The following is a 144,179-nucleotide window of genomic DNA, read 5'->3' as shown; positions in this document are numbered from 1 at the left end:
ATGTGGCAAAGTTAACTTTGTAGAGGCATTTAAATAATATTTAAACCCGCACAACAACGGACTACACCGAAGTCCAGAAAGATACTTGATCTGTGCAGAGCTTTGGCATTATTTTGGAGGGGCTGGGGGCAGGCATGGAAACTGAAGTGTCACGTCTACCCTGGTTCTCATTCAGTGAGCCTAAGGAGACTGGCATTATGAGAGTGGAAAGGGTTGGGGAGCACCTATCTATCTGTTCTCAAACCACAAGTTTTCCTGTTGAGAAGAGCCTTTTTCTGGGTTTTTTCCCCCTCTCTCTGGGTGACTGTCCAATTTGAGGCTAGCACAATTTCTTATAATCTCACACTACTAAGAGCGGCTCCTCTTCTATTTTATCTGAAGTGCTGATATCTGAAGGGCAGTAGTAATGAATAATATAAGGTGGGTCCTTCCTATCTCTAGATGGTAACAACTCCCTGAAGCTGATGCTTCAGCAACTAGTGAATTGTTTGCTTTCAAATACATCACCATAGGGTACCTTGGCAATGGAGGTATCATGAAGGTACGGGTAGAATTCATTAAAAAAAATGAACATATTCTTAAGTGCCATGGTTACAAGGGTCGGGTTAAACCTTCCAAGGAGAACTGTCTGAAAAATGGGAACATTGTTTGCAAAAGTTTTCAAGGAAAATGTGTCCATTTTTCATTACAAATTAGTTCTGAGGGTATGGCTATGCTGCTGGAGCATAGACACTTGCTACCGTGATGGAAGGGGGTTTTCCATCACTGTACTAAATCCATCCTTTTGAAAGGTAGTAGCTAGGTAGATGAAAAAATTCATCCATCAGCCCTAATGGCATCTATAGCTTAGGACATCTTAACTACGTCTTTGAGGGCTGTGAGTTTTTCATATTCCTGAGTGATGTAGCTAGGCCAAACAAATTTTTAGGTGTAGAGCAGGCCTAAGTCCAGACAAGTACGTAAGAACAAGGAAGCGCTGCACTTCTCCTCTGACCACACTAAGGACATGCGCACACAGCTACCAATGATTTTAATAGAAGGGCAGGATTTGGTGACCACTATAAAATCCAGTCTCTTGAACATTTCCAGTGATGCAGCCTTGAAATAGGGACTGTCCCACAATGAGCCCAGCAGCTGGGTTAAGATCTGCCATTACTCCTGGCCCCATCCCCTTATCACTAGTGAGGTTTGTAACTAGCTCATTTGACTTTGAATGCTCGTGTCCCCATGTGGATGGGTGTATTATGCATTAAGATTAATTGTTAGGATCCCTAAAACTGTTTATATGAACACGTTTATTCTTATTATTTACATCAAAAATAAAATAATAATAATATTAAGCTCAGCCTCAAAAATCTTCCCTACTGGAACATCATGCTTGAAATTCTCTTTTTTCCCCTCTCTCTCTTTCTTAGGAACCCATCAAGCCACAAGGTCATTTCAGTCTGAACAAACCCAGTCCCTATATTTGTAGTTTGTTTCTTTAATACTCAGTACAATACAGTCTTCAGAGACATTGTAAATGGAGCTCTACTTACTGCTCAAACTTTCTCTTTTCAGTTGCTCATAACTTTCCCAACAATTGTCTTCTGGGCTTCTATTTTTCATGTTTGGTCTCAGGCTAATGGTGAGTCATTGCTTGGAAAGTTTGAGCTCAATCAGTTGAGCCATTTTTGAGTTACGTGTGTGTGAAAAAAAATATGACTCTGTCCCGATATGCCATTTGGAATTATTGCACTCAATTAACTCCAAAATGGCTATCAAACTTAGTGCGTCTGTACCACTTTTTGAGGAAAGCAAGAAAGGAAAGCTTCAAAGGAAGTAGGTCCAACAGATTTAAAGTTATAAATATTTAAATTTGGCATATTTACAAATGCACACTAGACCGGTTTTCATTATGTTTTTCATGGTGCCCTCGGGCTAAAGCAGTTTGGTACATTGGATGCACACCAAGTCCTTTTAGATTTTTGGTTGCCTTAACTGCTTAAGGCTGTAAAGTGAGTAGCAGCAAAGCCTTCAAAGCTGCCTTCAGCAACAAGCTACCCTAAACAGCTTGGGTGCAACCCTACTCCCAAAGAAATAATTGGGTGTTTTGCATTCACTTCTTTAAGGGTGAAATTCACCACACAGAGCTTATATACCACTTAAGTTCTACTAAGCCTTAGACAAAGGCTTTTTTATGCCTTTTTAAGGGAATGCCTTTTTAAGTGGGGTATATGCCACGGGCTCACCTTCTTTACAGGGATGAATTTCAACATATTGTGACAGGGTCGGGCCAGATGGCTACAGAAGAATAATATAAAGCAGATATATTAGCCCCAGGTTAAGTAGGTCCCTTTCCCCTGGGTAAGGTAACAGGGAAAGTTCCAGAACAATCAGGAACCTTCTGGAGACAATTAAGAAAGACCGGCTGATTAGAACACCTGCAGCCAATCAAGAAGCTGCTAGAATCAATTAAGGCAGGCTAATCAGGGCACCTGGATTTAAAAAGGAGTTCACTTCAGTTTGTGGTGCGTGTGAGGAGCTGGGAGCAAGAGGTGCTAGGAGCTGAGAGTGAGAACACGGACTGTTGGAGGACTGAGGTGTACAAGCATTATCAGACACAAGGAGGAAGGTCCTGTGGTGAGGATAAAGAAGGTGTTGGGAGGAGGCCAGGGGGAAGGAGCCCAGGGAGTTGTAGCTGTCACTCAGCTGTTCCAGGAGGCACTCTAGACAGCTACATTCCACAGGGCCCTGGGCTGAAACCCGGAGTAGAGGGCAGGCCCGGGTTCCCCCCAAACCTCCCAACTCCTGGTCAGACACAGGAGGAGTTGACCTGGACTGTGGGTTCACAAAAACGGCCAAACTGAGAGCTGCCGTGAAGCTCCAAGGTGAGCAAATCTGCCAATAAGTGCAAGACCTACCAAGGTAGAGGAGGAACTTTGTCACAACTGGTGTGCAAATTGGGATCTGGTGCGCATAGCGTGGCGGAAGAAGGAGGGTGTTTGGGGAAAAAAAAAGGAGAGGGTTTATTCTTTTTTTTCCCACCACAATGGAGGAGGTAGTGCGGGCACTGATACAAGCCACAGCTGCCCAGCAGGAGGCTACCCATGTCCAGGCAGCCCCCCAACAGGAGGCAGAGCGGCTGCAGCAAGAGACTAATCGCCTGCTGATGGACCAGGCTGCTCAAGACCGGGCTATGTTGCGGGAACTGGTGAACCAGGTGAAGGCCCTTACAGAGCTGAACCGCGGCCATGATGGGACGCAGATCATGCGGGTCAGCAATTGGTTTGAGAAAATAACGCAGGAGGATGATGTAGAGGCATACCTCCTGGCCTTTGAGAGGACAGCCCTGCGGGAGGCTTGGCCCCGACAACAGTGGTCTGGCATCCTCGCTCCATTCCTGTGTGGGGAGGCCCAGAAGGCCTACTATGATTTGCCTGAAGAGGCTGAGGCAGACTACCCCCAGCTGAAAGCAGAGATCCTGGCCAGATCTGGGGTAACGACTGCAGTGCGGGCCCAGCGATATCATGAGTGGAAGTACCAGGAAAACAAAACCCCACGGTCCCAATTATATGACCTCATCCTTCTTGCACGAAAGTGGTTACGAACTGAGTCCCTGAGTCTGGAGGAGATAGTAGAGGTTCTTGTCATAAACCGGTACATGAGAGGACTACCGCCAGACCTTCTCACCTGGGTAAGCCAGAACAAACCCTCCACCTACGACGAGGTTGTTGCGCTGGTAGAAAGGCGAAGGATGGCGAAGGAGCTGACCCGACCAGTTAAGGAAGAAGCACCCCGGGTTAGACTAGCAGCACCAAGCCCTAGAGCTCGGGTGACTGGGCCACTGTGGAGAGCCCAGGTGGAAAAAGAGGGGGGCTGAAGGCCCACCAGAAGCCACAAAGAGTCAGAGCACTGAGGGGGAAGAGTAATGTTAGACTGCCCAAACCAAGAGACCAGGGAATACCTTGTGCTCCATACAGATGTTACGCCTGCGGGGAGTGGGGACACATAGCTGCACAGTGTCCCAATGCCGAGGAGCCTATGCAGTGTAACCTGGGGAACTGGGCAGACCCATGCTCCCTAATCCACCTTGTGGGGGTCTCACTAACCCCACATATGTACACCAGACCAGTGAAGCTAAATGGGTAGAGACCACAGCACTGGTTGATTCGGGGAGTGCTATCACGTTTGTCTCGGGGAAGCTTGTGAAGCGTAGTCAGCTGCTGTGGGGTAAGCATATGGGGATAACATGTGTCCATGGGACAGTTGGTTATTACCCCACCATCCCAGTAAAAATCGAGATTCAGGGGAGCACTACTGAGGTAGCAGCAGATGTAGTCCCTAAACACCCATACCCAGTGCTCAGAGGGAGGGACTTCCCAGGGTTTGAAGACTTACTCCCGGTAGGGGAATTGGAGAAAGGGGGAAGCCCTGAAAGTAGTGAGGCATCCACAGTAGACTGTCAACCCCTAACCTTCTCTGAAATATCCCCAGATTTGTTCTCCACTCCCAGGCAGCGTAGAAAGACAAAAAGGGAAAGAAGAGCAGCTAAGGCCTTGGGAACCCAAATACTGTCCCAAAGCCAGAGGGTCGCTCTCGTAAGGAGGCGGACCAGAGCAGCTGAAAAGGAGGCCACCCAGGAGAGAGAAGCACTTGAGTCTGACCCACACCCTAATACCTCTGAACCAGGAGAGGCAACAGAGACTGGTCCCTAGATCTAGGGCTGATTAGCTCCGGGACAGGAAATTTTGGACGGGACCAAGCTGAAGACCCAAGGTACGACAACATTAGGAAGGAGGTGACCGAAATAGATGGGGTCTCCGTGGAAGGGAAAACCCAGGGAGCAAGACCCTACTTCATAATGAAGAAGTATCTCTTATACTGGGTTGCACAAGTACAGGGTCAGAAGGTATAGCAGATCCTAGTACCTCAAAAACACCAGAATGCTGTATTAAGTCTGGCCCATAGTCATCTTTTTGGGGGGCATTTGGGGGTAGAGAAGACCCTGGCACGGGTCCTGCGATGATTCTTCTGGCCCGGAGTACATGAAGAAGTGCAGAGGTACTGTGCGTCCTGCCCAGAGTGTCAGCTGCACAGTCCCCATCCCCACTTGACTGCACCTTTAGTACCCCTTCCCATCATAGAGGTCCCCTTCAAGCGAATAGCCATGGACCTAGTGGGACCCCTGGAGAAGACAGCCCGGGGCCACCAATATATACATGTCATTCTGGATTATGCTACTCACTACCCAGAAGCTGTCCCCCTGCGGAACATGGCCTCTAAAACAATAGGCTAAAGAGCTGGTGGGGATCTTTGCCCAAGTGGGGCTACCAAAGGAGATATTAACAGACCAAGGTACCCCATTTATGTTGAAGCTAATGAAGAACCTCTGTACACTGCTCCATATACATACCCTGAGAACTTCAGTCTATCATCTGCAGACCAATGGGCTGGTAGAAAGGTTTAACAAAACCCTCAAGGCAATGATAAGGAAAGTGGTAAGTCGGGACGGGAAGGATTGGGACACCCTACTACCCTACCTTATGTTTGCAATCCAGGAGGTACCTCAGACCTCAACTGGGTTTCCCCCCTTTGAATTATTATACGGACACACCTGGCATACTAGATATCGCAAAAGAAATCTGGGAAGAGGAACCCAATGGGGGGAGAAATATAATTGACCATGTGTTGCAGATGTGAGAATGGATAGCCCGGGTCACCCCTATTGTACGGGAACATTTGGAAAAGGTGCAGGAGGCCCAGTGAACCCATTACAATCGCCAGGCAAAAGTCTGACAGTTCCAACCAGGGGATCGGGTGATGGTGTTGGTACCCACGGCAAAAAGCAAGCTTTTGGCCCAATGACAGGGGCCCTATGAGGTGGTTGAAACCATGGGGGAAGTAACCTATAAGGTGCAGCAGCCAGGATGCCGGAAACAAGAACAAATTTATCACATTAATCTCTTAAAGCCTTAGCACCAACAAGAGGTGTGTGTAGTGGCAAGAGACCCCGATCCAGGGAAATAATATGCAGGAGCAGATCAGGATATCCACTGATCTGACACCAAACCAGAAGAAGGAGGTAATTGAGATGATCAACCGATACCAGGACGTGTTTTCAACCAAACCAGGTCGGACCACCGAAGCATATCACCACATTATCACAGACCCTGGGGCAAAGGTAACTTTAAGGCCCTATCAGGTCCCAGCGGCAAAAAGGGAGGAGATCAAGGCAGAGGTAAAAAGGATGTTGGAGCTGGGAGTCATCGAGGAGTCCCACAGTCAGTGATCAAGCCCGATTGTGTTGGTGCCCAAACCCGATGGCACCACTAGGTTTTGTAATGATTTTCGCCGGCTGAATGAGATATCCAAATTCGATGCATACTGCATACCCCGTATCGATGAGTTAGTTGACCGCCTGGGCAATGCCCGATTTTTGACCACCCTTGATTTAACAAAGGGATATTGGCAGATTCCCCTTGCCAAAGATGCAAAAGAAAAGACGGCATTCTCTACACCAGAGGGTCTGTTTCAATATACTGTTCTTCCTTTTGGACTGCATGGGGCATCTGCCACTTTCCAGCGTCTTATGGACAAGCTCCTCTGGCCCCATACCAGTTATGCAGCGGCATACCTGGATGATGTGATTATTCACACCCCCGACTGGGAAACCCACTTAGGAAAGGTGGAAGCAGTTCTGGACACGCTAAGACAGGCTGGCCTCACAGCCAACCCAGCCAAGTGTGCTATAGGGCTAGCTGAGGCTAAATACCTTGGCTACATTGTAGGAAGGGGCATGGTCAAGCCCCAACTAAATAAACTAGAGGCTATCCAAAATTGGCCCCAGCCAAATAGGAAAAAGCAAGTCCAGGCATTCCTGGGTGTGGTGGGGTACTACCGATGATTTATTCGCCATTTTGCTACCAGAGTGAATCCTCTGACAGACCTGATAAAAGCCCGGGGTCCAGACATGGTGAAGTGGACAGATGCCGCAGAGAAAGCCTTCATGGATCTACAGACAGCCCTCTGCACTAACCCCGTGCTTATAGCCCCAGACTTAAACAAAGAATTTCTTTAACAAACAGATGCATCTGAAGTAGGATTGGGACCTGTCCCATCGCAGATGGTCAGAGAAAAAGAACACCCAATCCTCTACCTCAGCAGAAAACTCCTCCCGAGAGAACAGAAGTATGCTGTGGTTGAAAGGGAGTGACTAGCTATGAAATGGGCCATGGAAACACTACGTTATTACCTTCTGGGATGACAGTTTACCCTTGTGACCGACCATGCACCCCTCCAGTGGATGCAGTGAAATAAAGAGAAGAACGCAAGGGTGACCAGATGGCTCTTGTCCCTACAACCTTTCCAATTCACCATACAACACCGGGCTGGAAGCCAGCATGCCAATGCAGATGGCATGTCATGAGTACACTGCCTGACGTCCCAAGTTGCCCAACCCCGTACTGTTGAGCAAAGGGGGGAGATATGTGACAGGGTCGGGCCAGATGGCTACAGGAAAGTAATAGAAGGCAGATATATTAGCCCCAGGTTAAGTAGGTCCCTTTCCCCTGGGTAAGGTAACAGGGAAGGTTTTTTTTTTTTTTTTTTAAAGTGGCTAACTGAAACTTTAATAATCAGTTATTATGGACAATTCAGGTTCAACAGGTCAACAGGATGGTTATAAGTCGGGTTGATAAACATCTATCATACCTTCTAATAATGTGCTTATAACTATCTATACTACAGATTATGTATCCTTTGTGACAGGGTCGGGCCAGATGGCTATAGGAGAGTAATAGAAGGCAGATATATTAGCCCCAGGTTAAGAAGGTCCCTTTCCCCTGGGTAAGGTAACAGGGAAGGTTCCAGAACAATCAGGAACCTTCTGGAGACAATTAAGAAAGACCGGCTGATTAGAACACCTGCAGCCAATCAAGAAGCTGCTAGAATCAATTAAGACAGGCTAATCAGGGCACCTGGATTTAAAAAGGAGTTCACTTCAGTTTGTGGTGCGTGTGAGGAGCTGGGAGCAAGAGGTGCTAGGAGCTGAGAGTGAGAACACGGACTGTTGGAGGACTGAGGAGTACAAGCATTATCAGACACAAGGAGGAAGGTCCTGTGGTGAGGATAAAGAAGGTGTTGGGAGGAGGCCAGGGGGAAGGAGCCCAGGGAGTTGTAGCTGTCACTCAGCTGTTCCAGGAGGCACTCTAGACAGCTACATTCCACAGGGCCCTGGGCTGGAACCCTGAGTAGAGGGCGGGCCCGGGTTCCCCCAAAACCTCCCAACTCCTGGTCAGACACAGGTGGAGTTGACTTGGACGGTGGGTTCACAAAAATGGCCAAACTGAGGGCTGCCATGAAGCTCCAAGGTGATCAAATCCGCCAATAAGTGCAAGACCCACCAAGGTAGAGGAGGAACTTTGTCACAATATATATACCCAATTGGGGGCACTCAAATTAAGAGCACCTTTAGCTCTTCTGAGTACTCTCCTGAGCTTTGGAGGGCACTTTTCCAATTCTAATGATGTCTGTAAGTGAATCAGGGAGCCTTTAAACCTTCCTACTCCGCCGCGCTTTCCTTTCAAAAGAAGCGGGTTTAAAACAAAAAGTCATGACAATGCAATAGTGAGACTGGGCATTCAAGTTTAAGGACACCAAGAAAGAAATTAGGTTTCTAATGCTACATTAGCTTGCCCCTGGAGCACACACAAAGACAGATTTTGTGCTATGTCCCTGTAGGGGGAAGATGGCCCTTGTGTAGGTTAGAGCAACCTTAGAGGCTGCTTTAACTTATGGCAGCCTTTCCTAGACTGTAAGTTCTGTAGGACCCAGCAGTATTGTTACTTCCCTTCATGCCTCTGATATGCACCCTTTTACACTGAATGTGACTTCTCTGCCAAACTTGCAGTGGGGGGGAGGACAGCATAGGGCTTCTTATATGAGCCCTAAGTTGCTGCTACAGTGAGCAATTCTCCACCCCTTTTGCCAGAGACGGGTACAGTCTCACGGCCATGTGCTATTCCATTCATATTTCCTTTAGTATCGTACTAGTATTAGTTTTTATAGTTAAATAGTATATTAAGGAGTAACAAGCATCCTTTTAAAGCACATATAGTGTACGCTTGGCCGGATTCTCCAAGGCTTCAGACCTTGTGTAGTCATTTACATTGTGCAAAATGAGTGGAACATATCCTAGTCAACCACTCCTTTATACAGGGCAGTAGCATTTTACACCCACTTTGCATGGTGCAAATGGCCATGACTCAGTGTTACAAAAGAAATCAACTTTGGGATGTTCCCATGCAGAAAAGCCTCAAAATGTTTTCACCACCCTCAGAGTGAGCACCTTGCCTGGGACATATTTTCCATCTATGCTATAGGGCCACAGCCCCATCCAATCGCATCTTAGCAACTCACCATGCCCCTGAGAAATAAGGAAGTGCCATTGTTCCCATTTTACAGAAGAGGAAGAAAGATACTAGGGCCAGGTCTTCACAACAGATATATACCAGTATAACTACACCACTCAGGGTTGTTAAAAATCCATACACCTGAGCGACATAGTTATACTGACCTAACACACACACACCCCCCACACATGTGTAGACAGCGCTATGTTGATAGAGCGCTTCTCCTGGTGACATAGCTACCATCTCTTGGGGAGGTAGATTAACTATGCCAATGGCAGAAGCTCCGGGGGCATAGAAGCATCTTCACATTCAGTGCTACAGAAGAGCAGCTGCTCTGGTGCAGCCACGCCGCCATAGCACTGTACGTGAAGACAAGCCCTAAGAAACTTGTTCGAGATCGCAAAGGAAGTCTGAGGCAGAGTAGAGCATCCTAACCCATGGGTCACTAGAGTTCTATGCATGCTACTCTTAAAAGCTCTGATCAGAGAGCTTTCCCATCATTTCCCCATTGAGATGATTTTGCAGCCTGCAATGAGAACTGAGGGTGCTCAGGACTGGGTATGAAGTCTGTGGAAGTTTGCAGCTGTTCAGTTTCCATTCAGGACTGGGTCCAAAGCCTACAGACCTGAGGAGTTTAGAAGTAACCACTAAAAGTATTTCATCCAAGTTGACCTTCTTCTTTTTCCATCAGGTTTCAACTATTTAAAATTGAAGTGCTTAATAAAGGAAAGAGAAAGAATTTTGATGTTACCAACTGTTAAGCAATTTAAGCTGTGACTGCACTAACCTTAAAGTAAATGAACCCAGGTCCAGGAGCTGCATGATCAAATGCTGTTACAGAATAATTTAGTCCAACAGGATATTTCAGTAATGAAATAAAAGCTCATTCAGTGCATATTTAAAGCACTCACTTGTCACTGGCTCTTGAGAGTTCATTCACTGTACATATGTGTAAGCTCCTGACCAAACTTTGAATAGAGTATTGAATTTGACTCCACTGAATGAAATTTTTGGCTGAACGTTTATGACTCCATTATATTTGTATGTACGATAACTCATTGTGGTTGCTATTAGTACTTTTATTTGTATGGTTGAAGTGTCTAGGGACCCCAATCATCAACCAGCACCCCATTGTGATAGGCACGGTACAAACACACAACAAAAAGACTGTCCTTTACCCAGGGGCCTGCAATCTCCAAAGCCAACTGTACTTAGATTATTCTAACTGTTATACATAGGCCTTGTGACATTTATGGCAATTTCCTAGACAAACCTTACTGAATTAAGTTAAATCTTATTGAATTCAATTGAAGTATATTAGGACCTTCTTGTATTAAAAATGCAAATGTGTATGTATTGTTGTGGGACTATATGAAACTTCTTTAGGAGGAAAACAGGATTAATGCGGGAAGTATCGTGAACATCAAAAGATTATGCTGCACCAGACAGCAGACGCAAATGATCTTCTGGGGCAATATTTGTGATGTGGAATTCCCAGGGAGTACTTGGGAGGAGGGAATTGTAAACTCCCACCTCCTGACTCAGCTTCACCCTGAGGGGCGGTCTTTTTGGCTGCTATTACTTGTTCCAGGACAACAGTTCCAAGACAAACTGTAGAAAGGAGTAACTAACTTAGGACTTGTCTTCCCGTAGAGTGGCACAGGTACACATGTGCAGTTGTGCCTCTGTAGAGAAAATCCACCTCCCTGAGAAGCAGTAACTAGGTTGATGGGGGAAGTTCTCCCATCGACACAGTGCTGCCTACATGGGGGTTAGGTCTTGAAAACTACATCACTGAGGGATATGGATTTTTCACACCCGAGTGACACAGTTATGCCAGTTTAGGTCTGTAGTGTAGACCACGCCCTACTGGTGAGTGTGCTTGTTCTAAGCTGAAGCTGTGATGAGCTTGTAACCACAGGAAAAAACCCTGTGTCGGGGTTGAAGAACTATTCACCAGCCAGAGCCCAGTTGGAGTTGGGGCTGATCTCTGTTAACCTCATTTACACGTGTGTAGGGTCTTTTGTTTTTAATGTGTGTTCTCTGTAATGCTTTTTCCTTAAGAAAAAGTTTGCTTGCTTTGAAAGAGTTGTGCGGTACCTTCACTGTGACAATTACACTGTGTGCTGTCTATGAGGAGAAAAGTAGAACAGGCCAAGATCCTGAGTATAGGGGAAGTTGATTCTGAATCCCCATCAGTTAGTGGCGATCTGGATTGCTTGGAATACTAGGTGCAAGCAAATAATATGCATTTTAATATGGCTACCATGTAAGTGTATACAACTAGGAACAAACTGTATAGGCCATTTTTACAGAATGGCGCACTCTATGCTGGGAAGCAGTAACTCAGAAAATGATTTGGGGGTCGTGGTAGATAATCAGCTGAATATGAGCTCCCAGTGTGGTGTACGGTCAAAAGAGCTAATATGATTTTGGGATGCATCAACTGGGGAGTCTTGAGTAGGAGTAGAGAGGTTATTTTACCTCTGCTGTTGGCACTGGTGCGACAGTGGCTGGAAGAATGTGTCCAGTTCTGGGGTCCACAATTCAAGAAGGGTGATGATAAATTGGAGATGGTTCAGAGAAGAGCCACAAGAATGAGTAAAGGATCACAGTACATGCCTTATACTCTCAATCTATTTATTTTAAGAGAAAGTGAAGGATGACTTAGTATCTACGCGGGGAACAAATGTTTGATAATGGGCTCTTCAATCTAGCAGAGAAAGGTATAACACAATCTAATGCCTAAAAGTTAAAGCTAGAGAAATTCAGAATGGAAATAAGGTGCTAATTTTTGAGAGTGAGGGTAATTAACCATTGGAAGAATTTACCAAGTCATGGTAGATTCTGCATCATTCTCAATTTTTAATCAAGATGAGAGGTTTTTTTTCTGAGAGATCTGCTCTGGGAATTATTTGGGCGAAGTTATATGGCTTGTGTTATACAAAAGGCCAGACTAGATGGTTACAATTGTCCCCTCTAGAGTTGGAGTCTACAGATCTCTTTGGTCACTGTTTACTCCAATGACAATCTCTATACCATTCCACCCATCCTCAACCTCAGCCTGGACCAGTCCACACAAGAGATCCACTTCCTGGACACTATGCTGCTAATAAGTGATGGTCACATAAACTCCACCCTATACCAGAAACCTACTGACCACTATGCCTACCTACATGCCTCCAGCTTTCATCCAGACCACACCACACGATCCATTGTCTACTGCCAAGCTCTACGATACAACCGCATTTGCTCCAACCCCTCAGACAGAGACAAACGCCTACAAGATCTCTATCAAGCATTCTTACAACTACAGTACCCACCTGCTGAAGTGAAGAAACAGATTGACAGACCCAGAAGAGTACCCAGAAGTTACCTACTACAGGACAGGCCCAACAAAGAAAAGAACAGAACGCCACTAGCCGTCACCTTCAGCCCCCAACTAAAAACCTCTCCAACACATCATCAAGGATCTACAACCTATGCTGAAGGACGACCTATCACTCTCACAGATCTTGGGAGACAGGCCAGTCTTTGCTTACAGACAGCCTCCTAACCTGAAGCAAATACTCACCAGCAACCACACACCACACAACAGAACCACTAACCCAGGAACCTATCCTTGCAACAAAGCCTGTTGCCAACTGTGTCCACATATCTATTCAGGGGACACCATCATAGGGCCTAATCACATCAGCCACACTATCAGAGGCTCATTCACCTGCACATCTACCAATGTGATATATGCCATCATGTGCCAGCAATGCCCCTCTGCCCTGTACATTGGTCAAACTGGACAGTCTCTACGTAAAAGAATCAATGGACACAAATCAGACGTCAAAAAGTATAACATTCAAAAACCAGTCAGAGAATACTTCAATCTCTTTGGTCACTTGATTACAGACCTAAAAGTGGCAATTCTTCAACAAAAAAAAAACTTCAAATACAGACTCCAAGGAGAGACTGCTGAATTGGAAATAATTTGCAAACTGGATCCAATAACTTAGGCTTGAATAAAGACTGGGAGTGGATAGGTCATTACACAAAGTAAAACTATTTCCCCATGTTTATTCCCCCACCCCCCTCGTTCCTCAGACATTCTTGTCAACTGTTGGAAATGGCCCACCTTGATTATCACTACAAAAGGTTTTTCCCCACTCCCTGCTCTCCTGCTGGTAATAGCTCAGCTAACCTGATCACTCTCCTTACAGTGTGTATGGTAAAACCCATTGTTTCATGTTCTCTGTGTATATAAATCTCCCCACTGTATTTTCCACTGAATGCATCCGATGAAGTGAGCTGTAGCTCACGAAAGCTTATGCTCAAATAAATTTGTTAGTCTCTAAGGTGCCACAAGTACTCCTTCTCTTTTTGCGGATATAGACTAACATGGCTGCTACTCTGAAATCTATGCCATTTATTATTCTGTATACCGCTATTCTGTCTTCTTCCATTTATCTCTCCTCTAACCTAAACAGTCCCAAACTTTAAAAATAATATTTTTTAAAACCAGCCTCTCTAGTCTCTTCTGTAATTCCTTCTGTATCTTTATTTTTAGGTAGGGTGACCAGAACATAACTTCTCTGAACCTTGTCCCAGTTTCACATTTGATCACCAAATCTAGGTTTATTCCCTAGGGTAAAATCCTGGCCCCACAGAAAGGAATGGAAAAAATTACCACTGACTTCAGTGGGGCCAGGATTATGCACCTGGTCTTGGTCTCCAGAGCCTTCAATGGACCTATCTTGAGTTATCTCAGGAAGCAAGAACTTTCAACATACCTGTGATCCTTATGAAGCATGGAACTTTCAATCATGAGAATAAGGCTACTGAGAGTTGGGATCAGAGCTTTCTCGATGTGTAGAGTTGGGGCCGCGAAATTTCCTTAAGAGTTAGGTGTTCCAGCTGCTACGTAATAATTTAGGAACACTGATGCGTAATAATTTTATGAATACTGTATGTGACTGTCAATAAGAGAGTCATTGTATAGCTGGGGGGGGGGCGGTGATTGGGCTTTTCTGCATGCATGCATTGGTTCAGTTTAAGAAAGGGCTGCTGGAAAAAACAAGCAAGAAACAATACAACTTCTCTAGATAAGCAATCTTTCAAAAAACATATTTTGGGGCAATTACAAGACAACTACCAAGCTAGTCGCAGTGAAAAGGTTATTTCCAGGCTCCAGCCCAAAGTTTCACACCTGTTTTGCCAAGGCTGGGAGCCTAGAGAACAAAGGGAGGCAAATGGTTAAAAAGCTCTCTGGAGAGAAAGGGAGGAGACTGTTCATGGGGAGAACTGACCAACCCAGAGACAAGAGACAGATCCTGCAGGGGTGTGTGAAGCAGCTGAGGCCTTCTCTGGCTTCCAGGAAATGGGAAACCTTAGGGAAAGGCAGGCCTGCATATAGACTATTGTTTAAAGATCTTTTTTTTCTGAAATGCTTTTGTTCTAAAGAAACAATATTTTGCTTTAACAAGGCTGTCTGGTCCCTGGCCATCACTGATCAATGCTCGCAGAGGTACTGAACTGAAGTCAGCCTTGCTGAAGTAACGACAGTTGATACAGAGGAGACTACAGCCCAGAGCCCAGTCTGACAGGGAGAGAATCCCTATGATTTCACTCCAAGAAAGGTGACAGCTTGATACCTGAGATGAGGTGCACTCAAAGTGGCCAGGAGGGGTCAAAGATGCAAGTTAGCCTGGGAACTCTGACACCAGGAACAAGTGGATCAGGTGAAGTTGCTGATAACATTATCTGGCACTTTCTACCTTGTGTTTTTTCAGCCAGATTTTGGTTCTGCACTGCAGCAAAAAGTACTAATCACCAGGCTATTAGACCGCCTTAAATTAACAATTTATGCAGCATAAATATTCAACCTCAATGATCTGATCTATGCCAAAAGTTTGTCGCATCAGTGAAGAGAGTCCTACTTGCTAATGTTTTGAGGTTAGGGACGCAACTTACAAGGAAACAGTAAATAGAGTGTTTATTTAAACATCTTCTAAAAATCTGTTTGTCTACTTGACCTAACTACTGACTTCAATGCAATAAGGAGGCATTCTAACACCATTAGTATCTGGATTCCAGCCAGAGAAAAGCTCCTTACTTTATATCCCTTTAGGCAGTGCTGATGAAACTGCCGAAAAGTAAGGTTTAGTAGCACTTAATTCATTTTAAATGGTAAGGCAACTGGCAAAGTATCACAGGATGACAAAAGACAAGGTACCAGCTGTTAAAGGTCTTGTCCCAGAAAGGAGTTTTCTTAATGAATATAAAAATGTTGTTTCCATTTCGGACAATCGCAACAAGATATAATCCTGTATGATATGGTGGCTTCATGTTGAAAAATTCTCTTCCCAATTATATTAAAGGTTCCCCTCCCCATTCCTCTGTACATTGCAGTCAAGAATACCCCATCCTTGTTCTAATGCTGTAGCACCATAAAATTAAGCAGTCCAGATTTCTAATGTAAACTGCTCAGGGGCAAGATGATTTTAAGTGTTTTGTTGAGAGCCAGTGTTTAAGTAAACATTACAAATTATGGTTGTGTTGTATATAATGTAGAATGAAGCCCTTGGGCAATGTATTATTCATAAAATACATCATTTTATCAGTTTGATCATGTTGCTATTTTTAGAGAAGAAGACAAGGCTTTTAGTCCTGTTACTGAGCTAGCATGTTGAATGGAAAGAAGGAGGCTTTCTGTAATATTCTCAAAAGATCTCTATCGTATTACAGATCAGGTCTTTGATGCACCTGAAGAAGGGATCCCGCTTCCCCCAAAGACTCCATCCGGATTACACATAACACAAAGTGAACGTAGGCTATTGAAGAGGACATTGTTCACTGATTTCTCCACCCCAAGGTGACTCCTCAACAAAACTGCTAATTCTTTCATCTCTAATAAAACAAAATGGAAGGTGAAGAAAAATATGGATATTTACATACTGAAGTGTTTATACACAAACATAGTGAAATATTAGAAATAACCAATATCAGGTAAATGTGCTAGTAAATAAAGGAGACAATGATCTAGGATATGAGTCTTTAACCTGGGGGATCAAAATCAGGTCTCAAGAGGTCACAATCATTATGCCATTCCCACATTTTTTTTTTTGGCGGGGGTGGGGGAGATCTCGGATAGATACCAGTTAGATGGTAGGGGAGTTCTGAAGAGTCACAGTATGCAAAACCACTAATCTAGTGGCCATATCTGAAATGCAAATGTGTGATATTTGTTACTGAAACAGTAATATAGACATGAGGGACATTCCCATTCTTGGGCATTAGGCCAAAGTTATTTGGAGTTAGAAGACCTGGATTCTATCACTAGCCCTGCCATTGACATCCTTGTGCAACTGACTTAGGCCAACATTTTTCAAACTTGGGCAGCTGACTCCATAATTAAGTAATGGGTCTAGCAGTTAGTTCACAGGAATGGGACATAGAAAAGCCTGGGTTCTACTCCCAAGTCAGACAATGACGTGGTCTATGTCCTTGGATGAGTTACTACATCTCTCTGTGCCTTTGTTTGTCCTCCCATCTTTTGACTGTATCGTCTATGTAGATGGGAAGCTACAATTTACACAGCAGAGATAGGTGAGGAAAAGCGGCGATGGTGGCATTACATGTCATAAGAATATGTACGGGTAGCCTTTGACAGGTGAACAATGCAGTGTGTGCAGATAACATTAATTGTACAACGAATACAAAGAGATGACTGGGAGAATCTTCTACCAACCATGGAGATTAGAGGAAAATGACAACAGATGAGAGCAGGGTGGAAAATAGTTAATATGTTTCACGAAACGTTTAGAAAGAAGTGACAAATTTTGGGTTTTCATGTGATTCTGTTGTGGTTTTTTTTAAAGAACTTCTTTTTTTTTTTTTTTTTTTGTAAAAAATCCAGAAGTTATTGAAAGAAATGAACATATTTGTGTGTGTGGCAAATCTCCCAAACAGCCATTTTTCATGGAAAAATTTTTTGAATCAAACCTTTTGATCAGCTATAGATATTTCCAAACCAACCTCCATAAGGTCCGCAATGCAAGAGATGGAACAAAGAGCAAAAACTGGCCTCTGACATGTACATTATTTCTTCTCCAAGAATATATGGAAGTGACTTTTGTTAAGCAGTGGTAAGGAGCTCTCAGCTACAGGAAATTACTGACTGGGCCAATGAGGAGCATCCTTTTATGAGGGGAAGGGGAAGGGAGGGAGGAACAGTGTCTCTTTCAGAATACACTCTCTGGAATAAGTTAGGCTCTAACTTATTGAAGCCTAAACTTTGCTGCTTTTAGGCAGCTCCATAGCATAACTAGTTCCCACTACTCCTTGCCAGAGCTTCTCAAAAGTACAGTACCCCACAATCCCAAGAATACTTAATACTATGAGCATGCCTCCTTCCATCTCCCTTCACCCTCAGAACTCATGTCCTCTGGGGTCTGTTAGGGAAAGAAAAGTAGGGCCACTTATGCCACTCCTGCCTAGGGAATTTTTCCCAGCCCTGTTGTAGACCCTTGATGCCACTAGAGCAACGTATAGGGATGAGGGTCAATATCCAACTGTGAGTGTCCATTTGCTGCCAAGAATTTTTATGGTATCCTTCCCGATGAAACACACACTCTATATCACTCCTTTGACTTGTTACTATATGCCACTTCAGTAGCGTGTGTACAAATCTGTGATACAAGGGAAAAAAGTATATCTGGCACGTTATAGTTAGATGCCAGAGAGCTGTAGCAATGCAGAAGTCACTGACAACTCTGATAATTGATATTTTTCTCTGGATTCCACTTTCTCATCTGGGGAACTGGCTGTAATAAAGGTGCAGCACACTGGAATGCTGGTAAAAGATCTCTTTTCCTTCTGGGCCCAGTCTCTGATGTACATTAGGAATGCAGAGGGCACAGGTCAGTTTCCACTAATTCTAGTGGCTAATGCTGCAGTGGCCTTTTGCTATGTTAAAGCAGATTTAATTATGGATAAAAGCATGCAGCACAGAGTAAATGGCAAAAGTGCTTCATTTTCTTGTCGGTGAGATCCAATTCCGCACCCTGCCCCCCCACCAAAAAAAAAATCCCACCCTAGAAGCATTCGTGAATCATGCAAGCTTCCTTGCAAAATTATCTTCTCTACACTAATCATCAATATCATTGACCTTTGTCATAAAACTTGGGTCATTTATATCTATACTCCATTAAAAAGTATCATCCCACAACCACCTCTTTGATTCTATTAAAGTGATGTCAAAAAGAATCATTGACTTATTGTCAAACCCATCCAGCCTTCCACATTAATACACCTGCAGACACCCCACTAATCACTCAGCAAACAATATACAGCACTTACTGGGCAATGAAAAGTGAGGGACAAGAGCTGGAGCACACTGTCCTCCTACCTACATGGGTTTGATGGCAATGATGATAAATGAAAGAGGATGCACAATAGCCTTTCACCATTTTCCAAGCCTCTCTGAGGTGCAGACTTGCATAGGCACCACTAATTTATTTTCTGTTTCTCCTCCGCTCTCTGTGAAGGAGCAAGAGAAGCACGAGTTTTTGTTTAGTCAGTGAATCACAATGGGACAGCTTGTTTTATTGTTTTCTTTCAAGGAGGAGTTTTGCTAGCTCCTCCTTCTGACAATTACTGATCTTTATTTGCCTTTGGATAGAGTAAGTTGGCAGTGGACATGTATATGGGGAAGACATTTTGGATATTCCCATTCTTGCTCACAAAGCCAAAGCTATTTGGAGTTAGATTCTATTCCCAGCACGGCCACTAGTTTCATATAACACCATGTGCAACTAATGTAGGCCACTGTTTTCAAACTGGGATGCCTAAATCCATATTTAAATGCTAGGCCTAGCAGTTAGGTCACTGGAGTGGGACACAAGAAACCCAGGGTCCATTTCTAGTTCAGCTACTGACCTGCTCTATGACCTTGGCCAAGTTCTCAGTTTCCCATCCCCCCCGGCCAGTCTTTTCTATTTAGACGGGACTGCAATCTCAGTTAGGCCTGTAGACATGACTGTGATATAAATATTTAGTAATAATGGGGGTCTAGTTTTCAGAGGCTCTCAGCACCTACATCTCCCAGTAACTTCACTGAGAAGTCCAGGTGTTAAGCACTGCTAAAAAAATGCCTCCTACAGTCCCTAAACTTTAGACACCCCATTTGGAAAATGCTGACCTTATTTGTCTTTACTTTAGTTTCCTAATTCACAAAACAGCAATGATAATATTTACCCATCTCAGAGATTGTGAGGCTAAATTAATGAGTGTTCGTAAAAGGGGTTTGAGATCCGTAGATGGATAGAGCTATATAAGTGCAAGTCTTTAGCGCTATTTCTATGTTAATTTTATTGACATATTTCCAGAAAAAGAAACAAACAATCAGATCTTTCTAAGGACTAAGAATTGCAACAGTAAGGAATGAGATTTTTTTTAAACAGTTTTGAAAGGGTTATAAGCTCTCATGCTTTAGGGCATAAACCAACCTTTAACTATTCGGAAGAAACTTTCCCTAAGGGTAAGTTATGACATAACTAATTGATGCAGAATTCTATGCACCTTCCTCTGAAGTATCAGGTGCTTGCTGCTGTCAGAGGTTGGTTACTGAACTAACTGGACCACTGGTCTTGTCTGGTACAGCAATTCTTATCATGGTGTGAAATGAAAGAAAATTGTCTTTACTGGAAACTAATTTCAAGGTAGAGTTACTAGCTGTGCCAGTATAATACAAGCAGGCCAGTATCTTAACTGCTTCTGAACATGGAGCCAAATGTAACTCTTTTGAAGATCCGCAGGCTTAGTTTGACAATTTTGGCAGATGCCTGGTACACAGCAAGGACATTGAAGCTTGTGCCAAATTCTGTTCTTTGATTTCCACAGATCTGCATGCACACATCTGGCTGTAGGAGGGGCTATCAGATATGTGCATCTGCCAAACATGGCCCATGTTTAACCACTGAACTGGTCTTTAATTGACTATTTCTGTGGCTGTTCTGTGCTTTGTTCTCCCACACTCAGCCAGACAACGAGTTAAGTCAAAAGTTTTTAATTTGAAAACATTCTTCCCCTCTTACCTCCTCCGCCTCCTAAAAAAAAAAAAAAAGGGGTGGGGTGGGGTGAAAGAGATAGAGAACCTGAGTGTGACTGAATTCCAACTGGGTTTTCAGGTGACCGCAAACTATTCAAAGACTACAAACAAAAGTATGCCAGAGAGCTAATACAGAAGCTCACACAAAACGTGATTTTGAAATGAAGCTAAGACTATGGTCATTAAAAATAGATTAGCAAAGAGGGAAATGTCTAGAAAGAAGTAGAGCGGTAAAAATGAAACATTTAAAAGTGGAGACTCAGAGAAATTGGGGAAAATTGAAAGGAAAAATCAATAATAATTTTTACAGCTTAGCCAATAATTGTGTCTAAAATTTGACCTGCTTTCCTGCTCTGGAAAGGCTCAGAAACCAATTCTGAGTTCCTTGAAATTACTCATTATTCAAATGTACCAGACAATATTTTAGTGAGGTTTTCCTCTCTTAAAAACAAAAACACTGAATCCATGGTGAGTATTTGTTACTTGAACTTTGACATTTGAGTTGTGTTGGTTGTGATTGGTTCTCTGAGTCACGTGGTATGCATCCTTTGACTGCATAGCCATCACTCAAACTGGGGAAGGACTTGGAGAAAGCCACTGGTATTCTGATTCTCTTGAAGGACAAGTTGTGGGGGAGGGGGGTTCAGCTGTGGAAATCAAATTCAGCAAAAAGCTTTTCACAGCGCAGTGACGCATTTTTGGACGACAAAACCACTTTATTCAACCGTAATTAGGATACTAGTATTACAGCAAGTAATATTGGCAACACTGCAATGCCCTTCTTTGGCCGATACCAACTGTCAAACACTCATCTCAAGGCTCATCCCACCTCAAGCAAAATAGCCTACAGTGTTGGGGCGACAACGGCATTGTTTTGAAGAGGAAAGGAGCTGAACTACCACGTGTCAGGGCACACTAACAATGCAGTAGACCTCCCTGAGCGTGAGAAAGATGCATCAGACTGAGGGCAGACAACGGGCACGTAGGGAATGCTTTGGCTGAAAGCCAATGATGGCAAAAGAAATATATTGAGTCCCTAATTGCACAGTTGGTGGTAGAAAAGTAGTTTCACAATAGATGGAAAGAGGCACCGAGTAGCATGGGAGCTTTATAATAAGATAGGGAGTCTTCAGTAGGCATCCGATGCAATGAGCTGTAGCTCACGAAAGCTTATGCTCAAATAAATTGGTTAGTGTCTAAGGTGCCACAAGTCCTCCTGTTCTTTCAGTTTTTAAGATGCTGACTCATACCCAATGCAGGTCAAAAGTAACCAAAAGTTACTATTAGCTGCGGTTTGTTTAGTGGTTTGGGTAAAAGGAGCTAATTTTAACACCATCATAGACTGATGGTCGTGTAATGCAGTTGGTGGCCATGCCACACCTAACTGGCTCTGTTGCGGGGAGAATGGCTCAGCATGCAAACAATGAGCTAACACTACGCCACTAGCCACGGTCAGGCCAGGTCAGGGTTGCTGAGATGCATTAGTTGAATGTTGGATATGGAAAACCTGCAGTGCTTCTGCCCATGCCATCCATCTCTGTATTATACAGTATCCATTACCACAATGTATGGGCACTACAATATGCCATACCTGATCAATAGATAAATGGAGAACTTCCATTCCCAGGTTTGTGAAAGGGGTGCCTGTTGTAAATACTAAATTTACCAAAGTAAAGATGGGAAGTGTACTGTTGTATCTAGCGAGGTGCAGATAGCTACCCCAGTTTGTGTTCATAAGTTTGTTCCCAGGTGTTTCCTGTAGCTTTGGGTCCAGGAACTATAATTCCCAGATTGTACTAGGGGGGAAAGGAAGGAGAGAGAGGAGAAGACTCTCTTACTTTTGCTGTTATCAAGCTTCTCGAGTCTTCCTCAAAGAGGTTAGGATACAAAAAGTGCATTAAGAGGACTAAAAGTAAAGAGGATACCAAATCTGCTCTTTGAGCGGGTGCTGTGCGTTCATGGGCTCAGAAATGGGAGATTATTAGCTCTTCTAATCTGCAAGTGATGAGCATGGCATAAATACCTAGATGGTAGAGAGATAAAGGTGTCTGAAGTGCAGATGCTAATGATGGGTGAACCTCAAACCATTCTGAGTTCAGATAATAAAATAAAAGACTGGGTGTCAGATCTGAAGCTCGTGTAAATTGGTGTAGGCCCAAGCTGATTTACAACAGCTGAAGATCTGGCCCTGGAATGTTTATCTGAACCTCATAGTTCTGCAACGTAGGTCTGGAAATCGTATAAGAACATTCTCTCATACGCTTTTCCCATTGTTTCTGGCTGAGCTAGTAGTCCTGCAAGAACGGACTTTTTTATGGACTAGTATCATATCCTGACTGGATACACAAAGAACAAAACATATTAAAATTATGTTTCTCTCTCTTTATTGCATATAAACGGTTAACTAAACTGTTTTGAGCCACCTGAAATTTTGGTTTGCATGAACCATTCAGCTCAAACAGAAAAATACCAGTACATCTACATTACATGTCTCAGTCTCTACTGGCTCACAAGAGGAAAAGCTGCCCTTTTATCTCACTGTCACAGCATTCATTGTAAAAAGCTGGAAATGCCTATTCTAGCCTCAGCTAGGTTTTTATTTCCCCTATGCCAAATTGTGTCTTGCAGTTAGAGTTGTCAGCAGTGGTAATGCACATGCTCTCTTTGAACTGTTTCCAACCATTCCAACCCACACAGGCGCACACATATGCAACCTTGAAAATAATAAATACTTACAATTTTGGTACCTGTCTGCTGCACAAGTGCAGATCAGAGAATCAAAAGAAGTTGAAAAAACAAAAATAAATTTCCACTGAATGCATCCGGTTAAGCCAAATTTACCTAAATTATATCAAGTCAGCTTAAGTAGAGTGCTAAGGTTGTTCAGTCTGTTGTATGCTTTAGCACAAACACACACAGATATTATGTTATTATAATTATTATTAATGCAATGTATTGGCTGGTGTGTACGGGCACTGCTATCCTCTGCTGTCTGTACTCAGAACTACCCGGTTGTATGTGTAAGGGGACTGTTGCCCCCTTACTAACATTCAGTGGGGGTGTTTTAGTTGCTAACTCCCAGTACTAAAAAGGGGGAAGGGTCTATGGGGAATCAGGACCCTGAGACTGCCAGTCCCCAGGAACAATGGGGAGAGGCCAATGCTCTAGGTCAGCCTGAATGACAGGGCAAGCAGGCTAATCAGGGAGTCAGGAGGCCAGGGAGGTCCCGTTCTCCGTGTGAGCTGGAATTGCCTGGGTCAGACAGAGTGGGCCCAAGCTGAGCTGGGGAGCAGAGCTGTGCCAGATCGAGAGGGACCAGACCCTGTCCTGGGAGCAGAGCTGCAGCCCCAAAGCCAGAGGCACAGCCCAGAGAGAGCAAACTTGCCCTGGGAGCAGAGCTGCTGCAACCAGAGCCAGAGAGGCCAGAAAAGCAGCCCAGGAAGCAGATCAGTGCTGGGAGCAGAGTCACAGAAGCAGCCTGCAGAGCAGACCTGTCCTGGGAGCCGAGCTGCAGCAACCGGAGGCGGAGGGGCCAGAGAAGCAGCCCAGGGAGCTGGAGGCAGAGCAGCAGCCGTGCTGAGGCAGAGTGGAGCTGGGGCTGGAGCAGTCTGGAGCTGGGTGCGGTGAGCAGCTGGGGAGAGTGAGAGCGACCCTGGGCAGTGGGCCCAGCACAGGGAGACGCCTCAGCCAGGAGGCTGCAGGCCAGACTCGGAGGGGGATTGTAACCCCGACAGGGCGGGGGTGACACTGGGAAGAAGGGCCCTGCCACTTAGAGCCTGAGAGCGTGTGGCCACCACCAGAGCGAGTGTCCAACCCGCAGCATCCCTGCAGCACAGCCAGGGCCGGGGAAGAAGGCCTGGGACTTATAAGGAACAGACTGTGAACGGCCCTGACATTCCAGGTGTTTGTGATGTTCCCTGCCACAGAACGGGGTGATGTGTTTCCTTTAACCTTTCCCATTTCCCCTTATTCTTTTTAAAATTAATTGTTGATTAAATAACTTGTATTTGCTTTAAATTGTATGTAATGGTCAATGGGTCAGAGAAGTGCCCAGTGCAGAGAGAGTACGCCGGAGCGGGGACACCCTAGCCCCTGTCCTAGGTGACCGCAGCAAGGTTGGGGGTCGAGCCCCCCAGGAATCCTGGGCCCAGCCTTGTTGGGGTTACGAGGACTCTGCCAGACAGGAGAGTGGAAGGGGAGTCGTCAAGGGCAGGGAGGCCTCTGGGTAAAGGAAGGGGGAGTGAGGACTCAGATCCTTTCGCTAGCCCACTTCAGCAGGGTAGTGCAGAAGCCAGGAGAGTTCCCCAGAACAGTAGGACTATTCCCCCAGTTACCATTAATGGAGAGCTTGTGTAAATTAAAAAGCTTGAAACAGTGTAACTAAAATGATTTGATTTGTACTGCCTGATGCAAACCCCAAATGTATAATACTTATTTAAACTGGTTTACTTAATTCAGTAGATGACCATATTAAGATAACCAGTTTACATTGTGTTTAAACCAGTTAATGTGTGTCTACATTACGGTTTTACATCAGTGTAACTAAATCAGTTTAGTATGGTGCAAAAACTCTGTGTATTCCAACATAGATATGGAAGGCCTGTGCCTTTAGAACAAAAGGATCTTAGCTATATCCCCACCATAACTATGACATACAACATAATTATAATCCTACTGCTCAGGACTTGTTACATTATTAAATTATTAGTATTTTGTTGTGTGTAGAACCACCAGATGCCAAACCTCTAGAAATTATTATTGATCTTAGTTACAGGAATAACTGGTGGACTACAAATTCACAGAAAGAAAATAAAAGAAAAAGCTTTTGTTATAAGAATACAAATTCAGGGCCAAATATATCCCTAGACTCACTCCTTAGCTTCCGTGAGGTTACGCTAGGGATGAATTTGACCCAATGATTCAGTTTGTGGACTGGGAAGTTCTCTGTCACATTATCGATCTAGATGGTGTTTTAGAAATAAAGATAATTAAAATATCTGGTCAAGATGGAAGGTTTTTAATATAATTTTACTGGCAATTGGCAACATTTTTTCACTAAACCTTTTTCTCATGTGAAATGTTCAAAATGGTATTTCAGAGTCAAGTGTTCCTTTTCCCTGAATCATGTGAAAACAAATATGTTGGGGGTGTGGGGAACAAAACTGCAGAACTGTTCAAAATTTTATACAGACCAAATAATCAAGGTCCTGGCAATGTTTAGCTGGTGTTAGTGTTGGTTAAACATTCTGACACCTCATGGGGAGTCTTTCCATTGCCCTTTAGAAAAAGTCCCTTAGAACTGAATAGGGATGAAAATAACAGGGTTCTGTATAAAGGTATGAAGTTTATATGGCAATTGCTCAAAATCTTATAGAATTGAATAAAGAATGGGATTTTTATGCATATTTTTGACCCATCATACAGAATTCTAGAGCACGAATATAATTCTGTATTGAATTGTATAGAAGTTCTGGGGAGTTGGGGTGTGGGCACTATAGGAATGGTCCTATAGATTCATTTCCTATTAAAGTCAAAAGGAATTTTCCATATGGAAGGGGATGTGTTATTTATTTATTTATTGTGACAAGACATGATATTTTTTATATATTTAACATATAAAAACAGTTTGACAAACAGTAGCAGCAAAGGGAACATATAGCTAAAGAAGCAACATTATCTGGGAATGTATATATAACGGGGCTTACATTGTGCAGAGGACACCTCTTGGCAAGGTCTGACATACCTAAAAGGACAAAGGTTAAAATGTGAAATAGACAAATGGAGCACAGCAAATGGAGGAGATTTTTTTCTTTTCTTTTACAGTATTCACCGAATGGAGAAGTCTTATAGTATTTAATAGAGAACAAGAACCGTTCCATCAAATTTCCAAACCAACCCTTATAGCAAGAGTATAACTAACTGTAGAACATATTTTTACAAAACAGAGAAAGAAGATCGTTCTGTCTTAAGGCCCCAGCTCAATAAAATTCTTAAGCATGTTTAACTTTCAGTATGTGCCTATGTCCATTGAAGTCATTAAAGTTAAGAAGGTCCTTCAGTGATTTGCTGAATTGGGGCCTTAATTCTATAATTTTTATAGTAAATCCAATAAAGCTCTGTTTCATTTCCATAGAAACTTATTAGTTTCATCCCAATCAAACAGTATTGGGTTTTCCCATTAGGATTAAAATAATTACCCAGCTTTTCTGACAGTCCTTTTGGTTTTGCACCAAGCTTCCCTGACTCCCCCGCTAAAAATCACCACACACACACATTCATTGGAGCAGTTAGGGTTCACTCACTCTCTCACACAAACACAAATGTCTGCCACAAAGCCACAAAAGCAAGGAGATGAAAAGTTAAGCTACACCCCAGAACATATCTTCTACTACTCCATTCACAAGCACACGTCTGACCTTTATCACAACTACCATACAACACACACTACACAACACAACCTGAATTCTGCCCTGCCCTCAAACCCCACAGCTTCACTCTTCTGCACACACTCTTTACCAAATTATTTCCCCTCCCCATCATTAGTAGTTATGGACGTTTGATGTAACGCTTGGGCTGGTAAAAAGATAGTTTGGTAAAGGGTTGTATGCAGAAGGGTGACTCATTAAAGAAGGCGTGGAAAGGCTGGCCCTCCTTGTGCAGGGAGCGTTAAGGTTGTGGTGCATGGCCCATGGTGTACAATACCTGTACATGCGCCTGAGGGTTCAGGAGTAGTGGGTCACATCAGGTGACTTGACATTTCATCGCCTTCTTTCTGTGGGTTTGTGTCAGGTATGTGGCATGTGTTGTAACCCAAACTGCTTCACAACGACTTTTTTTGTGTCTTATCTTCCTAGCTTTTTTGAATGCTTTGTTGGGGGTGAGAGCTGGATAGAAGAGAAAGGGCAGAGATGTAGGGGATAAGTCTCGGGATAGAAGTGAAGCTGGTGGCAGAGAATATTTTATCCATCAGCAGCCATACATGCATTATGTGTCAGTAGCTGCACATAAACCCTTCTCTATTATAGAATGAAATGTGACAGGAAAGTGTAGCTTTTGAAGGAGCATCTATGTGTACATGGACCCATCAATCAGATTTGCATGTGCCCATCCTTAGCAATCAGGCTTATTTGCTCCATCCCCCTGGCAATATGGCTTGTGTGTACTGACCATCAACTGAATTTGCCTGACGTCTGTCAGTCACGTTTGTGGATACAGCACAGTCTTGTAGTTAGAATGTGAATCATGGCTAATAGTGACCCCAAAGCCAACATTAATAAAAACACTACCCATGCACCATTCTCCTCAGGATCCACCACATCATGAAGTTTTGTGTAGCCAGACAATGTCTTATAAGAGGAATTTGTCAACAACGAAACAAGCAGGACACATTTCAGACAGAACCAACATTTAAAGGTTTCCTATATCAAATGTGAGGAATAACCAAACAAAAACTACACAGAGAATTCAAAGGGCATAAATATTAACCCTGTGTGAAATTTCACACAGATTGGCCACCTGCTTTTGGAGGAAAAATAGGAATTTGTGGTCCAGTTTAGAACCATCCTTAACTATGGTGTTGCTAGGAGATACCTCCAGAAATACAGATAGGCAGGTGTCCCATACTCACACTCCAAGCACTTCAGAATGTCTGAGAAACAGCTGTGATCTCTGGTGAGCACAGGATTGGCAGTTCTAATCCCAGCTGTGATGATAACTCCATCTGGGACCTTGAAAAAGTCACTTAAACTCATTCCTCAGTCAGTTTCCCCTTTTGTAAAATGAGGATAGTACTTACCTATCTCACAGGATTAGTTAGTTAATATTTGTAAAATACAGTGAAGATTAAAAACACTATGCAAGTGCTAAATAATAGGATCATGAACCTACACAACTGATGTCAATAGGAGCTTTGCTATGGATTTCTATGGGAGCAGGGTCAGAGCCTATTATAATTGAGAGCAGTTGCTAATATACAGCACTTGCTTGCTGCTTGCAGTTCTCTGCTAGCTAATAAAGTCACTCATTGACATAACGGAATATAGAGTGCAGGAATGGGTAACACAATCTACTGTGTGGTTATGAGCTCTTTTATAGCAAACCTTTCAGTGTCATAGAAGAGGGTATATAAATTTTCCTCTGTTTTATACTACCACATTGAGTAACTTTTAGCATACATAACAAGAACTCAGCATCTCTCTACCTAAGCACAAGGACATGTGACGTGACATCCACAACAGATCAGCTTCTGCACAGGTATGGAAATACCAAAGTAGTCTAGCACCAGTATCTGCCAATTATCCTTAACTGGCTTTGGAATTAACTAATATACCAACTCTTTTTATGTGATTTCATGTTTGGTTGATACAGGTAATAGTGTTGATATAATATACTTAGACTTCCGTAAGGCATTTGACTTGCATGACATTTTGATTAAAACACTAGAAAGATGTAAAATTAACACTAGAAATATGTTAAGTGGATTAAAAGATGGCTAACTGATCAGTCTCAAAACATAGTATAAAATCATCACAGATAAAGTTTGCAGATGACTCAAAAATTGGAGGAGTGGTAACTAATGGAGGACAGGCCACTGATACAACCATTATCTCGATCGGTTGGTAAGGTTGGTGCAAGCAAGCAGGAACTGGTTTATTATGGCTAAACAAAAGTGTATACATCTAGTAAGAAGGAAGGTAGGCATGGGTGATGGATGAACCCCATCTTTGGAGAGGCTTCCACCTGGCTCCACCCATTTCACCTGAGGCCCTGTCTCTACCCCCCCCCCCCCCGCTTTGAAGCCTCAAGTCCCCCACACAGACACACTCACCCTTCACAGCCGGAGGAGCTGTAGCCGACCTATTCTGGCCGTCCCGAGCCCGCCCTAGTTGCCAATCTGACCCCCGGGCCACCGGCTGGTCCGAGCCCCAAGCTCCCTGCCACCAGCTGTAGCTGGGCCCCCGCTTGCTTCAGGGTAGAGGGGAGAGTGAGGGCAGGGCCTCAGGGCAGAGCATGGCTGGGGTCACAGTCTGGGTTAGGAGAGGCTTAGCCTTCCCTGGAGTACAATACCCACCACCCATGCGTGTAGGCCATACTTTCAGGAGGGGGAACTCTATCCTGGAAAGCAGTGACTCTGAAAAAAGTTTTTGGGTCCTGGTGGGTAGTCACATGAGCTCACAATGCAACACTGTGGCCAAAAGGGCTAATGTGATCCTTGTTTGCAGAAACAGGAGAATATCAAGTAGAAAAAAATAATAGAAATGTAGGACTGGAAGGTGCCTTGAGTAGTGATCAAGTCCGCACCCTGTTCTGAAGCAGGACCAAGTAAACCTAGACCATCCCTGACCGGTGTATGTCCAGCCTGTTCTTAAAACCTTCAATGACGGGGATTCCACACCTTTCCTTGGAAGCCTATTCAGAATTTAACCACCTTTATCATTAGAAAGTGTTTCCTTATATCTAACCTAAATCTCCCTTGCTGCAGATTAACCCCATTACTTCTTGTCCTGCCATCAGTGGACATGGAGAGCAGTTGATCACTGTCCTCTTCATAACAGCCCTGAACATATCTGAAGGCTTATCAAGCCCCCCGCTCAGTCTTCTTTTCTCAAGACTAAAAATGTCCCGTATTTTTACCCTTTCCACACAGCTCAGGTTTTGTAAGCCTGTTATCTTTGTTGCTCTCCTCTGGACTCTCTCCAATTTGTCCACATCTTTCCTAAAGTGTGGTGCCCAGAACTGGACACAGTACTTCAGGTGAGGCCTCATCAGTGCCATGTAGAACAGGTCAGTTAGCTGCTGTGTCTCACATACAACACTCCTATTAACATCACATGGTGATAGACTATATCCCCCAGATCCTTTTAAGCAGTACCACCATTTAGCCAGTTCTTCCCCATTTTAGAGCAGTGCATTTGATTTTTCCTTCCTGAGTGTAGTACTTTGCACTTGTCTCTATTGCATTTAGTCTTGTTGATTTCAGATCTCGTCTCCAGTTTATCAAGGTTGCTTTGAATTCTAATCCTGTCCTCCGAAGTTCTTGCAGCCCCTCTCAGCTTGATGTCATCCACAGATTTTATAAGTTTCAGAATAGCAGCCGTGTTAGTCTGTATTCGCAAAAAAAAAAGGAGTACTTGTGGCACCTTGTTAGTCTCTAACTCCTGTTCTTTTTGCGGATACAGTGTACTCCTCAGTGTATCCGCTCAGTGTATTGCAGTGTAACACAGCTGCTACTCTGAAACCTCCTTTATCCATGTCTTTAATGAAAATATTGACCATTATCAGATCCAGGACTGACCCATTAGAAACCCCACTAGATCAGCCTTCCCAGTTTTACAGCAAACCATTGATAACTGCTTTGATTAATCTTTCAATCTTGTGCACCCACTGTAATGTTTTGAGGTTCACCCAGGCCAGTAAGGGGTTCAGTCGCCATTTGCCTTGTAACCCATAGTGTCTTGAGGTTGTGCAGCTTTGGTCCAAATCTCTGACTGTAACAGCCTGCCAGAAGCCCACAAGCCTCACCCTGGCTTTGCCCAGCCTGGTTATTCTTAGTACCCTTCCAGCACCAAATTTGCCACAAAATCATCCTACTGCCTCTCACTGGGCCCTCATAGAGAAAGTGTTAGGTTCACAGACTTTACAGAGACAACAGAACACTCCAATCAGTTAGCTTCCTGGAAGCACACGTTACTGAACAAACACAGCACTGATTATTTATAAATGGAAGCAAAACAAGTTTATTAACAGACGAGCTGGATTAAGTGATACCAAGCAAAAAAGTGATAAAGGTAGAGACTGCTACAAGCAAATGAAAGTGAAAACACACATCTAAAATTCTAAAATGTAATCTAGTAAAATACAATCTTTGTTCAAGATGGTTTATTTCACCCACAGTCTCCTTTCCCCTGTATTGTGCCCAATACTTGTGTTTGACTAAAGTATATCTTCCAGATAGAAAACATCAAGAGATGGACAAGCCAACACTTTCCTTGGTACTTTATTCCAATGGTTAATCACCCTCACTTGCTACAAAAAAAGGGCCTAATTTCTAGTATAAATTTGTCTGGCTTTAACTTCCAGACATTGGTTTTTGTTACGACTTTCTCCACTAGCTTCAAGAGCCCTTAGATCTTGCCACAGTATGGACCTTGCCTCAGTGATCAATATTTTTGTCACCTACATGGTAGATTATCATATATAATTTACAAGTGGTCACCTATGAAGAGAGCTCAGAAGAAAGGCTGGTCAAAACAGGTCAGCATTTTCAAACTTTTCATTCTGGTTTTCCCATTGAAATTCAAAGTTTCAATGAGACGTTTTGTTAATTTTGATTTTTTTTTTAAATCAGCTCTGCTCAGAAGCATCATTCCTTTCAGAATGCAGCAGTTCACCTCTTAAATTGGATGACTTATTAGGCACACCCAATCTTGCAAGTCATTAGAGCTATCTAATGACTTCTGATTGAAATTCAAGATGATCTTTACAGCCATTAATCGTCTCAGTCCCTGTTATCAAAGACAGGGTTTGTTTCACTTTATCCAGCTTTAGATGTGCACAATTTTAATTTCAAATGACAAAACTTTAACCAAAGGAAAGAAGAAAAATTCCTAAAAGTTCTAATGATATTTTCCCAGTTAAAAGTACTTTTTCACACAACACACAGACAACCTATGGAACTTGTGGCTAGGGGATGTTATGAAGGCCAAAAGTATAACTGTCTTAAAAAAAGAACTAGATAAGTTCGTGGAGGATAGTTCCATCAATGGCTATTAGGCAAGATGATCAGGGAAGCAACCCCATGCTCTGGGTGTCCCTATACATTTGACTCACAGAAGCTGAGAGTAGACAACAGAGGATGGATCACTTGACAATTACCTGTTCTGTTCATTCCCTCTGAAGCACCTGGCATTGTCTACTGTTGGAACACAGAATACAGGGCTAGATGGACCATTGGTCTGACCCAGTATGGCCCGCGGGGGAGGCTCCGGGTTGACCTGGTGACTCCCCTGCCTCGGGTGGCCCCGATCCTTTTTTCCGTTTTTTTCTTTTTTCTTTTTTGGCCGGAGTGTGGTCTGGATGCCCCCCAGAACCCTTTTGGGGGTCGGGGAAATTTTTTTAAAAAGACTTCCAGGGTCCCGATCCCTGACCGCGGCGTCGCAGGCTGGCCTGGGGGACTTGTCTGGCGGGGGCAGGCTCCGGGTTGACATGGTGTCCGGACGGGAATGAAGCCCGGAGACCGTGGCAGAGGAACCCGGGCGCAGTGGGGTCCGCCTGGCTCCAGCCCGCGGGGGCAGGCTCCGGGTTGACCTGGTGTCCGGACGGGAATGAAGCCCCGAGCCCTGGGCAGGGGGACACGGGCGCAGCGGGGTCCGTCCGGGCCCAGCCCGCGGGGGAGGCTCCGGGTTGACCTGGTGACTCCCCTGCCTCGGGTGGCCCCGATCCTTTTTTCCGCTTTTTTTTTTTTTCTTTTTTGGCCGGAGTGTGGTCTGGATGCCCCCCCAGAACCCTTTTGGGGGTCGGGGAAATTTTTTTAAAAAGACTTCCAGGGGCCCGATCCGTGGCCGCGGCGTCGCAGGCTGGCCTGGGGGAGTTCTCTGGCGGGGACAGGCTCCGGGTTGACCTGGTGACTCCCGTGCCTCGGGTGGGCCCGATCCTTTTTTCCGCTTTTTTTTTTTTTCTTTTTTGGCCGGAGTGTGGTCTGGATGTCCCCCCGGAACCCCTTTTGGGGTCGGTGAAAATTTTTTTTCCGACTTCCAGGGGCCCGATCCATGGCCGGGGCGTCGCAGGCTGGCCTGGTGGCCTTCTCTCGTTCCGGCCGCGGATGGCGAGACGCTCGGCCACCAGGTCAACCCGGAGGAAAAACGGCTGAAAAAATTTCTAAGTCCCTGCTCGGCCACCAGGTCAACCCGGAGGAAAAAAACGGCTGAAAAAATGTCTAAGTCCCTGCTCAGCCACCAGGTCAACCCAGAGGAAAAAACGGCTGAAAAAATGTCTAAGTCCCTGCTCGGCCACCAGGTCAACCCCAGGAAAAGGCTGAAAAAATGTCTAAGTCCCTGCTCGGCCACCAGGTCAACCCCATTCAAAGTAACGGGTTGACCTGGTGGCCGGCAGTCTCACGGAAGTCCGGATGGGGTCGCCAAAACTCCCCTCGGCCGACCGAGGGAACCACGAGGTCGGATAGATTTTCAGATTGGTCCCGCTAAAACGGATTTTTCACCTAGTTCATTCCGACGGGTGTGCGGAGATTTCTGAGGACAGGTTTTTCAGAACCTGTGAGAACCAGAGATGAGCCCGGGGGACCAATCTGAGTGTTGTACCCGATCTTGCGAGGGGGGAATGGGGCACGTTGGCAGGTGGGGCGGCCCTCGGCCCTCTGTGCCCCCCCCTGTTCCGGCTCTTCGCCTCCGGGGACCCCGTCGTCTCCTCGCACCCCCGGCGCAGGCCCGGTGGCCGGGATGCGAACTCCGACTGTCGGCGCCCCCCGGAGGGAGGGGGGGCCCGCTCCCCGTCCGATCGATGTGGCGCTCACCTTCGCGACGGGAAGGGCCCTTCGCGGGCCGGAGCCCCGGCGGCAGGGGCCTCCGGCGTTCAGGCGGATTTGGGTCCCTCTTCCCCTTTGCGTTCCCCGACCCCGGGGCCGATTGGGACTTGCCTCCTTGGGGAAAAGGGGGGCCGGGCGCGGGCCCGGCCCTCCGTGCCGTGGGTGTGCCGGCCGGCTGAGATCTCCGCCGTGCGAGGTCGAGCGGCTCCGGCAGCCCACCCAGGGGTCCGAAAACCCAGGCCAGCCGCGAGACTCAGCAGGGCCAAACACGGTCGCGAGAGCGAGCAGGGGCGCGCTGCGGTCCCCCGCCGTACCCGACGGTCCTTCTCCACGCACGCTCCGGGGCGCGGGCCTCGGGGGGGGGGTTGCTGGAGCCTCCGTCGCCGTCGGTGGGACCCTCGTACCGCCCTCTCGCTGGAGCCCCAGTACCCCCTGCTGTCCTCCGGCTCTGGGTCGCCGACTTCTTCTCTAGCGGTTTGCCTGGAAGGCGGGCGCGGCGTCCTCCGTGCCGCGTCGCCACATTCGAGGGCCACCGCGAAAAGCGGGGCGAAGGGGGGGCTCGAGGGGACCCGCCCCGTCTGGCTCCCGCCGTCCTTCTTCGGTGTCCGCCCAGGGCACCGGGGGGAAGAAAAGCAGCGAGAGGGCCCCCGTGCCCGCTCTACTGCCGGACTCCCCCTGGGTGTCACCCGGAGCACCGGGGAATGCGGGGGCAGAGAGAGAGGGGTTTCGGGGGAGGTGTGTGTGTGTGTTGGGGGGCGGTCTCGACGGCCCCTCTCGCGCGCCCTGCCTCTCTCCATCTCTCTCTCTCGCTCTCCCCCGCCGGCTTTTTTAGTGTGATGGCTGAGGTTGTAAGGTAAAATTTGCATACAAGCCTTGCAACCCGAGCATCACCGTAGGTGCACACGCCTGGCACAGAGATACTACTGGCTGTTCCACACTAGAGTGCTAGAAGCACGCTCGGGCCGATGATGAGGCACATGCTGCCAGGCTACAGCGCCAGCCATTGTGAAGTCATAACACACTGGAGTGGCTGGAGGCTCTGCCTCGCCCCAGCATTGCTCCTACAGCCACTGCCTGCAGCTCACCTCCTTCCTTGTCCCCACCGCTGTCTCTGACCCCCATAGGCTATTGTCATAGGTCTATATTTTTAGAAATACTTGCCCCGGGCTGCATTAAATTATGCAACAGGCCGGATCCGGCCCATGGGCTGTAGGTTCCCCACCCAGTTTAGATGTACTTTCTTTCACCCAAGCTAATATTGTAAAAAAAGAATGTTAATGAATTTGATGCTGGTGTATGGTACCCTGGAAACTAAGCCCCCTCAATTTGCCACAGAACAAGTACAGTATAGGAAGCAGCAGTTCAAGCTTCTTTTGGACTGTTTCCTGTCCAGGTCCCAACTTGGCCTTTGAGGAACTATCTCAAAAAGTGAATGGGTCATTTAGTTTCTGTGCACATTCAGATCTTGAATTGTCTGCTGAAACTGTCAAGAAAGCTATGGAACAAGGCCAGTTGAGGTGAGTCTGCTTTTTGTGGCACAGATACCCTTTCCTCGAGAATGTGTGAAGACTCATTCCAGAAAGGCTTTCCAACAGCAGTGGGGTGGTTACTGGTTATTGATTTTGGCCCCTCTCCTCTGACAGAATGCTCTGGCCTACCACTGGCCCCCCTGCAGCCACACTGAGCCCCATTAACTTTCAGTGAGGCTCCAAAAAGACTCAGCAGCTCATGCCAGGAGATCAGCTTGCAGCATGGTGGCATCGGTCGGGATTCAAGATGTCACTTCAAAACTCATTTCAAATCCCGTGAGACATCTGGCCTTATTTCCAGTTTTTCCAATATCTTTGCGTATTATGCAAGTGGAGAAGTGGGGGTGGGGAAGGTGAACTCAGTAAGGACTTTTTTAGAGGGCTCTAGGCGCCCCAGATGTTTATTGAGGGGCACTTAGTTTCATGATAAATATAAAGCTCCATATTGAGTGCCAACTGAATTGAAGAGGATGTAAGCAAATGAGCTTCCTGACAGGATGTATGACTTCCAAGCTCTCTCTTGTTTTTGTCTGGAATACTTCATTTGTGAAGCATATTCTGCCCAGGGGGAGAACAACAAGATTCCATTCAGTTTTCTCCTAAATTAAATTAAACAAAATGGTCATATAGCCCCCAAGGGAGGGTGTTGGTGAGGGAGGATGCTTCAGATTGTGATAGGATAACTTATCCCAAATGCAAGCAACTTCTGAATAAATTGGAACTGCCTATGACGAGAGGATGAGGTGGTGGAGCGAATTTAATGCAAATGCTTAATGAGCTGTGTTCTTCCCAGGCTATTCAGAACTACCTCTTTCTAAGGGACTTTGGGGCAGCATGAAGTGTAGACATGTGAGCATAATAACAATAAGTACTTACTAGAAATCTGAATTTCTTTTTTCTTTGATATTTTCAATTAAACTTTTAATCATGCGATTGCCATACCCCTTTGCTATCCTGTTGTACTATTCATGCCTTTATATGATATCACATTATTTATTATTAGAATTACAATGTATGGTCATGCTCAGAAAAGACAATATCAAAGTGGAACCTTCATTCTCAACCTTTCTGCACCATTACCTAAACTGCCAGCGAGTCCTCCTAGCAAAATCCCAGTGGCGGAATAAATGACAGGAAGCAAACAACTTTTCTTTTTTCTAAGGAATTTTCAGTGAGAGAAGTTAAAAATAGGATTTTTTTTTTTACCTGCCAAGTTATACAGACTTGATCTAGACATCACTGTGGAGCTGGATTGCAACCTTACAGACCAGTAAGGAAAAAAGGCATTGTTTTTCAGTCCCATGAGCAGGAGAGGAATCATAGCTTCCAAGGCCAGAAGGGACCATCGTGACCATCCAGTCTGACCTCTTGTCTAACACAGGCCATAGAACTTCCCCTACACTAATTCTTAGACAATATCTTTTTGAAAAAAGACCCAATCTTGATTTCAAATTGTGAGTGATGGAGAATCTACCACAAGCTTTGGTCAGTTGCTCCAGTGGTTAATGAATCCCACTGTTAAAATGTTACATCTTATTTGTCCAGCTTCAACTTCCAGCAACTGGAGTGTGTTTTACCTTTCTCTTGAGCTCTTTGAGTCTTTCACTGCCAGGCATATTTTCTAATCCTGAATCATTGTTGGGACTACTTTCTGAACCCACTCCAAATTTATCAACATCCTTCTTGCATTGTGGACAGCAGAACTAGACACCGAATTCCAGCAGTGGGTGCATCATTTAGAATCATAGAATATCAGGGTTGGAAGGGACCCCAGAAGGTCATCTAGTCCAACCCCCTGCTCAAAGCAGGACCAATTCCCAGTTAAATCATCCCAGCCAGGGCTTTGTCAAGCCTGACCTTAAAAACCTCTAAGGAAGGAGATTCTACCACCTCCCTAGGTAACGCATTCCAGTGTTTCACCACCCTCTTAGTGAAAAAGTTTTTCCTAATATCCAATCTAAACCTCCCCCACTGCAACTTGAGACCATTACTCCTCGTTCTGTCATCTGCTACCATTGAGAACAGTCTAGAGCCATCCTCTTTGGAACCCCCTTTCAGGTAGTTGAAAGCAGCTATCAAATCCCCCCTCATTCTTCTCTTCTGCAGGCTAAACAATCCCAGCTCCCTCAGCCTCTCCTCATAACTCATGTGTTCCAGTCCCCTAATCATTTTTGTTGCCCTTCGCTGGACTCTCTCCAATTTATCCACATCCTTCTTGAAGTGTGGGGCCCAAAACTGGACACAGTACTCCAGATGAGGCCTCACCAATGTCGAATAGAGGGGAACGATCACGTCCCTCGATCTGCTCGCTATGCCCCTACTTATACATCCCAAAATGCCATTGGCCTTCTTGGCAACAAGGGCACACTGCTGACTCATATCCAGCTTCTCGTCCACTGTCACCCCTAGGTCCTTTTCCGCAGAACTGCTGCCTAGCCGTTCGGTCCCTAGTCTGTAGCTGTGCATTGGGTTCTTCCGTCCTAAGTGCAGGACCCTGCACTTATCCTTATTGAACCTCATCAGATTTCTTTTGGCCCAATCCTCCAATTTGTCTAGGTCTTTCTGTATCCTATCCCTCCCCTCCAGCGTATCTACCACTCCTCCCAGTTTAGTATCATCCGCAAATTTGCTGAGAGTGCAATCCACACCATCCTCCAGATCATTTATGAAGATATTGAACAAAACCGGCCCCAGGACCGACCCTTGGGGTACTCCACTTGATACCGGCTGCCAACTAGATATGGAGCCATTGATCACTACCCGTTGAGCCCGACAATCTAGCCAGCTTTCTACCCACCTTGTAGTGCATTCATCCAGCCCACACTTCCTTAACTTGCTGACAAGAATACTGTGGGAGACCGTGTCAAAAGCTTTGCTAAAGTCAAGAAACAAATTTGCCAAATACAGAGGTAAAGTAACCTCTCTACCCCTACTTGAGATTCCCTTGTTTATGCATCCTAGGATCGCATTAGCTGTTTGAACCCCACCACCACCAATTGTACTTTTTTGAAAACAAGAAGAATGATTGACATTTTTTAGGTTGGGGGGTGTGATGGGGGGATTTATTTTATTTTATTTTATTTTTCATTTTTCAGTTACCTTAACTACTGGACATTGACTGCTGGCCAGCTTTACAAGACTACCCAGCTGACTAAAACTTCAGTAAGGCACCAAAATCCCATGAGGAATCCAGATACATGACTGTGGCCTTGTTCTTGAAGGGTTTCTTAGTTACCAAAAGGAGGGTCACCAAAAGAAGGATTCAGAGAAGAATCATGAGGATGCTTAAAGGACTGGATGCCATGCCTTCTAGTGACTGAGTTCCTTGAGTCTAACCTTCTCTTTGTTACGCTAAATAGATAAAGGGTGACTTGAGCACAGTACTTACAAGGGGCATAGATATTTGACAATGGGCTTTAATCTACAAGTAAAAAGAACAACAAGAGCCAAAGGCTGGAAGCTGAAGCTAGACAAATTCAGGGCAGGTCTACACTTACTGAAAAATAAGGTACATATTTAACAGTGAGGGTAATGGGCGTGCACCCAAATAAAGATTTGGCCACTTTTGGAGGGGCACTTTCTGTGCCCCCTGTGGACAGAGGAGCTAGCTCTCCCCTCTCCCCAACCCCATCTGTGGCCGGAGGAGCTGGTTCTCCCCACCAGGCCCAGTGGAGATGGTTTTCCTCTCCTCCCCATTGTGGCCAGTGGAGCTCGCTCTCCTCTGGCAGCAGAAGGAGCTAGATCTCCCCACATGGCCCGAGGGCCGGAGAAGCATGCTCTCCCCACCCTGTCCCCGAAGGAGTTCTGCATGCCCCTGGAAGTAATTAACCATTGCAACAATTTATCAAGTGCAGTGGTGGATTCTCTGTTGCTGGCAATTTTTAAAACAAGATTGGACTTGTTTTTCTTCTAAACCGGGTGGATCTAGTTCAAATAGGAATTATTTCAGGGAAGTTATCTGGCCTGTGTTCTATAGGAGGTCAGACTAGATGATCACAGTGGTCCCTTCTGGCCCTAGAATATATGAATTAACTAGCCAGAATACACTAACTAAACAAGAGATATGAGAAAATACGCAGATATATTAATCCTGTTTTCTAGAAACATGTCTTTAACATAGAAAAGCTAAGTGTGATATATTGGTAAGAATGTCAAACCAATTTAAGCAAATCTTATGAATATATGGATCATATATTCTCTTCCGTAAATGCCATTCAGATAATAATATCTTTCAGCAATGACAAAATGATTGCAACTGATCCACAATATATTTTTAATGTGGTTTAGATCCATAAGACAATGAAAAACCTTAAATCTCAAAAAGGAAAAATAAGTGACTGCAGCAAAATTGGAACAAAGTAAGGTTTTTTATCAAGACTCATTTAAAAATAGGGATATCACAGACAAGAACATAGGAACTGCCATCCTTTGTGAGACCCTTGGTTCATCCAGTCCAGTATATGGTCAATGCATTAGGGTATGTTTACGCTGCACATGGGAGTGATCCTCCCTCCCCATGGTCACAGACGTGTGCTAGCGAGGCTCTTTCTAGTACATTAAAAATATCTGTGTAGATGGTGTGGAATAGGCAGGAGCTCGGCTCTCAAGCCTGGTGGGGTGGCCTTGAGAACCTGCGCTCCAGTCCAAGCCACAATGCCAAAATACCATCTACACAACCATTTTTAGCACACGAGTGCAAGTCTGGACTGGGGCTGGGAGGTTATCTCCCAGATACACTGGAGACATACCCTTAGGTGCAAAAATATGCCACACTAGGCAGACGTGGGACAGTCTGTTCCCCAATAGCTGGGAAGAATGTAGTTGTGTGGGATTTCATGAGATAGAAAGTCAAATTCTTCTCTTAAAGTGACTTCTGGGAGGTTTCATTAGAGATTAATCTGGGCCATGCAGTACATGTATTTGTGTGCATAACAGCGACGGACCCCAGTTGTCGGAATCAAACCTGGGACCTCTGGAGCTTAGGGCATGAGTCTCTACTGCATGAGATAAAAGCCACATGGCCCTGAACTAAGGCTGAAGAAGACTTATTAATCTCTAAATGGTCTCGGTGCCACTAGAGGTGACAGAGCACCACACCCAGGAGTTGTGTGGGTTACATGTGTTTGACATGTCTTCTATTACTGTGTGTATTGCTTAGCAGTGAAAGGGGAAAGAAAATATGGTGGCAGATGCCCTGTGCAGGAAAGATGGTTCTGACCTGCTTCTTCTGGGTCAGCGAGTTACTAACCCTCCTGCAGCCTTGTAAGGCGGGTGGAGGGTAGGTGTGACCCTAAACACCACTGTATTCATACCCTCAACACCCTTGTAGTAGTTTTTGTATAAAATATGCTTTGTGAGGTATCATTTGAAAACTAGTAACTCCCTGTTCATGAATATTGTTGCCTGATATATGTAGATGGTGGGTATTAAAAGTTATGGGTATATACTGCAATTATGACTAAAGTGTGTTTAACCCTTGCTGTAAATATTGCTATGCTAACGGGACGGGTTCTCCCATCCAATCTTGATCTAACAATTGTTGGTGATGGAGAATCCATCACAACTCTTGGTAAATTGTTCTATTGGGTAATTACCCTCAGCATCATAAATGTACCCCTTATATACAGTCTGAATTTGTCTAACTTCAGCTTCCAACTTTGGATTATGTTATACCTTTCTCTGCTAGACTGAAGAGTGCATTAATAAATATTTGTTCCCTATGTAGATACTTACAAACTGTAATCAAGTCACTCCTTAACCTCCTCCTAGTTAAGCTAAATAGATCCAAGGAGCTCAAACTATCACTGTAAGGCATATTTTCTAATCATTCTCACGGCTCTCCTCTCACCCCTCTACAATTGATTAATATCCTTCTTGAATTGTAGACACCAGAACAGGACACAGTATTCCAACAGCAGTCACACCAGTGGCAAATATAGAGGGAAAATAACCTCTTTCTTCCTACTCAAGATCCCCTGTTTATTCATCCCAGGATCACATTTGCTTTTTTGCCCACAGTCACATTGGGAACTTGTGTTCAGCCGATTATCCACCACGCTCCCCGAAACTTTTTCAGAGTCACAGCTTCTCAGGACAGAATCTTCCTTCTGTAAGTGTGGTCTATGTTCTTTGTTCCTAGATGTATATGTGTACATTTTGTTATGTAAAGCCTCCGCTCAATCCAGCAGAATGCGATTGTAAGATTCGTAACTTTTCAGTCATTGCTAGTATGATCCTTAAGTTCTGTAACCTTTTGCAAACTTTTTAACTTTAATTATTGTTAGCATAGCCTTTTAAGCTTTGTAACTCTTGCAAGCTTTGTAACCTTTTCAGTTACCACTTGAATAAACCTCCAAGCTTTGCAATACGGCATCATGCAATCAGAGAGAGTGTGAACAAGGGAGTGTGTGGGGGAGATAAGGGAGTGTGAACAAGGGAGTGTGTGTGGGACTGGGTGGAGAGGAACTGCAGGGAGAATAGAGTCCAGAGACAGGTGTGTCTGATGTAAACTTCCCTGAAAAGGCAATCATGGAGTGCTGTAAAGAAAAGAAGAACTTTGTATGCATGAAAGGAACAAGGCCTGGGAATACTTCTCAGTGATGGACACAGAAGGGAAACTCAGTATACGTGAAAGGAGCCACCCAGTTCCAGCACAAGGAAGAAGGCATACATACAAGCTCCCTGCTTCTTGACCTGCTTACCGGCCCGGATCCGTGACTGCAGGCGGACACACCAGATCTACTATGCTTCGGCTTCTCGGCTTCCTCTGCTGTCTCCGGTAACTCTCCGCCTGTGTGAGTGTATGGGTGCATGAGGGTATGAATGCAATGAATGTGTGCATGCATGAATAAGCCCCATCCCTTTTGTGTTTGATCCAACAGCAGCATTTAATAAAAACAATATAAGTGTAACCCTGGGTTGGTTTCTAGGGAAACGGAGGTAACACATTTAGCCATATTGAAATACCTATTGTTTGCTTGCACCTGGTTTACCAAGAGATCTAGACCTCTCTGAACAAGTAACCAGTCCTCTTCATCATTGATCATTCCCCCAATTTTTGTTCATCTGCAGCCTTTATCAGTGGTGGTTTTAATGTTCTCTTCCAGGGCATTGATAAGATTTTTAAATAGCATGGGGCCCTTTGGAACCACATTGGAAACAGACTGCCTTGATGATGATTCCCTGTTTACAACCTCATTGAGAGACCTGTCAATTAGCCAGTTTTTAATCCATTTAATGTGTGTTATGTTTATTTTATATTGTTCCAGTTTTTCTGATCAAAATGGTGCGCAGTACAAGTCAAATGACTTACAGAAGTCTAAATACAGTATATTACATCAACTCTATTGCCTTTAGTAATCAAATGGTAGACACTGCCTGGTTGTGGGGCAGGGTGGGGAGAGAAATAGAAGGAGTATTGCACTCTGAGCCCATCAGCCAAAATTTCCAGCTTGAGCTCATTTTTGTGCACATGGAGAACACTACCTTGGTCCATTCAAGTGGGGGATGGGTGGGTATGCATGTGCAAAAGCAAGGCTGGCCTTGAAAACATGACTTATTATAAAAAGAAAAGGAGTACTTGTGGCACCTTAGAGACTAACCAATTTATTTGAGCATGAGCTTTCGTATCTGATGAAGTGAGCTGTAGCTCACGAAAGCTCATGCTCAAATAAATTGGTTAGTCTCTAAGGTGCCACAAGTACTCCTTTTCTTTTTGCGAATACAGACTAACACGGCTGTTCCTCTGAAACCTGTCATGACTTATTATAGCCAACTCCGGGCACAAATTTCACTAGCACCAGGACAAATCAAGAGTGACTCTCCCATAGTCAGTTGGGGTTACATCAGCATGAAATTAATCTAAGTGAGTAGAGAAGCAGGGTTTCAGACTTCAGTCTTCCTTCTCCTCCAGTTGAAGCCAGCATTGAACTTCCTATTAACTCCATGGCAGCAGAATAGAGCCCAGAGTCAATTTCTATCAAAATCTAGACCCTGGTGTTTATGAAGTCCCTAAATTACCTCCCCCATACCCTCCTCATTCTTATTTGTGTACTGAAATCTTTGCTCACTGGGATAGCCTCAAAGGCACATCTCATTTGTGGGAGAACTCCTGGGGGAGAGTCAATCGTACAATATTACTCCAGCACAAGATAGAATATCCTGCAGTACATCTCAATCCAAGCTAGCAGGCAGCCACATTGAATAGTCACCCTATCAACTAATTTTAATAATAATGCTGAACATTTATAAAGAGTGCTTCATCTTCAGAGTGCTTCTGAAAGAGTAAGGGCCAAACTGGGGCTGCTCTGGTGTGTCTGTGCTCAACGGAGGAAGGGTAGCGAGACACGCAGCACTGTATGGAATGTTCTGCTTGTCTTTCCTTTCTCTGCCTTCTCCTTGTCATGTTGGGTGTCTGCCGTTTTAGGTTCTTCCTCCGGTGTAGTGGCCAGGGCCCTATTGTGCTGAACACCGTACCTAACAAGAAACATCTTCCTGACCCCAAAGAGCTTGCAATCTAAGTTGAATACCAGAGAGAAGAGGTGAAGCACAAGGTGACAGATGATTTGGATCAGTGAGATAAGGGGCAATCACAGTTTACCTAGTGGGTTGTTGTAGTAATTTAGATGGACTATATGGGCTAGCCTGGTTAACGTAACCCAGTCACTCTCCAACATTACAGTGTTAAACAAGGTTCGAGACTTGGTAGACAAATTTCAGCATGTTTAGTACCATGGAAAACACACCATTAAGCATGCTTGTAATCTTTAATAAAAGATAAGGAAAAAACATTTAAAGCTTTAGAAATGTGAAGTATTAAATAGAGCTTTCATTTTAACAGCATCCCTTGTTCCCTTTCCCGTTGAAAATGAGTACTCCGATTCCTTGATTTGCTCTCAGTGGGTTCTAGCAAGAATATTCCTTCTCCATATTCTAGTCCCCTTGCAGAAAAACAGCAGTCAACATGAGATTCTCCAGTAGGCCCTTTATGTTGCAACTGTATTGCTTTGCACAGCAGACACGCAAACCACATCTCTCTCCACTTTGTGTTATGCTAGCTTAGCACTGAAACTGTCAGACCTGAACCCCTGGAATTTTCCATCTGCCTTTCATCTGCTGAGCTAGTACTAGAGGGGCACTGCTGTTATAACCCTGCAGGGCAGGCCTTATCAGTGAGAATCAATAGCTAATTCTCCTATTGGCTATCCCTTTGCCCTGTTTTGCAAAGAAGATATAGATCAAGAAATGGGCGACTGGATGGATCACTTGATGGTTACCTGTTCTGTTCATTCCCTCTGGGGCATCTGGCATTGGCCACTGTCAGAAGACAGGATACTGGGCTATATGGACCTTTTGTCTGACCCAGTATGGCTGTTTTTAAGTTATCAAAAAGATTTAAACACACATCATAGCATTATCCCAATCAGGTTGTGTATACATACCTGAAAATGCACAAAACCATGTTTCTTGCAGAGGTGTTTTTGGAGGAGGTAAGTAATCTGTGAACTATTGAAAACCCAGGGTATTTGCTTGATTCATAGATTCCAAGGCCAGAAGAGACAACTGTGATCATCTAGTCTTCTCTCCTGCAGAACACAGGCTATGGACCCAGGGGAGGATGGTCTTGTGGTTAAGAGTCCAAACAGGAATTTGGGGAGCAGGGATGCAGTTCCTTACTCTGCCACAGATTCCTTGGGCTTTGCCTACAATATTCAAAAAGGTTTCAGAGTAACAGCCGTGTTAGTCTGTCTTTGCAAAAAGAAAAGGAGTACTTGTGGCACCTTAGAGACTAACCAATTTATTTGAGCATGAGCTTTCGTGAGCTACAGCTCACTTCATCGGATGCATACCGTGGAAACTGCAGAAGACATTATATACACACAGAGACCATGAAACAATACCTCCTCCCACCCCACTGTCCTTCTGGTAATAGCTTATCTAAAGTGATCATCAAGTTGGGCCATTTCCAGCACAAATCCAGGTTTTCTCACCCTCCGCCACCCCCCCCCACACACACACACAAACTCACTCTCCTGCTGGTAATAGCCCATCCAAAGTGACCACTCTCTTCACAATGTGTATGATAATCAAGGTGGGTCATTTCCAGCACAAATCCAGGTTCTCTCACTCCCTTACCCCCCTCCAAAAACCACACACAGAAACTCACTCTCCTGCTGGTAATAGCTTATCTAAAGTGACCAGTCTCCTTACAATGTGTATGATAATCAAGGTGGACTATTTCCAGCACAAATCCAGGTTTTCTCACCCCCCACCCCACACACACAAACTGTGACTCTGGGTTCCCCCCATGTTAGTAAAGGAGCCAGATTTTCAGAGGGTGGGCACTCACTCTGCATTTTCTCATATCAGTCAGCTTGTTCCACTCATGCAGCACCCTCCCAGAGTTCAAGCACATGCAGGATCTGACCGTATTTTGGAAACACTGCAAAAATCTACCTCTTCAAAAAGGCCTTTCCACCCTAAGAATGACCCCAAGCAACCAAAACAACCACCTCCCCTCTCCCCAAAAAATCAATGCCCTAAAACATCAAACCTAAAAAAACAAAGATAACAAATATAAATTAATACTAAAAAAAAAAAAAAATCACAAAAATCCTACCCTAAGCAGAGATTTTTGAAACCAAAAGGATGGGCTAGAGATTCCATGAGTCCACCAACTTTGAGCACCTTCCATGCACAACTGACAGCAATAGTAGATACCACAGCAATGGCCATCAGTATAAACTCCTAAGATAGATGCTAAAAATAAGCATGTGACTCCAGGAGCCAGGGCACTATGCTAGGCCCAGGTGTTTATTTCTTAGATAACCCACTGGTGAGCATGTATGACAGGTCACTGTGTCAATCTACAGAAGATATGAGTGGCTACAGGCCCCAAGTATAGAGAGCTGGCTTTAGCTCAAGCTGTAGCAGCTGATACTTTTTAGATCTTGGGGTCCCCAGTTCAATCCCTGATGCATTGACAAGCTAGCATTCGTCATACGCACACGACCCCTGGATAGGACCAGAGAAGATGGGAAGCATCTTGTGGTGCGCTTCTTGGGAGAATTATGGGAGTCATGGGTGAGCCTTTAAGAGTCCATCTACATTGCAGCTGGGAGCATGCTCTCCTGGAGCTAGCATGCTAAACATAGCAGTGTGGCCGTGAGAGTTCAGACTAGCCACCAGAGTACGTACCCAGGGGAGGGGGGGGGAGGGGTGTCGAGCATGATTGTAGTAGGGCAGCTAACCACAGCTTCCGCCCATGCCACCATGATCATGCTATTATTTTTCGTACACTAGCGGAGCTAGTGCTTGTCTGTCTCCCTGTGCTGGGAAGCATGCTCCTAGCTGCTGTGTAGGCACTCTAGGAGAGGTCCACATGAAGGGAAGGGAGGGAGGGTGTGTGTGTGTGTGTGTGTGTGTGTGTGTGTGTGTGTGTGAAGGAATGCAGGCAGAGGGGATGGGCATTTCATACCTAGATAGCACTGTGGAAAAAGCCACAGAGGCAGCAGTTAGAGAAGGAGACAGATGGTACATCAAGAGTGCCACTTAGATCGGAAACAAACAAAAACAATCCCTTTACTGTTGGGCAAGTGTCAGACTACAGTCTCTGCTCTTCTGCTTCCTATGAGTTTTATTGTACCGTCATTCTCCCATCCCGCCCCCCCCCCCCCCGCAAACTGCTAAATCCATCTATCGGTTTCATTCACCTGTCAGTCACACAGATTATAAACTGTCTGGGGCAGCATTCTTTGTGCTTTGTCTTTACAGTACTTGGAACAATGAGGCCCTGATCCGGGAATCGTTCCCCAGCTGTAACAAATGACAACGACAACAACAAGAACAGTGCTCTCTTGGCGATGTAGACTGCAGGCACACCACATGGTTGTTTCTACTCCATCTCTATATTATATATGGTGCATATAGATATAGATGGGGATATCTAATAATCCTGTTAGCTGCTGAGCTACCTCACTTAAATCAGCATCATGCCGGATTGGACCAGTAAGTGGGAAAGGTTGGATGGTAATGGAGGGAGTCGTGAATTTACCCATATATACAGTTGGGTCAAGGGATCCTTATGTGACAGCCACTATCTTGGAAAATGCCAATGGGGACCTCCGGAGCTAAAAGCACACGTATAGCATGAGATAAAAAACCAAACTCCTATTCCCTGTGGATCAGGATACCTGTAACACCTATACGATGACCAGCGAATGACACTTGTTTGTCAAAAAATATATAAGTAAATAAAGCAACCAACAATTACTTCCTTTTTGTTTTGAAACATAAATAAATAAGTGGAAATCAAATCACATACACACAAGAATCATTATGCCAAATGACCAAGGCAAATCAAGGAAAATAATTATTGCAGCTGATGGAGCAGAAACCCCATTACAGCAAGATGCTACTTCACAATACACAGTCCTGGAGGTTCAAAGCTAAATGCATTTTTCAACATCTTTATAGCACAAGTTATTAAATTAAGGTTTAAAATAAATCATTTTTCCCCCCTTTCCCTCTTACCTTTTTCCTCCTTCTCCTGTCCCCCAGTCAGAGTTTTGTTCTTGTCTGAATTGTTCCTTTCTTTGACAATCGCTATCACCGTTCTGGGTTTTTTTGGATTGAGGACGCATACCTTCTGCTCTGACACTGGAAAATGTGTCCAGACTTAAATAGGAGCAGGAGAGATTGCTGCGGGACAAGAGTTCCAATGATATTTGGAGCGAGATAAGGATCCTCAGGGCTCCATCAGGGAGAGCGAGAACAAGGCATTCTAGCCATGTTTTCCTCAAGAGGAAAATCCCCCCCCGACACACACACACACACACACATGCACACACTGTTTTTTCTAGATGTGTAGGAAATGTGGGGAATTCTCAGGGCAGCCACTTGTGCAGAAGATATAAATGTGTGCAGATGCGTATACATCGGTGCAAAACCAATCACTCACAAAGACCCCTCTCACACACAGACTAAGAACAGTCAACATATTTTTTGGAGCAACAAACTATAGTTCAGAGCAGGATCATCAAGTGCTATGGCAACAACAGATATGGCAGTAGGGTGATGCAAACCGACTCCATTACTCCCATGCACGGGGCTACCCACATCACAGGTCACAGCCACGGCTCTGCCCCACAGTTTTGCTGGCCCACCCAGCTGTGCTGAAATAGAACAAGTAATCAGCTACTGGTGTAGACCAACACCAGAGTCCATCGCCTCTTCGACACAAACAAACCCTGAGGCCCATATCCTCAAAGGTATTTAGGTGCAGAGAGTGGGATGTTGGAAGTCATCCCTAAGAGTTAGAGCAGGAGTCAGTAGCCAGGAATCAGACTCAAGGGTCAGAACCAGAATTAGAGGCCAGATACCAGAGTCAAGGTTGAGATATAATTCAATTTATAATCACTCCCATAGTCTGACTGTTTTCATTTATACTAAGGCACCTACAACACTCTGGAAGTATTAAGGGTCTAAATTCAGTGTACATTACATTTACATATAATGAACCCAGAGTATTTTTAAAAGGGTCCTTTATATAAATGAATATACAACCACACACACTCACATACATGGATAGGTAAGATTAGAGATGGCTAACATCTCTTTTCAAAAATCTTTCTTCCTGATTTAATTTTCTTTTTTTATAATAGGGAACATGGCAGGATTATCTTGTGCAGTTATTAGTAGGGATCTATTTGTACAGATGCCTTTCTAAATTATGAATTCAATCATCATCCCACATATAAATGTTGAGTCATAAAGGCACATGTTGATTTAATATCTGAGAATGAGACTTTTGAGTCAAAGGACTGAATCACATTAGAAGTGCTCGGTTACAAACGGTTAGGCTTTGAAACGTAATACTACAGCAAATAAATCTGACAATACGTTTTAAAATTGAGATGGGGGAAGGGGAGTGCAGGGGAGAAGAAGATAAATGGTAGCCATGAAAGTATCATCCAAGTATTTTTGACCAAATTGCTGCATATTTCAAAGGTGTCCTATCAAGGAAGTTTTCTGCTTGAGGGGTAAATGTATAACTTGTTCATCATGTAACAGAGCATATTATTTTGCTTGTAAACATATATGATTTAGATAGAAATAAGCAAATACTGCCACCAATTTGGTTAGCTCTGAGGTTTGCCATGCAAGTTGCAGAGGCGTAAGTTATGGGATGAAATTCAGAGAAGGTAAATGTAGAAAATACTCAGAAGTGAAATCTATCACATCTCCCAAGGGATGTAGTGGAAATTTCACCCATGTTATGCATTTAGGGCCAAATATGAAGAGAATTTGCACTCAAAGTGTTCTGAATACAAACCCCTTGTATTTGGACATATCAGTAACAGCACATGTCTCCTATGACCACACAACCACACAATTTGCTTGTGCAGCTGCCACTTGCTTGTGTACATGTGGACCACTGGGAACAGAAAGTTACGGGTGTGCACTATGAAGCTGCTTTTAGGAGCTTGTGCTGCTTATCTTCGTGCCTGAGTGAACATGGGCCAAACTAAATTCTATGTTTCCAGCTGCTCTTTGCTGAGAGAAGAACTCTTACCATTCTGATATGTATGAAATCAGCTCTGTTCCAGTTCAGGTTTTGATTATTTTCTGCTGCCGCCATATTAGGGGTGTCCAGACTGGTACAGACAACAACAACAAATTCACCCAAACTTTAAACAAACATAGGGACTGAAATAATGGATCAGACCAGAGGTCTGTCTCATCCAATTTCCTCTACCCTTATACTGGCCAGTAGCTGAGGTTTCAAAGGAAGGTTCCAGATCCAGAGGAAAGAAGAAAAATCTGCTCATTGGTAGAAATTGCTTCCTCAATCCTAGCAATAAGTGGCCACCTTATACCTTTCATCATACTTCCTGCTGATTTTATCCAGTCGAACATGAAGATAAATACAAATGTCTGATCCTTTTCTAGATTCCACTGAACTCTTAGACCCAACCATACATTGCATAGGGTTGCCAACTTTCTAATAGCACAAAACCTGCCTTTGCCACGCCGCTTCTCTGAGGTCCCGCCCCCTCTCGCTTCATCCCTCTCCCTTCATCGCTCGCTCTCCCCCACCTTCACTCACTCACTTTCACTGGGCTGGAGCAAGGGGTTGAGGTGGGGCAGAGGGTTGGGTTGTGTGTGTGGAGGGGTGGGTTCCAGGAGGGAGTCTGGGTGCTGGAGGGGACTCCAAGCTAGGGCAGGGGGTTGAGGTACGGGAGGATGTGCGGGGTCCTGGTGGCGCTTACTGCGGCTCCTGGGAAGCGGCCGCCAGGTCCCTGCAGCCCCTAGACACCTGGGCGGCCAGGGAGGCTCCACGCACTGCCCTCATGCCTGCAGGTTCCTGGCCAATGGGAACTGTAATGCCAGCCCTTGGGGCGGGAGCAGCGCGCAGAGCCTTCCTGGCCACCCCTGCGTCTAGGGGCTGAGGGGACCTGGTGGCTGCTTCTGGGAGTCTCATGGAGCTAGGGCAGGCAGGGAGCCTGCCTTAGCCCCGGGACCCTGCTGCGCAACTGACCAGATTTTTAACAGCCTAGTCGGTGGTGCCATCCAGAGCCGTCAGGGTCCCTTGAAAACCAGATGCCTGGCAACCCTAATGTTGTGGTGATGACTTTCATGGGTTAATTATGCATTATGGGGGGGGGGGAGTATATTTCCTTTTATTAGTTTTATATGTGTTACCATTCAATTTCATTTTCATCATTCTCAGTTATTCCTAGCACTAGCTAGGATGAGAAGGAGAAACACTGGCCAGCTATAAGAAACCTATTTGTCTAGGGCTAGTTTAAATACTGTTTTCTGTCCCATTTGCACTGGGCTGGCACTCCAAATGGGATGAAAAGTAGCTGGATCTAGCCAACTCAGAATATTTCAAGCACGTTACATGGCACTGGGCCTACAGCAGATCTGCCCAGAGATTCTGGGAGAGATAACTGGCTTCCTGGTGGACTTCACAGGTCTCTGTTACTGAGATCTCAGTGCAAGAGAGTCAATGCAGTTCTGAAAATCTTCTGAAAAAGCCTGAGCTTGTGAGATCTCCAGTCTAGTCTGAAGACCAAAGGGTTTCAGGTAGTTTGAGAAACATCTGAAAATTCTGCTCTGAGTCCTATGGAATGATTATTTGACAGGGTTGTCTGTGATAGCTGATGATTGGACTCAGTGACCAAGTTCCTTCCTGTTTTGGGTAGTTATGGTCTTATGAATGAAACCTCCAAGAGAGTTGATGCTCCTCATGGCAGGCCGAGACTAGAAAGATGTTTCAAAGTTTCACATAATGAGCTGTTCTCAACCTGATCCAGACACTGAACCTCTCAGTCATGTCAGTGAGCAATTTCTCACTTCAGTGGTCCTATTAAAGTCAATGGGTCTATCCATTTAAGAGATTGGAGTTTACCTGTGTGAATACAGTGGTCATAATCTTGCCTCTAATCAGGGATTTCTGAATTCTACTAAGCTCCTTTGGGTCTGTTTTCTTTGCCTTTCAGATTTCAGTGAAGGGCTCTGACTTTTGCTTCCTTCATAAATGTAAAAGGTCGGAGTGGATAGGGGAAGCTGACAAAAGAAAGATCAGATACAAAACAGTCATGCACATTTTGAAATCCATTGCCTGCCAACCATGGTGAAATCTCCTGTCGTCTTGATTTTTAGTTGGAGCGTTGGATTACTTTAGTACAAAGTAGTACGTAAAAACCATGCATTTGCTTTTCAAGGGACATTAGAAATTGTTCTAGAAAAGCCTTATTAGTTCTGCTTTTCCAGTTCTCAACAGTGCGATATTATGAACAATGATAGGTTTTACAGACTTAGTAAAATGTGTTATTGTCCTTGCTGACAGGCCCTGGCAATCTGCTGTGTATGTTTTTATGGAGCACAATGTCAAAACTTTCTCAGACAAAGCTTGAGAACCTGCACGGAATAAGTTATAGCAGGCAGAGATTAGCAAATTCCGACTGTAGCTCTTTACAGATTTGCAACTGGTATATTCACTCATGGGATGTCACAGTTATATATTGAGCATCCGTAAATCACAAAGCTCTCCGGCCTTGTTATGGAAATATGACAATTCTGCTCAGCATCTGCTCCACCCTCTATTTCTGTTACTTGCCAGAGTGACAACGGGCTATAAATGTCTCCAAGTACCAGAGCCTCAGCTCAGATTCTGATGGAATTAAATGACCTTGGCCAAGATGATATTTTTGATGTGGAGAGAGGTAGGCCCATTCTGCATGCAACAGAAGAATGCTCTAAATCTAACTGACAGAAGTCAAGTCTTTTTGAAAAATAAAATGGACTTTATTTTAATATTTCTTTTCCAATCCACGGGAGCTTTACTAGGTAATTTCACAACACAAATATTTAGAAATGTCAGATGGTAGAGTTCTATATGATTTGCTCAGAGAATACATTGCTTAATGAATTTTACTATGCACATGGAACTCAGGTCTTTAATGAATAGGTCCCTGTGATTTCTAGAGATGGCTGTCACTTTGAGATATGAGAATCATTTCTCTTTAGTCACGAGGACTTGGATGTGTGCATATTGAGGGGCTCTATTTCCCAGAACTTTAGAACTTGCAAGAATGATGCAGCTGCAGGGCTAAAAGTTATGAGAATTCAGGTGTCTGTGTGTCTAAGGCCAGATGGGACCATCGTAGTCATCTAGTCTGACTTTCTGTATGTTTCAGACCACAGAAACCTCACCCACTCAGTCCTGTAATAGACCCATAAACTCTGGCTGAGTTACCAAAGTCATCAAATCATGATGTAGAGACTTCAAGTTACAGACAGTCCACCATTTACACTAGTTTAAGCCTGTAAATCATCCATGCGCCATGCTGCAGAGGAAAGCGAAACCCCCGCATGGGTTCTGCCAATCTGACCTGAGGAAAATTTCTTCCCAACCCCAAATATGGCAATCAGTTAGACCCTGAGTACATGGGCAAGACCCACCAGACAGACTGTCATAAATATAAAGGGAAGGGTAAACCCCTTTGAAATCCCTCCTGGCCAGGGGAAAGCTCCTCTCACCTGTAAAGGGTTAAGAAGCTAAAGGTAATCTCGCTGGCACCTGACCAAAATGACCAATGAGGAGACAAGATACTTTCAAAAGCTGGGAGGAGGGAGAAAAACAAAGGGTCTCTGTCTGTCTATATGCTGCTTTTGCCGGGGATAGACCAGGAATAGAGTCTTAGAACTTTTAGTAAGTAATCTAGCTAGGTATGTGTTAGATTATGATTTCTTTAAATGGCTGAGAAAAGAATTGTGCTGAATAGAATAACTATTTCTATCTGTGTATCTTTTTTGTAACTTAAGGTTTTGTCTAGAGGTATTCTCTATGTTTTGAATCTAATTACCCTGTAAGGTATCTACTATCCTGATTTTACAGAGGGGATTTCTTTACTTCTATTTACTCCTATTTCCATTAAAAGTCTTCTTGTAAGAAAACTGAATGCTTTTTCATTGTTCTCAGATCCAAGGGTTTGGATCTGTGGTCACCTATGCAAATTGGTGAGGCTTTTTATCCAACATTTCCCAGGAAAGGGGGGGTGCAAGTGTTGGGAGGATTGTTCATTGTTCTTAAGATCCAAAGGTCTGAGTCTGTAGTCACCTAGGCAAATTGGTGAGGCTTTTTACCAAACCTTGTCCAGGAAGTGGGGTGCAAGGTTTTGGGAAGTATTTTGGGGGGAAAGACGTTTCCAAACAGCTCTTCCCCAGTAACCAGTATTTGTTTGGTGGTGGTAGAGGCCAATCCAAGGACAAAGGGTGGAATATTTTGTACCTTGGGGAACTTTTTGACCTAAGCTGGTAAAGATAAGCTTAGGAGGTTTTCATGCAGGTCCCCACATCTGTACCCTAGAGTTCAGAGTGGGGGAGGAACCTTGACACCATCAGTTTAAGTAAGAAAGTATGTGGGGACGGGATGAGGCTCCCGGTCCTGCTTTGCAGGCTAGGGGGCTCCGTGGGGAAGTATGTGATCAAAAAGTGAGTCTGATAATATCCAGCCTGGAATTAGCTGGAGTGAGTTATGTCTCACTGTCTTATGTGCAGCCTGTTTTGTCTCTCTCTGGTTGTGGGGTAAAGAACTTAATTTGTTTGGAGAGAGCTGGACACATTTATGAGTGTGATTGTATGATGGGGTTTCTAGTGATGGTGGAGGACAGGGCTCAGCAGCCCTGGGAGTCACTTCTGGTTTGTCTTATGATCCTAATAACTCATAAACCAGGGTTTCAGATGGTGACCTCTGGGGACCGGGAAGGGATTCCCTCCCACCCAAAGTATTCCATGGATTCCCCCCCACCCTCCTTCCTCTGAGGTATCAGGGATGGCCAGGGCTGGAAATAAGACATTGGATGAGGAGGACCAGGGCTCTGAGGTGGCACTGAGCATTCTCTATCTCAGGTGCATGGCTGGCTAGTTCTTGCTCACATGGTCTGGATCTAACTAATATCCATATGGGAATCACAAAGGGATTTCAGAGTGGCAGTGACCTTGTTTTGTTTTCTTGCCTTCCTCTACAGGGTGTGGATCAATTGTCAGGTTTATCTGTGTATATCTCACTTAATCATTCCCCTGCCATTGAGGGGCCTCAGGCACTGGTGCACCTTGGTCCCTCCTATTCTCTGCGGGTGATACATAGCCTAGTCTCCTGTGGACTGTAATCCTTTGGTCTAATTGTGGTTGTTGGCTTTAGTGTGCCACTGCTGGGTGTTGTTGGTGGCCTGTGATATACAGAAGATCAGACCAGATGATCTGGTGGGCACTTCTGGTCTTAAACTATCTGACTCTCCAGTTTTGGTTACTGTGTGTTATCAATTTACATTATAAACATAAAAGCAGCTTTATGCTACAGTACTCTTGTTATTTTCTGCTTTTATATAACTCTTCTGTGCATATGCTGCAAACACATAGCTTCTAAACCTCAGTTTGCACAGGTGAAAACATCAGTACAAGGACCATGACAAGGAAGAATCCAACCCACTGTGTTTAGAACTGAACCTAAACAGCGCTGGGGTTCCCCCTCACCCCTACTAAAAAGAAGAAAATCATCCTCACTAGGGACTTGATCCAAAGCCTATTGAAGTGAATTGAAAGACATGGGGCTCTGGATCAGGCTCTATATTTCTTAGTAAAAATTGCATAAAATTGCATAAAATTGCATTGGATTTTGTTTTCAGTACTTGGCTGTTGCTGCCAATATTATGGAATAATACACAAAGAGACAACACTGACATGTTAAAAACTTGTACGGTTCAGCTCAACACACCGACAATTTCCGACACTCCCGTTCCCGGAGTTATTGTTTTATGACTTAAAACCCTCGTTCTTGACTACACACCTACAATGTGACTGCAGAAGTCAGCACCACAGGTTTATGAACTGGGACCTGATTGTAAATCAATATTGAAAACCATGGCAGTTTGCCATGTTAATTTAGATTTCAGAGTGCCAGGCGGGAGTTGCTGCTATTCAAAGCAGTTTCCCCATTGATTTTGTAAAAAAAACACAGAAGATGTCTGTTATCTCTCATGAGCCATATTGGCACTAACTGCTGAAGCAGGAGCTGGTGTTGGTGAGATACACATTTTAGGAACACTCTCGCAGAGTTCCTATAGGACAGCTGTACCTATAAGAGGTGAACACTGATTGGGATGGGGGAAAAGGCTATTTATTGATTTTGCTCATCACATGGACTGCTAGCCTATTAACATTTACAGTTGTACCCCTGGCTATGGAAGTTCTCAGGGAAAGGGACTGGAAGTTAGGATTTCTGGGGTAAAATTCTGGCGCTGTAGAAGTTAATAGGAAAAACTCCCATTGCCTTCACTGGAGCCATAATTTCACCCCTGGATTCTATTGTCAACTGTGTCACTAATCCTCTGTGTGACCTTGTGCAAGTCAATGAACTAAAAATGCGGCCAAAGCTAAACCCCAGATCTGAATGGCCCTTGAACTTGAGGAAAGTTTGATTCCAGATCCAAACTGTGTTTTATATCATTTGGACATTTGAACTGTCAGTGCCTCAGTTTAACTTTCTTCAGATTGGATGAAATAATCCCTGCCTTCCACTTGTTGGTATTTCTGTGGATGTGGTGATGCAGATCTAGGGAGAAGAGAGAAGAGGTGATCTGCAATGAAGGAATCCCTGAGGACCACATCTGCTACCAGGGCATCTTTGTAAACTTTTTCTTTCACTTTCCTATTTGCAACTTGCTTCATCTGCAAAGCCCACTAACTCTAACCCCTCCCAGTAAAAATGTTGCTATTGAACTGCTGTTGGAATTTGTCTTAATGAAATATATTGTTTAATAAGTTTGTCTCTCGGCCTCCCAATGCATTTTTTGCTGCTCATCTATTTAGCTTATAAACCCTTCAGGGCAGAGACAGTGGGCCAGGTCCTCAGGTGTGATAGAGCCTTTATTCTCCCAAAGCTGGAGTCATCTGAAGGCTGGTGTGGCCACTGGCACAAGTTAGAGTGGCCTGAAGGCTGCACTGTCTTGTCTTGGCAATAAGGGATTCCTAGAAACTGTTCCACTTGCCTAGGATTGCCTCAGTAACATGCACCAAAAATGCCCCCTCCCAAAATTGACATAACCCAGGAACGTACCATTCACTGGTGGGGGGAAGGGCCAGGACCAGGTAGCATATAGCCAATGGCACTCACTTTCCACAGCGTAGGGCTTTCCCTAAGCATAAGAGACTCCCACGTTTGTCCTTTATAACAACTGTCCACTCCCCTTGCACCACCAGAGTAGCTCAAAGCAGATAGAGATTAGGCCAAAGTCTGGACTCCAGTTTTCTTCTTTGTCTTTCACTAAAGTCAAATTTGTGATCACTTACCATAAAACAAGAATAATGATCTCTTTATACAGTCCCCATGCAAACAAATACTTGACGTCAATTTGGGGCTCAGGATACTCCCACTAAATACAAAAAACAACAAGGAGGCCACCGGACTCCTTGTTGTTTTTGTGGATGCAGACTAACACGGCTACCCCCTGACACTTGCCACTAAATACGGATGTAACTCACACACCTTCTGAATGTGGTGTTCTGTCCCATCTAGTGACACCAAGTCACTTAGAGAGAGTTAAATGAGTCTGCTCTACAGCCTTAGCTAACAGCCAGTTGGCTTTTAGCTCATGCACTAAGCTCCAGAGGTCCCTGGTTCCATCCTGCCGACAACTGGGGTTGTCGACGTTACACAGGCACCCGGTATATTTCTAATCAACAGAACATAGTGACCAAATAGAACCAGGTACTGTTTTCATTGACTTTTGCCAATGAGTACAATGGAATCAACCCATAATTTATTTTTCCACAAGCAGCTCACCCCAAAGCCTACTTTATTTCACAATCAACTAATATCAACGCTCCAAACTGCATTGATGGTAGACAGAGCTTCACATGTCCAATATGTCATAAGAAATGTCATTGACTACAAGTTAAACGGCACATTGTACATTCTGGTTTAACTTCACTGAGTCACAAGAGTTGAAGAAAAAATAGTGTCTGTGTTTTTTTCTTTTCCTTTTCTTTTATTTCTTGCAGTTTGTCAACTGTGTTTCTCTCTTGCAAATCACGGCTATTTTCGCAACACAAAAGAGGTTTAAAAATGGAAGAGGCTGGAGTTTTGAACTAATGCAAATAACCTAATGTCACTCAATAATAAAACAAGATTAACCTAAGAAGCTGCATTTATCTGTTTAGAGTGACTGAGAATTAGTCTAGCCCCAGAAGAAATGCATGCATGAGAGGTATAATATTGCATACTGAAGGCTAGTGAAACTCTACAGAGTTGGAAGTTTGGACAATGAAGGTTTAATTGCTTTCATTGCTGTAAAATGTGACTAAGACCAGACAGAAAGGCATTTTAAACAAATAAAAAAAAATATCTTTCAGGGCCACTGCAATTTCTTCCCAGGCATGGAGACTGCTTAGTGCATTATTATCTTGAAGAATCTACAAAGAGCTTTTCATCTTTGTCACTCTCCAAGGATGAGATAAATGAACAGACTTCTATAGAAGAAAGACTTGGGCAGCAGTGACTTGAGTAACAACTAGACCTGGTTGAATTATTTGTTGTCAACAATATTTGCTGCCAATTTGCACAATTCCATTCGCTCTGTCCCATGCTTATCCTCTTTATATCTGAGGGTTGTATACTGTCTGTGAACCCTTTGTGAACCGATCCTGATTTGGACAATTGTAATTCCTCTTGTAAGTATTCACCAAATAGTTACTGTAGACAAATTTCTGTCCAAAGCTTGTTGATCAGTTGTTCCCTTGGTCTCTTCTCTATTATTTGTGGTGTGGGTCTCAGTCACATGGGCCCAGATCCACAAAGAGACTTACATCCAAGCTTTAGGTGCCTGGGCAGTATTGTGATTCACAAAACCCCCACTCAGCTGCTGCCTAATCCTGTGGGCACCCAAACTCACTCCGTGCCTAACTTTTCACTCTAAAAGTTTCCTATGCACCTAAATCTCTGCCTCTGGGCATGTGCCTCTCTCCTGGCTAAAAAACAGCATGATCTTAAAACCAGGTGAAATGTGAAGGAGCAGAGAGACTGCAGCCAGTCACAGCAGGGGTTAAAGAACAGTGGGTTCAGCTAGCCCCACCCCATTATACCTGCAGCCAATGCCAGGGTTGGAGCGGGGAGAAAAGAAGGGAGCCTGGCTCAGTCAGGAGCTCTCTGTATGCCTGCCTGAAGGCATAGGCCAGCAACAGCCACTGGAGGCAAGTAAGTCTTCCCCAGCCAACGAGAACCTACAGAGAAGCCCCAACTGCAGGGCAACTGGACTAGCGGGGCCATACCCCAGACTAAAAGGACTTGCATAGGGAGCAGGCCAGGAAAACAGGCCCTAAATCCCCCCTCATGGCTGGGAGAAAGATACATCTCCCCACTTTAGGAGTTGAGCAACAGAGGACCCTGAGCCAGGACCTGAGGAAGAAGGAGGAGTCAGGGTCCCGCACAGCCCCTGCCTAGCCAATGATCTAGCCACTAGGCTGCCCAGCCAATGAGGGCCCTATCACATGAAAATAGGTAGGGTAACAGCTACGTCTCCTGAGGTGCTCAGAGCACACCTAACTCCACACAACACAGCTGGTGGGAATGGTCTCCTTTATAACTGGTAGCCCAGTGATTAGGAAACACACCTGGGATGGGGGAGACCCCAGATAATTTTTTCCCTTTCCTGATGATAATGGATTTGAATAGGGGTTTCCTAAGCACTGGGCCATTGGTCTGATGAGGAGCTCTTTCTAACCATTCTCTTGAAGCTGTTGCAAGAAACATCTTAGGTGCTTGAATCCAGGGGAAGTCTCCTGACTGTGAATTCCAAACAGAGCTAGATGATGGGCAGAGTTTAGGACACATCCCTCTCATCAGCATTTGCGACTGGCCAGCTTAGCTGGCTCCCTGCCTATCATATTGGTGCTTGTGGATTCCCTTTTCGGGTGCCTTTCTCTCTCCAGGCATTACATAGCGAGCCTAATGCAGGATTTGTAGATTCCACTGGGTGGGCAGGCACCTAAAAGTTAGGCCTTGCAACACCTACATCTCTTTGTGGATCTGAGACCTAGTGGTATTTCTGCTTCATACTTGGATGAATGACACTCTTTAAAAAGAAGAAGAAATAGCAAATAATGCACTTTATAGTATGGAGTTCTGCATGGATAAGCATTAGTAGTAACACTCATGAAATGCATTTGGTCTGATTCTCTTCACCCTTAAACTGTTTCTACACTGGTGTGCCTCTGTGGAGTTACTCCTGATTTACAGTGATGTAAAAGAGAGATGATGCAAGCCCTCTGCTTTCATAAATGTTTAAGAATGCCCGGTAGCCATGTTTATATTCATGAACAATGATTAATGCATCCTCTCAAATAAAGGTAAACACATCACAGTTATTTCCCAAAACATTCTTAAAACAGTTGTGTATTATTTAACCAGAAGCTGGTAGAAATAGCATCATGCCCTCAGCTAATATGAGTTTGTTCAAAAGTAAGAGGCCAAATTCTCAGCTGGCTTAATGTTGCATAACTCCAGTGAAGTCAGCTGAGACTCTGGCCCAAATCGTCTAGGCTGGTGTCTCATTGGTTCAATGTGTTGACACACACATTCTACTGGAGAGACTGAGTGTGAAACAGAAACATTTTTCTTTAGCCTATTGAATCACACTGGCAGTTGTGTATGTTTATGTGCCATACTCTAATGGATGAAGTTTCAGTTCTGTTCACATGTGCATCATAAACCATAAACCTAGTAAGGTTGCTAAAGACTCCCCTTTAACTTAATTGGCAGGGCTTTGTGCTTCTGGAGCTAAAAGACAAGGGTTCACTTCCTGGTTATAATCATAAGGTCTTAGTTGGCTACACATTCATAAGAATTAGTGCCCAAATATCAGATTTGAACTCTTATAAATCCCTGATGATGAGGGGCCAACCTCTGCTTAAATGAGGGGGGATATGGAAGGAGAAATCCAGCATCATACCGGCAAGGAATCTGTCCCTAAGTGTGTATCACTGAGTCCACCCACACTAGGGACACCTCCTTCTGGCCACTCTGGGAATTAGTTCTTCCAGGTCCAAGGCCCCCTTCTGCTGCTTGCTGTAAGCTCTGCAACCTCTCTCTCTCTCTAACTCACGGTGCTCTGTCTACGTAGCTTGGCTCTCCAGTGAGGTCACTGTGTTTTCCCCTTTTGGGGATGGTATCAGAGTCTTTCCATACCATCTCTCCTAAGCAGTCTTCCCAGTCACTGCCCTGTTGGTGCCACTTCCCCAGTGACTGGTAGTGGAACCCAATCCCACCCGCCATTCAAGGTTCCAGCTCAAGGACCCTCTATCGGCAGCCAAGGTCTGCACCCCCTTAAACATTGCTGCCTTTTCCAGGAGCCTTTTCTACAGCCACTCCACCTAGATTCCATTTTTTCCCTCTCTAGTGTCCAGAGAGGGACTACATATTCCCTCACTGCAGCCCCATCCTATTGCCAGCATTCTGGCTTTAGCCTAGTGTGGCAAATTGCCAGCACTACTGTGATGGGTCTCGCGCTTTCTCTTCTTGGGGGAGGGGTGGGGGTTCAGGGCACTGTTTCTTGCCCCTGAACTGGGGTATTAACTGCCCCACTAGTGTCCTAGAGGAGGTGAGTGGAGAGGAAAGGACCCAGGCCCGCCCTCTACTCCAGGTCCCAGCCCAGGTGCCCTAGGGATAGCAGTAAACCACTAGAACTAGTGGTTCCTTCCCCTTGGCTACTTCTCTCTCCTGCCCTTCAGCTTGTAGGGCTTCCTGCCCTCCCTCTGCACAAACCAGGTGTCCCTTTACTTAGGGTCTTGGTCTTCTTAGCCCACCACAGCACTTCTCCAAACTCTCCTCTGCTTCCCTCCAAACTGCTCTTTGCTCCAATGCCAAGCCACTCTGCTTCAACTCCTCCAAACTGCTCTTTGCTCCAACACCAATCCACTCTGCTTCAACTCCTCCTCTTGTCTGATTGAAGCAGGGGGGGTTATCATGTGACTGGCTTCAGGTGCTCTAATTGGCTTCAAGTGCTTTAATTAATTTATAGCAAACTTTCTTCCCTCTACAGGGAAGAAGGCTCCCTTCTAACACTCTCCTACTCGCGGGATCTCCTAGTTAACCTCCTCCTGGCCCTGGCTAAACCAGCCATCTATAAAACCAGAGAGAAGAGGTTGGCCGATGGAGTTTCCTGTGACTGTGGGATGATCCTCGGTCCGTTCACGTATCCGGGCGGAGTTCCTCTGGGCGGCGTCCACTGACTCCCTTGATAGTTTTGAGGAGTGGTGGGCGCTGTCCGAGGTTCTCTGCTTGGTGTCCCCATCCCGGTTCCCTCCGTCTGACCCTTTGATTGAGGGGAAGAGTGAGAGAACCCAGCCCCAGCCGTTACCGCTGTTGATACCATCATTACTGTCACCTAGGAGGGGTCCTATAACATGTGGGTGTAATCCCCCCCACCCCCAAACCGCCCACCCCGCAGCCGTGCCCATCTTTTCGGGCACTCTCAGGAGAGGAATAATCGGTGACACTGGGCGTGGCACTAGGTAACTCGAGGGGGTAGAAGACCACGAGTGTCGAGGAAGCCCCCCCCGCTCTAGGCCACCAGGTAACTCAGGAGGGTGGAAGACCACGAGTGTCGAGGAAGCCACCCCGCTCTGGGCCCAGGCTAGCCTGAACACTTCTCCCTCCTGAAGGCTGCTGTGTTATACCTTGTGTTTGCTTTTATTTTGTTGCATAGTTTTGTTTTATCCTTTTTAGTGATTCTTTGTAAGTGTTACACAAATAAAATTCTTTTCTGCTTCAAAAAAAAAAAAAACACTCTCCTGCTCGCGGGATCTCCTAGTTAACCTCCTCCTGGCCCTGGCTAAAACAGCTATCTATAAAACCAGAGAGAGGAGGTTGGCCGATGGAGTTTCCTGTGACTGTGGGACGATCCTCGGTCCGTTCATGTATCCGGGCGGAGTTCCTCTGGGCGGCGTCCACCTACTCCCTTGATGGTTTTGAGGAGCGGTGGGCACTGTCCGAGGTTCTCTGCTCGGCGTCCCCATCCGGGTCCCTTTGTCTGACCCTTTGATTGGGGGAGAGAGTAAGGGACCCCAGCCCCAGCCATTGCTGCTGCAGACACCACCACCTTAGAGGGGTCCTTTCACACGTGGGGGCACGTGCCCCCCCCTGGATTGTGCACCCCACAGCCTGCCCCTCTTGTTGGGGGCTTTCAGAGGAGGTAATTGTTGGTGGCACTCGGGCGTGTCGCCAGGTAACTCAAGGGGGTGGAAGACCACGAGAGTCGATGAAGCCCCCTCGCTCTGGGCCACCAGGTAACTCAGAAGGGTGGAAGACCACGAGAGTCGAGGAAGCCCCCCCGCTCTGGGCCCAGGCAAGCTTGAACACTTCCCTCCCCTGAAGCTAATGAGAAAACAATTGTGATTGGTTGCTGTGTTACACATTGCATATGCTGTTGCTTTTGCTTTGTAAGTGTGTTATGCAAATAAAAACACCTTTTTTTGCTTCAAAAAAAACACTCTCCTGCTGCCTTCTGGCCATGCTGTATCACACTAGTCACACCTTTTCCTTCCCACTTGGCTTCTATCATTCAGGGCTAACCAGCTAATTCCCCTCAGCTGTGGCTATCCCGTTAACTGGCCTCTCCTCAGCCTCATAATCCCCTTCAAGGCTGGTGTGGGGTGAACATTCCATCACCACGTGCTAATTAACTGCCAGTTCCACTAAGGTGAGCATGGATGGTCATCAGTACAGCATGAACTAGTGTTCAGCATATCTCAGGATCAGGTACCTACAGGTGTGTGTGCCATCATGGATCTCTGCTGGGTGGAATGTCGAATCACCCTGTGTCTCAGATTCATGGATTTGAGGGCCAGAAAAGACCATTGTGATCATCTAGCCTGATCTCCTGTATAACAGAGAACATAGAACTACCCCCAAAATAGTATCTTTTGAACTAGAGCATATTGTGATGGAAAAAATCCAATCTTGATTTAAAAATTGCCTGTGATCTAAAATCTACTTGGTAAATTGTCTCAATGGGTAATTACACTCACTGTTAAAAATTTGCACCTAGTCTCCAGTCTGAATTTATATAGTTTCAACTGCCAGACATTGGACCTTGTATACATTTGTATGCTAAGTTGAAGAGGCCATTATCCAATATTTGTTCCCCATATAGGTACTGTTAGATTATAATTGTTACCCCATACTCCTACTCAAGATTTCCCTCTCTATGCATCCAAGGATCACATTAGCCCTTTTGGCCACGGCACTGGGAACTCATATTCAGCTGACTATCCACCATAAACCCCAAATCATTTTCAGTCACTGCTTCCCAGGATAGAATCTGCCATTTTGTAAGTATTGCCTAGATTCTTTGTTCCCAGATATATACAGTTAATTTCAGCCGTATTAAAACATATTGTTTGCTTGTGCCCAATTTACCAAGAGATCCAGAATTCTCTGTATCAGTGACCTCTCCGCTTCATTATTTACCACTCCCCAATCTTTGTGACACTGGCAAACTTTGTCAGTGATGGGTTTATGTTATCTACCAGATCACTGATAAAAATGATAAATAGCATTGGGCCACGGGCCGATGCTTCAGGACCCCACTAGAAACACACTCACTTGGTGATGATTGCCCTGTTTACAGTTTCATTTCAAGAAATATCAGTTAACCAATTTTTAATCTATTTAGTGTGTGCCGTGTTAATTTTGTATCGTTTTAGTTTCTGAATCACACAGTATTCTTGTCAGCAAGTTAAGGAAGTATGGGCTGGATGAATGCACTACAAGGTGGGTAGAAAGCTGGCTAGATTGTCGGGCTCAACGGGTAGTTATCAATGGCTCCATGTCTAGTTGGCAGCCGGTATCAAGTGGAGTGCCCCAAGGGTCGGTCCTGGGGCCGGTTTTGTTCAATATCTTCATAAATGATCTGGAGGATGGTGTGGATTGCACTCTCAGCAAATTTGCGGATGATACTAAACTGGGAGGAGTGGTAGATATGCTGGAGGGGAGGGATAGGATACAGAAGGACCTAGACAAATTGGAGGATTGGGCCAAAAGAAATCTGATGAGGTTCAATAAGGATAAGTGCAGGGTCCTGCACTTAGGACGGAAGAACCCAATGCACAGCTACAGACTAGGGACCGAATGGCTAGGCAGCAGTTCTGCGGAAAAGGACCTAGGGGTGACAGTGGACGAGAAGCTGGATATGAGTCAGCAGTGTGCCCTTGTTGCCAAGAAGGCCAATGGCATTTTGGGATGTATAAGTAGGGGCATAGCAAGCAGATCGAGGGACGCGATCGTTCCCCTCTATTCGACATTGGTGAGGCCTCATCTGGAGTACTGTGTCCAGTTTTGGGCCCCACACTTCAAGAAGGATGTGGATAAATTGGAGAGAGTCCAGCGAAGGGCAACAAAAATGATTAGGGGTCTGGAACACATGAGTTATGAGGAGAGGCTGAGGGAGCTGGGATTGTTTAGCCTGCAGAAGAGAAGAATGAGGGGGGATTTGATAGCTGCTTTCAACTACCTGAAAGGGGGTTCCAAAGAGGATGGCTCTAGACTGTTCTCAATGGTAGCAGATGACAGAACGAGGAGTAATGGTCTCAAGTTGCAGTGGGGGAGGTTTAGATTGGATATTAGGAAAAACTTTTTCACTAAGAGGGTGGTGAAACACTGGAATGCGTTACCTAGGGAGGTGGTAGAATCTCCTTCCTTAGAGGTTTTTAAGGTCAGGCTTGACAAAGCCCTGGCTGGGATGATTTAACTGGGAATTGGTCCTGCTTCGAGCAGGGGGTTGGACTAGATGACCTTCTGGGGTCCCTTCCAACCCTTATATTCTATGATTCTATGATTCTATGATTCTATGAATCTATGAATCAAAATGACATGAGGTTCCAAGTCAAATGTCTGACAGAAATCTGGGTATATTACATCAACACAATCTTCTTCTATCAAACTTGTAATCACCATCATAACCTGTTCCGGCTAATCTCCATTTCTTTTGGTTAAGGAGTCTGATTCAAAGCCGTTCGAAGTCAATGGAAAACTCCCATTGCAACTAGTGGAATTAGGCGCAGGCTCTAACAACAAAAGGACCCCAGTTCTATGCATGGGTTGCTGTAACCCAGTGGTAACCGTACAGTGCCAGGTGTCCACACAATTATCACAACCTGCAGTTCACTGGAGTTTTTTAATAAACTCAGTTGATTGTGTTTTTCTAACTTGCTTCTGGACTTTTAATTGTTGTTTCTCCAAACAAAAACACACTGTAATTTGACATTTTGTGAAGCACTCACACCCAGAGGATGTTTAGACTGCACTCTGCTTTTTAAAGGATCGTTCATTCAACTCACTTTGAACTTTAAAGCTTTTTACTGAGATAACAGGATCTACAGTGTGAGATCAAGCTTAGAAATCACAGCTTGAAATGCCCATCTAGGGAAAGTCATGCAGAAAATGAAACATATCTGGCAGAACAAGACTGTGGTCAGAGTGACAAGACAAAGTCAGGGAAAAGGGCAATGAAGAAAACCCCAGACAAGGAATGACTCCCTGGTGTGACTGCGAGTAAAGAGGGCAGGGGGCAGAGAGAATGAAGAGTTAAAACCCACCTAACAAGGCTGAGATTGGAGTATCTGAACAATTCCCCTGAGTCCCAGGTCACTTTGTGAAAATTCTTCTCTGCTTCTATCTCGTTGCTTTTCTTTCAGCCTTTATCTGGATGGATTGTCTCTGGGTGCAATGGTGTCTTTTTCATATTGCTTTTCACCTTCTCTAAAACAATGAATGGTATGGAGAACATAAATGATGTGGAGAAAGTGAATAAGGAAATGTTATTTACAACATCAGACAGTGCAAGGAACAGGGGTCACCTGATGAAATTAATAGGCAGCTGGTTTAAAAGAAACATAAGGAACTACTTCTTCACACAGCACACGGTAAAGCCGTGGAACTCGTTGCCAGGGGCTGTTGTGAAGGCCAAAAGTATAACTGGGTTCAAAAAGCAAATTAAATAATTCCATGGAGGATAGGTCCATCAGTGGCTATTAGCCAAGATGCTCAGGGACATAACCCCATGCTCTGGGTGTCCCTAAACCTCTGGCTGACATAAGCTGGGACTGGATGAGAGGGGATGGATCATTCAATAATTACCCTGTTCTATTTGTGCCCTCTGAAGCATCTGGCACTGGCCACTGTTGGAAGACAGGATACTGGGCTACATGGACCATTGATCTGACCCAGTGTGGTCATTCTTATGTTATATAAAACAAAACAAATACATTTTAGTGCCAGAGAATGGTGCTAAATTGGCAGCTGTATAGCCACAGAATGGTTATAACATGGGCAGTGGGAGCACCGGATTCCCTTGCACTGCCCACCCCCGGCCTCAAAGCCATCAATGTGTGAGGATTGTCTGTGCAACAGGGTGAATTCCTGGCTGGCTGTTACTTTGTTACCTTCTTGCCTGATTCTTGATGTCTGCTTTCCTGACCTGCCCGTTTCCCTCCCTTGCTTCTGGTTCCTGCTTTCCAGACCTGTTCCTGATCCCTGACTCTCACCTTTGGTTCAACTCCTGACTCCAGCTCTGATCCTCGGGTTCCTGTCTCTCTGCTCTGACCGCTAGGTCTGACTGCCAAAGCCCAGGTTGTCACACAATGAGTCTCCCCACTGAAGATATGGGAAGACCCCCTGCAGCTCAGTCTCCAGCATGGTCCCTCTCTGTGACAGCCAATGGGTATGTCTGGCAATTGGTATTTTTTGGGATGGTATATTATGCGAAGCCCGTTCCATTAGGAATTCAGCTCAGACCAGCAACTCATTTCACAACCATTACTGATCAACTGACATTGCAACTTTCAGCCAATATCAGCGTATGGGCCCAATTCAAAATGCTGTGCAGGGCATGGGTAATTTTCTATTTTAGTACCATCTCTTGAGTCAACCCATTCTCTGTACCCTCCTCCTATTGGCAATTTGTCATCATGCTTTTCCTATAATAACAACATGTGGGGTTTGTTCCCCTGTTCCTATGCATTGTACTGCAACTCTCCTCTGGGTATTAATAAGAATTGTGATTTCTGTTACAGTAACATTCAAAATGTACTACGTGTTAATATAGATCTGAGACAAGATATAGTCTCTGCACTGAAAATCTCAACACTAACTTATTCTGCATGATCAAGGGAGGGGAAAACCTGTCTTTATTTCTCAAATGTAATAATTTCCAGTGGTTTAAAAAGTAAGTGGGTATATGAATGTATATGATTTACTGCACAGTTCGAACTTCCCTTTCACAATTTAGCCGTATCTGCCCAGGACATGCATTCCTAGTTGCATTATAACATTGTTGCAGTAACAAATAGAAATTGCTTTTAAAGGTTATAATCCTGTAATTCTTACTCACCAGCATAATCCCACAGAAGTCATACCTGTTTAAAAACTGTACAGAGCGGTAAAGGTTGCAGTTTCAAGTACTATATCAGTTTATGGCTGGAGTTACACACACATTTTAGAATAAAACAGAAAGACAGCATAGTTCTGAAGCAAACCCAGTACTGAGGGTAAATTCACTGAAAAGCTTGAAAATCTTCTGGTGAATCTGAAACAGTTTCCAAGAAAGCCTGGGTCAATGTAACAGATATTTGGTACAAAAACACTGATAACCATTTCAATAACAGTATCAATAAAGTTTCAACTAAATAAGTGAAAAATAAAGTTATGAGAGCAAAAAGTGGAGAGCGCACACACAGGCACGCACACATGAAAAAAATGTTAGGGCTTGATTTTCAAACACTGCTCTCCATTTCCCCTGTCTTCGTGCCTCTGTTTATCAAACTTCAAAAAAAACTTTTTTTTCCCCTTTACTGCTTTGTCTAATTTCAGCCTTTCCACAACATATGCTTCTGTCCTCTACTTGCATTGCCGCTTATAAATAATAAGACAAAGAGAGACAGATTCTTAAAAAAAGAAAAAAAAAATCTAGGACATCTTGTTTATTTTGGTTTAATTTTTCATTTAAAAAAAATCATTAAAAATGACATTGTCCTCTAATTTTTCCTCTGTGCAGCATCTGCCATTGTCAAGCTGTTGTCTTTGTTACAGTGGTTTTTTTTGGTGTGAGAGAGGGACTGTGAAGCAGTGTTTTTAGAGAAAATATGACAGCTTGCCTTTATTCTGAGACAGCTCTTATTAGAAACAACCCCACTTTTTAACCCTCAGCTGGCGAAATCGATGTAACACTATCTGCTTTAAACCTGCTAAGAATCTGATCCGTGATGTGAAAATTCTATTATTAACTGCCACAGTGTTGTTTAAGTTCTATGCTCCCATTAATTAGGCTCATATAAGAAATGTATTCAGCACGTCAACAACTCAAACCTGATCTACTCCTTTTATTTAGGCTCCCTAGTATCATGCCAGCAAACTCCATTGTTTTTCTCCCCCCAAACTCTCAGTGCAAACAAATTCATTTTGTGTCTTTATTACTTGTATAAAAGATTATGGCGATCAATAAAAGAAAGAAGGAACCAGTATAAAATCTCAGTAGGTGAGAATCAGAGAGACTCTCTCTTCCCATACGATTTCTGACAGGAAGACATCCTTTTTATTTAAATGTGTTGGTCAAGATTTTTCAAACGTGAGTAGTGGACTGATCCTGTAGGTACACTCTGAGAACAGTGGTCATCTAGTCTGACCTCCTGTGTGAGACAGGCCATTGGACTTCCCCAAAATAATTCCTGTTTGAACGAGAGCATTCCTTTTAATTTCATCCAATTTTGACTCAAAAATTGCCAGTGATGGAGAATCCACCACAACCCTGGTAAATGGTTCCAGTGATTCATGATGCTGAACAGACACAAGACTAAACTATGTGGCTGGGGATGGAAACAAGAAAGACTGAAGCTCTAATTCTGTTGTCTGTGCGCTACATTCAAGGTTTTTTTAATTTTATGCATGATTTGAAGTTCCACAGCTTTTGGGTGCTTAATTTGTGACACCAGATTTTCAGAAAGAGCTGAGCAGCCACCTTCTGAGAATCCAGTCCCTTTCGGGTGTCTTCAGTTAGGTTCCAAAAACTCGAGGCGTGGAGAAAAAAAAAAGCCACTACTCAAGATTGAGCCCTCGTTCAGTCACATTAGGTCTATAAAGATGGCGTGCCCATTGGTTTTCCTATAAAAAGTATCCTCGGGGTATGCAACTCTGTCAGCTTGGTTTCTTCTTCTCTGTCCTAACTGATTTTAACTTCAGTACAGAAAGTAGTTGGACTAGTATCTTGAGTGCACAGGGTAGGGCCCAATAGGCGTCTCAGTCCTCCTTTAAGCATAACCCCATCCCAAATTCCTGTGTGTCTCAGAACTCCCCCCCCATCTTGTTCAGTGGTTCAGTGTAGATGACTGGTAGCAGCTCCTTAAAGACAAAAGGGTGGAACTCATTCCCCTGGCCTTTGTAGGTAGTACAGGCCTTTAATTGACATAGGCAACTTATCAGGTAGCTCTCTGCACAGGGATAGATTTCATCCTGGGAAAGCACTTGAAGGATCAAGGTCTATGTGCAACCTTAGCTATTGCATTGGAAACTGGCAGAACTATAATAATATACTGAACATTTACATACATGCACCATCTACAGCTAGACAGACTTACCTATGTCGTATATAATGAGTTTGCTGAATAAGAAAACTATGCATCACCTGATCTTTGATGTCCTGGGCCTCAATAAAAAGCTAATAATATCCAGTATGTATATCATACATCAAGTCATATTTTAGGGACATGTATATTAATCATGTGCTACGATAGAGTGAGTCCCAAGAATATCATCCCTTTTATAATCTGCAATGTGTAGCTCAGTTTACATCTGATGTTTAATTAGGATCTTGCAGTTGCAATAGTTTTTTTTAACTGCACTTAGGCAAGGTACAGTGTAATGAAATGTAAGTGACCCAAACTAAATGGAAGCACTGAAGTAGATAATGTGGCAGTATATCAAGTAAAATACACTGATTCTGCAGTCAGTGCATGCCCTAATGGCAGAAAAAGGGTTTGAAAACCACTTTAACCACAAGTAGGGTGTTTATGTATTATTCACAGTAGCAAATAATTGCAAAATGTCAACATTTCATTTTCCTCTTAAGAATTTCTTTTGATTAGTGACCTAATTAGCCATTAAGAAAAAGAAGGGTTTATTTTTTAAGTGTAAATATGAAAAGCAGGAGTGTTTCCTAGTGGTAAGTAATTTATGATCTTAAAATGTCACCGTCAACACCACTAGTCTGTTACTGAACAGCACCAAAAACAAAAACAAACAAACAAACAAAAAACGACTGTTTTCACACTGCAGTGTGGAGGGGTTTGTTTTTGTTTTGTATTATTATTACCATTACAATATTTCAACAGTTGCCTGGGGGTATTGTTTCCCCTTTTTCCTCTTTCACAGAAATCCTCCAACAAGCTTTGTGTAGGTTGTGGAAAGAAGCAATTGTAATCTACAAATATTAAGGTTACATGTTGAAACACAAAAGAGCTTTCACTTAAAGCTAAACTTTACTTAGACTCAAGCACTTATACACATGTCTGCAACAGGTTAGTAAAACATCCCCAACCCTTGATAATTACCAAAGCTGCGTGTGGCTCTTGAATGGCACAACTGCAGCCTGTCTGCTAGTGGGGAACACAAAATTCATCCAGAGGGAGAGTCCAGTCCTGAAGAGTCCCCCTTACCTCAAACTTTGCCCCCTTATTTATACATTAGTTATAGAATGACATGTCTCTTCAAGCAAACTTGTTAAGTAAGCAGTTTCAATGATCAAGCGAGAGGTTCCTTCTGATTATCGATTAACCCGGTGTGGGTTTTTCCAGAGTTTGCAGCCTTGAGGCCCCAATAGACATTCCTGGGGCACATCCTGCTCTTCTAAGATGCATGTATCAGCAACTTCAACACAATTCTTATCAGGAAGGATGCAGAGTGAAGCTGCCCTCTCTGTGGCACCCAACCCCCACCCCCCCCTTGGTTAAGCTAAGCCTGCTGACTTGGTAATACCACCCACCCCCTCCCCCGCCTTGGTTAAACTAAGCGTGCTGACTTGGCTAATGTACAGCCTGCTGACTTGGCTGCTTTTAGCAATAAGCCATAGTGGTTTCAGACACTTTCCTGGTTTGCCAAAGTCTCCCCATGCAGTCTCTGCTCTATCATCCGAACCTCCATGTTATCCAAATCCCGGCCTTGTCCCGCAGCATGAGATACATGGCATCTGAGACCCGGGGCTCATGTAGGGGGACTAGAAAGGGATTGGGACAACATGAAAGTTCAGATAATAGGAGTTTGGAGAAATAGGAGTTTACAGTATTTCGAATATTTAATTTATTTGCATTGCAGGAACAAATATTAATTGGAGAAGGACTTGAACCTGTGCCTCTCACAGCCAAGGTGATTTCCCTAATCACTGGGGTATAGACTTAACCTCTTTTTCTGAGCCAGTGATGATTTCATCATAGATATAAAGTGAAACACCTTCAACAGGGCAGACTGAGAGGGATCCAGTCCAGCATGTCCAATCGGGAGGGCATGGGAGAGCTGGAGTCAAGCCTCTACTCCAAATCAGGTAGAGCAGGAATTTGAATCTGGGTCTTCTACATCCCACTGGGGTATTGGGTATTCCCAGGACGCACTGGCTGTTTGTGTGAGGACTGATCCTGTAGGTACACTCTGAGAACACCTGCAGGATCAGGCCCCACAGGTGAGATAAGCGGAGGAATGCCTAGTTTGTGAATGCTGCTGGGGTTTCAGCAAGGGTTCCAAGCAACTCATTAGTTGTGGGGCAGCACCACACCACTTCAGTGGGTTTTTTGCATGCCTACCACCGGAAACGTAGATGCCTATGGGGTGAGATGGGAGCCGAGCGGTGGTTCTGAGAAGGTCAGTGGCACAAAAATGGTGCCTGCAGAGGGAGTTAGGTGCCCAAATACCTTTGTGTATCTAGCCCCAAGTGACTTATCTAAGATCACACAAGGCATCTGTGACAGATCCGGAAGCTGAACCCAGATCTCCTGTCCAGTGTCTCAACCACAAGATCAGGGATGGAATTAGCTTACTCTTTTGGATTATGCATGGACAGGTTTGCTTGTGACATTTCTGATGTACTTGACCACAGGTCAAAAATAGTTAATGCATATGATCTGTTCTATGTTGAGTGCTGACCGTGTGCTTGGCACTGCACAGAAGAGACAGGATGAAAGGATCCCTGCACCGAAGAGCTTGTAATTAAAGACCATTTCTTTGGTTATTATTGTGATAGCATGACTGGAACTTATTCACACTATGTGCTATCCAAACACAGAACAAAATGACTGGCCCTGCTCCAAAGAGCTTCCACTCTAATGTTCGCAGTCCCAGCCAAAATTTTTCATGGGGGGACAAGTAAAAATGGAGTATAATAATTTAAAACAAAGAAATGAACTTCCAGTTTAATTCAAATTTTAGTTGTAGGTCCAGGTCTGTTCTTAATGTATCGAACAGTTTGTCTGGCCATGCCTTGCAGTTTAAAGGTACTATATGCCCCAAATACAATATTAAGAGGGAAGACAGCAGACACAAAAGGCGTGTGAGCTAAAAGCATCACAAGAAAAAACAGGGGGAAAGGATTTGGTGAAAATCAACCTCAACTCCTCCTGGGGTTCAGAGGTCATGAGGATGATATATTTGCAATGTACCTGGACTAATCTTCTCAAGTTTCTTCAGTATCTTCCATGTTATATAATTGTTTTAATGAGTTAAGTTCAAAATATGTTAAGGAGATGTGCCTTGGGTCATTTATGTTAACTACGTTAATGTGTTCCCTTTATTGTAATTACCTTAATTAGTGTGCATGCTATTATTAAATGCCCAATTCACATATTAGAATTTCTTAAAGCTTTCTTGACTCTTAGTTAATGTGAAAGGAAAACAATACTATGAATGCATTGGGAAGGAGGGAGGGAAACAGATGTTTTGAAAGAGGATAATGAAAACAAGGGGTTGAGGGGGAGGAATGATAGCTGCAAGAGCAAAGACACATGAGGAAACTACCTCAGGTGGAATTTTCAGAAGAACCTACAACCCAGATCCTAATAGGTATTAAGGCACTTAACTCCATGGATATCAATAATAGTGAGGCACCTAAAATACTACTGAGGATCTGGGCCTAAGTCATTTAGGGCACACATCTCAGCTCTTAAACTACTTACTCTTTTGAAAATTGCACCCCATCTGTACATTGCTGTGATCTTTTAAAGTGTTGATGAGAAGCAAGATGAAAAGAAAAAAAATAGGGCTGGGGGACTTTATTTTCCAGAAGCTTTTCATTGGTTTAGTTTACCTTTGATAAACTGTAACTTGCATGCATTTATCTGTATGCCTCTCCCATTTCCACTTTTTATTGTGTAACATTTGTTTAGCAAAATACTTTGGTCTTAAATACTTGAAATGCCAAGTGGAAGTTAACTAGCATTCAGAAAGTGTGGTCATACATAAGGTGCGTTCTTATGGGGGAATGCGTTGAAGCTCTGATAGGGGAAAGGGTGTGCGGAAAGTTAGCTTGTTGTGTTTGGATGAAGTGGTGATGGGAGGTTGCCCTAGGGTAGGGCAGATGGGTTAAGATTGTGTGAGCTGTGGTTTAAGTAGAGCTGGTAGGAACATTTCCTTTGAAACATATTTTCTTTGAAACATGATGTTCTGTTGAAAGTAAAATGGTTCACAGAGACATGTCAATTACGATGAAGTTTCACTAGGAAAGATTCCTGAGGGGCAGGCTATCTGGTCACTTCTTCACAGAGAGAGAGCACCAGCTCAGAAACTTGACCTTTTCAATCTGAAAACACATTTTGACACAATGTTTCACAAAGACACCAGTGTTTCCCCCCCCCCATTCCAATGCAGAATGAAAACAAATTCAAAACCTCAAAAGACATTATGAAATCTAATTTTTGTCCTCTATCTGGCCCTCAGCACCTGGTAGCAGGGGGAGGGGAGATATAGTGTGAAGGTGTTTGTGTCTCTCTGCCTGAGGACCAGAGGCAATATGCTATCATAGAATATCAGGGTTGGAAGGGACCTCAGGAGGTCATCTAGTCCAACCCCCTGCTCAAAGCAGGACCAATCCCCAATATTTGCCCCAGATCCCTAAATGGCTCCCTTAAGGATTGAACTCACAACCCTGGGTTTAGCAGGCCAATGCTCAAACCACTGAGCTATCCCTCCCCCATGGAGCTTAACTTCTCATTTTTCTTGCTTTTGTGGTTTTGGGCCAGGTATGTTTTCTTTCTTAACCCTCCCCCCCCCCCCACAAAAATACCCCCAAACATAACCTCTCCAAAATCTCTCACACAGAGTATTCTTTGAATGCAAACTTAGTGTCTCATCTGACTTTATCATAGATCTCAAGGTCAGAAGGGGTCATCGTGATAATCTATTCTGACCTGCTTCATAACACAGGCTATAGGGATTTCCTGACTTAATTCTTGCTTCAAACCCAATAGCTGTGGTTGAACTAAAGCATTTATTTTAGAAAAAAGTCCAATGCCTTAAAAAAAAACATAACTTTTCTTATTGGATCTTTTTTCTTTGGTTTTCTCCCACCCTAAACCTGCCAGAAAATGGCCTTTTAATGTATTGCTATTTGATCTATACAAAACTTTTCAACATAGCTATAGCCCTGCTGAATTATACTAAAGAACAAATGACTACCAAAGCCTTTTTTTAAGTTAACATAATTACATGAAAGTTAGGTACTAGTACAAGAATCTTCTACTGTTTCCAAAGACTACATTCCCAGTGCTTAGCTTCACCATAGCTCTGGGTGGTGGTGATGGGAGATGTCCATTAAGATTTAAGCTTTACCAAACCTTCACAGTAATGATATTAAAACAAAACAAAATGACAACAACAACAAAACCCAAAAAATCCTCCATGGCAGAGCTGTCAGCCAGAAGCTGATGGGTCATTTCAAAATGTTTTATGTCCTTTCAGTCTCTTAAGGGGCAAAAGATCCAATGTCAATTGAGTCTAGCTAATACCCAGCTGCTTTAAGATGTGATGAGAAGGTAATATGCTTAGTCACCTGCTGGAAAATAAACCCTTTTGCTATGAGGAACTTAATATCACCCCATTGTTCTGCCTAGTGGAGTCTCCTAGAGACTATAATTTAAGGACTTGAGCCACTGAAGGAGCTAACCTATGAGATGGTTAAGCTAACATTTCTATAATGATCCCTACTGTTCAAGGTCTGACAGCTTAACCCAAGGAGAGAAGTTCCAGATCAAGGCATCTGAACCATGAATGTAAATATTTTCATCAGACTGGTCCTGCCACGTAACACCAAATATGTTCCCCTCCTTGTGTGAGCTGGATCCTCACTTTACCGGCTCTGACAGGTGCGATAGGGAACTTTTCCACCTAGAAACTGGCTGAAGAAAATAAGCAGAGATGCAACATCCAAGTAGGTCTCATACATCTGAGCAGGGAATTGGAGAGGGAATTTGCCTCTTACTCTTTGCTCAGACTCTATCCCTTAGTGTTTTGTAAGACAATATACCCATAGTTAAGATTAAATATAAAGTGTGTTTTAGAAAGATCATTACGTTGACCTTATAAATGGCCAATTTGCTGATCTGAGCACTTGTGTTCGTATTTGCTAATGTCTTTTATTTCAATAGTATCTTACTAATATATATGTGCATACTATATATTGCAAACATAGAAATACTAAGAAGTGTCACCACACTGATTTTGCTTTTGGGGAACTATGGAACTATCCTCTGCTATAAATGGAAAGGAGTAGAAAGGTCTCCTATAACCGCAGAATGGGATGGGCAATGACAGCTTTGTGATGTGCACCAAACTTCTCAGGCATCAGGGTGAATCCTCCAATGAGTGTAGGCATGGCTGTGTCTACGTATTCTGGGGGCTAGGGCAGGACAGGATGGTTGGGCTATGACTCCACACAGCTTCCTCCCTCCAAAACTGTTTAATCTAGCCATTGCCTGTCTATCATCATGCCCATAACTTAATCTGGCACTTCTGCTGGGGGACTAGAGTCAAACGGACTTGTGATGTGCGTTGTACACCTTCCAGACTAGAACGCAAATGGCAGCATGAGGGAGTCAAGTCTCTCAGTGTGGGATGGCAGTTGAGAGTAATGAGGAGGGACAGGCCTTCCAGTTAGAAGTCTTCAGCTCTGTGGGATTTAGAACTTCCTTCTCCAGGATCTGCTGGTTTTGGCAGTGATGCCTCCTATCTCAAGAGCAGGACATGCCTTATCTCCAGATGCACAGTTCATTGGCAATGATATTTAGGGGCCCAAGGTTGCTAGATGATGAATACAGACAAAGTGGTTTATCCTAAACTTATTCAGCTTGCATTGTGTAATCCACACACTTCCTGGGTGTGGTGTTCTGTCCCATCTCGTGGCACTGAGACCACTTAGAGAGAGAGAGATTAAAGAGTCTGATCTACAGACTTAGCTAATAGTCATGTGGCTGTTAGCTCATGCAGTAGAGGCTCATGCATTTAGTTCCAGAGTCCCAGGTTTGATGATGACCAGGGTCTGTCAGTGTTACAATGGCACTTTTCAAAACCAAAATTTTGTGCAGTAATGTATGCTCGTGGTTGCATTTTGTAATCATGCTTACAACATAATGGAGCAAAAAATTCAGACAAGGTCAGTAAGATGAAAAAAAGCAAAACCAAAAAAACTCCACCAATCTATAAAACATGAATATTGCTATAACATACAGTAGTAAAATTCAATATCGAGGCAAGCTATTTCAGAAGCATTCACTACATTTCATAATCTAGTGATTAAAGCAAGGGAATACGAGCAGCACTCAAGAATTCCTGAAAAAGCTTATATAACAATTCTACAGCCAGACAGAAGTAGCCAAGTTTAATTTCACCACAAATGTTCCTCATAAAGTGTTCACAATGCGTTCCAGCACTCCGAGGGTTAGTTTATAGTTTCAAACCGAAATCAAACAAAACTGACAGATTTGAGATTAAACCTCGTGAAACTCAGAAGTTTCTATTGAATTTCACTGTGGGATGTTGTGCTTCTTTAATGCCAAAACTCCAAGCAAGACGCAGGAGCATCAACACATTGTGAATCTAAATTAAAGAAAACATTTAAAGGAAGACCTGTGCCTAGGGACTCATAGAGGTCTGCTCTTGACTGGGAGCCTGATCCTACAAAACCTACCTGTTATGAACTTTCATTGAGATCCAGAGGAGTTCTGAGCAAAAGGGACCTGCTGGGTTTGACCCTTACTGTGTGAATGTGGTGTCATCAGACGTCACCCTTGTGGTGCTCTGCTCTGTTCAATGTTGATAACAGTCGGCTGCATGCATGTGTTCCCTCTGTGTGCTGCCCTGGCTCTGCACAGATAGCTGGCACAGCAAACCCTGAGAGAACCCCCAATGACCACAGACTCCGATAAGGTATGAAGGCACCCGGCCAGGTTTATTGTCAAACGAAGCACAGTAATAGTTTCCCGCAGACTCTACAGGACATACTACCAATATGTGCCCCCTGACAATGGACCAGCTCAGTCTGTGGTGGGATTCTCCACTGCCCCCCAGGACAGACGAAGACAACTCTTTGGGGTACGCTTTTATATACAAACAAGTTACACATCACTCCCGACATATAGAGGTACAACCCCTCTATGTGTTAGGGAGCCATCTCTCACCTTGTACATGTTGGTTCGAACAAAACAACTCTATCCATCATATTACCCTCTTGCCCCTGTCTTTAGGATGGGTCAACGTGTTCCTTGTTATCTATGTGGAATGTGCGAGTCCCAGAATGCTCTGGTACCATCCTGGCACATTTATATCACTAGCGCTTAGTACCTTTTAGGTATATGTATAATTATAACATCAGCCTTCTTCTTGCCAGCTTCTGTGAGCAGGGACTGCCATTGTCTCACAGCTAAACTTTGCTTTATGTTAGCAAAGTCTTGACCATTACTTTAGTTCAGGCCTTAGGTCTCCTACTGGGCCTCTGATACAAGGGTTTATATTTCAGGGCCTTATCTTACCACGTGTGGCAGAGTCAGACACAGCACATTTTGAGGAGTGGACATTGGTTATGGATCCCTCAGTTCTAAGTGCCCACTTTAAGACACACAGGACCTGATTTGAATAGCTGCTGAACACACACATTCTCTGGCTCAAGTTGAATTTGCAGGTGCCCAGGACCTCAGACAATGAAGCCTTAGTTGAACATTGAAGAACTGCAGCACTTATAATGAATGACTGGCCACTTTTGAAAATGTTGATTAGAATCTATATGCACCTCAGTTACCCTGTCCTTAAAATAGGGATATCACCCCCTATTTATAGGAAAAGTTCTTTGAGATTCCCTTGAGAATGCTACATCAACTCAAGGTATTATCAGGAATAACAACGTTTCCTCTTGACGATGAGCAGAGTAATAGAGCGCACAGTGCAAATTTGTTTATTTAAAAAAGCTTAACCCCATTTTCTTGCTCCTTTTTCACAGTATGCAAGATTCCTAAATATAAATATTTATTAGGACAGATAAATTTCTGCTCCCAAAGCATTAGGTGTGGACACTTTTTAGTGCCAAAGCAGATGGAAGTCTCATGTGCTACTACAGAAAGGGAAGAGGGCTGCATTTGAAACAATCAAAGCTCATTTTAGTTCATACTTTTACCCAGGTTGCTATTACTTTGAAAAGCTTCTGGCATTTTCAAGAAAATAAGGTCATAAAACCCTTTTTTCCCCAGAAAGAGTTCAGTTTCCATCTGGGGGGGAAGCAGAAATCTTCCATGACTGCGTCCCCTCCCTCCCCTCCCCCACAGAAGGGATATGGGAACAACTGCGGCCACAATACTGGCGGTTCTCTGGAGGGATGGGGTGTGCCCAGGGACTCAGCACATCTTCTCTTCAGCCTTGCCTAGTAGGTCTCCTAGGGAGCACCAGCAAGACTGACAGCAAAGTCTCCTATTGAACACCCAGGCAGAAAGGGGGAGGGGGGCAATAATGACAGCTTATCTCTGCAATTGTGTATACCCCTTAAAAGAACACTATTATGGTAACCTGAGACCTCCAGCATCTCTGGGAGTGGAGTTTAGTGTAAGAGCTGAAAGTCTGCAGCTGTAGTCATAAAATAAAGGGTTCAAAAAAGAACTAGATAAATTCATGGAGGATAGGTCCATCAATGGCTATTAGCTAGGATAGACAGGGGTGGTGTCCTTAGCCTCTGTTTGCCAGAAGTCAGGAATGGGTAACAAGGGATGGATCACTTGATGATCACCTGTTCTGTTCATTCCCTCTGGGGCACCTGGCATTGGCCACTGTTGGAAGACAGGATGCTGGGCTAGGTGGACCTTTGGTCTGACCCAGTATGGCCATTCTTATGTTCTAATTGTTTTAAACCCTGACTTCTGCATGCACGGATTTACCGTCTACTAGATAGTCGTTCAACTTCCCGTGGGGGAAAACTGTCATTGGGGATGCAAAAGGATTAGTTAGAGCAGGGAGGTGTAAATTACACCTCCTAGCACCAGTTTCATTGAATCTGAGTCATAAGCTCAGGGGAACCGCTCCCTGCCCCAGCTCGCCTCTGCTCTGCCTCCTCCCCTGAGCACCGCCCCCACTCTGCTTCTCTCCCTCCCAGGCTTGCGCGCCAAACAGCTGATTGGCGCCGCAAGCCTAGGAGGCGAGAGAAGCAGCGGCGTGCTCGGGGAGGAGGCAAAGCAGAGGTGAGCTGGGGCGGGGAGCTGCTACATGTGGCTCCCCAGGCCGAGGGGAGGGAGGGAGTGAGGGAGGAGGCACCAAGGACCAGGTGGCTGCCCTGCAGATCTCCTGGATCAGGACCTGTGCCAGGAAAGCCATGGAAGTTGCTTGCGCCCTGGTTGACTGGGTCGTGACTGCTGGGGCTGGAATACCTGCGAGCTCATAGCACACCTGGATGCAGCTTGTAATCCAAGATGAGGTCTGCTGCGCTGACACCGGGAGACCTTTCATCCTCTCGGCTACAGCCACAAACAGCTGTGCGGATTTATGAAAGGGCTTGGTGCGCCCCAAATATAATGCCAGCGCTCGACGGACATCCAGGGTTTGTAGGCTGTGGTGACTCAGGTCCGTATGGGGTTTTGGAAAATACACCAGCAGACAAATGTCCTGGCCCAAATGGAATTGCGAGACCACCTTAGGGAGGAACTTGGGGTGCGGTCGGAGCGGCACCTTATCCTTGTGAAACACTGTATACGGTGGCTCAGAGGTGAGAGCCCTCAGCTCAGACACCCTTCCGGCCAAGTTTCAGAGTAGCAGCCGTGTTAGTCTGTTTTTGCAAAAAGAAAAGGAGGACTTGTGGCACCTTAGAGACTAACAAATTTATTTGAGCATAAGCTTTCGTGAGCTACAGCATCCGATGAAGTGAGCTGTAGCTCACGAAAGCTCATGCTCAAATAAATTTGTTAGTCTCTAAGGTACCACAAGTACTCCTTTTCCTTCTGGCCAACGTAATGGCCACCAGAAATGCCACCTTCCAGGAAAGGTGGAGGAGAGAGCAGATAGCGAGGGGCTCGAACGGGGGTCCCATGAGCTTAGAGAGGACCAAGTTAAGGTTCCAAGGACGGAGTGGGGGGCGTGAGTACAGAAACGTCCTCTCCAATCCTTTAAGGAACCATCCCACCACTGGGTGGGAAAACATTGAGCTGCCCGAAAACCCTGCATGGAAGGTGCAAATGGCTGCCAGGTGCACTCTGAGTGAGGACGGGGCCAGCCCCTGCTGCTTGAGGTGCAGGAGGTACTCTAGGATGGCTTGCACTCGGGCCTGGCATGGCTGCACCTGTCGGGGCTCACACCAACACGAGAACCTTTTCCACTTGGCCATTTAGGTAGCCCTGGTAGAGGGCTTCCTACTGCCAAGGAGAATCTGCTGCACAGGAAGGGAGCACTGGCTTTCCAAGGCATTTAGCTACAGAGCTTCCACAGGGTCAGGTGTAGTGATTGCAGGTCGGGGTGGAGAAGCCACCCGCCATCCTGTGTGATGAGGTCCCGGTGTAGGGGCAGGACTACCGGGGCCTCCACCGACAGCTCTAGGAGTGTTGTGTACCAGTGCTGGCGAGGCAACACAGGGGACCACAGCTGCCCTGTCCCTGCGTACCTTGAGCAGGACCTTGTGTACCAAGGGGAGCATGGGAAATGCATACATCAAGCCCCCTCCCCACGGGATCGCAAATGCGTTTGCGACTGAGCCCGGGCTGTGGCCCTGGAATGAGCAGAACCGTGGGCACGGGGAGTTGACCCTAATGGCAAACAGTCTACACGGGGAAACTCCCACCTGCGGAAGAGCAAAAGCGCGACGTCCGCTCTGAGCATTCACTCGTGCATGCGATACGACCTGCGGAGGTAGTCCGCCAGCTTGTTTCGCGCCCCCGGGAGATACGACGCCTTGAGGTGAATGGCGTGGGCTATACAAAAGTCCAAGAGGAGGAGAGCCTAGCAACAGAGCAGTGAGGAATGGACCCTGCCCTGCTTGTTTATATAAAACATGGCAGTAATGTTGTCTGTCAGAACTGTCAGGATGTGACCACTCAGAGTGGTGTGAAAGGTCTGGCAGGATAGACGAACCGTCCTGAGCTCCTTCACATGGATATGGAGCGACCGCTCTGCTCCGGACCACAAGCCCTGAGTCCTGAGGTCCCCCAGGTGAGCCCCCTATCTGCGGTCTGATGCGTCCGTCACCAGCATCAGGTCCGGTTGTGGGGCAGCAAAGGGGATGCCTTCACAAACCACAGGCTGGGACTGCCACCACAGCAGGGAGCCCAGCACCTCCCTTGGGGCTGTCGCTACCAAGTCCAGGGGGTCTCTGCCTGGGCGGGACACCCAAGTGAGCCACACCTGCAGAGTCCTGAGTCTCAGTCTGGTATGCCTGACCATGTGCGAGCATGCTGCCATGTGGCCCAGCAGCCCCAGGCAGCACCTGGCCGTTGTCATTGGAAACTGGTGCAGGGAGGTCACCGCTTGCTGGATAGCCCGGAATCGGGATACCGGAAGGCTTGCCCTGGCCTACACTGCGTCCAGGACCACCCCTATGAATTCCACTCTCTGTGTGGGCACGAGAATGGAGATGGAGACGTTGACCAGGAGCCCCAGCTCGCAAACAATCTCAGGGCCACCTCCACACGGCCCTGCACTTCTGCCTCGGATCGACCCGCCAGGAGCCAGTCACCGAGCAACAGGTAAACCCAGATCCTCTGCCATCATAAGAAGGCCACCACCACCGCCATGGATTTCGTGAACGCCCGTGGGGCCGCAGCTAGACCGAACAGGAGAACTGCAAACTGGTAATGTTCTTGGCCCGCGGTGAAGCGCAGGAAGCGCTGATGTGCTGGGTGGATGGTGATATGAGAGTATGCATTCTTCATGTCGAGGGCAGCGTACCAGCCCCCCAGATCCAGGGAAGGGACGATGGTGCCCAGAGAGACCATGCGGAACCGGGCCTTGACCAGGAACTTGTTGAGCCCATGCAGGTCTAAAATGAGACGAAGGCCCCCTTTGGCCTTGTGGATGAGGAAGTACCAGGAGTAGAAACCTTTCCCCTTTAAGCCATGCGGCACCGCCCCTACCGCCCCAGCCTCTAGCAGCGAGCGAACCTCCTTCTCTAGGAGATGCTCCTGAGAGGAGTCCCTGAAGAGGGACCGGGAAGGGGGGTGGGAGGGACGGAGGGAAGAGAATTGCAGCGAGTACCCATTCTGTACCATGCGTAAGACCCAATGGTCCGATGTAATGCTGGACCAGGCATGGGAGAAATGGGATAGGTGGTTCAGGAAACAAAGGGACGGATCCGGTGACTGGTCTGATACGCTGTCCTTGAGCGCACCTTCAAAAGCCGGCTTAGTGCCCGGCTGGGATTTATGCTGACTTTGGTTCTGACCCGGCACATTATTGTTATTATTGTGCCATCACCTGGTATCCCTGCCTCGCCTACGGTAAGGCTCATGCCTTTGACGAGGCTGGTATAGGCGCTGAGGGGGAGGCTGTGGCTTAAAGGGCTTCCTCTGCATCACCGGGGTGTGAATACCCAGCGACTTAAGTGTAGCCCTCGAGTCCTTGAGGCTATGCAGCCTCTTGTCTGTCTGGTCCAAAAAGAGCCCGGACCCTTCAAAAGGGAGGTCCTGAAGCATACTCTGGACCTCAGGTGGCAGGCCTGACTCCTGAAGCCACGCCGAGCACCTCATGACCACCCCCGATGCGATTGTTCTGGCCGCCGCGTCTGCTGAATCCAGGGAGGCCTCGAGAGAGGTCTTAGCTACTGCCTTGCCTTCATCCACCAGGGCCATAAACTCTTGTGGGGAACCTTGTGGGAGGTTGTCCTTAAACTTCCCCACCACTGCCCAGGAGTTAAAATTATGCCAGTTGAAGATGGCCTGCTGGTTCGCAATCCTCAACTGAAGGCCCCCTGACGAGTACACCTTTCTGCCAAAAAGGTCCAGGCTTTTTGCCTCCTTCGCCTTAGGGTCTGGGGCCTGTTGTCCATGGCACCCCTTTTCGTTCACCGCCAAGACCACCAGGGAGCATGGACTTAGGTGGCAGAACAAGAATTCGTAGCCCTTTGACAGGGCAAAGTATTTGCTCTCCACATCTTTGGCTGTTGGAGCGCTGGAGGCCGGGGTCTGCGATATAGTCTTATAATTCAATTGGATGGTCTTAATGAGAGGGAGCGCTATTCTAGATGGACCTTTGGGGCTCAAAATGTCTACCATGGGATCCTCCTGCTCAACAGTGTCCTCAGCCTGCAACCCCAAGTTCTGGGTGACCCTACGCAGTAGCTCCTGGTGGGCTCTGTGGTCTATGGGTGGAAGGCCAGACACCGCTGTACCCGCCACTGCCTCATCTGGGGATGATGAGGAGGTTAGCAGCTGCTCAACCCCCTCTGGCTGGTCCTCCTGTTCCCCTTCTCCCATGGGAGGGGCCTCCGGCTTGGGCCAGGGCGGGAGACTTTGGTGCAGCACCAGTCTCGGTGCTGGTCTCTCCGGTTTATCCTGGGGGGATGCTGGAGGCCTGGACACTGTAGCTTCTAGCACTGTCGGGCGTCAGTGCAGGGACTGGGACTGCTGCACTGAGTAGCTTGCCCTGGATGGGGCCCCTTGGTGGTGTTGATAGGCCCAAGGACTTCAGAAGGGCCAATAACCTGGCGGCCCCCATTTGGGGTGCCAACCTGTCTGAGGGTCCCTGCTGTCTGGAGCATGGTGCAAGTAACTGTAATGGCCAGAGTTGGCACCTGACTGCAGCGACGCTGACTGCGAAGGCAACGGTGGTGCCGACAATCTGTGCTGGTGGAAGGTCGACGAGCGGCTCCTAACCGAACTGGAGCGGGACCAGTACCAATACCCCCAGGATCAGGAACGGGATCTGGACCAGGATCAGGGCCGGCATTCCCGGGACCAGGATTGGCGTCTGCGGGAGTCCTCCGGCGAGGGCCGTCTTGACTCCTCCCGGTGCCGGACTCTAATTGGTGCCGGAGAGCGTCGTGCCTCTTCCGTTACTTCCTCACGCCAACCCACTACCGGTACTGCAACTTCCTTCTGAGCAGCGGGTAACTGGGAGTCCGCAGACCAACTCTGGGAGCGATGCCGGGACGGTGTCCTCGAACGGAACACCATTGCCGGCTTACCCCTCGACGACACCCATGGCATGGGTGCTGGAGGATTCTCCCTGTATGGGAGGGAGCTCGTCGCCGACAGCTCAATGAGGTCCTTCGCCACCTCAAAGATGCCAGGTGTGGAGGGCTGATCCATTAAGTCCTCGAGCCCATCGTCCACACTGAGCTCACATAGGCCTGGGCTTGGTGGGACTTGTGGTGCTGAAGACAGCAGCCTTCCTACTTTTATCGGTGCTCGGGGCCTTGGAAGGTGCCGGCCTCCTATGCGGGGAACGTCCGCGCCTTCCTTTTTGCTGCGCCGTGGGCCGCACTGTGGAGGATGAGTGGTGCCAGGGCCTAGTCTGGCTCTCTGGGGCTGTCAGCTTTCGGTGTTTAGCCGGTGCCAGGTCTCTTGGTGGCTCTGGGGCACTACGCACCGAAGAAGCCGGAGCCGACGTCGGGCGCTCCAGGCCCGGTGGCTGCGATGTGGCTTCCATCAACAACTGCTTCAAATGAAAGTCTCTTTCTTTCTTTGTTCTTGGCTTGAACGCCTTGCAAATCTTCCACGCTCAGTTTCATGCTCTTCCCCCAGGCAACGTAGACACGAGCCGTGGGGGTCACTAACTGGCATAGGCTTGCGGCATGCCCCGCAGCCCGGGGTGGGTGCTGGATGCCTCCAAGCACCTAATCACTTAAGTGTCCAGAACAAAGGTATGCTAATTAACTGATAATAGCTATCTATGAGAAAGGCTAAGGGACTGCTCTCATACGAAAGAGAGAGAGGTTGTTCCAACGCCGCCATGGACAGTAAGAAGGAACTGGAGAGGGTCGGGCGGCACGGGTATATATGCACGGCGCAATGGCACCACTCAGGGGGCCCCCCGCTGGCCCATAGCAGCTGCTAAGGGAAAAAGTTTCTGACGCTCATGCACGCGGTGCACGCACACCTAATGTGGAATGGACGTGAACACGCACTCAAAGAAGAAATGTGGTAAATGGCCATGTTTTTCGAAGAAGCCTCCCTTGAGTCTACTTAGGGTGAGCCCTATGTAACCACTACCTAAAAGTTGAAACACTTGTCCCTATAACTATATATTAAGCTGGAAGTTTCAGAGCAACAGGTCTTCTGATTTCTGCTACTTCCAGTTTCCTGCTAGCTTAGTGGAGTATTCAGGGAACTCTCCATTGACTTCAGTGGAATTGGGCTTACTTGTGTGAGTGGTGAATTTGGTCAACTGGCTGTGATATGGGCTGTAATGTAGAAAGCTCTTAATTTTAGCAAAGACATAAAATCCAATAGTTGGAAGTTCACGTTAGGAAAAATGAAACAAAAGATGCATTTGTTAAATGTGTGTAATTAACCAAGGGATGTGGTATATTTTCCATCACTTGGCATCTTTAAATTGAAACCGGATATCTTTCTAAAAGAAAAGTCTAGTTCAATCAGAAGTTGTGCAGCATGTTGTATAAAATGTTGAGTGAAAACTTGGTGGCCAGTGTTATATAGGAATTCAAAGCAGATGATCATAATGGTCCTTTATTGTCTTACCATCTGTGAACATTTTCTTAAATTATTTATAATCGGCAGGTATATGATTTAATCATCTCTTGTGATATTATCATGAGCATTATGATTTTTATGCTTTTCTTGAAGCCCAAGCTGGTGGAATCATGAGACTCTGAGGTTCCATTTAAAAATTAAAGTAAGTTTCTAGTACTGATGGCTGCAAATAAAATCTTGAAAAACATGCACCCTAATGGCTCACAGACCAGAAGGTGAATAAAAAACAGAACAAACAATTATTTAAAAACCCTCATGATTTTTAAGATAATCAAGATATTTTGGGAGATTGGGGTTGGAAATGCTGTGTATATTATGACAAGCATAGCTCTTTGGTACCAGGTTTAACAAACAGTATACTGGATATGTTAATATCTTACTTATATACATGATTTTATGGAAGAGGCCTATAAAATTTAACAGAGCATAATAACTTACATGTTTAAACCAATCTATAAAATTCTATATCAAGGATATAATTTTCTATACATTTCCATAGGAAGAGCTCATTCTCTATGGAATTATTTGGAATTTGATCCTGATCCCACATTATGATCACATCAGTGAACTGCTCTACTGCGTTGCACTCCTTTTAGATAAAGCATATTTTAATTACAGAAATTCTGAATTAGTACAATATATTTTTTTCAAAAGCATTTTTATTAGATGTTGGATAGCTTTCAAAACCTTGTTCTGCTTCATTATTTTTAAACACAAGTGGTGAATTGCTATATTAGGTGATAACCAATCTCAAAACTTACAATTGCCACCCTTTTTTATTATTATTTTGTTTAGCATTAGTCTTGCTAAAGCCAAGATGAACTACTGGCCAGTGGTATTGAACAAATGATACAGATCATCCATTTTGCGAATCTTGTGCCAATATATCATCGGTGGTTATATCTTGGTCACACGTTATTAAATCATGGTAAATCATTGCCTGCCGTGAATGTGAATAGAGCTTCAGTTCTTATGCTCATTCATTTCTTTGCTTCAAGAGCTTCACCCTTTAAGCTTGAATTACTGCTGAAGGATTGTAGATCTATTAGATAAATATAGCGGGCAAGATTCTCCCTGGCACCAACAGGATATTAATACAGAATAGGGAGGGGTCCATCACTGAACCAATTAAGGCTTTCTGAATCTTTGCACCACATAGCTCAAACCCTGGGACAGGTTTAAGTACCACAGGGGATATTTCATCCTATGCACAATTTTCGATTTCTTTTATTTTTTAGATTGTCAGGAAAATCTAAATTCAATATTTTGGGTCAAGTCATTTAAAACTGCAACATTTCAATCGGTTGACCTAAATTTGAACATTTATTTTGGGTGAGTTTGACACTGAACTGTGTCCTGATGACCTGCTGTGGTGCATCATGGAAGCTATAGTTCCGGCACCTCATGCCTCCAATTCACCCCTATCTGTCCGGCTCCCTGGCTAGGCTACTTACCCCATCATGCACCTTGTCTTCACTTCTGGTTGAATTGTCATAATGTGTCATGACCTAACTACAGCACACCATGAGGAGACAGTCCATCCAAAGAGCCCAGCCCACAGAGGAGAATGGGGGCATGAGCCATTCTACAATCCTCATAAGGCATCGCGCCAGCTCAACAAGATGCAGAACAATGAAATGTTTGGAGTCAGGAATGCCAAAAAGTGTCAATTTCATTAAAAATTTCCAAACAAAAAACATGTAACCATTTCCAAATTTAGAACATTTTGGTATTTTCTGTTCCATGAAAATGTTTGTTGTTTTGCCTTCAGAATTGAAATATTAGGATTTTCCACTGGATGGAAATTCCAGTTTTCTACCAGTTCTAGTGATCATCAAGACTTCAAGGGTTGTAGTGATTTAGCTTCTGTCTTCTCTTGCATTGTTCCACTCCCTAGTTTATATTATAATACACTATTATGATTATTGCTATAATGTCTGGAATATGTTTGTTCTTGTTATGCAAATACAGTTTTTCACCTGGTCATTGCCTTCCTGCTCATTAAAAGAGCAACTCAGAGTCTAATTGATTCCAGTCGCCTTCTTTCTCTCAATTATTCAGTTGCTCCCCTGCCCTGCAACTCACCAGCCAGGAATTTTTCTCTAAGTGGTGGAATAGTAGCTCAGTCATGCCTAGTCAGCCAGCTGAGATTTCTATAGATAGACTTAAAATAGATTATTTTTTGTCTTGTAAATTAACAAAATGTATGTTTGAGCATCTGCTGTATTTCAGAAGGAAGCCTACCTTTGAAATCTGTCTGGGGAAAAAACCAGAAAGTTTGAGCTTTTTAATATAGTTATATACAGTACAAATGACTTTCACTGCTCTCCAAAGCAGGTTACTCAGAACTAGTATAACAGTGAACAGAAAGGCACATGACAAGTACAAATTTCTATTTCTGTAACTTTGGCACCCACAGTCAGAATCAAATTTTCCAACTTTGATATCTAAAGCTCCGCACTTACATCACATATTCAGGTACTAAGTTTTCAGGGTACTTCCGTGTTGATTTACACATCTAAATATCTACAGTATTTGAAAACCTAATGTGGGTATAAAAGTTTCAAAGTATAGATCTATATACAAAAGTTTTGGCACCCCAACTTGAAACCTGGATTTTTGGAGACTAGTGGGATCTGACTAGCAAATGTCCTCCTAGTTCACACCTTACGGTCCTCCTACTGTGCAGGGAATATCATAGGGATATGAACACCAGAACCTGTAGGACTTCCCAAATGAAATCTTTGCCCCCCACAACAAAGAGTATTAGTCATAGTAGTATTGCTATTGCAGTCATGCCCAGTGGCTCCAATCAGGAATCAGGGCCCACTGTGCTAGGTGCTGTACACACCTATAATGAACAGATGGTTCCTGTCCCAAAAAGCTTACAGACTATCAAATATTTATCTAGAGAGACAGGGTGGGTGAGGTAGTATATTTTAGTGGACCAACTAAAAGACATTGCCTCACCCACCTTGTCTCTTTAAATCCTGAGACCAACATGGCTACAACCAAACTGCAGACATATATTTATCTAGTCATTAATCGGAGACAGAGTTGCTTTAGTGATTGGCACTATAGAAACACCATAGATATACATGAGAGATGGATAGAACTTGTATAAGTATCCAGATATATAGACAGGCAACTAGATGCAGGAGATAGATAGGCAGTTGTGTGTATATATAACCATTATGAAGGACCAAGATGTATAAACAGACAGCTAATTAAAGTAGATGGACAGCTAGATAGACACAACCAGTATAAGACTATGACAGACAGATAGGTAGCTGGAAGGGACTTCAACATCTTATTTTAGCCATTCTACCTGTAACAGCATACCGGTGTCCCTTCTCCAAATGCAAGACAGCTACTCCCCCCGCCCCATCCTACACGGTACTTCGGGATCAGCACTAGTTAATATGCCTGTATCATGCACCTAAATTCACCTCTGGTATAACTCCATTGACGTCAGTGGAATTACACCAGAGATGAACTTGGCCCAATCAATGTAGCACTTGAAGTCTCAACATTCTGGACCAGAGGTGAGGATGCAACTAATCCTGAGAGTAATTGGCCAGGAGGGAGGGTCAAGCCGGGGGAGTAAAAGTAACATAGCATAAATTCCAATTATAGGTTGTCAATTAAGTAGTCATTTCAAAGTAACATTTTTTCTTTAAATAAATCTGAGGTCTCTTTATACCTTTAAGCTCACTGGTTTTCTGCATTAGCTTGATATGCATATCAAAATGTGGACTATTTCTTAAATTGGCAGATAGGGCTGGTACACCATTAACATTTATACATTTAAGTTCTACAGTCATGTGCTTAGAATACATTTCTCCTTCAAAGATTGGTACAGCTTTCAGCTTGTAATTTATTGCTGGGTATATAAGGTACACTGAGTCCTTCTGATTCACAGCTTTCTAATCAGCTATTTAGGGTTTACACCAAGCAGAAAATCAATGTATTCAAAATGTAGTAGCTCTCTTGTTAACATCTAGTCATTTGCTTAAAGAGTAATGTTGAGCTGATAATTGAAACATGGTCTAAACCATGCATTTTAATTTAAAATAAAAAAAATGTTTGAAATATTATTAAATTTGATCTTTTTTCCCCACTAAAGGGTATATTTATTTCAGTCCCTGCTTTGGGATACTAATTCCACAGCGGACTAGGATTTCATAATAATAGCCTCTTATATTTCATATGGCAACCCAAAGGAATGCTCTTTAGAAACTTTTTACATACCTTCAGCCTGTCCTGACATGCTGCCACTCCTGGGGGTATGGAACATGACATTTAACAGCACCCACAAACACTTTACAATATTGCACAACACGAAGGGGACAATACCTGACCTAATGGAAGGTGCGGGGGGTGGGGGTGATTTAAAAGAGGCCCATTGTAAAGGAAATTGGCCAGAACTCTCAAATTAACACAGGTATTCCAGTGAAAATGTGCCCCGGGTCCTGTAGCAACTGCAGAAGGTAGGTATCTCCACTTCACAGCTTAGCTGGGTGGGGGAACCTTCCTGGAGCACAATCCCCCCAGATTGCTCAAAATCTGCCTTGGGTGGAGTTTGGGTTATCTCTATCTTGACCTAGTGGATGTTGTATTACCAGCAGGAGAGCGGGGGGGGGGGGGTGCGGGGGGGGGCGGGGGGTAAGGGGGGAACGGACGGACCTTTTGTAGTGATAATCAAGGTGGGCCATTTCCAGCAGTTGACAAGAACGTCTGAGGAACAGTGGGGGGTGGAGCGGGGGAATAAACATGGGGAAATAGCTCACCTTAAGTGATCACTCTCCTTACAGTGTGTATGGTAACACCCATTGTTTCATGTTCTCTATGTATATAAATCTCCCCACTGTATTTTCCACTGAATTCATCTGATGAAGTGAGCTGTAGCTCATGAAAGCTTATGCTCAAATAAATTTCTTAGTCTCTAAGGTGCCACAAGTACTCCTTTTCTTTATATTGACCTATAGACTTTAAAAATAATACTTGGCCAAGGAACAAATTAAACCAGGGGGGCCAGATTCTCAGCTGATGTAGATGGGTGCAGGTTCTGGGAAGTCCATGGAGCTATGCTGGTTTAGAACAGCTAAGAATTTGGCCACGAGTTCAGATCTGATTGCCTAAATGTATGATCCTAAAGCCATGTAGTTAGGTACCTAAACATAGGCAGCCAGGTTTCAAAATACTAACCTATATCTGGCTAATGGGAAAAAGAGTCCAATGTTTACTTATACTAGTTGACCAGGTACCATTCACATGTATCTCCCAAGCTACATAGAGCAGCCATTGTGCAATCAGCTACACTAATCTGAATACCCAAACCAATATCAACTCACTGATATTACAAATGAGTTAAAATATGGGGGAGGGGAATCCTAGTGAACCCACCTTATGAGGGGGATTCTCCTGCACAATTCTGGACCCAGGGGGTGCTGGGGAAGGGGTGGCCCCAATTGAGCTCCACTTTAGCCCCCCTCCACCCAGTGCAGCAGCCCCTGCTTTGGCTTCTTCTGCTCCTATGGCTGACGTGTCTGGCGTTGGGTTAACTGGAGTAGAACAGGTTGTTAGAGAGACAAGGTGGGTGAAGTAATAATGGGGGGGGGGATATGATAGAGGTATATAAAATCATGAGTGGTGCGGAGAAAATGAATAAGGAAAAAATATTTACTTGTTCCCAGAATATAAGAACTAAGGCCACCAAATGAAATTAATGGGTAGCAGGTTTAAAACAAATAAAAGGAGTTCTTCTCACTCAGCTCAGAGTCAGCCTGTGGAACTCCTTGCCTGAGGAGGTTGTGAAGGCTGGGACTATAACAGGGTTTGAAAGAGAACTTGATAAATTCATGGACGTTAAGTCCATTAATGGCTATTAGCCAGGATGGGTAAGGAAGGGTGTCCCTAGCCTCTGTTTGTCAGAGGGTGGAGATGGAGGCAGGAGAGAGATCACTTGATCATTACCTGTTAGGTTTACTCCCTCTGGAGCACCTGGCACTGGCCACTGTCAGTAGACAGGATCCTGGGCCGGATGGACCTTTGGTCTGACCCAGTTTGGCCATTCTTATGTTCTTAAGTTACTGGACTGACTTCTGTTGGCGAGAGAGACAACTTTCGAGCTTACACAGCCCTCTTCTTCAGGTCTGAGAAAAAAACAGTTACCTCACCCAGCTGGTCTCTCCAATATCCTGGAGCCAACATGGCTACCATACTAGTACAGTGAAGAGAAAACATCCAACCTGTTCTTTTTTCAAAAATGGAAAATACCTTTGTCATCTAAATAAACATTTTTATTTTGCTCAATTTTTGTTTTTAATTGATGGAATCATTTTTTTCTTTTGGTGGGAATACTTTCTTTTCTTTTTTTCTTTTTTTTTTCTTTTTTACTGTGGGAGAAGGTTGTAAAAAGTAAAAAAAAAAATAAGGCAAGAAAGTAGAAAAAACAATTTCTCTCCCTTTTCTAAAATTGTAACGCCATTTTCCAGTGCTGGGGGGGAGGAAGGGGGAGGTTGTGGAGGGGCAGAGGAGAAGAGAGAAGAGAGAGAGTGGTTTTCTTTCCTACTGAAGCTGAACCACATTTTGAGGAGAGGTTTTATTCCTCCAGCAGCTCCTTAAATAACAGGTTGTGTCTCAGGATTAGTGACAATAAATATTGTGGTCTATCAATGAGTATGATTTTAAGGCATTTTTTTAAAGCTTGTTTGCTTGGACTCCTATTTTTTACCTCCTTCATGGGAAAAAATATATAAACATTTTACAATTGTATTGCCACTGAAAAACAAACTCTGCAGCTTTCTCTTCTCTTTGCCTTCTAAGTCTGCTGGTTTTTTTACCTTCTCTTCTCACAAAGAGCATCCTGAAGTCCTGAAATGGAACATTCCCTCTTGCTGCTGGGGTCCTGACATTCAATCTGCATAGCTCTTATCTGTAGTACACAGAAAGAGGGTGGGAGGGAGGAGAGAGATTATTTGTTGCAGTTCAAAGTCGGGATTCTTTTATGTTTTGCTCTCTCTTTTCTTTTCTATTTTTCCACTCTTCCCCCCCCCACCCCCCGTTCCCCTTCCACAAGATAAACAGTGGTAGAAAGGACAAACAGTTTTGATTAGCATTTAACATGTTGTCAATTTTTAATGAAAGTGTAACCTCCAACCATCAACTTCGCACAAACTGGAGACAAGGTTGCAGAATGAATTCTAATTTCTTTGGCACACTTTTGCGGGATTGCCCTTCGGTGAACTTCCCTTGTTAATTTGTGATGTCAGCCCATATTAGTAGGTTTCAGAAGTCTAAACTGGCCAGCACATCAGCCTTAAGGAGCTGGGGTACATATCATTTGCACGTATTGCTATTGTTTATTCACATTGCCATGGGTCCTAGAGGCCCCAGTAAGAGAGCGATCTCATTATACACTTAAAGAGATTGACCTGCCCCAAAGACCTTACAATTTCAGAGAATGTCTGTGCTGCAACCAGAGCAGAGATTGCAGCTCGGATAGGCATATCCAAGCTAGACTTCATTTGGCCAGCAACACTAAAGATAGCAGTGAAGATGCAGCAGTACAGAAGCCAGCTTGGAACATGAGTACAAAGGACAGACTTTCACAACCAGCACTGAAGCCCCCTGGGCTGTGTTTTCACTGCTACTTTTAGCTGTGCTAGGTTGAACAATGCTAGCCCAGGCTGTCTCTAAAGAAGCTGCGGTACCCTCTCCAGCTGCAGGGTAGACATACCCCATATATAAGACAAGAGAGGCAACAGGGAAATTTGACACACAGATTGAGGGTGCATGGTGGGAGGAATGCAAGGTAACAATGAGAGGATTGCTTCAATTCTGTAAGTAATTAAGCAATTAACTTACAATTACCAGGGCTGCATAAGTGTTTTAAAATGCATTACTCCCTTGCCATGGCTGAGTGTCTTGTAGGCATTACAATAAGGAAGGATTTGAAGGAGGATAGTGCAGCGGCTTTGCAGATATTCAGAGCGCTCTCTTCTCTTGCACAGGGGGGCAGAAAGGGAGAAGTTGTGAAGGCAGTTTATGGGAACATTTTTGACCACAGGGCAACAAAGACTGACTGTGTTGGCATCATTTGTGGGTATTATGTTTGGCACGTTCATATATTTGACGTGTGTGATAAATTGCATTTGTCTTGTGCCTTTGACTGACTCATCTGCTTCCATGCCCTCTGATCCAGCAATTCCAGGACTACTTCTAACAATCCCACATCAAAGTAGCTTTATAGCAGCCTCCATTGAAAAAAGAAATGAAAGCAAATAGCACCTCACAACTTACTACAGAAATCTTCCCTCCTTTCCCCAGTCTGAAATTCAGGCCAGTTAATATCCAACCCTGGATGTATATTTTGTGAGCCATCAGGGTTAGTATGAAATGAGGGGTTTATACTATAGGAGAATTGCAGAGGCAGATCTCAAGTCTAGGGCTTTATAAGTGTATGTCAAAACCAACAACAAATTCCACATAGCTATGCAATTTATCACTGAGATCTTTCTCTCTCTCACACACACACACATACACACACATTCACTGCACACAATACAATTGTTATTGTGAATAATTTGCAAAAGCATGATTGAAATGTAGGTATTGCTGGCATGCAATATAGCAACAACTTAACAATGCATATTGGCAACGTTAGGGGAAGGAAAGAATAAACCCGTGTCTGAGATGCAAAGGTTCCGATCCTGCTATCATTGAAGTCAATAGAAAAAATATTTAGGCCTACATTTTCATAAGTTTTCACATATATTTATACATGTGTAATTTGAAAATTTAAGTCACCTAATTTTTTTAATATGGAGATATACCTATCTTATAGAACTGGAAGGGACCTTGAAGGTCATCAAGTCCAGTCCCCTCTGCCTTCACAGCTGGACCAAGTACCATCCCTTATTTTGCCCCAGATCCCTAAATAGCATCCTCAAGGATTGAACTCACAACCCTGGGTTTAGCAGGCAATGCTCAAACCACTGAAGTATCCCTCCCCCACATGCAATAGAGATCAAGACGCCTATCCCTGCTCAACCAACACAGAGGGGATTTGAACCAGGGTGATCCACAATTCAAGCGAGCGCTCTAACCCCGCTACCATAGGGGGGCTTTACATATCAGTAAGGAACAAGCACTTTATAAAAATATAGGTTTCAGAGTAACAGCCGTGTTAGTCTGTATTCGCAAAAAGAAAAGGAGTACTTGTGGCACCTTAGAGACTAACCAATTTATTTGAGCATAAGCTTTCGTGAGCTACAGCTCACTTCATCGGATGCATACTGTGGAAAATACATAAGATGTTCTTATACATACAAACCATGAAAAAATGGGTGTTTACCACTACAAAAGGTTTTCTCTCCCCCCACCCCACTCTTCTGCTGGTAATAGCTTATCTAAAGTGATCACTTTCCTTACAGTATGATCACTTTAGATAAGCTATTACCAGCAGGAGAGTGGGGTGGGGGGAGAGAAAATCTTTTGTGGTGGTAAACACTCATTTTTTCATGGTTTGTATGTATAGGAACATCTTCTGTATTTTCCACAGTATGCATCCGATGAAGTGAGCTGTAGCTCACAAAAGCTTATGCTCAATTAAATTGGTTAGTCTCTAAGGTGCCACAAGTACTCCTTTTCTTTTTATAAAAATATAGGTCGTATTGTGACTTTACTGGCTGCAGGATTAGGTGAATAGTGTATGAAGAGCAGGATCACTCGTTGTGAGTATGTTTGTATGTCATGTGTATATAGATAGATACAGAGAGAGACAATTTTTACAAAGAAAAAAAAATTTAAAATAAAGGTCATGAAATTTGATCATCTCCACATTTAAGGTTACTGTAAGCACTCTGCAAATAACAAAGTACTTCAATACCTCACTTGCACTTTAGTCTCATTTAATATAAAACCTATGAAAGATTATTCCTGAAGTCATTATGTTTAACTGTTGAGAGCATAGATCATGCCTAAGTGACTGAAGTGCCATGTGAACTCTCTGTGGGATACTGCGGAAGATCTGATATATGTTTTTCGGTCTCTGTCGAAGTCAAATGACATGCAGAAGAAGAGCAGTGATAGCTTTGAGAAATGAAATGCGTTCCACGTGCTTCAGGAATGTGAGCCTAGGGCAAGCTCAGTGCGAGTTAATGAAAGTGAAAAACAACAGGTGCTTAAAAAAATAGACAAAGCCCTGAAATATTAGACTATTCTTGTTGGTAAAGGAATGAGTTTCCTTCCTGTCCTGATTTCTCAACTAAGAGACCTGAAATCAGGACTTTGGGGTTCTGTTCCTGGCTTTCTCTCAGCCTTGCTATGTAACCTCAGACAAGTCATTGTCTCTCTTATTGTTCCGATTTTCTGAAAAATGGTTATGATACTTAGCTTCTTTGCAGGAGAATAAATTCATTCTTACATAATAATTCTAAGTCTAGAAAGTGCTTTGAGATTCTGGAGCATAACATGCTATATCAATCTAACACATTACCATTCAATTTCTGCCACTCCATGCTCTCTATGCCCTTTCTCTGCCTTCCGGGTTTTGTAAAAATCAGCACTTGCAAGAGCCATTTTTGTCTCCCCTTCTATCTCTTGATTAGAGGTTGTCAAATTATTTGATGAACATAATATCTACAAATTTAGCCCTTACTAGTTTTCATGAATTATGCATGAAACAATCCTCATTTCGGCAAACATGTTCTTTGTCCCTAACTATCTGAATGCACACTTTGGATGAACAATCTTTGGCCTATGAGCTGTTCATAAACTGTCCAGTTTAGCTATTCGCTCTCTGCTGTTATTCATGGTGTACAAATAGTTAAATCATTTCATGTTGTTTCTGCTCCCCAATTGGATGACTGACATCTTTTTAAAAGGAGAGCAACTCACAAGTAATACGTTGCATAATGACAGGTTTCAGAGTAACAGCCGTGTTAGTCTGTATTCGCAAAAAGAAAAGGAGTACTTGTGGCACCTTAGAGACTGACCAATTTATTTGAGCATAAGCTTTTGTGAGCTACAGCTCACTTCCACTGAATGCATCTGATGAAGTGAGCTGTAGCTCATGAAAGTTTATGCTCAAATAAATTGGTTAGTCTCTAAGGTGCCACAAGTACTCCTTTTCTTTTCACAAGTAATAAACACTAAACAATGGGTGCTCTTGCTCAAAACACAAGGCAGAGGGCTTGATGTTCAGTTATCTTGGTAGGCAAAAATACATTCCCTCCACTGCATGAATCGCTTGGGTGAAATTCTACAGCCTGGATACAAAGGTCGTCAGACTAGATGATCATTCTGGCCTCTGAAACAAAACAACTAATGAATTATGGAAATATGGGAATTCATATAAAAAGCAACCATCCCCCTGACAATGTTTGGGCAAAATCCTGTTCCCACAAATATTTGTGAATAGCACCTAAAGGGGCACACACAGCTGAGTTTTGGAATGTTGGTGGATGTCATGAATATGGTTTTGCAGGATGTGACCTGCTGTACTTTTGATAACAATTGATCTGATTATGGATATTATTTAATCTTTCAGAAAAAAATCTCTTGGGTCAGACAGTAGCTAATTGAACTCCCTGCAGGATTAAATAATTTTTGAAGACTACCCTAATCTAGAGGGGAATATTTAGGATTATGAGGCAAAGAGGGTAAATAGCAGAAAACCCTCCAGTTAGTATGATGGACATCATGAGTGGATAGAGGAAATCTTAAGGTGTACTGATCAAAATATTTTCTCAACTGCAATGGAGCTTCAATGCGGGGGGATCTACTGATTGAGACACAGATTAGAGTTTAAGACTTTTAGGGCAAATTTCCAGCTCAGCCATTTTCCTGTTGTATGAGATTCAGCAAGTTAATCGCTCTATACATCAGGTTATCCATCTGTAATTATTAATTATTATTATTATTAACTAGATATTAATAATGCCCAGAGTCTCCAGTCACGAGATCTCCACAATACTAGATAAATAGTTCTTGAGGAGTTTACTATTTAAACAAAACGTAAATATTGAAACAATGCCCAGTACAGGGACATGAGTATGGCTTTTAAGCTGCTCTGAGATACCTTGCTATATAAAGTTCTCTCAAAATGCAAAATATTAATATACATATCAAAATGTACATATGTACACAGATGTACATTATGCATATATGTATATATTTAGGAAATATTTGTTCAATTGCATGTGTATTTTATCCTTGTTCTGTTATAATATGACTGCAAATGAATTGCCATAAATAAACCTAGACACAGATTGGTGCATAAAGTTGTCCTAGCTTCATACTAGATCTGACCGACCTTGGAACAAAGAATGCTTTACATCCATGATGATTCTATCTACTTTGATGCATCACAGCTCTTGCTTATGTTTAATCACTGCTGATAGTAACAGCTGAAAGCTAGTTTGGAAAAATCCTCAGCAATTAAATTTTCTTCTACTGGAGGTGGGGGGGAAGCTTTACAAATGACTCATTTTGCATAGGGACAGAGTGATCTGAAGGTTGTTCTGCATATTTTTTATGAAGTAAATATATATCCACACAATGCCTGTTTATTCCTATTAAATATAAGTGATAAGTGTGTTTCCTTACAGGTTTGCACTTGTCATGAAGATTTCAGTACTGGCCTCAAATTTCTTGGTTACAACTTTCATTATCTTCACTTGAGCCAATGAGAAGAATTTATGGTTAAAGGAGGGGGGGGGGGGAAGAACGTTTGTGGTTGCAATTTTATTTGTTTGTTTATTTTTGAACACAATGCATTAAGCTTCCAGAGGGAAGTCAATCATCAGAGTTGATAAGGCAATATGGCCAGTATCAAAAGTTATTATGAGCTCGCTTTTGCCATAATTACTTGCCTTGAGTAGTACCTTACTTCTGGAATTGGCTCATTAAAATTAATAGGACAACAAGTGGAGATTAAGGTACTACCTGGCCCTGTTACATGATTGTGTCCCCAAAGTGAAGTTCAGAATTCAGATTCCATGTGCAGGTGCTTATGGGTGGGTTTCTGTATGTTTGTTTGCATAATGACATGTCATAGACTCATAGACTTTAAGGCCAGAAGAGACCATCATGATCATCCAGTCTGACCCCCTGCACATTGCAGGCCGCAAAAAACTCACCCACCCACTCTTGTAGTAGGTCCATAACCTCTGGCTGAGTTACTGAAGTCCTCAAATCATAGTTTAAAGACTTCAAGTTACAGAGAATTCACCATTTAAACTAGTTTAAACCTGTAAGTGACCCGTGACCCATGCTGCAAGGAAGGTGAAAAATCCCCATGGTCTCCACCAATCTGACCCGGGGGAAAATTCCTTCCTGACACCAAATATGGTGATCAGTTAGACCCTGAATATGTGGGCAAGACACACACTTAGGAAAGAATGTTCTGTAGTAACTCAGAGCCCTCCCCATCTACTGTCACATCACCAGCTATCAGAGATACTTGCTGAGAGCAGTTACAAATCAGCTAAACGCCATTGTAGGCAGTCCCATCATACCATCCCCTCCATAAATTTATCATGCTCAGTCTTGAAGCCAGCTAGGTTTTTTGCCACCCCACCCCACCCTCAAATTCTCCAGACCCTGAGGATTTACTTCATAGATTCCAAGGCCAGAAAGGACTATTGGTGATCATCTAATCTGACCTTCTGTGCAACACAGGCCTTAGAACTTCCCTCAAAAAATTCCTAGAGCAGATCTTTCACGAAAAGCTTCCAATCTGGATTTAAAAATTGCCTTTCTGACTCTTGGTAAATAGTTCCAATGGTTAATTACCGTCACTGAGGAGAACCCTTCAGATTATGTTACTCCAAAAGCTCATGAGAGAATCAGGCTTATCCCACAGATGACAGGGAACCAATAGCAGGGAATGAAAAGCTCAGTAGCTAGTTTATATTAGGAACAGATGACACAAACAGGTTCTGGAGGTTCAGTTCAACTTTATCTGCTACACAGAGTTTGGAGGATTGATGTTTCCTTCGTGCTGAACAATGGAAGTCAATGAAAACTGGAGTCCTTCTGAACTTATGGAAAGCAGGCTCTGGATGCTGATGTTAAACTCCTTGAAAATTCTCCCAACCTCAGATTTGGATATCAGGCTGGGAATCTTACAAGATCACATCTCTTGTGATGTTTCCAGTTTGCTCTGGTGTCATATGGTGGCTTCAGGTGTGAGTGAGCAAATGAGTAATGATGCTGTCTCATGACTGGTCTTCAGGAAGGATAAGGGAGGTGCTATTGCTACCAGCAACAGAGGAAGTCTCCTTTAGATCAAGTGACCTGAACTTTTTCAAAGGAGACTGGATGTCTTTTGAAAAGTTATGTTATAGCTCAACCAGTCGTTACGGGCCTAATTCACGAACAACTTGTTGAGATTCTATGGCATGTGGTCTGGAAAAGTTTAGAGTAGATCAGAATGGCCTACCATTTATCAATCTATGAATCCTTCCTCCTGATGTGTATGATGATTTCAATACTAATTGTGTCTGTTGTGTGCAAAACATGGATTCTCATTATCCTGTGCGTGGCCCGCTTTAGCATTCTCCGATTTCTACTACTTGTCCCCAGTGAAAGCTGCAAGTGCTTAGGTTTAGGGAAGAAGGAAGAAAAAAAAGTTTGCTGAATTGTTTTCAGATTTCAAAAAGCCTACAGTTTTGATTCATTTAAAGTTCTGGAAAAAAAGTTTGTGCCAGATTTTATTCAATCCAGTTGGCCCACCCTAATGGATATATGAAAATATGGTATCCATTTTCTAAATCTGGATAACATACCAGCAATAGCAACCCATTAACAGTGCACACATGCCCCTCGCTAAGCATTAAATCTTGTTGATGCTAGTCTTTTTTCTCAGCAAATAGGCAAGTCACCATGCTCAATACTGCACCCAAGGGAGGCATGTTAGCAATATCCTAATTAAATACACACACACTGATCTGTTTTCTGATAGTACCGAGGGGCTCTATTAATGACTGAGACCCTTTTTCTGCTAGGCGCTGTACAAACCTTTAGGAAGCCACAGCCATTGTCCCAAAACCTGCAGCTTCATAGTCAACCTCATTTTGATTGAGGAATAGGCTACATGGAGCCCAATTCAGCCATCAGCATGCACATTGAGTAGTACTCTATAGGTCATCCCACTGATTTCAGTGCAACAACTCATGGAGTAAAATACCATTCGTTGTGTGTAACAGTGGCATAATTTAGCTGATAAGCTTCTCTATATTTACTTTGCCAGACTGAGATACCTTTACTTATGTTGAACCTTAAACCATGAGTGAACCCATTAAAGTGAATCATTTACTGTCGGGAAGGGCACTGTATGTATATCAGAGTCAAGCTCAATACTTGCTTGCTCATACTTTATTTTTGACCCTTTCTTTTAAAAAAAAATCTCTAAGACTCATTCAACTGATCTGGTAATTTCCTGTTCTCCCCTTCTCACCCCAGTCAAGAATAAAATAATGTTTGTAACCCATGCATTATAACCATTCTAAAAAAAAATAAAGAAAGACAGAGTTTATGCTAGGAGATTCTAGCTAAAGCTGAATTTCAGTGTTTTACAACGTTATCACCTATATTACTCATAATTTCACCCAAAATGTTATCCAGAAAGAATTATTCTTATTAATGTTCTCTTCATTTCTGCAGGGGCATAAAAATAACTGATGAGTGTGAGAATATAAACCGTATGGTTAGTGAGGCAGAGGTGATAATTAGAACATGCTGTACTACGCAGTAAACAAAGCTATTATGAACGACAGAATTCTTTAGAGTATTTAGAAAGGAGATGCAAATAATAGACTTTCCCTTGACTGGTTAAAAGCTCCATCTGCAAGTACTGCAAGAAATAATAATAATAAAAAGGGGTTTGGAGTTAATCACTCAGAGGATTTGGTTTCTAGTTAAAGACATCTTCAAATATTATTGATACATGTTGAATTCTATTGTAATTTACTTATAATACACTATCAGTTCCCAGCTTAGTGATCTGTTTGTAGAGGATAAATCATGTCAAAGACATGAAATCAAGAAATGCAGGAGGAGAACATTATGGGTGTCTTTTCCAAGTAGAATTATCTTCCTGGCTATTCTACATACTGTTTTGTCTGGTGGCAGGTAGCCTCAGATAACCTGAAAGTGAATATTTTTACCTCAGACACTATCATAATAGGGAGCAGACAGTTAGATATCTCCAGGCTGATCTTTGGTCTCACATTCTAATCACCCAGGACCATACAATCCCTATTCACCTGGCCATGAGGGTGGGTCGGATATCCGATGACAAGGCTGTCATCACTGATGGTGTCCCAAAGATTGCCAGATATCTTAATATTCATGTTACTGCAAAAGTATTCCTATTGAAGTCAATGAGGCTAACTCGGGAGTTAGATGCTTGTCAATGTGGTATAGGTGTCAAAACATGGCCCAAGATCAGTAATCATCAGACCCTAACAGGAGGAATATGGCTTGTCACATCACAACCCAATCCAATCCTAACCCAAAATGAGCATTCTGAGTGGAATAGATTTTTTTTACTAAATGTGAGGGTGCCATCTTGGCTAGCACACTGAGGATGGAATGATGACTTTTCAGAGTTAAAAGCACAAGTCACTACAGCATGAGCTAAAATTCCCTCTGGCTGCGAGAGACTCTCATCCTTTGTGGAAGAGGAACAGAGACCATGTGGTCTAATGGCTTAGTCTAACTCTATGCCTGGAAGACATGGAACCCAGTGGCTTGTCTATGTCACTATTTTAGATGTGTCAAGGTTCCTTCCCCACTCTGAACTCTAAGGTGCAGATGTGGGGACCTGCATGAAAACCTCCTAAGCTTACTTTTACCAGTTTAGGTTAAAACTTCCCCAAGGTACAAACTATTTTACCTTTTGCCCTTGGACTTCCACTGCCACCACCAAACATTTTATCCGGGTTTATTTTATTAGGAAAGAGCCCGTTTGCAAATGTCTTTCCCCCAAAAATCCTCCCAACCCTTGCACCCCACTTCCTGGGGAAGGTTTGGTAAAAATCCTCACCAATTTGCATAGGTGACCACAGACCCAAACCCTTGGATCTTAAGAACAATGAAAAAAGCATTCAGTTCTTGAAAAGAAGAATTTTAATAGAAGTAACAATAAAAAGAATCACCTCTGTAAAATCAGGGTGGTAAATACCTTACAGGGTAATTAGATTCAAAACATAGAGAATCCCTCTAGGCAAAACCTTAAGTTACAAAAAGACATACAGACAGGAATAGTCATTCTATTCAGCACAGCTTATTTTCTCAGCCATTTAAAGAAATCATAATCTAACGCATATCTAGCTAGATTACTTACTAAATTCTAAAACTCCATTCCTGTTCTGTCCCTGGCAAAAGCATCACAGATAGACAGACAGAGAGAGCTTTGTTTTTTCCCTCCCCCCAGCTTTTGAAAGTATCTTGTCTCCTCATTGGTCATTTTGGTCAGGTGCCAGCGAGGTTATCCTAGCTTCTTAACCCTTTACAGGTGAGAGGATTTTTCCTCTGGCCAGGAGGGATTTTAAAGGTGTTTACCCTTCCCTTTATATTTATGACAAGATGGGAGACATTAACTCCATATTTCTTAGTTGCTCCTTCAATGTACATGAGATTTTGAGCTAATGCTATTTGTAGTCTTCGAAGGCTTAACTGAAGGTTGTGGAGAATCTCGGATTTCCAATTGCAACTTTTGCAAGACACTGACTACATGGCTGGGGACACCTGAATGACTGTCTCACAATGGATCCTTGACTTTGAAGATGGACGAACTACGATGATAAATTGCAGCTAATTCCTGTGCATGGAATGGGGCTGAAGATAAATTCACTTTAATTTTAATTTCACATTTTTTTTCTTGATTGAAGCCCTAGGGCAGACCTACTGCTGCTAGGTTTATTCTTCAGTCTGGTTATTCCTCACCCCCATCTCTGACTTAAATAAACTCTGAAACCATTACTTTTTTTCTTTTTGCACAAGGGACAAATTAAAATTTTGTTGTGAATGGAAAAGTCTAATCTTATTGATCAACCAGCATTAGGGTTAGGAGCCAGTTTAACCTGATAAGTGGAAAACATGACCGAACCACAATTCATCCTCTTTCATTGTAATGAGTGCACTATTGGACATGAACATCCCCATGCATTCCAAGGGGATTGCTGTGTCAGTATGGATAGAGTGACCAGATAGCAACTGTGAAAAAACGGGACAGGAGGAAGGGGGTAATAGGCACCTATATAAGAAAAAGTCCCAGAAAACGGGATTGTCCCTATAAGAAACAGGACATCTGGTCATCCTACGTATAGCACCTGGCAGGCGGGGGTTCTGGTCCATGACTGGCACTCCTTGGCACCACAACAATACATAAAAAATAACAATTTTCTAGCCTGGTAGGACAAAATTAAATTCTTCTTATGTCTTTCCACCACAATCAGAGGGTATTTTTCACTGTTGGGCACATGAGTTTGTTCCAGCTGTAGCCCTGTGAGAATTTCTATGGAGCATAGTTCCTCCAGTAAATCAACAGATGGTCCATGGTTTTTGTTTCAGTGCAGTCATGTGTGTCTGGGTCCCAGGAATAGCCTCACTTCTGTATATTGACTTTTGACCTGCCAACTGTGTAAAAAAGGGAAGAAGGAGGATCCTGGGAACTACAGGCCAGTCAGCCTCACCTCAGTCCCTGGAAAAATCATGGAGCAGGTCCTCAAGGAATCAATTCTGAAGCACTTGCATGAGAGGAAAGTGATCAGGAACAATCAGCATGGATTCACCAAGGGCAAGTCATGCCTGACTAATCTAATTGTCTTCTATGACGAGATAACTGGCTCTGTGGATGAAGGGAAAGCAGTGGACTTGTTGTTCCTTGACTTTAGCAAAGCTTTTGACACGGTCTCCCACAGTATTCTTGCCAGCAAGTTAAAGAAGTATGGGCTGGATGAATGGACTATAAGGTGGATAGAAAGCTGGCTAGATTGTCGGGCTCAACTGGTAGTGATCAATGGCTCCATGTCTAGTTGGCAGCCGGTATCAAGTGGAGTGCCCCAAGGGTTGGTCCTGGGGCTGGTTTTGTTCAATATCTTCATAAATGATCTGGAGGATGGTGTGGATTGCACACTCAGCAAGTTTGCAGATGACACTAAACTGGGAGGAGTGGTAGATACGCTGGAGGGCAAGGATAGGATACAGAGGGACCTAGACAAATTGGAGAATTGGGCCAAAAGAAATCTGATGAGGTTCAACAAGGACAAGTGCAGAGTCCTGCACTTAGGACAGAAGAATCCAATGCACCGCTACAGACTAGGGACCGAATGGCTAGGCAGCAGTTGTGCAGAAAAGGACCTAGGGGTTACAGTGGACGAGAAGCTGGATATGAGTCAGCAGTGTGCCCTTGTTGCCAAGGAGGCCAATGGCATTTTGGGCTGTATAAGTAACGGCATTGCCAGCAGATCGAGGGACTTGATCGTTCCCCTCTATTCAACATTAGTGAGGCCTCATCTGGAGTACTGTGTCCAGTTTTGGGTCCCACACTACAAGAAGGATGTGGAAAAATTGGAAAAAGTCCAGCGGAGGGCAAGAACAATGATTAGGGGACTGGAACACATGACTTATGAGGAGAGGCTGAGGGAACTGGGGATGTTTAGTCTTCAGAAGAGAAGAATGAAGGGGAATTTGATAGCTGCTTTCAACTACCTGAAAGGGGGTTCCAAAGAGGATGGCTCTAGACTGTTCTCAGTGGTAGCAGATGACAGAACAAGGAGTAATGGTCTCAAGTTGCAGTGGGGGAGATTTAGGTTGGATATTAGAAAAAACTTTTTCACTAGGAGGGTGGTGAAACATTGGAATGCGTTACCTAGGGAGGTCGTGGAATCTCCTTCCTTAGAAGTTTTTAAGGTCAGGCTTGACAAAGCCCTGGCTGGGATGATTTAGTCGGGGATCGGTCCTGCTTTGAGCAGGGGGTTGGACTAGATGACCTCCTGAGGTCCCTTCCAACCCTGATATTCTATGATTCTATGAACTCTTCTTCGAAGGCCATTGGAAGATCCAGGTTAATGAATTCTGCAGGAAGGTATTCAGCAACATTGATGTGCAGTTTGACATCCTCCTTGACTATTTCAAGCCATGCATGCTACATTTACAGTTGTATAGTCATCAATGTTTTTTTAAGTGGCTCCATTGCAGCTGGGAACAATTATAACAGGTCCCTAATACTTCCCAACACAAGTGTGATTCAGCCTCTATCTAGCTAAATGGTGTTTCAAAACCCCTTACTACCATCGCCATAGAAGAATGAAGCAGCATTTTGAAGGTGCCCACAAAGGGCATCACTGCCATTGTCTCCCACTTTCCCTTGGGAGTTTTGGATTCTCATTACTTTTCTCCTTCCTCCTCTGTTTTTCAGAATGCTCTTTTTTGACTTCTTCCTTCTCCCCAGCACGTCCCATTGCAGGTGTCCCTCTGGGAGATGTCACAGCTGTATCTTGAACATAATTGGAGTCAGTCTAACCATCTCTGGCTGAGTATCCTGTAGGTGGTGGCCCACTCCTGCTGGTCTATGAGACCTTTGTGCCCCCCATCACTGTAGTATTTTAGCTGCTAACAATCTTTAATATATTTCTCCTCGCAGCGCTCCTGTCAGGGCAGGGCCAGTATCCCCATTTTACAGATGGGGAAATTGAAGCACAGAGACTAAATGACTTGCCCAAGTACACACAGAAAGCCTGTGGATGAGTAGGGAACTGAACCTGCAACTCCTAAGTCTTGGGCTAGTGCTGTAACCACTGTAACCTTCCTTCCTCTCATGTTGAGAATGCTTTTCCCTCTGGGGGCACTCAGCCTTTGGTATCCCTGAGGGCCACAGCTGTCGTGGTAGCTTGTGAATGCATAGGTAATAGTTTGAGCTCAGGTCTATACTAGGTTATACTATTTGTCCCAGATCTGAACATCTGGCTAATATAGCAAGGAATTTATGTTAGAATACATTGTCATGGATAGGAAAAGGTCTCTGCAGCAAGCACAGGGGATCCAGGTCTTTGCAGCTATAGCTACAGCTATGCAGGAGGATGGCCAATTGTCTCTGTTTTCAGGAGATACCTAATGGCTTTGCTACCAAACATCACAGAAGGTCAGGAGGGAGATGGATGGTGATAAACTAAGAAGCAAAATTGTTCCAACAAAGCATCTGTGAGCGACTGCTTGATCAAAATGACAGACATCAATCAGAATAATAACTTCAAATATGAGATTTTCAATTAGCGAGGGAACATAAATAAATGCGTCTGGCAAATAAGCATAAGGGACTTTGGAAGGAGACAGCATATACATAACAAAAGAGGCGGCAGGAAGAAAAACAGAGTGATAGACACAAAGCAATGGGCACAGAAGCAGACTTACAAAGAGGTCTGCTGGGAGATATACAGATAAACAGAAGCATTACAAATGTTGTCTTTTGCACACACATATGCAGAGCATGCTTGCTAGTTTTGCAAAGATCTTGCATTGCAGGTTTCATTGAAAAGGTACTTCACCCTCTTGTTCGTTTGTTTTTTTAAAGTTTCTCTGCCAGAAAGCCTGCCTATTGGAAATGTTTGTCAGAAGTAAAATCTGGGAAGCAGGAACTAGAGCTGTACAAAATATTTAATATTCAACGCAGGAGCCTCATTCATCATTGCCCAGCCCTTGTGTTGTGATTTACAGCACTAGAAAGGGGATGTAAAATGTGGCCAAATTCGAATGGCAGCATTGTATTTCCACTTTGCACTGGTGTAAATAATTACACAAGGGCAAGTCAATGGAGAATCAAGTCCAGAATCTCAAACCTATTCATATTAGCCTGACTTCTAGGCTTCATATGTCCCTGTGAACATGGAATGTGGATGTTCATATCTAGAGTATTTTCAAACAGCATACGTACCCGCCATTCGTCCTTCCTGCTCCTTCCACAGGCAACTCACAGCACAGGGTTTGGAGTGGTGAATGGAGACAGCTGGGAGAGGGTAGGAAAGAGGGCTAGGGATTGTCAGCTTCAAAACTCCGAGTGAATGTTCAAGAAGTAAACTAGCTTCCAGCCCCTGCAAGCAAAATTGAAGAGTTCAATTAAACCTCCTCATCAGTCAAATCCTGCATTGTTCACTTAACTCTTGCAGTAATAAAATGAATGTATCTTCGAGGAGAGGTGGGTGGGAAGGTAAGGATGTCAGTCAATATCATCAACGGTCACGGTTTCAGTGAAATTTAACACTCCTTTGTAAAGCAATGCATACTTTGGGAATTGCCAGACTGGCGCATTAATCCACCACCATCTTGTGTTCTTCCCACAGCAATGGCCCATACCCAAGGTGAGGTGGGAAAGAACCTCATGCTATGCTCACTGGATTGTTGACTGGGGGAAATGTGGAGGGGCATTCCCTTCTGTCCCATGCAGCTGATCACTCAGAAGCACGTGATTTGGCAATCTTTTTAATTGCCAAAATAAAGAAGGGAGGAGGCAGACATGGTATGTATCAATGTATAAGACTTATATGCTATGAATGTTTACCCAGTTTTTTTGTACCACAAGCATCACTGTGTATCTGATCACCTTACAAAATTGACACCTTCATGCTTCAGGGCATAAACTAACCTCGTACTCATGGGGATCAGGAAGGAACTGTCCCTGTGGGCAGGCTATTCCACAACTGCTTTATGAAGGGTTTCTTTTACTTTTCTCCAAGGCATCTGATACTGTCCACTGTTGGAGACAGGATACTGGGCTAGATGGAGCACGGGTCTGATTCAATATGACAACCGGAATTATTTCACAGAACTTGTATGGCCTGTGGTATGCAGGAGGTCAGATTAGATGATCACAATGGCTCCCCTTCTGGAATTAGAATCTATGAATTCTTATTATACTAATTAATTGAAGGCAGTGGTCTACATAGACATTTGCTATTATGCCGTTCTCTCCCTCCCCCCACCCCCAACCCCCTGGATTCATTCATTTCATTCTTCTTTCCCTTCTCCTCTGGTCTTTTACTCTTCCTGCTGCAGCTGAGTTCCAACCTTTCACAGCTCAGGATGCAAATGAAAAATGAGCCGGAGGGGGAACATTGAAATCTGAGCCTTTGAACTGGCAAGAAATGTAATTGTTTTTACATTTTTATGCAAGCGTGAAGTGTGGCAGAACTGCTGTTTAATGAAGGTGCACTGGGCTTAGGGGTGGGAGAACAAGTTTGGCTAAAATAAAAAACTCACCCAAAATGAACAGCATGTTCCAGGAGATAGGTAAGAGGACTAGAACACAGGATATCTGGGTTCTCTTCATGGCTCAGATAATGACCTGCTTTGTGAGGCTTGAGCAGGTCGACTCACCTCTGTCGCTGTTGTACATTGAAAATGTCAACTCTTTGGGGCCAGGACTATTTGTTACTCTGTGTACGTAAAGTACCAAATCACAACAGGGGCTTTAGGCACTGCCAGAATGCAAGTACTAATAAAGCCAAAGAGCATTTTTAGTAGAGGAGTGAAAGTGTTTTGTTTATATAACCTCCTCACTTCCCAGTTTGATTTTCACAGTGGCCCGTGTACTTCTGAGTTCCGTCGAGACCTGAAGCATTAGCGGATGGTCTTATCTTATGGTTTCCTCCTTCCCATGTCCTTGGAAAATGATATACAATGAAAGAAGCATTTACTTCACAACCCTTGATATTGGTTCTATGTCTAGAGCTCTTATTTTGGTCCTGAAAGTAACAGTGTTTCACACTTATCCTGGGTAACAATTTAAAAATAACCAAAAACCAAGTGAGCATGTGCATAAATATGCACACACCCTTGCATGTACTCTCAATCATATACCACAGTCTGCACGATATGAGGGCGACACAGCTACATTAGCACCATTTTTTAAAACCTTTTCTCCCTCCTTTGTTTTGTTAATCTCAGTTGTTAAGTCTTGTCTATATCCTAGATTTCAAGGGTTTTGGTTCAGGGAATACTTTTTTTTTTTGTCCTCTAGATGCCAGGCACAATGCTGAGTGCTGCAGTCAATCAATCAATAGCCTGGTAATTCCCAATGTTTACAATGATTTTCCTCTTGGGTGGGGGATGAATGAGTCTGTTCTACTGGGAGTGCTTCATTCTTCTCACCATTAGGTAGGTCTGTCTTCTGGCAAATAGCTGTCAAAGTCCTGGTGCAAACATTTGCCAAGAGGACACTGGCTCAGCTCTTAGGGAATAAGAATGGTGCTTTAACCTAGTATCTTGGGACATATCTTGCTCACTGGCCACCCAGGAGGGAGTCTGGTCCTGTGGCTCAAGCCAATTAAAAAATCCTCCTCTATCCCCAGGAAGCAGCAACAGGAAAACATCCCATGGATATTATCTATCCTCTCCCATTGCAAGGTATAAGAAGACATTTCAGAGGCTTTAGGTTTACTGTTTTTTCTGACATAATTGAAAGCTCACACACATATACATCCTTCACTGTATGCAAAATGGTAAGTGCAAAATTAGAATCATAGAATCATAGAATATCAGGGTTGGAAGGGACCTCAGGAGGTCATCTAGTCCAACCCCCTGCTCAAAAGCAGGACCCATCCCCAATTAAATCATCCCAGCCAGGGCTTTGTCAAGCCTGACCTTAAAAACTTCTAAGGAAGGAGATTCCACCACCTCCCTAGGCAACGCATTCCAGTGTTTCACCACCCTCCTAGTGAAAAAGTTTTTCCTAATATCCAACCTAAACCTCCCCCACTGCAACTTGAGACCATTACTCCTTGTCCTGTCCTCTTCCACCACTGAGAATAGTCTAGAACCATCCTCTCTGGAACCACCTCTCAGGTAGTTGAAAGCAGCTATCAAATCCCCCCTCATTCTTCTCTTCCGCAGACTAAACAATCCCAGTTCCCTCAGCCTCTCCTCATAAGTCATGTGTTCCAGACCCCTAATCATTTTTGTTGCCCTTCGCTGGACTCTCTCCAATTTATCCACATCCTTCTTGTAGCGTGGGGCCCAAAACTGGACACAGTACTCCAGATGAGGCCTCACCAACGTCGAATTCATTCCTAACACCTGATATTTGCACACCTCCTGTGGACTGTTACACAACCTCAGCTCCCACTGAATTCAACAAGAATTGAGGGTTGGCCTGTGTCAGGATTGCACACAGATGGACTCATCAGTATCGTGTCCGCCTCGCTGTGTGAAACTCACACCTGTGAAGAGAGCTAGTGCTAGACCTTAACACCACTTAAATCTTGTTTTGATGACATAATGGTGCATAGATCTTGTTCTGACCCTTGATACAGGGGTGAACTTCAGCCTTGGTGTCTCAGTTTCTTCATCTGTAAAATGGGGATGCTACCACTCCCCTATATCACAGGGGTAGTTGTGTGGCAAAAATCAATGATGTTTTTAAAGCACTCCATGACCCACAGGTGACAGGTGCTATAAAATTACAAGGTAGTATTAAACGTGAAAGACAAACCCGCACCTTTGTCCAGTGCCTAAATCCAAAGAGCAGTGTGCGTCTGGAGATCAGTTTGATAGGAAAGCATTTATGACATCACAATACCCAGGCCAACACACTTACCCTTGCTTAATATTGAGTGTAGAGCTGGACACATTCTTATGAGAGGAGCATCTGAATCCAATAACTAAGAAGGTAACAGATCTACACGGTGCAAGGGACATGGAGCTGCTTTGTAATAAGCTAGGAATGGCTCATGTGTTGGAAAATATTGGCCTGGTTTAATACGAAGGGCTGTAAGGAAAACAAATAGATATTGTAGCCCAGGGCTCGGTCTAAGAGTGGAACATTTGCAGAATTCCACCCCGGACAGTTGAAAGAGTGCACTCAGAGCAGACGCTGCAAATGACTGTTTAATGTGAAACAAAAGTTGCCACCATCTGAAGAGTATCCAGTAGCTGATGAGAAGGGAGTTGGTACTCAGTGAAGGTTGTAGTGGACAAGTCCACAAAACAAGGAATTTGCACCACAAATCCATGTAAACCCAAACAAAAAGCAAGCCCCTTATGAACTAGCCAAGACCATCAAATTCTGCACCGCTCTAACATGATAATGCTGTAAGTCTCCTGCAGCCATTAAAAAAGGGTGTCACCACCGGAAGTGTGCATGGCATTCTCATTGACTTGAAATAAGTATGAGCTGATCTCAATTCATTAAACTATGAGCCAAATTGTGTCCTTGGATTCATGTGTGTATCCACATGAATCCAAGGGCAAAACGTGGGCCATAGTTTTGACTAATTCAGGCTCAGGATTATTTGCAATTGCAATTTTGCTTTCTATGTAGTGGGGCAGTTGCCCAGTTTCATGCTAATTATCTGTCAAAATGTCTCACAGCTGCAGAATTTGGTTTCCCCTTGAGCAGCTCCCAAGTTTATTAGTTTGACCTTATCAAGATTCTTTTAAGGGAGCTCTCAATGTCAGTCCAAAGTTACAACTGCCCTTCTGTCTTATTTTCACTATTACAGCTCTTCCGAATTCCTCAGCATCAACCCCGCAGCCTCCATCTCTTACCTAAGGCATCTCTCTAAATCCTAGGCATTTGGAGTAGAGGAGGAGAGGGCATGGCAGAATATTAATTATTTCTCTTTCACACATTGCTCAAAGCATCTCTTGGTTCCCTTCTTCTGACAGTGACCTGACTGCAGCTGCACCAGCAGCTGTTTCCTCCAAAATATGGGCTTGTCTCTCTCTCAGAGGAAGAGTGATTTTTGGCTTCCACATGCCTCCTATTGTCTCTTTTGTTTAACAGCAATTTTCAACCCATGTTTGTTCCACCTGTAATAGCAGCCCTTCTTGCAGCATATAGGAGGGAGCTATTTCCAAAGAACTTTCCCCCGAATCCAAAGGCTTTTATGTCAAATCTTGGAATGCAGTATTTTCTATAATAGTGCCATGGGGGTGAAGTGACGGTGGCAGTTCTCTGTTCATCTGGTCATTTCACTTTGGCCTGTGATCTTAGTAGAGTAGAGAATTGGAATCAGAGATGGAAAAGACTGAAGGAAAGACCATCAGCTGGTATCAATCAGCATAACTCTATGGAAGTCATTGGACCTATGTGGATTTGCACCAGCTGAGTGTCTAGTCCTGAATTTTTTAGTCCATACTCTGCCAGCTCTGTACTGTCCTCTAATATATTCCATGTTCTTTGGTAGTTTAATTTTTAAACATCCCCATCAATGGGGCTCTCATCACTCCCCTAGTTTATTTCACAGTCCAACCATGCTCTGTTGGGTAACTTTCCTTTGTTTCCCATATCTGCTCTGGTTGTACAACACTTCACCTCCAGAGAACCATCTTTCCTCAGTATTTAGCTGGCTGGTCAGTTGCTGGTTTCAGTTGTCTGTTTATTTTTGTTACACATCCCAAAGGCATCTAGATCCTCAGAAAGACACCCATAATAAACATACTTCAAACGCTAGTAGGGAGTTCTCATATCCCCTGTTAGTCATCAGTTAATCAGGCAATACATATTTATTTCTTTTCATCTTTCCTCATGATTCATTCCCTCCAGCCCCTTCATCAGCCTGGTTACTTTCCTTTGAATTCTGTTCTGTTTGTGACATCTCTCTCTCTCTCTCTCTCTCTCTCTCTCTCATGCCACCTTCCTCCTTTCCTTCTCTGCATTACCAACACAGGTAGGGGAAGTGCTCCTCCCTTTCCCACTCATGTTCTTGCTGCCCCTTCTTTGGGGTCTTGTCTTTCCCGCCCTCTCCCTATAATTTCCCCCTCACCATCACCTATTCCAATGCCTGGCTCTCCATTTTCCTTTATATTCACCCTGTGCCTTCATCCCACTTTGAAAATGTAGAATGCTGGCGTAAAAGCTAAGTAGCATTATTCCAACCTCAGTGGTGCTCACCTTCTCTACTGCTTTGGCCTCCAACAATGGACCAACTCCCCCACCCCTAACGAAGGGCCCAAGTCAATGCTCACTGAATTCAACAGGAGCCAATGTGGCCTGCTATGTCCTTCCAATATAAAGTGTTACCAGTTGGCAGTTCCCTATTCTGGTCTCTCTATATGTCCACCTGGTAGATCTGTGTCCCACCTCTTAGGGTTGACTAGATTCTAGTCACAGTCAGACACAGCTGATGGTATTTTGACACCTCCCTTTCAGTTAAGAAATAGAGTTTGGCAGTGGAATAGCTGAACCTTTTAGTACCTCAGGGGTTTGATGGTGAATTCACTTGTAAAAATAGGCGAAGGTTCTGGGTGTTGGGTGTATTTTTGTTTTCTCTGAACTATCTAGCTCCTCTTTAATAAATACATAATCAGATAATTCATAACCATAATTAATATGCTGCTTTTATATATAAAGTGTTATGAAAATTATTTCAAAGTTCTTTATAATAGTCAACTGAGTAAAAATCCACCCGTGGTACACATTATTAAAAGCTTTATGTGGCTTTCCCAAGGTTACTCAGCAATTCATTGCCACCCGGAAATAGGACACAGGAGTACCAGTTCCCTGTTTGTAACTAGTCCATATTTCCTAACCTCACATCTGCTTTTCTTACTGGCCAGTATAAGGTGAGGCTACACTACTCACATCGAGATGCTCACAGGAATAAACACAAAAGAGGCCGGGGGTGAGTGTGGGGGGGGAGTAGAAAAAAATAAACAAATACGAGTTGAAAAGAATAGTGAGTAACTAATAGGAAAGCCATTACAATTCATAAATGAGGGTTACACACTCAATCACTTTCTCTTTTTATGTGTAAAGTGAAATGGATAGAACTCCCACACATTTTTTTCCTCCAGCCACTTTGAATATTACTCACTTGTTCTCTGCTTTGCCAGTGATAAAAGGTTTATTCCGCATATTCCCAGGCGATGGGGGAGCAAAAGATATATCTAATGCAACTGTCCAATGCATTGACATTCATATTTAGTCTGTAAAGTCAAGTCATTTCAGAGGGAAGGGGAGTACAATTTGCTATGTAATGCACTGAGACAATCCTATATCTCCGACTGTGTTTCATGACAGATCTTATAAAAGACTGTAAATTACTATCTGTTGAAATATATGAATTTAATGGATTCCATTAATGCACACACCTGCACATAAGAAATTCTGCAGGCCAGAAGATATGATCAGTCAAGCAGCTTTAATCGTTATTAATTGCAGTGGCTCACTATTTATTCCTTGCCATCATTGAAATGTTAAGATATTTTAATACCCACACTTGTGGATGGCATGCATATAACAAGGGGAACATCCTTTTTCTGCTTCTAGGTAATTGATCACCCAGTTACCCAATGCTTTAAAATCTTTGTGAGACAGCTTCTGAGATAGGACACTTATTTTTCTCCATAAACTTCAAAAAGACCAAGGTGAGTTTATGTACAAAAGTTCCCATTCCATACTCCTTACTCAGACAAAACTCTGGTTTGCTTCAGTGGGAGTTTTGCTTGAGTAAAGAATGCAGCATTTCAACCAAACATTAAAAATCACACGTCATTTTTATAAAAAATCCATAATGCCTCCTTGTCAAATGATTTGTACGACACCCTATAGTCCAATCATTAAAACTAAAGCCCTCCAAAACTCGGGTATAAAAATTAATTTAAAAAACCCTACTATTTCAAAGCACACAGACCAAAAATTGAAGAGACTGAAGTTAGAGTTGCTGATGAAGTAACTCAAATAAAACTGTTAAAAAAAAAATGAGGGTCAAAGAATCTAACCATCAAAACAAAGTATAAGGCATCTTTGTCAAGTGTTCCAGTGAATCTGACCACTAGATTTTAAGACAAGCACTGTAAAATTTGAAACGAATAAGTTGAAGACCAGTTCCTGAAAACATTTAAGCATGTTTAATTCACATGGTGTGATTAGTCTCATTGACCCAAAGGGTACTTTAATAGGAGTCAGGGTGGCCTACTGGATAGCACACTAGGCAAGGATTCAGAAGGCTTGGGTTCTATTTCCCAGTTTGCCACTGGCCAGCAGGGTGACCTGGGGCAAGTTACTTCACCTCTCTGTGCCTCAGTTTTCCTATCTGTAATGTCAGAGTAATAATACTGACCTCCTTTGTAAAAACTAGAAGCAAAACCAACTATAACTTCCAAGAGAAACCAGGGCCCATCCCATGACATTACAGGACACCCTAACATCATCAATGTATCAAGACTATCCGTATCTGGAGCTGAATTACTTGTACTCTCCAAGGGTCTGAACTTCTGCCCTATCACAAAATCTGTTACCATACTAACATGTGGAAAACTAAAATAATTATTTTGCTGACTTTACCTCAAAGAATTATTTCATAAAAGCACCATCACCCACAACCACCATGTCCCCACTGACCATCATAAGGCAAAAGAATCATCTGACTGGACATCCCCCCAGCAGACGAAACCACACACTTGGTCATTATATTTTTTCCTGAAGCAATCAAAGACTGAAATCCTTAACAAAACATCATATCCACCAAGACAGCTATACAGTTCCTAAACTGCAACCAACAGATAGTAATCAAACCAGCAGACCAAGGGGGTGACATTGTAGTCTGTGGCAGTCTGTACCCTTATGTTCCTCCTTTTTACAAGACTATGATACATTTTGTGCAAAATATGCCTTGTGAGGATCATTTGAAAACTCAATCTCCTGAAAATTATTGTCCTGGTAAAATGTGTGTGGCAACATTGTATGTAAAAAGTTATAAGATTCCACTGTATGACATTGCTGACAAATGCTCCAAGTTTGGAAAAACAGTCACAAACCAGTTCCTCCAATTGACACCACTTCAGGATCAGGCAGGGGTGAAAGTAACTTAAAGGATTTACCGATATGCAGGAGTCCTGAGCGTGGGTGTGGCTTCAACCGGAAGAGGCGGGGCCTTTACAGACTTAAAGGCCCCAGGGCTCCGGCTCCAGCTGGGAGCCCTGGGGCCTTTAAATCACCGCTCCAGCAGCGGGGCTCCAGCAGCGGGGCTCAGAAGGTAATTTAAAGGGCCCGGCGCTCCGGCCACTGCAAGGAGCCCCGGGCCCTTTAAATCGCCAGCCTGGGGAAGCGGATCTGGTCCGGCACAGCATACTGGCTTACTTTCACCTCTGGGATCAGGCCCCCTAAGTCAGTGGTTCTTAACCCAGGGTGCACGCACCCCCTGGGGGTGCGAGATGCCCTTTCTGGGGGTGCGAGACATGCCAGATTTTTGTAGGAGGTAAATCATCGAAAACACAAATTAAGCACAGGCACGTAAGTACAACTACTTTGTTTCATCAGACCTATGTATTTATTAACATTATACATTTTTAATGGTTACTATAATATACAAACAAAAAATATATCTAGGTTTAAAGAACTGACCTACTTCAAAGGTTTTTGATAAGGGGTACGAGAACATATTTTGAGAACCAAAGGGGTGCAGCCTGCAGTAAGGGTTGAGAATCAGTGCTCTAAGTGACTAGACATTCTCATTGAACTATTAAATCAAACCTATACCACTCAGATATAATGTCTGATGTTAGACATAGCTGGTCAAAAATATTCAAAATTCACAATTATGATTAATTTCCACCAACATTTGAATTTTTAATAAAAAAACTGGAAGCTATTTTTGATAAAAACGTCCATGAAAATAGTGATTTTTTAAAAACCACTCATAGAGCTGGTAGAAACCTTTACAATTAAAACAGCAACAAAAGACTAAATCTTTGAAAATTTCAATTTTAATGGGAAAAAAACATACCAAAGCAAATATTTTTGTAAAAACATACACGAAATATGTCCTTTCACTTTTGATCAGCCCTGTCAATATACAGGTTAAAGGTGGGTGTACTGATCATTCTTTGGGGAGAAGAGGGTGGAAAATATTCAATTACTTTCTAAGTCCTGGTCTACACCTAAAATGTAGGTCGACCTAGCTATGTTGCTCATCTGTGTTGTTCACATCCCTGAGCAACATAGTTAATACTTAACAATTACCCACCCTGTCTCACAAAAACTATTCTTTTTCTTTTTTTGGTGACAAAGAAATTAAAAAGGAAAACTATACTACTGAAACCACCAAGAACATGGCCTAAATACCATAAAAATCCTGAAACTGGGGCTTAAGTGGGATATAGGTTGCACATAAGCTTCATGCTGGCCCAATGCACTGGAGTGCTATTCACCCAATATCAGCTAAACGCCCAGGTGATAAATGCATTAGTAGATTAGATTAGATTAAACTAGATTGACAGACCATCTGTAGTTCCTGGTCTCTTGGGGTTTCTACTGTATAGATAATGTATCATGTCAGGAGTTTATACCCAGCACTGAAAAGTTCCTCTCTGTCAAACTTCAGGAGACTGGATCCCAGGCAAAGAAAATGGCTTTGTATTATTATTTTTAAATGCTTTTTAATGGAAATATCATGGCCATTGCTAAACCGCCAGACGGTGGAAAAATAAAACCTAGCCATCTGAGATGCCTTTTCTGCACTCCTGTGATTTAGCCATTTCTGTTTCAGATTAAACTGAGGGCTATGGGTCCTACAGGGATAACATTATTGCTTTTACATATTTAAAAACAATAATCTCTAAGCCAAAATGGGGTTTAGTGGAGGTTTTAAGCAGGTGCAACTGAGTCTGCATTTCTATATTTTTAGAGGCAGGCATATACCCACTCTTTAGCAAATGGGACTGTGAAGGGGGAAAAAAGAGATCCTAAGGCTCTTTTCTGCTCGATCTGTGGATAAGGAAATGAGTAGGTGAGAAAATGAGTTGTGCTTTGCTAGTGGGACATAATAATCTCACCACACCCCAGTGTGCTGTAGATAACACATACATAGTATCCCATTTCCTCATGCTACCACTGCCTCAGTGAAATAAATGCCCAGTGTTTCATTTGGAAAAGCCGTCGCTGAGCATACGTGCGGCCCTGCAGGTTGGTCAGCGCTCTCACATCCAGCTGAAGTCACTGGGAGGTGAGGACACTGGACCCTTCTCAGGAGCCACGCAGCATCATGCAGGACTGTGCCACAATGGATACATTTTTTTTTCCTAGAAGCATATAAATACTTAGGGCTCAGATCCTCAAAGGTATTTATGCATCAAACTCCCCATTACAAGTCCCATTTTCAAAAGGGGCTGATGATTTTCAAAGTACTGAGGCACCGGAAGATGCAGATAGGTGCCTAGTGGGATTTTTTTTAAAAATATGTGACCTTTAAGTTTCTACAGCACTTTTGAAAAACAGGACCCAGGCTCCTAAATGCCTCCAACATTTTTGAGACTTTTACTTCATGTGGAGTAACTACTTTCAACACTAAGTGTGAGCCCGATTCAGCTCTCGTTCCAGTCAAGGGAGAAAGCTCAGCTGAAGTTTACTCCAATAGGAACTGAATGTTTTTGCAAGTGTCATATTTTTTCTGCACAGATCTGGTCACTGCGAGTGAAAATGGGGTCTCAGCTACTCCCCCTGCACACATCTGATGAGGATGCAAGTTTGCCAGGGCAGACACTATCTGCATTTTGTGTCCTGCACATCACTGAGCAGATAGGTCCGGAGTTGCAAAACAGAACAGCATTCAGCAGGCATGGGTACTGGACAAATAATAAATAGCACTGCATTTCTGCAGCCTCAGCTTAGGCCCCCTTCTCTGGCTAGCTAGCCTGTAAAGTGGACACTACAGTACACTGTCCTGTAGGGTCGATAGGGAATCAGGATCTAATACAGTACCCGCACTCCCAAGGAGTGTCTGCATTGCATGAAGAGCATTAACTTTGGTTAGCTAACAGGTTAAAATAGCAGTGAACTCATGTTTAACTCAGGTTAGCAGCTCAAATTCAATCCCAGGCTCCCCTGTGGGTTTTAACTTGAGACGCTAACCCCAAGTTAAAAGCCGAGTCTTCACTGCTATTTTAACTAAGGTTGGCTAACACGAGTTAAGAACATTTTTTTTTTGCATATAATAAACACAAACCCCCAAGGCTGGACCAGGAGGGTTCAGGGGCGGCCAGGACACATTTTGTCCTTATAACTTACAGCAAATATAAAATACATATTTTAAATTATGCAAACTGAATCCATTGTACCTGCTCAGTAGTGCAGTACTGTCTCCCATAGCAATAACACACAGATAAAGAATCTCACATCAAACCAAGTTGTACATTGAGGAAACCACTGACTGTTACACTAACATGAAAGGTCTGATTTAAATTCACCAAAGCAAGGTGATCCCCAGGTCAAACCTAAACTCACCTCACCAGACAGCAATATAGCGAAACACCTGGCACATATACTGTCCCCCCCTAGACAGAGAGGAAGGAGTTTGGCAGTGCGGGAGACTTTCCTTCCTATTTCTTAGCTTTCATGGGCTTGAATCGTCCCATGAATGTTACTCCTAACAGAAACTGGAGTTCTAACATTCCAGTAGATGTATACAGTCCTCAAATGGCTGCAGGGAATTTCTTGTCTTGTAAGGTCAAATCCATTGAATAGCTTGAGTTCCAGCAAAAGGAAAAGTAAAGACACTCCCTTTTGGCAGAACGGGTGACATTTTAGGCTCCAGAACAGTTCAGTAATGATCTATGGTTGTGTGCATATTCTTAGTCAGAAGCTAGCAGGCCATCATGCAGCACGATAAATAGAATTCATGAGTTTCTGCCCCAAAACACAGCTCCTGCCCCTTCCCCACAAACACACACTTGAGCTAGGAGACTGTTTATTAGTGGTCAGCAACATCACATTGGAACATAGTACTGAAAAGGAGCTGCTCTGTCCTGGATCATCAAAAGGCCAGTCCCCTACTACTGATGGGGTTGCCAATAAAAAATTAAGATTACAGCTTCTATTTTAGCCTCCAGCCATTAGTGGACAATGTAGTCACAATCGAGCCAGTCTGAAGAGGCAATGGAGCACAAACTTTGCAATACTTTGCAATACTAGAGGCCATGCAGCTACTTATTAATGCAGGAGCAGATTCCCATAAGCTCACTGTGGTGTTCATCACTTTTTTGTCTTGCATGTATCTATCCAGCACTCCATGCCTCTGTCCTGATGTACTCAGACCTGTCACTTAGAATTTCCAACCTTTGCCTTATTTAAATTTTGCAGCTATAACATTCTTTTTGGACTGGCTTTTGTTATATGGAGAATAATTTAACAAGCTAAAGGTAGGCGGTGTTCTTAAGATTTTTGCTCTTTTGTGGACTAGGAGATCAGAGAACAAAAAGTGATTAGAGAGCATAAACTTTGCTCATCAAAAACCATTAATTTCAGACACTCTCCTCTCCCCAAACTACCTGTTATTTTTCTGCTTTGAAAAAGTTTAGTTTCTATGTTCTGATTTTGCTTTTCATTTTCATGCAATGCTCTACTTCTGAACTGGCCAGCATCAGAGGCCAAAGGCTTTTTCTTGCACAGTTTCTGATCCCGCTGGAACCTGGAAGAGGAGCATTGAGCATATACAGAAGGCATTCAGACCCTTGTAGGTCGAGGCTTAAGGTGATGGGTATGTACACAGATCTGATCAGGTGTGAGTGCAAAAAAACTCCACTTACCACTGTCTCCCATCAGTGCACTCATCTCATTCTGAGCAGAACAAAGTACATGTCAGACAACCAAGGAACTTTGCCAATCCATTTTCCACACAGACACTTCAATTTAGGTCAGCATAATCTCTGTCACACACACACAGACAGAACAATTCCTTCTCTCGCAAATGGTGACAAAAAATAGACAGAAAATTGAAATGGGTCTGAGCCACGAAGTTCAGACCCGATCTTCTAAGGTTTTAGGGGGTTCAGATCCATGTGATGGAGACTACATGAATTTGTTGGACAACCCACCACTGTGTTCCCCAGAAGTGGTCATTTCTAGCTACTCTATATGACTGATGGCTGGGATTGTGTGGTATAGGGGCAGATATTGTAGTTTGAGCCCTGTTCCATACAGATCATTGAGTCTCATAAGAATGGCCCTACTGGGTCAGACCAGGGGTGCATCTAGCCCAGTACCCTGTCTTCCGACAGCAGCCAATGCCAGTGCCCCAGAGGGAATGAACAGAACAGGTCATCATCAAGCGATCCATCCCCAGATGTTCATTCCCAGCTTCTGGCAAACAGAAGCTCTTTATTATAGGTGTGTCTTATACAGATTTCTACAACACTTACAGCCTAAATGGAAAAAAAAAAGTTCAAAGTACTAGGAATATGTGACTACAGAAACAGCAGTTGCAGTTTGTTGTTTAATTCTGTTAGTCCAGGCATTGGATGCTATGTACTGTACAGGAACAGAAAAGCTGAAGCCATGTGGCTCTGTGTTATTAGGCTATTGAATCAAGTTGTCTAGCCATGCTAAACTGTGTTGGAAACATTTTAGTTTGAACGGTCACATACTGATCCCTTAGTAGCACTCTCCCTTTCTCTCTCTGCTCTGCATAGCAGCTGTGTTTGTGCTATGTGAAGTAATAAAGAATCCTGAGCTGTCAAACAATAGAAGCATAGAATCACAGGACTGGAAGCCACCTCAGGAGGTCATCTAGTCCAGTCCCCGGCATTTGGATTGAGTTTGACGTGTGTTACACCAGCATCGAAATACAAATGTTTCCCATAGTGGGGAATCTAAAATATGCCAGTGTAAAGTTAATTAGGATGCCGTATATTCTAGTGTAGTGGTTCCCAAATTTGTTCCACCGTTTGTGCAGGAAAAGCCCCTGGCGGTTTGTTTACCTGCCGCGTCCGCAGGTTCGGTTGATTGCGGCACCCAGTGGCCGCGGTTCGCTGCTCCAGGCCAATGGGAGCTGCTGGAAGCGGCATCCCTCGGCCCGCGCCACTTCCAGCAGCTCCCGTTGGCCTGGAGCAGCGAACCACGGCCACTGGGAGCTGCGATCGGCCGAACCTGTGGACGCAGCAGCTAAACAAACTGGCGCGGCCTGCCAGGGCCTTTCCCTGCACAAGCGGCAGAACAAGTTTGGGAACCACTGGTCTAGTGGATTGAGCCCTGGGCTAGGACTCCAAATACCTGGGTTTGGTTCCTGACTTTCCTTGGCCTGTTGTGTTGCATTGGGTAAGTCATTCGACCTATCTGTGTCTGAGTTTCCCCATCTGTAAAATGGGGATAATTATATTTATCTCCTATGTAAAACCCTTTGAGATGTACTGATAAAATATGCTGCATAAGCGTTAAGTACAAGCATAACCTTGTTCTTAAAATAATTGTTCTTATTTCCGATACAATTGGGTGCCTCTTTAACGGCGATTAGTGCATCTGGTTCTTTGGTCAAACACACAACAGATTATAGGGAGGGAATCCCAAACCTATGAATCCAGGAGCATTTTTCCAAATATTAACAAAAATGTACAGTATATTGCAAAATTTCCTCCAGAACAACATCTAGAAGCATGCTCAATCTTATAAATAATTCACAAACCGCCTGCTCACTTGTGGCCAACTCCCTGAGCCGAAATTCATTTTACACTTTTGAAACTAGGTTTGCTGCCAGAGAGCAAGCAGTCACTGTGGATCACTAATGCACTTCCCAGGCAGGAGGAAGCTTGTTCTCAGAACAAGCTGCATATTCAATTTACGGAAGCAAAAGGCATCATGGGGCATGTGACTCTCAACTTCTTGAGACCGGTTTACAGCAGAGTAACGCCACTGACTTCAGTGACGCCACTCGTGATTTAGGCCCCAAGATGAAGCTCATTCAAGTCCATGGGAACCTCACCATTGATTTCAATGGGTTTTGAACTGAGCCAGTCAGAACCAGGCCCAACAACTTTGGCATCAATCTTGCCAACTGACTCTGTGTGTGATGTTGGGCAAGTCACTTACTCTGTACCTTGATTCCCTAACTGTAAAAAGGGGAGGACAATGCCTTACTTGTCTATTTAGGCTGGAAGCTCTTTGGGGCAAAGGGGTGGCTCTTACTGTGAGTACATACAGCACCTAGAACAGTGCGGTGCTGATGTCTACCTATGGTAACCTCTCGATAATGCCATAACTCCATGGACTCATTACACAAATAGAGTGTCATCTTGCTGTCTCTGTACAGGCACAAGTCACACTTTCCTGCAATCCTGTTGGACAAAATTACCATTGCAGCTTTGAGTCATACAATGAGGCTAGATGTGCTCCCAGAACTGTATCCTGAGAGTGGCTAATAGTCTGACAGCAGGGATTGGAGAAAGATTACAGGGCAAGAAGAGAACAGGGTAAGACGGCACAGAGGGCACATAAACCAGTGTAAATGAAAGTGTCCCTTGGAGTGGTATCATGCACTAATATACACCAAGATATCATCTGTTCTCTCACTTTCCCTTCCTTTTCTCTTGTCATCTCTTCAGAAAATTCTCAAGCTCCTCCTGATGCAAAAGCCTCTGGCAGATTTTCAAACCCTAAAGCCTAACCCCTAACCTCTCCCTGCTTCAATCCTGAGTGGACACTGCAGTGTCATCTTGGGTCATCACCTGCTCCGCAGCTCTGCAGCAAACAGTTCAGACCACTGAGATGCAGCTGCAGCAGCAACAGCAGAGACCAAAGTTTCAGCAAAATCCTCTGTTCTTTCCGCCTTTAAATGGAGTAAACCTGATTCTGTCCTCACTTACAGCTGTGTACATCCAAAGTCATCCTAATGAAGTAAATGGAGTTACTCCAAATTCTGAGCAGTGCAGCTGAGTACCTCCCTCATGTCCCCCCTTAGTCATCTCTTTTCCAAGCTGAACAGTCCCAGTCTTTTTAATCTCTTCTCATACGGAGGCTGTTCCATCCCCTTCATCATTTGTGTTGCCTCACTCTGTACTTTTTCCAGTTCCAATGGGAATTGAGATGGGCTGATCAGAACTACAGGCAGTATTCTAGGTGTGGTCCTACCATGTATTTATATAATAGCATTATAATATTTACTGCCTTTCTATCTATCCCTATGCCTTGTGTAGCAGTTGCTTGCTCTTGTCCTCTTCTTGACACGTCCTGAGAATGTTTCCCACCACATCTGGGCACATGCAGTTGCCTGATTGTTGCACTCCATAAGGTTACTGGAAGAGTATTTGCCCTCAAGCAGCTGCCTGCACCGGAGAAGCTGCTTATTTTGAGGCGATCTGCCACAGTCACAGGCATTGGGGCCAGTAATATAGCCCCACTTGATTATTGCATCTCTCGAGTGGCCAGCTCCAGTGTGGAGTCAGTTAAGGCGATGTAGTCCAGGGCTGGTCTGCACTGGGTGGTGGGAGCTGGAGTACACAGGCTACAGGTTTGTTCCCTGCTCATTTGCAATAACTAAACCCTTGTGTGTTTGGGTGACAATGTGAGGCAAGAAAACTTGGTTGTGACTTCAGTCAACTCACCGTCGGTGGTGTGTGGCGGATGTCTTGGATCCGTGCATTGCCTTCTGCACTGGAATCTACTAGTAACTTCCCAGGGTACATCAGGAGAAGCAACACCTGCAAGGATGTAGAGTCTGTTGATGTGAGAAAGTTTAAGGCATCCTGTAACATAGTGGCAGGCAGTATTAAGTACAGGATCTAGCTTCTTTACATGAAGGGATCGTGCCCCCACTGCAAAAGCGTATTCAGCAGAGGAGTAGCAAAGTGCTAGTAATACTGATTGCAGAGTGAGCGAGTCTACTAAAGCAGCTTTTTATTTCTCTTACTATCTCTGTTCTACTCCAAAATCTTCTAAACCATCAAGAGTTTACTTTGAAGAGAATGTGCAAGTTTCCAGGCAGAGCCAGCTGTGGCCAGTTCTGCACAGTGGAAGAAGGAGAAATAAGGAGTCACCTTACTCTCTTGTGCTCCTTTGCCATACCTCCGGTTCCAGCGTGCAGGGGTAGCAAACACCCGAGCAGGAAGGGGGTAGGAGGAGGCATGGAGTGGGCATATTCTTGACTCTGCTCTGCCAGTGGTCCCACTGCCATGGCTTGATGCTAGTGTGTCAAGGAGCATATGCTGCATCAGATAGGGACCTGTCTCAGTTTACTGCCTCCCCAGGGCAGCAGGTAATCTAAGAAGGAGAATGTAGGTCCACAGTGTCTTTTACACTGGAAAAGGGGCAGTCCGGCAATTCAGTGATGTCACCATCTCAGCATGTCACGGACTGGGGAGCGGGAAGTCTGGCAGTCTTGCCTAATGGTCAGAGCCAGAGTCAAGATCCAGGAGTCAAAGCTGAGGGATCACAGCCAGGAGTCAGAATCCAAGCATGGGAGCAGAGCAGGATCAAGGCAAGAACAGGGCGAGAGCAAGGCAGGGAACAAGGCAGGCACAGGAGCCATTGCAGCTGCGAATGTAAACACTGAGTATCCACTGGATGGTTGCTCATGCTGTGTTTAAGAGCAGTACGAGCAATGCCACTCAGCCAATCAGGCAATCTGTCTGATTAGGGGTCTCGGATCAGTTAGCAAGCTGATCCCAGGCCAGCTGCAGGCCCTCATTTCTGACACAGGGTCCCCATGCATTGGATGCACTCTCAACAAATAAATATCTAGGTCTAATATAGCACTGCTCAGCAATAGATGTCAAAGTGGAGAATGTTTCAAACACCCTCTGAAGGCAAGGATGGCCTTCAGTCAGTCTGGCATAGGGTAAACATGCCTCACCAATTCCTACTCATATAGAACCCTGCCACTGCTCTTGTCTCGTTTGAAATAAAACTGCACAGATAATCATCAAAGGAACTGACAAGAGGCTCATCAGTGTAACTAACAACTAACAAGCTCACAACACACTACACAGAGGGTAGAGTAAATGCCCACAAGAGTGTTTTATTGTTGCTTACAAATGTTATGGGGGGATTCAATGTGGAATTTCTCTCAGATAATTAAGAGATGACTTTTTTAAAAAAAATCCCTGAAATTTTGTCCATACTAGAACCAAACTCAGACAGCTTTTCTAAGGCTCTGTGATACTCCGAGCTGTTTCTCCCCACCTCGTTTTCGCACACCTTTACACCTCAGGATTCCAATTACCAGGAAAGGATGTTCTCGTGGTACTTAATGGCTGGGACTGGAAGCAAAAAGGTCAATAATCTCATGTGAGTCTCACACTGATTAAGAGCAATTGCCAGGATAGAGCTTCAAATAGTTGAAGCAAGGTTTGTGTGCATACAGTGCTGGACTGGAACTCCAGAGACATGAGTACAATTCCTAGCTCTACCATAGGCTGCCTGTGTGAACCTGGGGTCCAATCAATGGAATTTAGGAGATTAAAATACTTTTGAGGATCCAGGTCTTTGCGCCTCTGTGCCTCATCTGTAAAATGGGGACAATCATGCTTCATTTCTCCCATTTATTTAGACCAGTGGTTCCCAAACTTGTTCCATTGCTTGTGCAGGGAAAGTCCCTGGCGGGCTGGGCCGGTTTGTTTACCTGCCGCGTCCGCAGGTTCGGCCGATCGTGGCTCCCACTGGCCGCGGTTCGCTGCTCCAGGCCAATGGGAGCTGCTGGAAGTGGCATCCAGTACGTCCCTTGGCCTGCGCTGCTTCCAGCAGCTCCCATGGGCCTGGAGCAGCGAACTGCGGCCACTGGGAGTCACGATCGGCCGAACCCGTGGACGTGGCAGGTAAACAAATCAGACCAGCCTGCCAGGGGCTTTCCCTGCACAAGCGGTGGAACAAGTTTAGGAACCACTGATTTAGACTGTAAACTCTTCAGGGCAGCGTCTGTCTCTGGTTATGTATTTGTTCAGCATTCAGAACAACGGAGGTCCAATCTCAGTTGAGCCTCTAGGTGCTATCATAGTCTAAAATAAGGGAAGCAAAATAGAGTATCTGCGTGAGATTTCTAGCCCTAATTCACACACTGAAGAGATTTGATTCAACTTCAAATAATAATCCAAGTTTATCAGAAGTGAACCTGCGCTCTGAGCCTTCGAATAATTAGCAAAGGAGCAATTTGCTGTCTAAAATATCAGAAATTAAGTGCCTGCCATTGCACACAATGGGAGTTTTACCATACGGAATAAGATAAGGTGCAAAGTATTCTGTCTAATGCATCGGAGGTCTGATCCAGAGGCCATGGAAGTCAATGGAAAGTCTCCATGGGCTTTGAATCAACCCCCAAATGAAGATATTCAGCAACAGCAGCTAAAACAAATTGGGAAAAGGCTCTCTGCTTTATGAAGTCATTTTAAGGGAGGTAATGGAACAGCTGTTGCATGCATAAAATACATGAGTCTCTTTGGAAATGCACTTGGGCAGAGTCTTTTTGCACAGCACGAGACCTGGGCATCGCCCTGACAGCTTCTCCGGCTACACAGTCCGCTAGTCTGAGTGCTAACCTCTCAATGACTCTTCGAATCCCTCTGGTCCCTTAAAAGAGGAAACAGCTGCATTAATTCCTCACATAAAAAGTCAGAACATAAACACAACATGCTCAGTTAAAGTGGTCAAATTAAGCAAGTAGAGAATCTTTTCTAGTCTCCCCCCAGACACGCCATTTCTAATTTGGGTTTGAATGGCCTCATTTTGGAGTGTGTGGGGGGGTAATCTTGGTGATGCCTGGGAAGAACTAGATTTGTTTTATATAGATCATTACAGATGCATGTCAAGGCCTTTTTTCCTGGCAGCATTTTAAAGAAACAACATCACGATGAAAAACAGTACATTGAATGATACTGTCATACAAATACTAAAATCAATGTAATACACATGGGACCCAATTAGATTGGGTCCCCATGGTGGTACCCACATAGGAAAACACACTCCCCTCCCAATGAACTTATAGTCTAAAACATAGATAGACAAATACATCAGAGAGATCACCTTAGGGTTTTGTACTGACACCCATCACCTTAGTATCTGGGCACCTTGCAAGTAAAATCGTTTAACTCTAGCAAGATCCCTAACAGAGCTCATGGAATCTCTATCACTTTTCCCTTTTTCAGTTACAGAATGATCCATTTGGAGTAGGGTTATTTTTGTGTGGTTGATTTGCAGATAGATACAGTAAATAGATAGATATGGCAAATTAGACAATGCGACAGATAGGTAAGATACATTCCCTGCCACAGAGTGCTCACAATACTGAACACACTTACTTTCATATCAATTTATGAAAAACCTGTCCTTGACAAAACTCAAATCCTAAAAACTACCCAAGATTTTCCTTTTCAAAGCAGCAGCCCTCATCATCGTTATATGGACTCGGACAATAAAAAGAGAATATTCTTTATATGTCTAACTGAAAAATAATGACTTTAAATGCTCCTACTCCCTTTATAAAGTACAACTAATTTCAATTTGTAGGATAAAGTCTTTGATTATAACTATAGTATAGAGGCCCCAACAGCAACTGGGGCGCAAATTGTGATAGACACGGTACATGAATGTAGTAAAATGACAGAACAAGGAGCAAAGGTCTCAAGTTGCAGTGGGGGAGGTTGAGGTTGGATATTAGGAAAAACTATTTCACTAGGAGGGTGGAGAAGCACTGGAATGGGTTACCTAGGGAGGTGCTGGAATCTCCATCCTTAAAGGTTTTTAAGGCCCAGCTTGACAAATCCCTGGCTGGGATGATTTAGTTGGGGTTGGTCCTGCTTTGAGCAGGGGGTTGGACTAGATGACTTCCTGAGACCTCTTTCAACATTTATCTCCTTCTATGATTCTAAGAGACAATTCCCATCCTGAAAAATTTATAATCTATTTAGGCAAAAACCAACAAAGGAAAGGAGAAAATATTTTAATACTTATTTTACATATGTGGAAGTGGAGAACTGAGCTATAACACAAAGGGAAACACATGGTGTATCCAGAAACTGAACTCAGAGTTGCCAAGTCTCAGTCAAGCAGTTTAGCCAGAAGATCATCCTTCCTGTCCTGCACTAATGCCTTCTGGTTCCCTTGGAGCTTAACTACATAAACAGAACTATGAGAGTGAAGGATACATCTGTCTCTATCCTGTTCACAAGGGATGATCTCTGTGGCACTCATGTTGTCCAAAGGATCTATTTGTTGCCTTTATAACCTTCGCCTGCAATGCAAACCCTGAACAAGTTTTTAATCTATAATAAAATAGACCCAAGTGAAACTGCATGTAGTGTTTACTCATTTCCCTCTTTGCAAATATGGCTGTAAGTGAAGGAAGACTTCCATCCCCATTGAGACTGATGTCTGGTAAACTTCCGGGGAAAATTCCTGTTGGCGGGTGAGAAACATCAACTCATTTATCTTGACATCATTTTCTGTTGCAAATTAAATGAAAAATGTAGGGTTTGCACACTAAAATGGTTACACAGCAGAGCAATATGCCTATAAAACAGTGTCAAGGTTCCTCCCCCACTCTGAACTCCAGGGTACAGATGTGGGGACCTGCATGAAAAATCTCCTAAGCTTATCTTTACCAGCTTAGGTCAAAACTTCCCCAAGGTACAAAATATTCCACCCTTTGTCCTTGGATTGGCCGCTACCACCACCAGACTAATACTGGTTACTGGGGAAGAGCTGTTTGGACACGTCTTTCCCCCCAAAATACTTCCCAAAACCTTGCACCCCACTTCCTGGACAAGGTTTGGTAAAAAGCCTCACCAATTTGCCTAGGTGACTACAGACCCAGACCCTTGGATCTTAAGAACAATGAACAATCCTCCCAACACTTGCACCCCCCCTTTCCTGGGAAATGTTGGCTAAAAAGCCTCACCAATTTGCATAGGTGACCACAGACCCAAACCCTTGGATCTGAGAACAATGAAAAAGCATTCAGTTTTCTTACAAGAAGACTTTTAATAAAAATAGAAGTAAATAGAAATAAAGAAATCCCCCCTGTAAAATCAGGATGGTAGATACCTTACAGGGTAATTAGATTCAAAACATAGAGAACCCCTCTAGGCAAAACCTTAAGTTACAAAAAAGATACACAGACAGAAATAGTTATTCTATTCAGCACAGTTCTTTTCTCAGCCATTTAAAGAAATCATAATCTAACACGTACCTAGCTAGATTACTTACTAAAAGTTCTAAGACTCCATTCCTGGTCTATCCCCGGCAAAGACAGACTATAGACAGACATACAGACCCTTTGTTTCTCTCTCTCCTCCCAGCTTTTGAAAGTATCTTGTCTCCTCATTGGTCATTTTGGTCAGGTGCCAGCGAGGTTACCTTTAGCTTCTTAACCCTTTACAGGTGAGAGGAGCTTTCCTCTGGCCAGGAGGCATTTCAAAGGGGTTTACCCTTCCCTTTATATTTATGACACACCCCCCAAATCTCAGCTAGGGTGAAACACTGGCTGAGATTTCTTCCTGGAGCTCTAGAAAAAACAGAGTTATTAAGACACATGCATCTCTAAATATTCTACCGAGTACATAAAGACTAACAATATTTTCTACATCTCAAGGACAATTTTAACCAGTTAATTCTGGGAAACTTTCACGGGAGAGTGCATCAGCCACTTTGTTAGAAGCTCCTGAGATGTGTTGGATGTCGAAATCAACATCTTGGAGAGCTAAACTCCACCGAAGAAGTTTTTTGTTAGTTTCTTTGACGGTGTGAAGCCACTTCAGTGCAGCATGGTCGGTTTGCAGGTGGAAACGCCGTCCCCAAACATATGGGCGTAGCTTTTCCAGAGCGTAGACAATGGCGTAACATTCTTTTTCAGTGACTGACCAGTTGCTTTCTCTCTCAGACAGTTTTTTGCTGAGAAACACTACAGGGTGGAATTCTTGATCAGGTCCTTTCTGCATTAAAACTGCTCCCACACCACGCTCGGACGCATCTGTGGTTATTAGGAACGGTTTGTCAAAGTCTGGGGCCCTTAGTACAGGGTCAGACATGAGTGTCGCTTTAAGCTTGTTAAAGGCCTTCTGACACTTTTCGGTCCACTGAACAGCATTTGGCTGTTTCTTTTTGGTTAGGTCTATCAGTGGGGCGGCGATTTGGCTGTAGTGCGGTACAAATCGTCTGTAATAACCGGCCAAGCCTAAGAAGGATTGAACCTGTTTCTTTGATTTTGGGACAGGCCACTTTTGGATGGCATCCACTTTGGCCTGTAGGGGGCTGATAGTTCCTTGACCCACCTGGTGTCCAAGGTAAGTCACTCTGTTTAGGCCTATTTGACACTTCTTAGCCTTAACAGTTAGTCCTGCCTCCCTTATGCGCTCAAGGACTTTTTGTAGATGTTCCAGGTGGTCTGCCCAGGAATCCGAAAATATGGCCACATCATCAAGGTAGGCGACTGCATATTCTCCTAATCCCGCTAGGAGACCATCTACAAGTCTTTGGAAGGTGGCGGGTGCATTTCGCAGCCCGAAAGGGAATACATTAAATTCATACAGCCCGAGATGTGTGGTGAAGGCTGACCTTTCCTTGGCAGATTCATCTAGCGGTACCTGCCAGTACCCCTTGGTTAAGTCCAAGGTAGAGATGAACTGGGCCCGTCCCAGTTTCTCTAATAGTTCATCTGTGCGTGGCATTGGATAGTTGTCTGGGCGAGTTACAGCATTTAGCTTACGGTAGTCCACGCAAAAACGTATTTCCCCATCTGGTTTGGGAACTAGAACCACTGGAGATGCCCATGCACTTTCAGAGGGGCGGATTACCCCCATCTGTAACATATCCTGGATCTCCCGTTCTATAGCAGTTTTAGCTTGAGTAGACACCCGGTAAGGTTGGACTTTAATTGGGCGAGCATTACCTGTGTCAATGGAGTGGTATGCCCGTTCAGTCAGTCCTGGGGTGGCTGAGAACGTTGTCGCGTAGCTAGTGCACAGCTCCTGGATCTGCTGTAGCTGCATATGCCCAAGGGTCATGGAGAGGTTCACTTCTTCCACACCACCAGCACATTTCCCTTCGTAGTAGACACCTTCAGGCCACTCAGCGTCGTCTCCTCCCTGGGCTGTAAACTGACAAATCTTTAATTCTCTGGAATAAAAGGGCTTTAGAGAATTAATATGGTACACCTTAGGCTTTCAGTTGGAGGTGGGGAATGCTATGAGATAATTAACAGCTCCCAGGCACTCCTGGACCGTGAATGGCCCTTCCCACGATGCTTCCATTTTATGGGCCTGGAGCGCCTTTAAGACCATGACCTGGTCCCCTACTTTGAAGGAACGCTCTCTGGCATGTTTATCATACCAGGCTTTTTGCTCTTTTTGAGCATCCTGTAAGTTTTCTTTAGCAAGGGCTAAAGAGGTTCGGAGGGTGTTTTATAGGTTGGTTACAAAGTCCAGAATGTTAGTTCCTGGAGAAGGTGTAAATCCCTCCCATTGCTGCTTCACCAACTGCAATGGCCCCTTAACCTCACGGCCATATACAAGTTCAAATGGGGAAAACCCTAAACTGGGGTGTGGTACAGCTCTGTAGGCAAAGAGCAACTGCTGCAACACTAGGTCCCAATCATTGGAGTGCTCATTTACGAATCATGGCCCCCAAAGTTCCATTAAACTTCTCCACCATGCCATTTGTTTGATGGTGGTAAGGAGTGGCAACCAAGTGATTTACCCCATGAGCTTCCCAAAGGTTTTTCATATTTCCTGCCAGGAAATTAGTCCCTGCATCTGTGAGGATGTCGGAGGGCCAACCTACCCTGGCAAAAATGTCTGCTAGTGCCTGGCACACACTTTTAGCCCTGGTGTTGCTTAGAGCTACTGCTTCCGGCCATCGGGTGGCAAAATCCATGAAAGTCAGTATGTACTGCTTTCCTCTGGGTGTCTTTTTTGGAAAAGGACCCAGAATATCCACAGCTACTCGCTGAAATGGAACTTCAATGATGGGGAGTGGCTGGAGAGGGGCTTTGACCTGGTCTTGGGGTTTTCCCACTCTTTGGCACACCTCACAAGACTGGACATAGGTAGAAACATCCTTGCCCATTCCCTCCCAGTGGAATGACCCCCCCAAACGGTCTTTGGTCCTGTTCACTCCAGCATGGCCACTAGGGTGATCATGGGCTAAGCTCAAGAGTTTGGCCCGGTATTTAGTTGGAATTACCAACTGTCTCTGAGGATGCCAGTCTTCCTGGTGTCCCCCAGAAAGAGTTTCCTTGTATAAAAGTCCTCTTTATACAACAAACCTGGATCTATTAGAAGAGCTGAGAGGCGGTGGGTTGCTCCGTGCCGCCGTCCAAGCTCTCTGGAGGCTTTCATCTGCTTCCTGTTCGGTCTGGAACTGTTCCCTTGATGTTGGAGACATCAGTTCCTCATGGGATTGTGGACCTAGGCTTGGTCCCTCTGGAAGCGACATAGGGGATGGAGCTGATTCTGTTGACTGTGAACCGCTCTCCGCTGGTGCACTGTGTTGGGATTCGGGCTCTGGCTGAGCCTCTTGTGTAGGGTTATCGGCTGCTGCCAGTTCAGGTTCGGTGGGGCCCTCTGGTGTTGAGGTTGCAAGTACTGGATTCAGTGCTGACACTGGGTCTGGTGTTGGTTGTTCGGCTGGTTCCGGTTCTGGGACTGGTTCCATTTGGGTCTCTGGGACTGGATCCACTACTGCTGTTACAGACATTGGCCTGGGGTCCGGGTTCATCACCTCTGACCGGGTCCTGATAGAAGTTTCCGGAACAGAGCTAGGCCTCACGGCTTGTTTAGCCTGGCTGCGGGTGACTGTTCCCACCGCCTTGGCCTGCTTCACATGATTGGCCAAGTCTTCCCTCAACAGCATGGGGATGGGATAATCATCATAGACTGCAAAAGTCCACATTCCTGACCAGCCCTTGTACTGGACAGGCAACTTCGCTGTAGGCAAATTGAAAGAGTTGGACTTGAAGGGTTGAATCGTCACTTGGATCTCTGGGTTGATTAAATTGGGGTCCACTAAGGAAGCATGGATAGCTGACACTTGTGCTCTGGTGTCCCTCCACGCGGTGACCTTATTCCCACCCACACTCACAGTTTCCCTCCGCTCCAAGGGTATCTGGGAGGTATCTGGGCCTGCGGACCTCTGGTGTGATTCCGGTGCAATGAACTGTAATCTGTTGGGGTTCTTGGGGCAGTTGGCCTTTACATGCCCCAGCTCGTTACACTTAAAACATCGTCCAGCTGATGGGTCACTGGGGCGAGGTGGGTTGCTGGAGAATGGGGTGGTGGGACGATAAGGGGTCTGGAGGGTTCTTTTGGAGGTAGGTGGAGCCTTGGGCGGCCCCCGGTAATAGGGTGTGGTCTGGGGTTGTCCCTTCTGGTCTCCGCTCCAACTGCGACCAGTTTTCTTCTTCTCTGCCACCTCCACCCATCTGGCTCCAATCTCTCCTGCCTCGATTACAGTTTTGGGCTTCCCATCTAGGATGTATCTTTCTATTTCCTCAGGAACATCCTCTAAGAATTGTTCCATTTGCATTAGGAAGAGCAAATTTACTGGAGATTCAACACTTGCTCCTGATATCCAGGCATCCCAATGTTTCACAATGTGGTAGGCATGTCGGGTAAATGACACGTCTGGTTTCCACCTTAGGGCTCTGAACCTCCAACGAGACTGCTCGGGTGTTATCCCCATTCTGACTCTCGCCTTGGATTTAAACAGTTCATACTTGTTCATGTGTTCTTTAGGCATTTCAGCTGCCACCTCAGCTAAGGGTCCACTGAGCTGCGGCCTCAGCTCTACCATGTATTGGTCAGTAGAGATGTTGTACCCAAGGCAGGCCCTTTCGAAGTTTTCTAGGAAGGCCTCAGTATCATCGCCTGCCTTGTAGGTGGGGAACTTTCTGGGATGGGAAGTGATACTTGGAGAAGGATTGCTAGGGTTTGTTGGGATATTCTGCTGAGCCTTTATCTTCTCTATCTCCTCCACATACTTCCTCTCTTTTTCCTTCTCCTCCAGTTCTTTGTCCCTTGCTTCCATAGCTCTCCTGTGAACAGCCGCTTGGTGTTGTTCTGCCTCTTTCGCTGCCTCTCTCGCTGCCTCCCTTTCTTGTTCCTTCTCCTCCTTCTTCAGCCACATGAGTTCTATCTGTCTTTCATGTTCCCTTTGTCTTTCCTCAGCCTGAAATCTGACTAATTCCAGCTTTTGTCGAGCCGTGGATTTTGTCATTCTAACCTCTCTGTTTTTAACTAACTTTACACCCGAGGTTTAGAAATAAACAAACAAAACTTGGCTGTAAAATTTTGCTGTGCTGGAATAGAATACCTATTCTCTGATAGTGATTGTCAGCCTACAGAAAAAGACAATTCCCTTGTCTCTGCTCTGGGCCCACATCAAAGCAAAAAACCTCCAACTACTTGGAAATCTGCTTAACAGCAGCCCAAAGGAAAAAAAAATCCTGTTTAAACTTGTGATCCTTGTAAAAATTCAAAATCCTAAAAAAACACCCCTGCCACTTTTGTCTCCAGGCAAATGGGTAGAACCCCCCCTCCCCATTTACTTTTAGGGAAAAAAAACTCTGGGTTGGAAGACTGTGAATTTCCCTGCAGGAGTTAAGTACCCTGCCTCCAGGCAAAGAAAACCTGCAATTCACAAAGATAATCCCCTTTTGTCTCTGCTTGGCCACAAAGCAGAGAAAAAACAAGCTGCTTTCAGTTTCAGCTGCTTTCTGGACTTCCTTTCCAAAGGAAAAAAAAATCCTTTTTAAAATTTGTATTTCTAGTTCAAAAAGTCTCAGCTGGATCTCAAAATGATTTCAGGTTAATCCCACCACTATGCCACCACGTCAAGGTTCCTCCCCCACTCTGAACTCTAGGGTACAGATGTGGGGACCTGCATGAAAAACCTCCTAAGCTTATCTTTACCAGCTTTGGTCAAAACTTCCCCAAGGTACAAAATAGTCCACCCTTTGTCCTTGGATTGGCCGCTACCACCACCAAACTAATACTGGTTACTGGGGAAGAGCTGTTTGGACACGTCTTTCCCCCCAAAATACTTCCCAAAACCCTGCACCCCACTTTCTGGACAAGGTTTGGTAAAAAGCCTCACCAATTTGCCTAGGTGACCACAGACCCAAACCCTTGGATCTGAGAACAATGAAAAAGCATTCAGTTTTCTTACAAGAAGACTTTTAATAAAAATAGAAGTAAATAGAAATAAAGAAATCCCCCCTGTAAAATCAGGATGGTAGATACCTTACAGGGTAATTAGATTCAAAAAACATAGAGAACCCCTCTAGGCAAAACCTTAAGTTACAAAAAAGATACACAGACAGAAATAGTTATTCTATTCAGCACAGTTCTTTTCTCAGCCATTTAAAGAAATCATAATCTAACACGTACCTAGCTAGATTACTTACTAAAAGTTCTAAGACTCCATTCCTGGTCTATCCCCAGCAAAGACAGAATATAGACAGACACACAGACCCTTTGTTTCTCTCCCTCCTCCCAGCTTTTGAAAGTATCTTGTCTCCTCATTGGTCATTTTGGTCAGGTGCCAGCGAGGTTACCTTTAGCTTCTTAACCCTTTACAGGTGAGAGGAGCTTTCCCCTGGCCAGGAGGGATTTCAAAGGGGTTTACCCTTCCCTTTATATTTAGGACAAACAGCATGCAAACATGCAGAACATGATAAATGGAGTGCAATGAACTTCCACAATTTCAGATTCTCCCACTGGCAGATGCCGAGGCTATCACCTGTTGAGCTTCACTTGGTGATGCTAGAAAGGCATCTCCAAGAAAGTATCCACCAGGCTTCCTTTGTGCTAGAGGTGAACAGCTACTGACATGCACTCAATTAACATGCTTCATCTGGAATAAAACTCAAAAACTAGAGTGCTAAAGGGGCAGACTTCAGTAGCCCACCCCACAGGGGGTACAGATACTCGTGAACAGGGCTGACCTGTTCTGATCAATAGAGGGCAGCAATAGAGATTACGTGTTAAGAGATGGACTCAGGAAACCTTTTGCAATGCATAACTATTCTATTTTATTTAGGTTCTTATACTACCTTCATCCTCATAGTAGCTGAGCACCTCCAACTTGTGCATTAAGCCATATGATTAATATCTGTAACAACATGACTATAATCAGGTACAACTTTATTGAACCTACTATTATGAACAATGCTACTTGTCATGGAGCAGGTCCTCAAAGAATCAATCCTGAAGCACTTGCATGAGAGGAAAGTGATCAGGAACAGCCAGCATGGATTCACCAAGGGAAGGTCATGCCTGACTAATCTAATTGCCTTTTATGATGAGATTACTGGTTCTATGGATGAAGGGAAAGCAGTGGATGTATTGTTTCTTGACTTTAGCAAAGCTTTCGACACGGTCTCCCACAGTATTCTTGTCAGCAAGTTAAGGAAGTATGGGCTGGAAGAATGCACTATAAGGTGGGTAGAAAGCTGGCTAGATTGTCGGGCTCAACGGGTAGTGATCAATGGCTCCATGTCTAGTTGGCAGCCGGTATCAAGTGGAGTGCCCCAAGGGTCGGTCCTGGGGCCGGTTTTGTTCAATATCTTCATAAATGATCTGGAGGATGGTGTGGATTGCACTCTCAGCAAATTTGCGGATGATACTAAACTGGGAGGAGTGGTAGATACGCTGGAGGGTAGGGATAGGATACAGAAGGACCTAGACAAATTGGAGGATTGGGCCAAAATAAATCTGATGAGGTTCAATAAGGATAAGTGCAGGGTCCTGCACTTAGGATGGAAGAATCCAATGCACCGCTACAGACTAGGGACCGAATGGCTAGGCAGCAGTTCTGCGGAAAAGGACCTAGGGGTGACAGTGGACGAGAAGCTGGATATGAGTCAGCAGTGTGCCCTTGTTGCCAAGAAGGCCAATGGCATTTTGGGATGTATAAGTAGGGGCATAGCGAGCAGATCGAGGGACGTGATCGTTCCCCTCTATTCGACATTGGTGAGGCCTCATCTGGAGTACTGTGTCCAGTTTTGGGCCCCACACTACAAGAAGGATGTGGATAAATTGGAGAGAGTCCAGCGAAGGGCAACAAAAATGATTAGGGGTCTAGAACACATGAGTTATGAGGAGAGGCTGAGGGAGCTGTGATTGTTTAGCCTGCAGAAGAGAAGAATGAGGGGGGATTTGATAGCTGCTTTCAACTACCTGAAAGGGGGTTCCAAAGAGGATGGCTCTAGACTGTTCTCAATGGTAGCAGATGACAGAACGAGGAGTAATGGTCTCAAGTTGCAGTGGGGGAGGTTTAGATTGGATATTAGGAAAAACTTTTTCACTAAGAGGGTGGTGAAACACTGGAATGCGTTACCTAGGGAGGTGGTGGTTCCTTCCTTAGAGGTTTTTAAGGTCAGGCTTGACAAAGCCCTGGCTGGGATGATTTAACTGGGAATTGGTCCTGCTTCGAGCAGGGGGTTGGACTAGATGACCTTCAGGGGTCCCTTCCAACCCTGATATTCTATGATTCTATGATTCTATGATACTTTATTCTTATGTGCTAGTACACTGGTTCTCAACCTGGGTACGCGTACCCCTGGGGATACACAGAGGTCTTCCAGGGGGTACATCAGCTCATCTAGATATTTGCTTAGTTTTATAACAAAGGCTACATGAAAAGCACTAGCGAAGTTAGTACAAACTAAAATTTCATAAAGACAATGACTTGTTTATACTGCTCTATGTACTGTACACTGAAATGTAAGTACAATATTTATATTCCAGTTGATTTATTTTATAATTATATGGTAAACATGAGAAAGTAAGCAGTTTTTCAGTAATAATGTGCTGTGACACTTTTTTTTTTATAGTCTGATTTTCTAAGCAAATAGTTTTTAAGTGAGGTGAAGCTTGGGGGTACACAAGACAAATCTGACCACTGAAAGGGTCAGAGTCTGGAAAGGTTGAGAATCACTGTACTAGTATATGGCATTCTGTATATTTATTAACTATCTAGGCTAGACACATATAGACCTCTCTCTTTTAGTGTATTTCCTGTGGTGGATTCTCCATCAAGATTTGATTTCCACCCGTTTCCCCTAAAATATATGTTCTAATTCAAACAGGAATTAATGTGGGGAAGTCCTGTGGCCTGTGTCGCACAGGGAGGTCAGAGTAGATGAACAAAATAGTCCCTTCTGGACTTGGAATTTATGACACTGTAGATACACACAAGCCTTTCTTCACAAGCTTAAGGCCCTATTCTGAAAGATGCTGCGTGCCTTCAGTTTATACTGATTTCAGAGACAAATGAGTGTGCCCAGCACAGTTGCCAACTTTCACGCAGTAAATAAGCGCCCTAATTTTCACAATAAGCCACAATTCAAGCTAATCCCATTTCTAAACAAGGCCAAAACAAGCCAATCCCCAACACTCTATGTGACTAGATCCCCTGGTGTGTTGTCTGGGACTGTGGTGGGCCCACTGTGCATCCCTGACTCTGTCCCTCCCTTGCCCCAGCTGACTGCTTGCCCCTCTTTGCCCCTGCTTGCCGGGAGCCGATCAAAAAAAAAAAAAGAAAAAAAAAAAGAAAAAAAAAAAGAAAAAAAAAAGAAAAAAAAAAGAAAAAAAAAAAGAAGCAACAAGCTATAAGCCAAAAACTCACAAGCCAATTAAGCAACTCACAAGCCAATTAAGCCAAAACCAAGCCCAATTTCTGTGTTTTTTTCGCAGGTTTGGCATGTCTGGTGCCCAGCATTCTCAGCAAGTTCTCAACACATTTCAGGATTGGATCTTTAATACCCATAAAAGTGAACGTCGTATGCTTTAGAGTTTTGATTTACTGAAGCTTCCAGCGCTCAGATATACTGAGCCCCATGCAGAATGCATAGAGTTTACACACTGTATCAATGGAACGCATACTTCTGGTGGAGGTGAGATACAAAGAAAGAGTTTTCTACATTGTATTGGGTGTGATTTAGTGACTATAGTACCATAATAATGCCTGCCTCTTATAAGATTTTTCATCAGCAGATCTCAAGGTGCCTCAATCTTGAATGTATTAGCCTCACAATGTATTATCCTCTGAGAGGTAGGGAAGTGTTGTTATCCCAGTTCTGCAGATGGAAACTGAGGCACAGAGAGGCTAAGTGACTTGCCCAAGGTCACACAGGATGCTTGTGATGGAGCTGGGAATTCATTTTGGGTCTCCTAGTTTCTAGGCTAGTTCCTGAAGCACTGGACCATCCTTGATCTAGAACTCCTGGGTTCTATGTTCCTAAAATTGACACTGACTTACAGTCTGAGCTTTGGCCACCCACATAATCTTTCTGTACCTTTGGGACTGCCACTATCTTAACCAACACCACTGATTGAACCATGGACATCCAGAGCTAAAAGTATAAGGCTCTACAGTTTGAAATTAAAGAGCCAGGCTTGGATCGGGTACAGAGGAGGACACAAGATGTTAACAAAAAGGTTTCATCTTGGTTTACACCTCTGAAAAATTAATATTAATTTTACCTACCTACCAGGAGTTTTGTAAGGCTTAATTAGTGATTGTTTGCAAAGATTTGTGAGATATATAGGTGAGCAGTGTTGAAGAAGGGTGAAGAGTTGTTTTTACTCTAGTTTGAGATGATAATCAAACATACGTGTACAGTGGTCATGTGTAAGAGAGTTACCAGTCTGGTGGCTGATGCGACACAGTGAGATGGGCAAAAAGTAAAGATAAATTTGGTTCATACAATGCAGTATTTTACCTGTGCACTTTCATTTCCAAGGACTATGAACTGTGAGCAGTTTTGAGTGTATATTTGCCTTTTCTTAACTGTTCCTTTCCATACTTTGAAGGTTTGTGGTTTTCTTAAAAAAAACAAGAAGTAACATTCCTTGGCATTCATATTGTTATAATATTGGTACCAATAGTAATTGTAATCTAATGATGTTTTAAAATCATTATTATCAGTCTAATATTTAACAGCCCTCATACTGACATATTATAAACACAAACATTCCCTCCAAGCAACTATGTCTGGAAAAATATATATACTAACACCCACTGTTAATCAGTGAGTCAGCACTCTGCTGGAAATAGTAAAATATGAATGAATAGCCTTTGAATGGAATGACCAACTAGATACCTTTGGTCAAATCTGGCATTTATTCTTACAGCTCTGCTCAGACTAAAAAGAACAAATAGAGGGCAACCTGCATATAATCAACCTTGTATCCACAATGGTTTCATCTCTACAGCCTGAAAACTAAATATGTATTGACCAAATGACAACAAAGGATATGAGAATCGTTTGTGAGCCTTTGAAGGGAGTAAACAGGAAGAATGGAGAGGATTCATTTAAGTCTGTCTAAAGGGACCCATCTGCAATTAATGGGGAGAAATTAAGCAAAGAAATTCATTGGCCAGGGCATCAGGAGACATTTCCTGGTAATGGGGAGATCTATCAGACCGAAATATTCTCCCGGGGAAGTGGTGGAAGCCCCATTGCTTCAACAATGCAAATCTAGCCCTGACAGAGCACTATGGAATGGAGCTAGTTTGAGGGGAAACTGTCCAAAGAGAACTGAGATTATAGCTAAAAACTAAAGATTTTAAAAGTGATTCAGAAATGCTACTACAGTGCCTCACGGGAATTGTAGTTTGGGTGCCTTGGACCCCCATTATTCCCTATTGGCCACGCTCCCTTGCTGGACTACATCCCCCATGATGCACAATGGTCTTCTCTCTTGCTGAGGTTCTGTATTGCAACATGGGAGCTCTCTGACTGTGGTACAGCATAGGAGATATAGTATGACTAGGGAGTCCTGTAATCAACAGTGCATTTATTGCATGTGACTTTAGACTTATTAAATGCAGGGATCATCTACAGCTTGATTAAAATGGGGAGGAGGGGACGTGTAACCAGGTGGGACAATGACAATAGAAGAGTTACAAAGAATTCAGATGCACTGGTGCTTGCTGTTCTCTGGAATGCTAGGAAAGAGACGGGCCTTTTCATACGCAACCAATGGATGATCCTCAGTCAGTGTTCCAGAAGATGGCAAAGTATTTCTCCCATTTCTATCAATATTCCTGTGTTGGATAGCAGGATTCTCCCTCAACCAGATATGGGGATCAATTTAATAAATTTAACCCTGAGCATGAATCTCCATAGCTAAGCATCTAGTCCCATGTGCAGCTTCTTTTTGGT

This window comes from Caretta caretta, chromosome 5, assembly GCF_965140235.1.
Source record: "Caretta caretta isolate rCarCar2 chromosome 5, rCarCar1.hap1, whole genome shotgun sequence".
NCBI classification, from domain to species: domain Eukaryota; kingdom Metazoa; phylum Chordata; order Testudines; family Cheloniidae; genus Caretta; species Caretta caretta.
The sequence above is the reverse complement of the archived record's forward strand: the minus strand, read 5'-3'. Positions refer to the sequence as shown.